Source organism: Lepidochelys kempii, chromosome 6, assembly GCF_965140285.1.
Source record: "Lepidochelys kempii isolate rLepKem1 chromosome 6, rLepKem1.hap1, whole genome shotgun sequence".
NCBI classification, from domain to species: Eukaryota; Metazoa; Chordata; order Testudines; family Cheloniidae; genus Lepidochelys; species Lepidochelys kempii.
In genome coordinates, this window is record NC_136385.1 from 73,798,480 (window position 1) to 73,942,658 (window position 144,179).

Genomic DNA, 144,179 nt, shown 5'->3' on the forward strand with positions numbered 1-144,179 from the left:
AAAACTACATGTGTTTAGTCTCGAGAAAAGAAGAGTGAAAGGGGGACCTGATAGTCTTCAGATATATTAATGGCTGTTATAAGGTGGACTGTGATCAATTGTTCTTCATGTCCACGGAAGGTAGGACAAGTAGTAATGGGCTTGATCTGCAGCAAGGAAGATGTAGGCTAGATGTTAGGAAAATCTCTCTAACTTTAAGGGTAGTTCAGCTCTGGAATAGGCTTCCCCGCGGAGGTTGTGGCATCCACATCACTGGAGGTTTTTAAGAATAGGTTAGACAAACACCTGTCAGGTGTTAAGTTTATTTGGTCCAGCCTCAGTGTGGGAGAGAGGGCTTGACTAAATGACCTCTCCAGGTCCTTTCTAGCCCTACATTTCTATGATTCTCTTTACATTTTTTCTCTCTTTCATAGATCTATCCCCCTCTTGTCAGTTAATTTCAGAGCCTTAGTTTCTCCATCTGTAAAATGGGAATGATACTGATCTCCTCTGTAAAGTGTTTTGAGAGCTACGGATGAAAAGTGTTAGATGGTGGTATTACTAAGCGGTAGGTATTATTATTTTATCAAGGGCCCAGCCCTGCAGTTTTAACTCAGACAACTGCTATTGAAACCAATGGGCTTAACAGGACTGCCATAAACTACACAGAGAACTGTACATAAACATTGTCTGGGGTGTGTCAGTCTGGACCGGACAAGGGTGTGGAGCAACTCCATTTCTCATCTCATTGGCAACAACTGGGGTGTCTGTTTAGGGTTATGTTGTCACTTGGTGCCTTTTCAGAATTTCTCAGGCTGCTTTTTAATACTTCACCATTTGTGATAATGACTGACGTTTAGATGGGGCCTCTCATCCCAACATCCCAAAGCTCTCAACAGAGTTTACAAATAGATCACCTCACCTAGCACAAAAATGCGGCTGGCCTTAGGATAAAAGCTGGCAGATGTTTAACAGCTCACAGCAATATTTCACCAGAATTGATGACAAGAGAAAGAAGAATGCTATTTCCAATTGAAAGTATGTTAGTAGGAAGAATACCACTACCCACACTGGAATTTGGCTAAGGCTACTGGGTTTATGCCTGCCCCCTTGATAAAAGTGCCATAGGATTTGTAATGACTGCAAGTGGTCAGGAGCTCAGTTTTACACTTCACACAAAGGACAACAAGCACCCTCTGCAGGATGATGTTCCCAATGCCATACCGGGACTTTGATTCAGAGCTAAGAGTGCCACCTACTGAACCATCACATCACTTCTTGAAGGAGCTGGGGGTTTTCTCAGTGGTGTCTTATCTAAATGCTCCTCAGGCAGAACCCTGCTTAGTATGTTGAGCTGTAGCGCTAAGTGGTATAATTGGGTATAGTTGCAAGCTTTATCAAACATGTTGCTACTGACTCAATACCTGATGTAGTGACTAGTGTTTACAAAAGAAAGATACTCCTGGACTTATCTAGAAGAGAGTCTTAACCTCCTTTCCTACTGTATTTCAAATGACACAAGTAGAGCACCGTGCCTAATGGACTCGGTATATTTTAGAGGGACAAACATTCCAGCAAATGCACTTCATAGGAGTTTGTTTGTCAAGTAGAGTTCCCTCTGTCTTTGGGTATGAGAAAGTATGTGTTTAGATGGGAAAACAAATACAGCCCCCAGGCCATTGCCTATCTTCCTTGCCAGCATGATCACTCCACATATATAGTATTTATCACAAGTTAAGTGGGAACATTTTATTGGGAGCCCTTTGCTCAAACATTGGCGACACATCACTGAAAACTGTGCATGATCAAGTGAGCAGCAACATCTGAAGGCAGCAGGATCAACCGCTAGTTGAGGGAATTTATATCAAAGATGGAGCAAATTGAGAAAAGTATTGATTAAACTATCAATCATCTTTCTACACCATCTTCACACTATCTGTCAGGGCATACTCTTGTGTCAGAGAAGTATAAACAACACAAGACTAAAGAGCAACAGAGCACCACTGCTGTAATGCGAAACGCAAACAGAGGTTCTCCCTCACAGATCAACTTACTATTAGTAAGGAGACTGACATATACGTGGTAAAGTCCATTATGTGTGAATTATTCTCTGAGGCTAAGAAGCATCTTTGCAAACTTGAAAGCACATACTTATGTGGTAAAGAAGTGCAGAAAGAGTCACTTTCTTTCTAATACTGAACAAGGAAAGGTCTTAGAATAAGGAAAAAGAAAAGGAGGACTTGTGGCACCTTAGAGACTAACCAATTTATTTGAGCATAAGCTTTCGTGAGCTACAGCTCACTTCATCGGATGCATACTGTAGAAGACAGTTTCCACAGTATGCATCCGATGAAGTGAGCTGTACCTCACGAAAGCTTATGCTCAAATAAATTGGTTAGTCTCTAAGGTGCCACAAGTACTCCTTTTCTTTTTGCGAATACAGACTAACACGGCTGTTACTCTGAAACCTGAGAATAAGGAAAACAGATCTGGCCTTAAAATTATTCGGCTTCACTGTGCAGCATCTGCCTACAGCTTTCTTCAATGCCCCCTTGTGCCTCGCTTCCTGCTACAAATTTAAACAAACAGTACATACATCCTCCTACTTAATTTACCGCATTTCAGTGGAGTTTAGAGGAGATCTGTAAAATTTTTATTCAAGCACCAATGTTTATTAAAACTTCAACAATCGCACATCAGTGACGTTTCTCTCTGTTCAGTGTTGCTTTGCAGCTGCAAGATGAAACTTGAATCAAAAGCAGAGTCTGTATCTGCTTTAGGGTTTTTGGAAAGTCCCCTCCTTTGCTGCCAGGGCTTTGTCAGTCACAGCATCAGAATAAGTTTCTCTCTTATACACACAAAAATAGTGCATGCAAGAAGGGGAAATAATGTGCAACATATAATGTAGCGCCACAAAAGGAGAATCTTTGGCCCCAGAGTTTTAGAAATGGATATGCACATTTCTGCACAAATACTTCTAAAAATCTGAGCCTAAGCATTTCTTACAGCAGGGTTTTTCAAACTGGGGTCCGCGAGTCATGTCTGGGGCCATCAGCCCCGCTGATCAACTCCTCCCTCTCCCTCCCAGTGCCTGCTGCACGCCGTGGAACAGCTGTTCAGCGGCATGCAGGAGGCACTGGGAAGGAGGGGGGGGAGTGAGAATGGGGAGCGCTTGGGGGAGGAAGCAGAAAGAGGTGGGGAAGAGGAGGGGCAGGGGTGGAGTGGGGGCAAGGCCTGGGGCTGAGCGGGGGCTTTAGGGGTCCATGAAAAATTTTAAATGAAAATGGGGGTCCTTGGGTTGCTAAAGTTTGAGAATCACTGTCTTAGAGGATGACAATCTGTACTCAACCCACCCAGTGTCTCTGCGGACTATGCTGGCAAAGGGACTCAGAACAATGGAGGAGCTGACATGGTTTTTGATTCAGACTTAAGCACAGTGGATTTGTTTGGGACAGAGGGTATGATCTTTTGAAGTTGTATGTACCTTAACCTGTTGACTTGTGCTGAGGAGTATGCAGACCTCAGCTCTTTGGGGGGCCAGCCCCAAAATGACAGCTGTAATTTTAGAGATGCATTTTCTTGTTTTAAATACATTTTTTTAACACACATTTATACACATACAGATTTACAATGTGTGTGAATATTTATAAATAGTTACCTTGGAAATGTTTGGTAGCTGCTAACTGCGACAGTCACAAACATGTCAATCCGATAATACTTCTCACAGTGCACCTTTCCGAAGAGCTCAGAGTGCTTCACAAACATGGACTATTTACTTCTGTATCTCACGTGTTACAAATTAATTAGCTGATGTTTACCAAGCACTTGGAAGATAAAAAGTGCCATACAAGCACTAAGGTTTGTTGCTAAAAATAAGCCACAGAATAGAACACTTCAGTGCTATGAATATTAAGCCTATTTTAAGGATGAATAGGCTGGCAGAAAGCTTCTTGCCTAAGGTCACCAAAAAAAAACAAACAAAAAACCAAAAAACAACCATCAGTGGCAGAGCCACTAGCCAAGGGCAGAAGCCAGGAGTGGGACTCCCAGTTCCTGATGGAAACATTGGTCCAATGTGACCTCAGCAAAAACTGAGCTGTGAAAGGCTTTAATGGAATCCTGGGGGATATCTCAAAGGGGCCTTCTTGCACTTTCCTCTCCACTGAAGGGAGAAACACATGAGCTGCATTTAAAATAGACACAGGATAATTTATGTCCAAAATTTAGGTTTCACAAACAATTTTTTTAGAACAGATCAGTATAAAAGCTTGGAGTGGACAGAGTTAATTTTGAAAGGCTTATTTCCCTGCTCGGTTTCCAGCCCCAAAACACTGCAGTATCCTGGTAAAGTATGAGAGCTAGCAAGTAAAATGGATTAGAAATAAACAATTAAAAAGACAAAGAGATTGAATAGTCTATGTGTATTTTCTGGGTGGAGAGAAATGCAGAAGGAGTAAACAATTTAACTGGGGCAAAAATTGCTAATGTTGCATTCTCTTGGACCTTGGGGTATCAGAATTTCATTTGTTTTCCAGTCACCCATAGAATCTTCCACAGCAGACAAGATCAGAATTTCCAATGTAAAAAACAAGCAGGAGACAGAAACCCATTAAATAACCAATAGATAAACCATTTCAGGCCTCCATGCAACCACAAAAATGGCACACACTCAGTGGATTCGTGTTATGGGTGGTCTTTAAGGGACAGTGTCTTTAAGGGGGTTTTCAGCAGGATGAACAGATGTTCCTGTTGATTGCAGGATCACCTGCTGCCAGACCTACACAGCTGAGACATTGGTACACAGGATGCTCAGCCATCTCAGGCAGACTTCATCCCAAAAGAAACTGAGGCAGAACAATACATTTGTGAATCTGATTCTCCCACAGGATGGTTCAGCTTTCTCCTCTTAGACAAGGAAAAACCAAAACCCCCTCCACATTTGTTGCGTGCATGAAAATGGCTAATATGGTAAAAATAATTTATGGCACTAATGTGCCATATAATCCCTTTTTATAGCCTGTAATTATTCAGTGTGCCATTAACACAACACTACTTATTAGCCTCAGTTCAGCACTGATACAGGAGGAAAGGGAATTTACAAGGTCATACTTCATTAAGGAGGAATTGTCACCCCTCAATCCCTTCCCTGAAGAAAAAAAACGAAAGGCCCATGACATCACAATGATGAAATATAAAGGTTTAATTGCTAAATCACCCTCATCCTGTAGCAATTACCTTTGTATTGAATGTGATTTCCCCCTATTATGAAATTAAGGCTCTAGTTCCTATTAGTAGCAGAACCCTGCTGATCCTCCTACTCTGTTGGAATTAGATGTAACCCTGTTGCTTAGGCATGAGGGGAAGCAGATGTTTCATTGGGGGGAATAAAGAGGCTGCACATCACGTACTGATCATGAAGTAACATCCACATGTGTGTGGTCTTTTAATTTCCTTGCTTTTCCCTCATCCCCACTGGATTTTCCATGTTTGCCTGGATAATAACATTATGAAATATACAAAGGCAAATACATGTCGTGTTTTAATTTGCAGGTCCCTGGTGGTGATACAAGTCCTGCTAAGATAAAAGAGAACATGCTGAGTGGCATGGCTTATTAAAAATGGCATTTAAGAGATCGTCTGCTGTTCAAGATTGAGGTTTGAAATGGATTAGTGGACACTGAGTATCCGAATGCCCCTGACAAGGGAGAAGGATGTTGTGTAAAATTCTGCAATGTCAGATCATGGGATACATTTTCAAGCGCAGAACTCCAGACACCCGCACTGTGAACTTCTGCGGCTGTTGGCTGTTAACAGATTTTGAAGGCTGCCTAAATCAAGACTGGGTATCTTTAAATCAGTATTGGATGTCTTTCTAAAAGATATGTTATTACTCAGACAGGAATTATGGGCTTCATACAGAAGTTATTGATGAGGTTTTATGGCCTGTGTTATGCAGGCAGGCAGAGTTGTTGATCATAATAGTCTCTTCTGCCCTTAAAATCTATGAATTTTCATCTGTGATATTAACCCATCAGTTAGCCAGAAGAATTTTAGTTAGAATCTAGTTATTGCTGTCAAACCTAATCCCCTAGGTCTTCACCAGCTGAAATATTGAGAAATTGTTATACAAGACATTATAGCACACAGATCAATTGGGATGGGGCATCTCATTTCCAGGAGCTGGCTATCAGTTGCTCATGAAGTCAACTTAAGAGTCATAGAAATGTAGGGCTGGAAGGAACCTCGAGAGGTCAGCTAGTTCAGCCCCCATGCTGAGGCAGAACAAAGTGAACCTAGACTATATCTAGTTTGTTTAACTTGCTCTTAAAAACCTTCAATGATAGGGATTCCACAACCTCCCTTGGAAGCCTGTTCCACTACTCAGCTATCCTTATAGTTAGAAAGTTTTTCCTAATATCTAACTTAAACTTCCCTTGCTGCAGATTAAGCCCATTACTACTTGTCCTACCTTCCCTGGACATGGAGAGCAATTGATCACAGTCCACTTTGTAACAGCCCTTAATATATTTGAAGACTATTATCAGGTTATTTTCTAAAGGTTAAACATACCCAGTATTTTACCTTTTCTCATACAGCAGGTTTTTCAAACTTTTTCTCACTTCCTCTGGACTCTTTCCAATTTGTTCACATCTGTCTTGAAGTGGGGTGCCCAGAATTGGACACAGTACTCCAGCTGAGGCCTCACCAGTATGAAGTACAGCAGGACATTTACCACACTCCTGTTAAAATACCCCAGAATGACATTAGCCTTTTTTACAACTCTTATCGGCCTTGTCATAAATATGAAGGGAAGGGTAAACCCCTTTGAAATCCCTCCTGGCCAGGGGAAAGCTCCTCTCACCTGTAAAGGGTTAAGAAGCTAAAGGTAACTTCGCTGGCACCTGATCAAAATGACCAATGAGGAGACAAGATACTTTCAAAAACTGGGAGGACGGAGAGAAACAAAGGGTCTGTGTGTCTGTCTATATTCTGTCTTGGCCGGGGATAGACCAGGAATGGAGTCTTAGAACTTTTAGTAAGTAATCTAGCTAGGTACGTGTCAGATTATGATTTCTTTAAATGGCTGAGAAAAGAACTGTGCTGAATAGAATAACTATTTCTGTCTGTGTATCTTTTTTGTAACTTAAGGTTTTGCCTAGAGGGGTTCTCTCTGTTTTGAATCTAATTACCCTGTAAGGTCTCTACCATCCTGATTTTACAGGGGGGATTTCTTTATTTCTATTTACTTCTATTTTTATTAAAAGTCTTCTTGTAAGAAAACTGAATGCTTTTTCATTGTTCTCAGATCCAAGGGTTTGGGTCTGTGGTCACCTATGCAAATTGGTGAGGCTTTTTATCCAACATCTCCCAGGAAAGCGGGGGTGCAAGTGTTGGGAGGATTGTTCATTGTTCTTAAGATCCAAGGGTCTGGGTCTGTAGTCACCTAAGCAAATTGGTGAGGCTTTTTACCAAACCTTGTCCAGGAAGTGGGGTGCAAGGTTTTGGGAAGTATTTTGGGGGGAAAGACGTGTCCAAACCACTCTTCCCCAGTAACCAGTATTAGTTTGGTGGTGATAGCGGCCAATCCAAGGACAAAGGGTGGAATATTTTGTACCTTGGGGAAGTTTTGACCTAAGCTGGTAAAGATAAGCTTAGGAGGTTTTTCGTGCAGGTCCCCACATCTGTACCCTAGAGTTCAGAGTGGGGGAGGAACCTTGACAGGCCTGTTGACTCGTATTCAGTTTATCAACTATAACCCCCAGATCCTTTTCGGCAGTAGCACCACCTAGCCAGTTATTCTCCATTTTGTAGTTGTGCATTTGATTTTTCCTTCCTAAGTGTAGTACTTTGCACTTGTCTTTATTGAATTTCAGTTTATCAAATCTTGATGCCAAGAACAGAGGAAGCCCATGCTGTGATGCCAGGGATGGAGAGTTTGGAAAAGAACCCAAGCCTTACTGTGAAAAGGGCAAGCAAGAGTACCTCTCCTCTGAAGTTAAATGGGGAGCATCTTGCAACATGGCACAGAATCACAGAAAGTCACTTTCTTCTAACACTGAATAAGGAAGGAACTTTATTAGGAAAACAAAAACATCATTATTCTGAAAGCTATTCTTTGTCCTCTTCCTGCTTAACTGTAGAACATCTGTCTAGAACCTTTCCCAGTCCTATCTTATCTGGATTCCTAGTATGAATTTAGAAAAATAGTACATGCATACTCACAGGGAGAACATGCTCTTATACCTGGGATGGAGGATATGGAAGAGTCGTTGGAATCTAAACAAACAGTATATTTAAACTTTAAAAAAAGAAAGAAAGCTGCACAACTTGTCCACAGTCCAATTATTGCTTTTCTGACTTGCTGTACCTTTTAGTTAATAAAACAGCTTTGGTCTCAGAGATTTCTCAAACATCATCACTAAAGGAACATTCATTATATTCCCATGCCATTTGTAACCATCACACTCACAGTAGTGTCTTTCATTAAGTCTAAAAATGTGGGTATTCCCAACCCCAAATCCATGCTAATTATCTCCCAATGAAATATAAATTTTTCTAATTTTCTCCTTCACAAAGCTGCCTTTGCATTTCCCAGCAAAGAACTGATGTGATCAATAAGGTATCTTCATTATGAATAACAGTATTTAAATAAAAAGAAAAGGAGTACTTGTGGCACCTTAGAGACTAACAAATTTATTTGAGCATAAGCTTTCGTGAGCTACAGCTCACTTCATCAGATGCATTCAGAGGAAAATACAGTGGGGAGATTTATATACATAGAGAACATGAATCAATGGGTGTTACCATACACACTGTAACCAGAGTGATCCCTTAAGGTGAGCTATTACCAGCAGGAGAGCGGGGGGTGGGGGAAAGCTTTTTGTAGTGATAACCAAGGTGGGCCATTTCCAGCAGTTGACAAAACCCCGAGGCACCCAACTCGAATTGAAATCAATCAATCAATCAAAAAAAAAATCCACTAGGCACCTACCTGCAGCTTTAAGCACCTAAATACCTTTAAAAGTCTGGCTGGTAGTCACATTGTGCCTCAGTTACCCATCTGTAAAAGGGGGATAAAAGCACTTCCTTATCTCACTGGGGTGTTGAGAGGATAAGTACATTACAGATTTTGAGGTGCTCAGATACTATGGTGATTAGGCCACATAAGTACCTAGATAGACTTCTGAACTCAATCCCTGGATCACTGACAGAATCATAGAACTGGAAGGGACCTCGAGAGGTCATCTAGTCCAGTCCCCTGCACTCAAGGCAGGACTAAGTATTATCTAGACCATCTCTGACAAGTGTTTGTCCAACCTGTTCTTAAAAATCCCCAATGATGGAGATTCCACATCCTCGCTAGGCAATTTATTCCAGTGCTTAACCACTCTGACAGTTAGGAAATTTTTCCTAATGTCCAACCTAAACCACCTTTGCTGCAATTTTAGACCTTTGTTTCTTGTCCTATCCTCAGAGGTTAAGAACAACAATTTTTCTGCCTCCTCCTTGTAACAACCTTTTATGTACTTGAAAAAACTGTTATGTCCTCTCTCAGTCGTCTCTTCTCCAGACTGAACAAACCAGATTTTTTCAATCTTCCCTTGTAGGTCATGTTTTCTAGACCTTTAATCATTTTTGTTGCTCTTCTCTGATTTTCTCCAATTTGTCCACATATTTCCTGAAATGTGGTGCCCAGAACTGGACACAATACTCCAGCTGAGGCCTAATCAGCGCGGAGTAGATAGAAAGGAAGAATTACTTCTCGTGTTTTGCTTACAATACTCCTGCTAATACATCCTAGAATGAGGTTTGCTTTTTTTGCAACAGTGTTACACGGTTGACTCATATTTAGCTTGTGGTCCACTATGACCCCAGATCCATTTCCGCAGTACTCTTTCCTAGGCAGTCATTTCCCATTTTGTATGTGTGCAACTGATTGTTCCTTCTAAGTGGTGGACTTTGCATTTGTCCCTATTGAATTTCATACTATTTACTTCAGACCATTTCTCCAGTTTGTCCGGATCATTTTGAATTTTAATCCTATCCTCCAAAGCACTTGCAACCCCTCCCAGCTTGGTATAGTCTGCAAACTTTATAAGTGTACTCTCTATGCCATTATCTAAATCATTGATGAAGATATTGAACAGAACTGGATCCAGAACCAATCCCTGCGGTACCCCACTCGTTATGCCCTTCCAGCATGACTGTGAACCACTGATAACTACTCTCTGGTAACGATTTTCCAATCAGTTATGCACCCACCTTACAGTAGCTCCATCTAGGTTGTATTTCCCTAGTTTGTTTATGAGGTGATGCGAGACAGTATCAAAAGACTTGCTAAAGTCAAGATATACCACATCTACCGCTTCCCCCCTATCCACAAGGCTTGTTACCCTGTCAAAGAAAGCTATCAGGATTTGTTCTTGACAAATCCATACTGACTGTTACTTATCACCTCATTATCTTCTAGGTGTTTGCAAATTGATTTCTTAATTATTTGCTCCATTATCCTTCCGGGTACAGAAGTTAAGCTGATTGGTCTGTAATTCCCCATGTTGTCCTTATTTCACTTTGTATAGATGGGCACTATATTTGCTTTTATTTTACTTGTATGTATGGATCTTTAATCTATACAACACCAAGTCATTAAGTTCCACAGAAAATGCACGTTATACTTTTCAAGGTTGTCCTTCCTAAAGGTCTCTTAGCATCTAAAAATATAATTAAATAGAAAATTTGTAAAAAACACAGAAAAAATGTCAAGTCTTCAGTCTGGTTTGGAAGGATGCTACAGGTGGCTTATTAAGGAAGTGAATGATCCAAACTGTCAGATCATCAGGGCAGGCCCTGCCTCTCAAGATTGTATTTAGCAAGGTGGGACCAATTCATCATTCTTTACTCAAATGATCTGAACACATGGCAGCAGAGGACTGTATACAATAATATAAGAATATTTTACAGTAGCCACTCAAGACTGGAAGTTACTTAGTTGAAGTGGGTGGTCTTTAGAGAAACTTTCTTTCGTAGTGCTTTTAGTATTAACAGTAGAAGCTCGAGATGCACTTGACTACTAACAGGTAGCTATTTTGCTTTTTATTTTTAGCTCAGTTTGGACAATGAAGCTAGATTGATCAGTTTTGCTGTTTCTAGTCAGTTTCAGCAAACTTTAGCATTCAGGTCCTCATGCACTTGCAGAAGACTTCAACATTCTCTCAAAGCAAGGGAATGTTCGGGTTTTAAAAAAACAAACAAACTTGTGATTAGTTGTTTTTTTATTTAGAAGCATTTCAGCTGTCTTTACAATAGGGAAAGCAAAAAATATCAATCCAGATCTGGAGCTTTTACATTATTAAATTGATTTACTTCTAAGAATTATTTGATCATTTGAACAGATTTGGGTTTTTGGAGATTGCTCTTATGGTGGTGTGGATAGAGAACTTGAGAGACTGTTTTTACATAATAGACCCCGGTGTGTGTGCTGCTCTTCTTATGGGCTAAAACAGACTGGTAAGGCATAATATTAAAATTAAATAGGAAGTCACAGAATAAGTGGGGCTTGTATTCAGTATATCTTGTTAATCCAATATAAATTGTTTCCTTTATTAAATATCCTTTCCTCTTAAAAATGGATTAGCCACTGTCACTAGAGGCACTGAAGGAAAAACCATCTCATCGCTATAGCAACAAGTTTTATGAATGTAACACTCACTTCTGCAGTGGTTACCTTTGCTAAGTAGAATTCATTACATTGTCCCATTTTAAATCCACTGCTCCCAAACACTTTCCATTATTATTTCCATTGTACCAATGCCCAGAAGCACCACTACGATTTCAAGTCCTGTTCGTGTTTCCTTTGTGAAGTATCTTTGCTTAGCCACTAATGTGATTGAGTTTAATAGTTGACATACAAGTTCTTGGTGTGGGAGAAAAGTAGGGTTTTTGGGGTGGTTTGTTTTATGCCAGCCCCGACCTGTAAACTCCATTTCACAGACTCCAGTATCCCTGCTTCCACTCTTGCCATTGACAAAGGTTTTTTGCACAACTGCAAGCTTTCACCAATTGATCTGCTGTGCTAGGCCCATATATGGCAAGACAGGAACTCATGTTTCAATTACGTATTGTTTGTAGGTTATTATTTAGGAGATGAATGCTCTATGTGTAAGAGAAGGAGATGGCAAAATAGAAGAATGGATGCATGAGCAAGCCCCGGGGCTTCATTCATTTTCCTCTTGTTGGATTTTTTTTATACACTTGTTGAAAGTTCTCATTATGAACAGCAGCTGTTCACATTGAAAACTTTATATGGCGTCACTTTAAATTTTCATTGTAGGTGGCCAGCCCTTGTGGTCATTCTCAAATGAAGGAGCTCCTAGCAGGCATTTGGCACTGGGGTTAGGGACGAGGCCGAGGGGATAATTTCAATCTTTATACACTATCGTTTCAATACAAAGCAGCTGGCATTGCAAGATTTGCTTGCCAGCATTTAAAATGTTCAGTGTGAGGCGCTGGCGTTGAAACCTTTAAACAGGCAAAGCTTTCAAAGGTGGCTGGCTTCATCTACAGTGATTTAAATTATTACTTTTATTGTGATAGCGCCCAGAGTCCGCATTCAGAGATCATGACCCTGTTGTGGTAGGCACTGTAAACACATGATAAAATGAGACACATGGAGTTTATAACCTCAACAGTAATGGTGTGTAGTGTCACTAGCTTTAATGGAAACCAATTTTTGTCAAAATTAGTCTAAGCATTCCATTCATTTAAAAAAATCCTGTAACTCCCTGGAAAGTTTGGCCTGTTAAAATCAAGCCATTTCAGATCAAAGGAGAACCCAAAAACATTAGACACTTCCATCAAAAATAAGTCATTTTAAGGACCTACTTAATCAAACTGCTCAATTCATTTTCAGCTTTCCACTTTTTTTTTTCACTCCTGCCAAAATTTAAGCACAAAGTTACTGAGCAGCTCCATGATAAAACAGAGCACTCCTCATCAGAGGAGCTCAAAGCACTTTACAAAGGTAGATAATTACTCTCTCCCTATGTTACAAATGGAAAAACTGTGACCTGCCCAAAATCTTCCTCTGCTCCTGACTCAGAATGAACAATGCACAGGTCACCTCACTGACTAGCCTGTGCTGCCCTCTTCTGCTTAGCAAAAAGTGGACAGAGACTCATTTCCCCCTTTGAATGTCATCTGTAACAAAACCAGGAAATCCTAGTTAAAATCAAGGGACTCTGCTACACAGCATTCAAAGCCATACTTGTCCAACTCTTGCCCCATCCTGTCAAGTAAAAGGGCTGGCTCTGGAGTTTCACCAGAATCAGAGGTGTTGGCTAACACGGGCAGCCTGGATGAAGTCTGATTTTGATGGGTCTTTCCCGCCATATGTGTTCTCTAAGCACAGCACTTCTCTCTTTGTGAGGATGTCAAAATCTGCCCAGAGATTGGAATTATTCAGCATCATAGAATATCAGGGTTGGAAGGGACCTCAGGAGGTCATCTAGTCCAACCCCTGCTCAAAGCAGGACCAATCCCCAAACTTTGCCCCAGATCCCAAATGGCCCCCTCAAGGATTGAGCTCACAACCCTGGGTTTAGCAGGCCAATGCTCAAAGTACTGAGCTAGCCCTGCCCCCCTCTTGAAGACCAGCTGTTCTTTAACCATTTGGATAGCTGTGATCCCGGCCATTTTCAGCTTCTCTCTGGCTTTCCGTGCATTCTCTTCAGTCAGATGGCTTAAAAGGCCATTTTGGACATGGCAAAAGGCCCATTCCCGGCTCTTGTGTGTCCATGTGAAGCTCCACAACTGGCTGCAGGAATTACATTTTATTTACTTGCTCTTTAGATAATTTAGATTAGTGATACTCAGACCCCAGTGGCTCAGGAGCCAAATTAGCGATCAACATTATCCAAACGTGCCACAGTAGTGTGAATTCATTGTTTCATTTACTATAGTATTATATATTCATATGTAAATAGTATGACAGAGGAAATATTTAGTTTAGTTTATTCTCAGACATAATGAGGGGCCAGTATTATTATTTTATCAACTACAGTTGGTTAATAACGTAGTAAAAGCATCAGATTGGCTAGTAATTAAACCACACGGCGTTTTACTATCGTGTGCTGCAAAGAGCTGCAGGAGACACATTAAAGAGCCACTTGCGAGTTGGGAGCCTCAGTCTGAGGATCACTGATTTAGAGTAATTAGGAGTGGTAATGATCCCATTTATTGTGAGAAACTGACTTGCTGTGAGGTCTCCAGTTACTTACCTTTGTCAGCTTCCCCATTGCTTCAGTTGAGCTAATACCAGCATGAGAGAACCCGTTAGTGTTTGCAGAGCTCTTTAAAAAGGAACGGTATCTACAAAATAGTGTTTTGCTACAGTTCACAATACATGTAGCATATGGCACTTCTCCAGAAAGCAAGTCATATGATCTGTTCCCACCCCCAAACAAGGGTGAAATCCCCTTTTTGTATTTGGGGGCAGGAGAGGTGAGAGGGGTACAATAAAAATGAAAATTAATGCTATAATCAGGGATGGTCTCCTGTACTTACCTCCCATCTCACCCCCTCAAATACCCACCACAGCTAAGCCATTTCATGGTCCTTCACCTTTGTAAATTGACGCCTCATTTACAAATGACAGATGATCTCTGTGCTGCCTGTGCCTGTACCTTAGGCTCCAAATGCTGTTCATCTTCTGTCCAAGGAACATGCAGTCCTAGCCATTCATCACCTCCCTGGTTCTGCAGTCACAGAGACACTCTAGTGGAAACTGTGCTTAATCCGGGCCCTGCCTGATGGAAAGGAGACAAAGAGGCCATTCAGTATCCAAGAGAAGAATCTTAAGCATCAGTTTTCCTGGCACCAGCAGCAGAAGAAACTTGTATCAGGCTTTTCAAAATTCTTTATATTTGCCTTTAAAATGCCTCCTACCCAAATCTCTAGAATACCGGCAGAAATAGGAAAGAAGCCTGGGTACACTGACCGAAGTGCTTAACATTTGCTTTCATTATCAAAACCGTACAGGTGCTGGTGTGGGTATATTTTATTACTTACAGAAAATCATAGATACGAATGGTGTTTTCCAGAAGAAATACAGTGTCCCTGCCCCCAAAGAATTTACAAACTCAGGGATTAACTAACTCCCACTGAAGAAATACAGTGTCCCTGCCCCCAAAGAATTTACAAACTCAGGGATTAACTAACTCCCACTGAAGTCAATTTTAGATTTTTCATTTACTTCAAAGGGAGTGGGATTGGGCCATACATTTGGAGGAAGAGATGACAAGCACTGGAGAGGATGACTAGGGAGTAGGCAATAAAACCAGAGGGTCACCTGGCTGCAAGCTTCAGGACTCCTGTTTTCACTTGGTATTTATTTTTCTATTAATATGTATGACTAGTTTATAAACCTCCAAGAAAGAATGAATTTTGAGAAGGGAGATTAATATAATTTTATAAATACATACAGAAATGTTGTATTATCAATATATATGTATTATGTACATTCAGTCAGTACAGTGTATTAAGGAACCTATCATTTTGGCCACTTTTAAGTATATGATCGATAGATGATCCAAACCAAAACTCTGGATCCAATCATGCCTAAACTTTGCAGGAGTTCAGAACTACATTTTTGACTTTGTGGCTGGCTTCTTTTTTTAAATGGTTGAACACCCCTGAACTCTACAGAAGTTCAGAACAAACCCAAACTTTGCAGCTCAGAGTCACCTCTAATCCTCTAACCCAGGGTTTCTCCAACTGAGGTCCATGAACCCCTGGGGGACTGTGAGGGTACTCTAGGGGGTCTGCAAGTCATGTCCGGGGCTGCTGGCCCTGCTGACCAACTCCTCCCCCTCCCTCCCAGTGCCTCCTGCATGTCGCAAAACAGCTGTTCAGTGGCGTGCAGGAGGGAGTGGGTGGAGTGGGGACGGGGCATACTCAGGGGTGGGGGCAGAAAGAGGCGGGGAAGAGGAGGAGCAGGAGTGGAGTGGGGGTGGGAAGAGGTGGGGTGGGGGCAGGGCCTGGGGCTGAGCAGGGGGTTTTGGGATCCGTGAAAATTTTTTAATCAAAATGGGGGTCCTTGGTTTGCTAAAGCTTGAGAACCACTGCTCTAACCTGTGCTGGTTGTGAGGGGTATATGCAGCTTGCTAGAGGGACAGTTAGATGGTGCTTAGTGGGGCTTGAATAGAGATGAATAGTTCCTCTACATACAATACACAGTAGTGCAATACACACAGTAGAAGGACTAAAAAGGATTTTTCTCCTTGTTAAATGTGGCCTGCAAAGGGAAAAATTGAGGAGTTGTGCCCTTTATTTCTCAGTCTGGATGCCAAAGACTTGAAAAATGTTTGTTTGGTTTTTTTCACTTTTCTTTTTAACATGAAAATTTCAAATCCTCTCTAGCCTGGAAGACTCTATGGTGATGGGAGAATCAGTGAAATGTTGACATTGTAAGAGTCAAAAAACTGAAAATTAAGCGATTGAGAGGGGAGGGGATTTTTTGCCAGATAATTTAGAACTCTTTCGGTTTTTCTTTGTTTTTACTGAACACATTGAACTTCAGTAACTAATTAACATTTTGGATAAAGTATGGGTTTGTTAACTATCCTTATGGTTAGAAAGTTTTTTCTAACATCTAACCTAAATCTCTCCCTGCAGCAGATTAAGCCCATTACCTCTTGTCCTACGTTCAGTGGACATGGAGAACAACTGATCACAGTCTTCTTTATAACAGTCCTTAAGATATTTTAAAACTTATCAGGTCCCCTTAGTCTTCTTTTCTCAAGACTAAACATGCCAAGGTTTTATAACCTTTCCTCACAGGTCAGGTTTTCTAAACCTTGTAACATTTTTGTTGCTCTCCTTTGGACTCTCCAATTTGTCCACAACTCTCGAAGTGTGGCACCCAGAGCTGGACTCAGTACTCCAGCTGACCCCTTATCAGTGCCAAGCAAAGCAGAACAACTACCTCCCCTGTCCTGCATCTGACACTCCTGTTAATACACCCCACAATACTAGCCTTTTTTGCCACTGCATCACATTGTTGACTCATTCATTTGTGATCCTCTATAACTACCAGATCCTTTTCAGCAGTACTACCAACTTCGACAGTTATTCCCCATTTTGGAGCTGTGTTTGATTTTTCCTTCCTAAGTGTAGTATTTCGTACTTATCTTTACTAAATTTCATCTTGTTGATTTCAGGCCAATTCTCCAATTTGTCAAGGTTGTTTTGACTTCTAATCCTGCCCTCCAAAGTGCTTGCAACCCCTCCCAGCTTGGTGTCATCTGCAAATTTTATAAGCATACTCTCCACTTCATAATCCAAATAATGAATGAAAAAATTGAATAGTTTGACTGTGAACCATTGATAGTGACTCAGTATGGTTTTTCAACCAGATATGCCATCATTTTATAGTAGTTTCATGTATATCACATTTCCCCACATTTTGCTTATGAGTATGTCGCATGGGACTGTGTCAAAAACCTTACAAAAATCAAGATATATCACGTCTACTGCTTCCCCCTTAGCCACTAGGCCAGTTACCTGTCAAAGAAAGAAATTAGATTGTTTGGCATGATTTGTTCTTGACAAATCCATGTTGGCTATTCCATATTAATTTCTTATCCTCTAGGTGCTTACAAATGAATAAATAATTTGTTCCAGTATCTTTCCAGGTATTGAAGTAGACTGACTGGTACCTAATTCCCATGGTTCTCTTTGTTCCCTTAATGTGTTAGAGCTCATGATAAACATCCCTGAGACTTGTAAGAAATACTCCTATAAAACCAGAAAAGAGAAAATTTGGCATTCCTGATATTTCTTACGGTTAAAACAAAAACAGATCTTATTTTTTTAAACACGGAAAAGAAAAATCTTTCAGACATTCTTTCTCCATCATAAACAAACAGGCTAAAGCTCATTTGTAATAAATTCTTTGCAGATCATTTTTAAAGTTTTGCTATTCAAGCCTTGGTGGGATGTGCTTTCTATCTTAGCGGGATGTTGGTTGTTGAGTGTGCTCATCCATTAGTTCTGAGGAAGCTCTGTTGATGGTGCTGCTGTTACCTCAGAAAAGAACAAAGGAGGCATGATAAGGAAATGCAGTTGTGCTTCTCTTGAAGACAAGTGCTGGGTTTGTGAATAAGACCTTCAAGTTTCTAAACAATTATTGATCTGGGAAAATGGTGTTGGCTGAAAGGGAGAGAGAAAAAGGCTACATACCAATGGCAGCCACTGGAGGAGCACATCTGCCTCTATTCAAGCCATGATTTCTCTTTCTTGGTTGTCCTAGATTAGTTAACATGGGCCTATGCTAATGCTCACACTTTTTTCTGGAAGATTTTCCCTCCCTCTGCGCCTGATCCTGCCATCTTTAATCAGTCAAAACACTCAGCTACACATGCTACTTTGTCTGTGGCTCATTTTTCAGTAGTCACTTGAATGGGAAAAAGCTGTGGGAAAATTGTTAGGAGTATTCTGTCACTTTAATCTGACAGTCAGAATTGCTCCTGTCACTTTGCTGTGACACAATTACTGTCAGTTACAATTACACATGTTGTCGTGGCAGTTAAATGTAACCAACAACTTATGGCTTTTGTTCTCTGACTTGATAACACGATGGCATCCAGGAATTGTCCACTATCGAAATGAGGTGGTGGTCCCTTCTGGCCTTACCCCCTGTAAAATAAGTACCACAAGTCACAGAGTTTATGTCTACGGCGGAAAAGCTGTGCATGGTCTTGCCTGTCTGAGCTAGCTTGGGTCACCGAGCAGTGCAGACAGTGCAGTGTGGGCTTCAGCACAGATCATACAAGCCTGGCCCAAACCCTGGCTCTGTACTTGGCTTGCTAGCCTGCGTTGTGTTACCTTCACTGCTACCATTACGCATGCTAACTGGAATAAAGCTAGCTCAGATAGGCTAGCTGATGTACAGTTTTTGCTCTGTAGAAATGCCTGGAGTCTTATGCTGCCAGAGATGCATTGGTAAGCCCTCTGTATTTCTCCATTCTACAGGTGGAGAACATGCCCTAGAATCCATCACTTGCCACAGAATTTCATAGAATCATAGAATATCGGTTGGAAGGGACCTCAGGAGGTCATTTAGTCCAACCCCCTGCTCAAAGCAGGACCAATCCCCAACTAAATCATGGAGCACTAAATTTCATTTAAAAAAAATATTTTATATCCAAAATAAGAAAAGCGTAAAACCATGAAGCAAATGTAAACAGAGTGTTGTCTTTGTGAGACTGCAGACAGTATGAAACAATAGCTCTGAGGTCTGAACCGGCTCATTATCTCAGTGGACTTCATTCTGAAACCTAAGATGACAATTTAAATGTCAACATTCATCTTATGTGCCATAACCCTAAATCACCTCCAGTGCTTTCCCAGGTGCCAAATGCCCAGTATGCCCAAACCTCCAGCTTCCCCCAGCAACTTCTACAAGGTACTTACACATTTTCACTATAGATGTGGCCCACTGAAAATATGGAGCAGCATGCATTTAATATCTAAACAAGCAGCACATGGAGCTACTGCACTGGTTGTGCTAATCATTGTCATTTAGTTCATTAAAGCATTACATTTGTTATTTAAATGAACCCACCATGAACTCCTGAGCCTGCCACACCACAGCGCTGGAGAAACCACAGGTCCTGCTGGAGAACATAGGTCCAGCTTGACAGATTACATGTTGCCTGGCCTATTAGTTCATACAGTCCATCTCTCTAGCAATGCACAATTGTCACACCTAGTGATCATAAGAATGGCTATATTGGGTCAGACTAGCCCATCTAGCCCAGTATTCTGTCTCTGACAGTGCCAATGCCAGATGCTTCAGAGGGAATGAACAGAACAGGGCAATTATTGAGTGATCCATCCCCTGTAATCCAGTTCCAGCTTCTGGCACTCGGAGGCTTAGGGACAACCAGAGCTTGCAGCCCCAAAGACCTCTGTAGCAAGCCTAACCTCTCTGGTATGTCAGCCCATAAATTCCATACCAATATCAGGTTCACAGAAAGAGTTCATTTAATATAAATATGAAAACAATTGAGACTAGGTCCAGTATTCCTCATGTTGCTTGCTTTGATACGAAATCCACTTCTCTTTTACATTGTCCCCATGTTTTCGATGTGCCATGGATTTGTGTTGCAATGCCTAGGGAAGCTAACAAGGGGAAGCTGGGGGATTTGGCCTTTGATTAAGGACCTGGTGGGGCTTTTAGTATTTGGGAAGGCATGGAAGGTGGTTGGGATTGTGGGATAGAAACATTACCTGGCTGTTTCAGCTAAAACAATGCACAGTTAAATAGTTAATGCTGACAATCTTGTCATTGTTGGTTTTCAGTATTAACAAGTGCTAGTCACACACTTCTCTTAGAGCTATTGCTTCAGTCTGTCTCCAGACCCGGGTAGATAAACAAGCAAGGTACTGAGTAAAAGTAGATTCACTTTTGCAAAGATCTCTTTGCAACCAAAAGGATTGAAATAAACAAATAAAAAAATGTAAGAGCAATGATTCTGGAACAAAAGCCTCCAGTCATGGAAGCAGGAATACGCAGGGCTCTGCCTCCTGAACTTACTGTTCTGTGCAGTCCAGTTTAAATGTTACATGCAGAAGTTACCTCCTTCCTTTGGGAGACTATTCACAATTTTATTTATTTATTGCTTAATCAATAAATAATTATTTATTATATTTAATAATATAATATTAAATATTTTAATTAATAAAATATTTATTATACTTAAATATTTGATATATTTATTATCAATAAATAATTATTTATTGCTTAATCAATTTTATTGTCAAGAAGTCTTTTTTTCCTGATCTCACCCTACATTATCTCTCATTTCTATCAATTTTTCTGGTTTACAGGTAAAACTTGCACAGAGTTTTCTGTAAGGAACAGCACTGGTAACAAGGATTCTTAGTAAAGAAATTGAGGGCACTGTATGCTCTGGCAAAAAGCATAATCCTACAAAGAAGCAAGCCCTGGAGCTTTAATGAAACATACCAGAAGGCTGGTAGGGGCAGTATAGAATTACAGAATCGTAGGACTGAAAGGGATCTTGAGAGGTCATCTAGTCCAGTCCCCTGCACTCAGGGCAGGACTAAGTCCCTGACAGGTGTTTTCTAACCTGCTCTTAAAAATCTCCAATGATGGAGATTCCACAGCCTCCCTAGGCAATTTATTCCAGTGCTTAACCACCCTGACAGGTAGGAAGTTTTTCCTAATGTCCAACCTAAACTGCCCTTGCTGTAATTTAAGCCCATTGCTTCTTGTCCTAGCCTCAGAGGTTAAGTAGAACAATTTTTCTCCCTCCTTCTTGTAACAATCTTTTATGTACTTGAAAACTATTATCATGTCCCCCGTTAGTCTTCTCTTTTGCAGGCTAAACAAACCCATTTTTTTCAAATCTTTCCTCATAGTCATGTTTTCTAGACCTTTAATCATTTTTGTTGTTCTTCTCTGGACTCTCTCAAGTTTGTCCACATCTTTCCCGAAATGTGGTGCCCAGAACTGGACACAATACTCCAGCTGAGACCTAGTCAGCACAGAGCAGAGTGGAAGAATTACTTCTCGTGTCTTGCTTACAACACTCCTGCTAATACATCCCACAAAGATGTTTGCTTTTTTGTGTGTGTGCAACATACCCTGTTCACTCATATTTAGCTTGTGATCCACTATGACCCCCAGATCCCTTAGAATCATAGAATATCAGGGTTGGAAGGGACCTCAGGAGGTCATCTAGTCCAACCCCCTGCTCAAAGCAGGACCAATCCCTAACTAAATTATCCCAGCCAGGGCTTTGTCAAGCCTGACCTTAAAAACTTCTAAGGAAGGAGATTCCACCACCTCCCTAGGTAACGCATTCCAGTGTTTCACCACCCTCCTAGTGAAAAAAATTTTCCTAATATCCAACCTAAACCACCCCCACTGCAACTTGAGACCATTACTCCTTGTTCTGTCATTTCCTACCACTGAGAACAGTCTAGATCCATCCTCTTTGGAACCCCCTTTCAGGTAGTTGAAAGCAGCTATCAAATCCCCTCTCATTCTTTTCTTCCGCAGACTAAACAATCCCAGTTCCCTCAGCCTCTCCTCATAAGTCATGTGTTCCAGTCCCCTAATCATTTTTGTTGCTCTCCGCTGGACGTTTTCCAATTTTTCCCACATCCTTCTTGTAGTGTGGGGCCCAAAAGTGGACACAGTACTCCAGATGAGGCCTCACCAATGTCGAATAGAGGGGAATGATCACGTCCCTTGATCGGATGGCAATGCTCCTACTTATACATCCCAAAATGCCATTGGCCTTCTTGGCAACAACGGTACACTGTTGACTCATATCCAGCTTCTTGTCCACTGTAACCCCTAGGTCCTTTTCTGCAGAACTGCTGCCGAGCCATTCGGCCCCTAGTCTGTAGCGGTGCATTGGGTTCTTCCGTCCTAAGTGCAGGACTCTGTACTTGTCCTTGTTGACCCTCATCAGATTTCTTTTGGCCCAATCCTCTGATTTGTCCAGGGCCTTCTGTATCCTATCCCTACATTCCAATGTATCTACCTCTCCTCCCAGTTTAGTCTCATCTGCAAACTTGCTGAGGGTGCAATCCACACCATCCTTCAGATCATTAATGAAGATATTGAACAAAACCGGCCCGAGGACCGACCCTTGGGGCACTCCACTTGATACTGCCCGCCAACTAGACATGGAGCCATTGATCACTACCCGTTGAGCCCGACAATCTAGCCAGCTTTCTGTCCGCCTTATCGTCCATTCATCCAGCCCATACTTCTTTAACTTGCTGACAAGAATATTGTGGGAGACCGTGCCAAAAGCTTTGCTAAAGTCAAGGAACAACACGTCCACTGCTTTCCCCTCATCCACAGAGCCAGTTATCTCATCATAGAAGGCAATTAGATTAGTCAGGCATGACTTGCCCTTGGTGAATCCATGCTGACTGTTCCTGATCACCTTCCTCTCCTCCAAATGCTTCATAATGGATTCCTTGAGGACCTGCTCCATGATTTTTCCAGGGACTGAGGTGAGGCTGACTGGCCTGTAGTACCCAGGATCCTCCTTCTTCCCTTTTTTAAAGATGGGCACTACATTAGCCTTTTTCCAGTCGTCCGGGACGTCCCCCGATCACCATGAGTTTTCAGATAATGGCCAATGGCTCTGCAATCACATCCGCCAACTCCTTTAGCACCCTCGGGTGCAGCGCATCCGGCCCCATGGACTTGTGCTCATCCAGCTTTTCTAAATAGTCCCGAACCACTTCTTTCTTCACAGAGGGCTGGTCACCCCCTCCCCATGCTGTGCTGCCCAGTGCAGTAGTCTGGGAGCTGACCTTGTTCGTGAAGACGGAGGCAAAAAAAGTGTTGAGTACATTAGCTTTTTCCACATCCTCGGTCACTAGGTTGCCTCCCTCATTCAGTAAGGGGCCCACACTTTCCTTGACTTTCTTCTTGTTGCTAACATACCTGAAGAAACCCTTCTTGTTACTCTGAACATCTCTTGCTAGCTGCGTCTCCAGGTGTGATTTGGCCTTCCTGATTTCACTCCTGCATGCCCGAGCAATATTTTTATACTTTTCCCTGGTCATTTGTCCAATCTTCCACTTCTTGTAAGCTTCTTTTTTGTGTTTAAGATCAGCAAGGATTTCACTGTTAAGCCAAGCTGGTCGCCTGCCATATTTACTATTCTTTTTACACATCGGGATGGTTTGTCCCTGTAACCTCAATAATAACCTTTCCGCAGTCCTCCTTCTGAGGAAGTCGCTTCCCATTTTGGATGAGAAGATTCCCTTTAAAAGCAGCTCAGGAGCTGCAGCCGCATCTTTCTAAAAAGCCAGGGAGGGCCTATCCACACTGCACCAGAGCATGTCTGAACCTGGTTACACAAACATGGCTGGTTGTCCACACAGCATTACTCCAGCAAGCAAAACTGTGTCTCAGCACTGCATGTCTTCACTTACCATGCTTCAAACCAGTCTTCGCAACAGTACACTGTGCTTGTGCATACTTGCAAGCTCAGGTTACCATGATAATGTTTACTGAATTTCACTTGGATTCCATCAATATCAGGAAGTGTTCTATAATTTGGAATTGTCTCTATGGATTATCTCCTACAACTCCATAACATTACCTTTGCCCAACAACCTAGATAAACTTATAATTTAATTGTATCCATAGGTGAAGAAAAAACAAACAAAACGAGCATTCTTTACGACAGCACAAAAAAGAGACAGCCCAGAACTGGGATCCACCACACTCAAAATGCAGCTCTAAAAATCCACAAGAAAAGTCATTGTTCAGTCCACAGAGGTCTGTGCTGAGCTTTCACAGACCTGCAAGTTGTTTCTCTATATCCTCACTATCTGCCTACATAGCACCCCCATGGACCTGAAATTGGCAAGGACAGTTAATATGTGAGGAGTGGGTATTAGTGAGTGTATGGGCTACAGAATAGCCTCCCGTGGCACTGATGGGGTTAAAGAGAGGATGCATCACTGGAGCTCTGGGAGTGAAAGAGGAGAGGACTGCCCTCACCAGAAGCTGGTTACACCACCCACTGTATTTATGACCTGCTGGGCTGGGGTTTGAGGCATTTTGCACATACTGTATGTGGTTACTGTGTGCTACCCCACCATCTCTCCCACAAACCACACCAATTTCCCCCCCTGCCCCCCGCTGTATACTGAGGTGCTAATTCAGTGTCTGTAACAGACATAGATTCTTTTTTTCCCCTCCTCCCTTGTCTTGCTCCCAGGACTCATTCTCTCCCTTCCCTTGTGTAAGGGGTCCAGCTCCCATTAATGAAAAACAGTCCATCACGTCTATAAATTGCCCTTTCCACTTCCAAGGGCCTTCAGAGAGGAAATCACCCCATAATCCAAACTGCTCTGTGTCTGCCCAGATTGAGGGGCTTGGCTGAGCCTCATGGAGCAGCACTCAAGGCTCTGCTGAGTTTTGGAGAGCTTTCTGGTTCTTTTAATCAGACCTCAAGGTAAGCAGCTCAAGGCACTGACCCCCATCCCAATGATCTCCGCTCCCTGCTGTGCCAGCCTGGCCATCCAGCAGCAGTGTTTCCCCAGGGAGCTATGCTTGGTGGGTGTCATACAGCTATAGGTGCTATGGGCCAAGCCCGCAGTTCTCAGTCCTTCTCAAAACAAAAGTTTCGTGGGGAGGGAGGGGGAAGAGGGTTTGGGGTTTTTTTTTTTTTTGGTAACTTGAGTAAGGACTCCAGGATTTGGCTCCTTTTAAAGTAATGTTGATGATAGCTAGATCAGTTCCTACCCTCACTACCACACATAACATTCTGGCTATGCCTCCCAGTCATGAGTCTGCCACCAGATGGCAGACCTACCCAATAGCCACGCACCCATCAAAGGTCCTACTTCCCGTCTCCTCCCCAAAATCCCAAACTTCAAACCGTCTCAAGATATACAAAACTATACTCGCCTCTGCCCTTTGGGGCCCTCTTCATTGGAGGCATTTTCTTCTTTTAGAGCGTAAACCTGGTTTTATAAGATTGCTGTAGAGACCTCCTGGACTGTGATGCTGGCAGATGACAGCATCACACCCCGCTGCAGATGCGTTTTTACACATGGAGGTAGCCACTGAGGAAAAGGCCATGGGATCACTCACCAGTTTCCTGGTGCAGATGGCTGCCCATGTAGAATGCTTCCTTGCCTGAGCCTGGTGCTACTGTCTGCAGGAGCAAGAAATGAAGACACTCAAGAGAGAGCGCACACACCAGAGAACGAACGAACACACAGGCTACTATTCCACTGTAAAAGAACACAGCAAGGCATGGCCAATATGGCTTCATCAAGGACTGATCAGAGATCTGGGGTATAATAGAAGCCTTCCTTGGAAGTGAGACAGAAGCAAAAGAGAATATAATCAGTTAATACTGCAGAGAAAAGATAAAGGCAGGAAAAATGCAGAATTAGAGCAGCCAAAGAGGGTAAGGGTGTTTGTGTGGGTGAGGGTGTGTGTATCAGAAAGGGTATTACTAACATGGGGAAAGTCAGAAAATCAGAAATTAGGTCCATTACTAGTTGATGAGCGAGGATACCATCAATAAATGCTCTTTGATGGTTGTGATGCCCAATGCCTCTCCAAATCTGTGCATGAGAAGGAAAATAAAAGGAGAGACATTTGAACAATTCAGAAGTAGTGAAGAGTTTGTGAACGCAGCTCCTGACAAACAGTATGACACACTTAGGAAATGGACCATGCACAAACCGGCAAGTCCAGAAATGTCCAACACTGTAGTATTTTCAAAATACAGAAATTAAAATAAGTATAGAGCTTCGTGGCTCAGGATGATCACTAGCTAACTCCCTGCATGCATCTCCCCCTCCTTGTGCCTTCACTGACTGCTGGTGGCTTTGCCAATAGATAGCGGTGGCCTAGTCAACGGATGGTGCACAGCCACATAACCTGCAATGCCAAGTTTTCCCACCCAACTAGCGGCCTTAAAAACCCATTTCCGCAGCCACCTCAATCTCCAAGCTTTCTCCAACCTGCTGAAACGGACGAAGTTCCTCTCCAGTGGATCCAATTCCCACAGCGAACCTGCCAACAGACTCAAAGAAGACACAATATTTAATTTGCATTAAATAAACCAGCCCTATTTAGATACATTTAGATTTGCACACAGAGCAATAGACAAAGAAAGTGAGTCCAGTGGATGGAGCACCAGCCTAGGAGTCAGAGGACCTGGCTTCTATTCCCAGCCCTGCCACTGACCTGCTGGGTGAGCATAGGCAAGTCACTTCACCCCTTCTGCCTCTGTTTCCTCTCCACCCTTTCTTCGTCCTGTCTATTTCGACTCTAAGCTCTTTGGGACAGGGACAGTCTCTCACTATGTGCATGTACAGTGCCCAGCACAACAGGGTCTATCTGTCACAGTTGGGGCCTCTAGGCGGTATTGTAATACAAATTACAGACATCCACTGACCTCCTGGTGATGTCGAAGGGACTCTCCCTTCCTCCCCCCCGCTCACAAGGTGATAATCTGTCATCCCTCAGAATGCTTTGCTGAATGCGTCTGTTCCAATGGGTGTTTCTGTCTGGTGGTCTGAAGGCACAGGACTTGGAGGCTGAGGGGTTTTGGCTTTTACCACTAAGAAGTCAACTTCTTTTTTATTTTTAATTCATTTGAGAGGAAGACATCCTCTCTCAGATACTCCTGGGATGGAGGCCACGGGAAACCAGATTAAAAAAAACAATGCCCCCATCTAGTGCTCACTCAGCATCTTCTTCCTTGGGTAGCTCTCTTGACACAAACAAAGATACCAAACTACTTTCCCTATCCCTCTGTGGGCTCATTCTACAACCCTACAGATATCCACACCCCTCGCTCCCAACTGCAAGTTTCCCATCAATCACACATACCAAGGTCGCACATTAACATCTGCTCCTAACCGACTCAATCTTGCTCGCTTCTGGTTCCTAGATTACTGGCATCTACTCAATTCTCCTCTTAAATTGTTCAAAGAGCCCCCCGGCCTGAAAACTGGCCAGTGCTGGAAGCCATATGGAATTCTACGTGACTGCGGAAAATAAAAACTGCACAACACTTGACATTTGTTTTCTAAATCAATACAATTTTTCAAATTTATTTTTTAAGAATTACTTCTAATATATCTTTCTCACAGAAGGAGGGTATAGGGAATGCTCTCATTCCATCTGTAAACACTGAAATACAGATCTGGGAAACCAGGGAAGAGACACAAAAAAGTGCATTTTACAAAATTCTCAACTAAAATATATTTTACATGTATTACATTTCAATTTAAATTCTACCGACTGCATTTTCAGTTTCAAAAAATATTTCCATATCTAATAGATTAAAAAAGCATGAAATATTCTCATTATGGATAAGACATTTTGATTCATTTACATGCTGTTTGCACAACAGCATAAGCAACCATGTGAGTCTTGAACAATGTTCTTGGCCTGAAGCAGATTCTGACATAACATCAGAAGAGAGAGGATTTCTCCTCTCCGGACAGGCGTGACAGCACATCCCAGAACCTGGGTAAATACAATTTTTCCTCTCCCCTTTGGGCAAGTTGGATTTCTTTTCCCGTCCCTGGAAAGGAGATAGGACAGGTGAGGGGGTGGGAAGGGAGGAACCAGGAGAAGTAAGATTTTCAGCAAGTGACTGTGGTTTCTGAGGCTGGATAGTAAACGCTTTACTGACTTTGCAGTAGTGTGCAGATTTGAGTTAGTAGGAGGGCTTGAGAAACCCTGTCACGACATCAGTAAATAAAGCTACTCCTTTTGCAAAAGAGGATCCCAGACATCTTAGCATGGTCTGTCCCTGACCCCATTGATCCTACTCAGGATGGCTCTCCAAGGGGTCCCAAATCTGACTCAGGACATATCAGCTCGTCCATATAAGGGTTCCTATCATCAATCTGGGCTGTTTCCCCTGTATTAGTCCCACTGCTCCATTTTCCCTGTGCACCCCTTTTCACCATGTAGCCACAAAAACTACCTCTCACCATGGGACCAGAAGGGCAGGCAGCAGCTACAGAAACTACAATATTGCTCCACAAACACACCACTGTATACTATGAGGGAGCAGGAGCTGTACCGTCCTCCCATCTAGAACCAGTGAGCATCCCCTCTATGATGCTTCTCACTTGGCCAAGTGAGAGCCCTGAGGTTCCTCCTGCCCTGCCCTGTTGCTGTAGTGAAATGCGCTCTGTAGTGCCAATGGCCTGACCTCCTTATTCCAAGTAACTGTTAAGGAAAACACAGACAATTACTTGACACCAACAGTACCTTGAGGTATAAGTGGGATTAGATGCTTAAATTATGGATCTGTGCTCAGGTGCCTACTGTTAAACCTCTTGAAAATGAAGGCTTGGGAGTTTTTCTCTGGGGTGCACTGGCAGGGACTTTGGAATTTTTCATCATCCTCTGGAATATTGAGCAGGAATTGTCCACTGAGACCAGGTGAACATGTGCCACACTTCCAGGCATGGACCTCATGGGCCTCAGACCTTCCCATCTTCTTTCGAGATCCTCTTGTCCTTCCACAAACATTCCCCTCTTTGGTATGTAGAGCAAATCTATGGATATCACCTGTACTAACAGAAACACAGGCTGCACTGTTTTCACTTAACGGAATTGAATGTGGTAGGGATATTTTCTCCAGGCCAGGTAGGTGTAGCCTCAGTGATCAGAGCAAGAGGGAAATCCCCTTGATTCCAGCTCCGTCAGTGTCCATGGTGAGTACAGGTAGTGCTACTTCCACGTAAAGGACAACAACGTTAAAGCAGTATGAACACTTCTATTGTTTAACACTAGTTCAGGCACCCCCAAAACTGAAAACACAGGTCCCTAGTTTAAATGAGTGACTCCAGCAGTCAGCAGGTACATGGATTGATACAGTGTTGATTCTCATTCTTTAAATTAGTGCAATCTACAAATGGATTCCCAGCTTTGTGTGACTGATTCAATGGACTCTGTTATGCTGTCCTTTGGTTTTCTTTAGAATTAACTTCAATAGTTTGTGTTAAGATAAACTAAAGTATCTCTAGGATCTATACACATAAGGCAAGAGGCAAAAGTATCTGTAGGAATCAGGTAGCATTTTTCAACAACGCACACCTCTCATTGGTCAGTTCCTTTCAGAAGCAACCAAGCCACCCTGGTGAGCATGTTCAGATGTCAGTATAAGTGGTAGGGGAGGAGGATGGAAGGCAGTACCAAAAGAGAGCACTGCTAATTTTCTCAGCAGTATGACCATGCCCAAGACCAAAACAATCATGTCAGGTGTCATTTTTAGGATGAAATAGCCAAAGGAAATATTTTTCATTTCTTCCCCTGCCTCTAGCTTACCCACCTATGGTGGAATGTGCGCATCTAGATTCTATATGGACTAAACTACAGCAAAGAAAACTGAACTTGGAAGGGAGAGAATAAACCATTTATACTGCTAGGGATAGCCTCTGATGTCAAGGAGGGCAAGGAGACAAGTATCCTGAAGAGAAGAAAAGCATGGCTTTCACCTACAGAGCAAACCTCGTGTGTTCCATATCTTACAACAGTACGTGTCTGCTGGAAGTGTGCCCTATTGGCCAAGGACCTCTGACAGACATGAAGCTTTCCATAAAGGCGTGAGGTAAGGCTTACTATCCCTCGCCCCGTTTTCTGCCTTGGAGCTGAAACAGAGTTCACGGCCTGCCTAAAGGCCCTAATCTGGGTAGTAAATCATAGACTGCAGAAAAACTGTATAGGGAAAAGGAGTCCCTCTCCCTTTACAAAGCAAAAACTATTCAATATGGCAGACAGCCACACTGCACCTGGCACAACTTCACGAGGAATTACTGGATTTTGAAGTAGCAGTGACATCAAGAATCCCCACACCCTGCCTTTTCTGCTGGGCAAGCATGGCTATCCTGTACCATGCAAATGAACCAGGCTTCGCCCTCTCTCTTCACATCAGGACATGAAAACCATGGACCTATCACAGCTTGACTCATACCTGCACCACAGCATCCCTCCTACATATTCTGACCACCCCCACCAATGATGGCTTTGGATTTAGTATACTGGCTTTTCTCCCCTGCAAAACCCCTCTCAATATATGCATCTCTATATACATATATAGATATAGATTTACATATGCAAGTACCTATATCTATATACATATATTTATTTATAGGTATATATTTTAATTTATCCTCTTTAATGAAGTGCTGTGCTTTGAACTGCTGGCCTTCCTTGACAGGGATCTGTTCCTGAATGCGGAAATCTTTTCAGTCTTTGAGGACAGAGTGCTTGGACATTCCTTCTGGCCTGCAAGCAGTACTAGAAAAGTTGCTGAGCATGCATGGATGTCCCAGACAGTCAACCTGCCACTGGCTCTCTGGCGCCACTTATCATCACCATAGCTGGACTGAAGAGTTTTGCTACTGCGGATTCTTCAAGATGCGCCCATGTCGAAAATCATAGACATGGCGGCAGAGGAAAACCAGATCAGGATCAGTGTCCTCTGGCACCTTGCGATGTGGAGGGGTGGAATATTCTTCTGACGGAGGAACCATCATTGTTTTCCTGCCTGGGATCCCCTCGACACGACGCTTCGCCAAGGCACAAAATCTGCAATGTGATTAAATACAAAATGTCACAGGGAACCTTCATTTACTGCCTTCACTGCTCAAGCTTTCACTTTTCCTGCTAAGGTCTCCTGCTGGAAGAGACTATAATCTCTTTCTGCTCCTTAGGGTTACACCCATTATAGTATATTCCTGCCAGGCTACTGCAGGAGTGGGGAGGATAAAGTTATGGATTCTGGAATAGAACTATCCTTTCTCCAAAAAGATCTAGAGGTTGGTTTACAAGTTATAACTACTCTGAGCTTTACCAAATAGCACAATAGTTTAAATTTCCTGGCTGGTAGATTCTGTACAGTTTTACAGTATGGAGGATTACAACAGCCAATCTGCATCGTTTAACCACCTTTGCTTTATTTCTGTTGATCAGCACTGGAAAAAAATTATTGCTCAAATAAAGGTGATTAAGCAAGAACAGAAGCCAGGTCACAGAAGCCAGGTCACTCCATTCTCTGAGTCAACAAGGCCTTCTACTGGTCCTGCAGGATGACAAAACAAACTTAAATTAATGCATACTGGAGTTGGATACTCTGGAACAAGACCTGCCGTTTGTGAGCCTGGTGCAGGAGGAGGAATATGCCCTAGTGCATTATAGTACTTTAAAACAATGACTGGACATTTGCAGAAAAAAATGTGTGTGTATAAAATGATTCACCAGCCAGTCAACCTGATAATTATACCACAGTGTTTTAATTTATAAGCACTCATGGCAGAAGGCTCCTGGGCACCTTAAAAATATAAACATTTTAGCTCGAATGGAGAGAACGTGCACAAACAGAGCTGAGATCAGGAGCAGAACAAAGCATGCCACCCAAACACCAAGTAAAATAAAAAACCTTGAGCCTTGCCCAGTGTGATGACACAAACATTCAGTGGGGCGTGTTGAAAAGGACAGCATTCCTGGCCCTGCAGAGAAGGTCCTGCCTTCTGTACTTTCTCGTGTTTATTTATAGCGAAGCTGCTGTAAGAACCTCACTGAGCTCAGCTGTAGCAGCAGGACATAAGCAGACAATACCTGACGTAGAAGAGCTCTCTTATATGAGGCTATCTGAGTATAGCCATAAAATAATGATACACTAGCTGCCTGTTCTGCAAGTGAGAAACCTATGGAATGTGGGTGTAAAACTTGTAGGCGAAGACTCCTGCACAGTAGCCAAGCTTGTTCTGCAATAGCTGCAGAGCTGGAGCGGTTTAAGGGCACAAGTGTGCACATACCAGTAATCCCGCCTAAAGATCAAAGGCTGGCATATCCATGCTAAGGTCGACATCAGGAAGAAAGTGCCTACATTTGAAATATTTTGAAGATTAAAACCAAACAAACAACTATTGACCGCTGATGAAATATGGGCTTCGGGGAGCAGATTGTGATTGAACACGATTCTCATGGTGAAAACTCTTCTCATTGTGCTTGGTACATACCCCAGAGACAGAGCTGCCATTGAAGCAGCAAAATCCTCCATCCACAGGTAAGATCTCCTTCCTATCTAGCTTGAGTTCAAACACTTACTTTGCAACGACTGTGGTATCACTGAGATGGAATCACCATAAACAAAGCTTATGTAATTTTGGGCATCTGCTTACTAACCCAGCTGGTTGAACTCTCACCTGAATAGAGGCACTTAGGAATGGGGGAGGATATCTGCAAGATCTCAATGAAATGGATACCACAGATCATGCTACTTATCAGTTCTTCAAGTGGTTTCAAAGACACATTGTGCAACAGTGGTTATCTGAACAAGAATCCATATAGGAGGTTCTTCTGAGTCAGTGAATTCAGCTTTGCTGACCAGTTTGTGAAAACACCTTCCCACTGCCTTTGCTGGTGTCTTTGGACTCCCTGAGCATTCAAACCAGTTTAGCACAGGTCAGCAATGGACCGCTTGTACAGTGTGCAGAGAGGCACATTTCCAAGGAACACCGCCAACAGGTCCAGTTAGTACAAAATTTGTCAAGTTGGCTCCACTGTGCAGTAAAAATATCTCAGCATGTGGCCAGTGAGTCAGGAATAGCTGCTGTGGATTCTGAAATGGGCAACCCCTCAGCATACTGTAATTTATGAGGAAAGGCTGTATTCCAATCACAGCAGCTTCATGTCAGAGCTGATGCAACTTCACAGGTTCAAAGCAATTAGAGTAGGAACAAACCTGTCCTCTGGACATACCAAGCACATTTGTAAGAACATCCTGTCTTTTTTTTTTTCCAGGGACTCACTGTGTAAACAAGCTTTTCTTTACTACACTTTCATTCTATGGCTCACTTTAGCAAGTCCTTCTGAAAGGTAAGTTATACCAAAAGGAAAATGACAGAAAGTGGTCTTTCCAAATGATTTTAATTCCCCAATTACTCAGAGTGGATTTATTCCACTTTTATTGAAGTTCCATAAAGGCAATTCTAAATAGTTCAGCGCTGCTCTAGTTGCTTTAATGTAACATCTGCCTGCCTCTGTCAAGCCATGCCACAGGGAAATGGGACTCCTGTCCAGAAGTTTCAAACCAGTGCAGAAGCCCAATGGTATATTATTCCCAGTCACTCATGTCTGCTTTTTCGGGGAGTGAGTTATTAAAAAAGCAGCATGTAGTTCAGAACCAGGATGTACATGGTGTGCAAAAGAACTTTTGTAAAAATCAGTATAAGTTTAATTAAAAATAACTATTGTAGGAAATGACCTTCATTCTTAGAAACCCAGTGAAGCATTGGAACACAGCATAAGGAACAGTGTGAAACTGGCTAAGCTAGTTTTACTGCCCAAGATGAGCAAAGCATACAATGCAACCAACAGCACACAGTAAAAGCACATAAAATAGGATACATTTTTAAAGGGTTATTTTCCATTTTAATAACCTATGGTCTGGACTTTAGAGCTAATTTCTATTTTGCCACTGTTACTTTAAATGGTGCAATCTGTTAGAAAATACAGATACTCTGAAGTCCTTGGTCACTCAGACTGATTAAAAATAGCAAAAATTAAACCGTAAGGTCAGTTAAATACTTCTCTAGTCACTATATTGGGTGACCTAATTACCAAAACACCTGATACTATAGGCACGTCTACAAAGAGTGATAAGGACAGCGAACACATTAGGCATATGCATTTTAGTTGAACTTGGAGCGCACATGTGCACGTGGAGGAACTGTACAATATTGTATGGGTTTCTCTGTTACACTCCAGTGTTGTAACTGAAATGTTACCGTGTTTTACTGTGTCTACTGATGAGCATGTTCCGTAGTAGAAAGGTCATGCATGTGTAAACACTTATAAACCGCTTAAAGTGTTTATAAACCACAAAGCAAAGAGATACCCAAAGAGCTAGAGCATGACAAACACTCCTAGATTAGCACAGCCCTCTCATTCACTAAACGTACTGCAAGTTTACCTAGGAGAGGTAGGCTGCAAAGCACACGCAGTTCTGCTGAATGAGGTCAGGTAATAGAAATGTTGAAAAGAACTGGTGATACAGAGATAACTTGCTGTTGCTTTTGCAACTTAAGAGCACCACCTACCTGCAGTACTCTGCAAAGGTCAGAACATAGCACTTTTCCTCAATGCAGGCAATACTGTTTTCATCCTGATGTCGGGATGCAAAGATCTCGTTCTGCAAACGGACATACAATGGGGACAGTCACTCAACTGGGCAGGAGCGCTTAGAGAGACAACGCAGTCCTAGGTATACTCTCCTTAAAGAGGAGAAAGGCTATGCACACATGCAACAACACGCTTCTTAAAGAGAAAGCACAACCCCCTACAAGTCAGATGTTGCAATTAACCCAAACAATTTACAGTTACAATTTTATAGCCTAATTGTTTTAGTGACCAAAAGAACATTTAACATTTGACCAAAATGTTATAGCTTTCCCATCACATAAACTCACCACCATTCTACTTTATATTGTCAGGTCTCCACATGTATTGCAAATATCACTGTTCAGTAAGACAGCTGCCACCATCAGGCAGCTCAGAGATACTGCTTATAACCAAATCTCTCATTTCAAATGCAATTGAGAGGCTGTGACTTATATTGTGATAAGTGTTTCTCACCAGGTGACCTTTCAGAATGCTGCATTGAGCAATATGAAGGCAGCTTTTTCAAAAAATGCTCTTCCAATACCAGACTCAGCAAGAAGACAGCTCAGAGGGGAAAATGTCCTCTAACGTCTGTCAGGGAAGATACTACCACACAAGGCCCAAGATGCAAAGAAATCCAAAGTAAAGACAGAATTTTTCACCCCATCCAATCCCAGTGTCAGACCTCTAGAACTGCATGTGGGAAGACTGGAGAAATTGCATGGCAAAGAAGGAACCTTCTTACAATCCCCCCCTTTGTTTAGCAACTTAGGCAGAAGGCAGGAGCTCTCTTCCTCCCCCATTTCCAATACCCTGGGGGACAGTCTCAGTTTTCTCTTCTCTGCGCTGGAAATCTTTCTGATTCATTTTCACAAATAAATTATATGAATGGAGTATGAATGGTATTTAGCCAACCTCTCCCACTAGCCTCTCAATTACTGTAGTGATCAGTCTCAGACTAAATAAATTGTCCCCTTTTTTTCTCCAACTCTCCCCCAGCAACTGAAAGAGCTATTCTAAGTGATGAAGAAATGGCAGTAGCCTCTTCTCCCCAGTTTGAGTCTCGAAAGGGTGCATCTGAAGCAGCTAGGGAGGGGTGGACAAGTGCTGCCACTGGGCATAGGCCAACCCAGCTGGAGCTAATTTAGTGAGTATTAGGTGTGGCAATCAGAAGCAAAGAGGATCTGGGGTAATAAGGGTGCTGTTGTGTAAGTGCCTGGAAGCAGCAGCCAGGAATGTGCTTCAGAGTTAGTTTCGCCTGGAGTCCTAGGGAAGCAGGGTAGGTGGAGGACAGGCTTCACTACAGCCTCAGGAGCAGGGTCAGAGTCTGGGAACGTGATCAACAACTAGACAAGCAACAAAAAACTAACCAACAAACAAACCCCAACCCCTAGAGGTGTGTGAATGTTTTGGTTTCCTCCTTGCATCAAGTTTACCTGAGTCATCCTTGGCAGGCCTATTCTACCTACTCAGCCCAGTGGCAGCTTCTCCTTTTAAAGCAGTTTTTGTATAGCAAGACAGGTGTGGGAGGAGGAAAATGAGGTAGTTCCTCCCTAACCCAACTTCTTGCTCTCTACGCACTAAAATGCAGTTAGATAACCTCAGATTTCATTTGTGGACTAAAATGTCACAAGGTACCAAACTGGTTTCCAAAAGAAAATTGGGGATTCTACATGTGGCATGCACAACTACTGAATGGAATTTAAAAACAGCACATTGTGGACTTTTTGTTGGATGGAAAAACGGCAGTAACTCATTCCTCTCTAATCTCTGTGCTCTTTTGGTTTAAAAATGTACCTTTCCCCCTCCATGCAAAACCAAGCAAAGCAACAGGCCTGGGTTTGAAGACATACTGGGTCACAAGTTTTACTTTTAAAAGTGAACCCTTTGTGCAGAAGGAGCACAGTATCCTTCTTAAGTCTGTTTTTAACCCTCCTAATAAATCCACCCTTTTCTGCCCTATACAGATTTACTTTCACATTATACAAAAAGGGAACAGGAGATTTTGGTCTAGTATGTCTAATTTCAGGCCAGAGGGACTGGATTGATTCCCTAAAAGAGGAGTTTTTAATAGAAAGTCAATTCAATTCATAGATTTAAGGAAAGAAGGGACCCATTCAGATCACCTAAGTCGGATGTCCCACATAACACAGGCCAGAGATGCTCACCCAGTAATTCCTGCATCGAGCTCATAACTTCTGGTTGAACCAAAGCCTATCTTTTTGAAAGACATTCAGTCTTGATTTAATACAAAACACAGCATTTTCTGATTCCCAACACAGTGCACCTTCCCCTAGCTAAAGTCAAATAGCCTCTTTTATAAAGTGGCATAGGACTGTTTTCAGACCAGAGAAAATAGTAAATTTTAAAGCAAAGAAGGTCCTGTGAAAGGTACAGATACTTCTGTTACCACCCATCCTTGTAACTCACAGCATTAGATTGCTTGTGTCCTACGTGAAACACACTGGTTTTACCCATTCAACACAAAAATATGGCAGCATCTGTGGAGCAGCCAGGAGACCAGTGTGACAAGGATCCTGTCTCTATGTGTTAAGAAGGGCTAAGCATGAATGCTGAGCAGGGATGTTCATTCCACTCCCATCTCCCTGGAATAGAGTGGATCCTTGCCAAATATCCCCTAACCATCCCAACTAGGTATTTGGGATTGCTCACCTGATGCATGCTGGGATTGCGACCTCCCTGAGTGTGCTCCGGTCTGTAATACCACAGGAGACTCATCATTAGCTCCCCTGAAAGGAGACAAGAGACATTTTGAAGTCAGTGATGAAAACACGCATTAAGGAGTGTCACCATCCAGTTTCAGCTCTCCTGTTTCATCCATCAGCCCTTGTATTTCCATAGCTCTCACCTAACTGCAGCTATACAGTGATAAATATTTGATGTTGAGCTAAGTTTCCTTTTGTTATAGCAATTGACTAGGTAAAACAAGTGGTGTCACTATTCCATTGTACCCTCACCACCTAATAACTATTCACAGTCCCAGATGAAGAGGTCACTAGTCAACAAAGCCAAACTGTTTTATTCAAATATAAAATAGCAGCTGAACTGGGATTTGTCAAGTACACGGGTCCAAGGTTTAGGACTTGCAATATTTAGTCCTGGACAAATGCAAAAAGAGCACTACCATGGTACCAGCAGAGGCCTTACCATCTTAAGTTTTGCTATTTCACAAGCTGTCAGGGGTATGACTTGCTCTGTACCATTTGGCATACTAAGCTTCCAACTTAGACAAAGAATTAGGCTCTAGCCCTGGAGACCTGTCAGATATGGAATCTTACAATCAAAATCACACTATTCCAATTACCATTCAGCTTGTACCTATTACATGATTTTCAGTGCTAATATCAAGAACTTCTGCAGCTACAAATCAATGCTTCATCTTCCAGATTACAAACTGTTTAGAATATTTGCACAATTAGTGGTTCATGAGATACCTGCTCCTACTAAATCACGTGGGAGAAACTGTTGCAAAGATCTTTAGTTGGTAGATCTGTACAGATGCTTTCAGGACAATTACTGATTCTGAGTTAATGACTAAAAAGATGAATTTTCAGTTCCTGTAGCAGAGTTCACCATGCACAGCTATAGGGCTCTGATTACCTAGCTCCTTCCCTTTATCAACCAAACCGGTAGTGGTGAGTTATTCTGGCAAATTAGCGTCCGCTACTCAATTCTGCCATTAACCCATTTCCACTCAGTTCTTTGGGATTTGACGGACAGAGGGTGAACATAATGTATTCTGGCTTTCTGCCCAGTACCTGTTTTTGGGTCTTCCCACAGCGCCGATATCTTTGCCACATAAGGCATAGATTTCTTTCGCGGTCCTGATTTCAAAAGGACTGTATCTCGTACCCGGATAATTTCCCCATCTCTCTCCACAGCCTGGTAGCTCTTACGAACAGCTGGCTCTGGCTCATTCTATAGTGTTGGCAGGGGAAAGAGAGGCAAAAAGTTAGGCTAGGAAATACTTTAGAACAACTAATCCAAGCTGCCTTTAATCGTCCTGGTCTTGATTAAAACAGTTCACTAAAAACCTTCTCCGAAGTGGTGCACCTTGGCTGCAAGAGCTCCCAGAGAGAAGTCACATAGCACAAATCCACCCATAGCATCTCTATATCCAGAGGGCAAATTTGAAAAGTGGGTGTGAACTATTTGCTAATGAACCTAGAAAAAAAAGCCACAGAACATTCTCCTGGGTTCAGGAATCAAGTGTCTTCAGATCAGGTATGGCCACCAGTCTGATGTTCAGAAGGGCTATGGAGAAAACGTAATGCTACTGCTTCGGTACAGTAAATTGCAGAATCTTCACCACGCCAGTTTAAGGATCAGTCTTAGTCTAAAAGGAAAAAGTAGTACTTCGAAACCGTCTCCCCCATTGTATTTTAAATTAATCAAAAGTGAGCATTCCTATACCTGTGCGCACACAAACCTGCTTTCAGGTAAGTGTTCTTCTGACCACAAATTTTTAATATTACCAACCTAGATATTGTAGGTTTCCAGCTGCTTATGCTACTGATGCAATTGGAGACTAAATCTGTTGTTTGTTTTGAAATATAATAGTTATGCTTCCTAAGAGACTGTTAAAAACTATTTGTAAGAATGCAACAACATGTAATATGTCCTCTTGAAAATACAGGCAAAGTGAAATCCACTTTACTAATGAAGTGAGGTCAAGGGGTTGTGACAACACAAATTGGGCTGGTGCAAAAACATTTGGGCTGAGTTATTTGTTTCTTGGCTTCTCGTTCTTCTTCCAGCACTACAGCAGCACATGCCCTTGTCCCCAGCATGACAAATGAGCAAAGAAAAAGCCTAAAAGGTGAAGGTTGCTTTTTTGCTCTGTTCTCATCTGACCTCTTGGGCACGAGGAACAAGAGTAACAGGCTCTGCCTCTATGGATACATCTACAGAACAAAACAAAACCCAAAGCCGACATTCCCACTCAGTCTGGAGCTTGGGCTCTGAAACTCAGCAAGGTGGTTGGTCTCAGAGCCCCAAGCTCCAGCCCTAGTGGGAATGTCTACACAGCTATTTTTAGCTCTGCAGTGCATGCCAGAGTGTGGAGACCTAGGCGCTGAGACTCTGCCACAGGGTTGTTTTTTTGCAGTGTAGATATACCCTCTGAGTTAAGAGCCACCTATTCTGCCCCAAGAAATGGGATAGTTTCCTTCAGATTTTTTCTTTCTTCCAAATTTGTGTGTACACTTTGATATTATGGATAAAATGAAACCGCAGAGCAGGGTAACCTCTGATGCAGCAGAGTTGCCTCACTGGGACAAATCTCTACTCCTACAGGCTCAGAAGGCCAGAGATCTGTTGAAGGGGGAAGCCTAGTTGGGAGAAGAACCCCCATGGAGAAGAACAGCTGACTAGGCCCTATAAATAGGGCATAAAAGATGTGGGCTGGTGGGGCCCCCATTGGACTGACTTTGTGTCCTTCCCAAGGCAACAGAGGGGAATTATTGCTGGAGCTACGGGCACCACCAATGCCTGATGAGACAAGCTCAAGCAGCTTGGCAGTTGCTATTTTTGCCTTAGAATTGCCCTTAGATTGCTGCTTCCTCTACTCCCTGTAGTGGGGCTAGCAGGTACCACTTGCCACTTCCCTGCTGGGGTTCACCGCTTGCATGATCCAGCACCTGTGTCCTGGCTTACAGGAGGCAGCTGTCCCTCTCTGACTACAAACCCAGCGCCACTCGTTCTCAATTATCTGGGAAGAGGAGCAGGAGAAGCATTCCCTTTGAATCCTAAACTCTACAGCATTGCTGCATGTAGCTGCATCTTCAGAGACAATTCCATCTCAGAGGTAGATGAAGCAACCCCAGTTTATAGATTACACTGTATTTTGGTAATAGCAACATATATATATATATATTTTCCTTTTAGGCTTTTTCTCTGCTTGCCTGTCATGCCAGATGCCAGGGCAGACCAGGGCATGTGCTGCTGCAGTACCGGAGAAAGAACGAGAAGCCAACAGTCAAGTGGCTCAGCCCCAAAGCCCAGCAAAAATGTTTTACACCAATCCAATTGTTCCCTTGTTAAAGAAATGCTGGATGACATCCAGTGAGATCGTGCTGTTACAGAGGTAACAGCAGAAGTGTCACTCTGGAGAATGCTCTTGTACCTGCAGGCAAGTCTACCTAACCTGAAATCCTGCAACCTCCCGTCCTTGTCCCTACAGGATCTCAGTTTACTGTGCAGCATGCTTGGAGGCATACATAGGAAAGCAGAATTTTTCCAGCACTTACCACAACATACACGGCCTTTTCGCAGGCTGCACCCACGGGTATCCAGCCATTGGTTGCTCTCCTCCTGCTGATGCGCTGCTGCTTTGGATGAGAGTGACCTCCTGCTGCTTTGCTATCACAGGCATGTAAACAGCCAGCAGTATTTCGAAGACCAGATTTGGAGCCACTGGGGGGCTTGGAGCTCTGTGGACACTCTCGGGCCATGGTCTGGGGTTCCGAGTTGGGGGTCTGCAAGTGAGGAACTGGTTCTGCAGCTGGTGGCACACTGGGCACAGGACATCCTGAGAGTGGGTGGGCAGGTGATGCAGGGTGCCCTGCCACAGGGATCGTGAGGCTCAGCTGGTCCAGAGATTTGCAACTTTCTAACAAGAGGGGGAGAGAGGGAGAGTGATATATTTGTACTGCAGTTTCTTGATAACGACTAAATTAGCAGGATGATCCCAAGCTAAGCAATACTTTCCTAAGGAATTCTCTTTATTGCACTACTAGTAGTGGGCAATACTTCTATTTACGTATGGACCTCCTGTACTAGGAAACATTTTGTACTACTGCTCGATTCTAAAAGCAATGACACTTGAGTATGCGGCTTTGAAAATGCACTGAAGTACAACCTCACTATGACAAACCCATTTGATATGCCCCTCGCTAGTGCCAGCCTCTCATGTACAAAGGGCTGGGTTAGCGCCCTAAGTGATACTAGACTAGATACAGTGATTCCAGCCTGTCAACATACACGGAAAGGTGAGTAGCAAAAGGGCTTCCTGTGTGAGAGAAGTGAGAACTCGCAAAGGACTAAACTATACATTAACCATCTGTCAGGGATGGTCTACACATACTCAACCGTGCCTCAGCACGGGGTGGTGGACTAGATGACCTCTTGGGGTCCCTTTTAGCCTTACATATCTATCCCCCCATACTAACCCAAAAGCCCAATTTCCTTCAAGGTGCCAGCACAGGCACTAAGTTTAGTCAGTGAAAGTGAAGAGCTTTCTCTGATGAGATCCAGACCAATGATAAAACATGGGGCCGAACTTGAAACAAAGCATATGCTGTTACCTTTAGGACAGCCCTATATCCCAGAAGCAGACATATTTACTACCACAGGCTAGCAAGTCAGCTGACAAAGCCTTCCAAAGACATCCCAAAGCATTTTACAATGATAATTCACATCCAAAATTTCCAGTGCCCAAAGCGTTCAATCCATGAAATAAGCCCGAGTAAAAAAGAAAGAAGCTTAGATCTGAAGAAGTCTAGTGACACAGCATTATCAATTCCGGCAAGGAGGGAGCCCCCAGCTTAACAAACAGCCCAATACATAAGAAAATCCCCATGCTTCATAAATCTGAAAGCATGCATCCTGGAAATGCCAACAGGGCAGCTTCAGGCAATCTCAGACAGCACTAAGGTTCACAAAGACGGCTGCTTTGATACATCTGCAGGACCCCAAGTGCGCACCGCCTTAAAAATAAAAGCAGTTTAAGAGAATCAGCGGAATAACTGATTCAATTTACAGTGAAGCATGGCTGAGGCTGCTCCAGACAGTGGGAAACTGCTGCCCTCTGCCTCCCACTCAGTGAGCTGTAAAAGGTTATGAAACAATCACCATCCTTGGAGATAGGAGCAGTAACAAAAGAAAGATGCATTCACAGATTAGCAGCAACAGCAATAAAAACAAGTATAGCTCATAGAGCTGGTCGGAAAGATTCTTGATCTCTCTGCTTGCTCCGTTTGTAGTCTGTAGTGCTACAGATGTAGAGCATTGTTCCCCTGGGAGGAGGAGTGTTTTCTGTCACTCAGCAGCTTCCCTCCGACTCTTTAGCTGATGGGGTTAGTGGGTGATTGTGATGGGTGTTTAAAGGATGGTGAAGCGGGAGGAAGAATATTGGAAGGTGCAGAGGGGCACACAAGGAGAATGGAGCAGTTGTACTGATAAAGGAGAAACAGCCCAGAATGATGACGTAGGAAAGTCTCGGGAACTCTTAAATGGACAAGCTGATATGTCTTGAATCAGATTTGGGACCACTTGGGCAGCCATCGTGAGTAGCTGTATTTAATGGTGTGAAGATTAGGAACTGAACTCTGGTGCCCTATGGCCTAGGCTCCCAGGCTAATTTCACAGATGACCTGGATAGTAATGTAGCAGCCTCATGGACATTGAGATCACAAGCTCTTTTCAGTTCCAAACTGAAGCATGACAAACAGCTTCACACTAATAGCTACCCGCCTTAAGAAAGGCAAGACTTCATTCAACAGGTGCTCAATAGGGCCACACGAACCCCATCATGTCCTACATTCCCATCTGCCATGCATATATTCCCACCACCGAAAATGATCTGCCCGGGTTTAACCTCTCTAGCATCCCTCTACCACCCATTAATTCATTGGTTTCAAGTGCTACCAATAAAGCATTTCCCATGTTTAAAAATAGATAATCATTGTGGCCAACTCCTCATCCAGTCTGCTCAGTCTTAACCCCGTTACCTTGTGTGCAGTTTTACATAGCAGGCTGCTGTCACTGGAACACAAGAGTAATCCCTCTCTCTCTCTCTCTGCTGGATATGGCACACAAGCACTGCTCACGGCACCAGCCTAATCCCTTCACCTGTATACAGCAGACCCCCATCATTCACCTACAAGTGAACACGTCCTCCCCAGTAAAGGAGACTGGCACCTCATTCTAACAACGCACTGTGCTACTCTGAGGACAAAATTAACACCTGTAAAGAGAAGGCTAGTATCTATGAGCAATACTTAACTAATCCCATCACTATCAGGATGACAGCGTTCAAAATTAGTTACCTTTTCAAGGGCAGTTTGGCCCCATTGGGTACCCAGCTAACCTCTCTAACAACAGACTGTAATCAACAAGAATATAGATGCAAGGTACTTGATATGTCAAGCTGGCAGCACTGGGGGATCAACCTTATCTCCTCTTCTCTGCATATGACATTATTCAGGTTAAAGTAATCCTTTAACTCACTGAAGCTGACGTTTCCAGGAAAGACTCAGATCTTTTTCACAAGTATCAACAAACCAGACCTAGAACATTAAACTTTATTTATGCTAGACGAGACCTCCCTCCACACTGCACTCAGCAAAAGCAGAAAATCTAGGGTATTCCAATTTTGCAGAATTCTAAATCGAAGTTACTCAGCAAGGAAGACAAGAGGGCCTGTCCACACCTTTGAACACACACCACCCAAATGCACCATATTTAAGAAGTGTGCTACCTTGCCACTTGCCTTTAAAAAGAAAAATCTATAGCAGGGAAAGTGTGGAGGAATACACCAGAGTTGGAGAAATCCTACCTGTGGGACAGACTGGCACTACTCATGGCACCTTAGCTAATCTATCAGATTTCCAAGAAGGGTTGACATCAATCTTCTCCCTCTGCATAAGACATCAACTTTTCTCTCTCTACATAGGAAATCACTCAGAGCACCACCAAAACATCCTCACACCCCTTTCATCTGAATGTTAAGCTAGCATCACTAAGGTGCTTGAACCAATTCCTTTTAGTACAGTATAGATTGGCATGACTCAAGGCAGTATGTCAAAGATCAGTATTCTTATTTCTGAACTAGTCTTCTCACAAGTAGTATTCAGTTATTAAAACCCTTAGAGCTATTACTGAGACTTTAATGTACTGTCTAGCCGCCCAGCGTAGGGGGTCGGGGGTCACACCAGGACAGCAGAGATATATTTTGGAAAAACAGGAAACCTACACTTCGCTCAAGTGCTTCTGAGTTATAGCACCTTCTCAGAACAGAAGGAGGCCATAAAGCCCATCTCATCCTGTACTCTTGACTTAGAAGATTCATCCACCTACCTAAAATCCATCAGCAGTTTGAATTGCATAAGTTAACCTTCCCTTTGAATCCTAAGCCCTACAGCATTGCTGCATGTAGCTGCATCTTCAGAGACAATTCCATCTCAGAGATAGATGAAGCAATCCCAGTTTAGAGATTACACTGTATTTTGGGAATAGCAACACACACCACCTTTATAGCTTGGTGGCTTTTATACTGAAAATGTACTGGTAAACGATTGTCCTGTCACAACAATTCCGGTAGCCAGTTTTAAATATTTTGAACAGACATTTCTCTACATAGTGAAGGCAAAGCTCCTGGATAAAAACCGTAGTACAAAGACTATGGATACCACAGCTAGGGAAATAAAGCTACACAAATACCTGAACCATTTATTAAACATATTACGCTTCTGGGTTTCAGTGTTTAATAGGCTACACACACAATCAGGGGAAAGGACCTTATAGGATCTCAAGAATCCACTGACATTCAGTGAGTTAATTATCTCAATGTACAGGGTGCAGTTGTGTTACAAGTCTCACAGCTAACATCTTTTGGTGTTTTTCCAAACTGCGTTGTGTGACAGAGTGCTGGGCAACAGCAGCTGTACAGCACTCCGATCACTGGATCACCAGTTAAATCACCCCGAAGGAAACCTGGGGAGCAAAGCTGTGCCTAATTGATAGATTGGGGATGGGCAGGAGAGAGCTACAAGGCTAATGAATCCATCAGCCCAGAAAGTAGAAAACACACAGAAAGGATGTGCTCTGTGGGGAAGAGAGAGAGAGACTGAGAATGGTGGGCAGGCAGGCTTTTCAGGGTCAGAGGCAGAAACAGGAAAGCTCTTTCAGAAGGAAGATACTTTCTGTCTCCCCCCCTCCTTGGCTGAGAGAGCAAAGGATCATATGCTATTGTAAATACAGAGCTGCACAACTCTGGAAAGTTAGTTGGGAGAATACTGTAATACATTGCACAAGGTGTTTGACTAGAAGGTCTCCGAGCAGTTTGTGGCTACAGAAGAGACAGGAGCAGGACGGTGCCCTGTCACAGGTAGCACCTGCTGAAATACTCAGTAACTTTGGTGCGTTCAAAGGAAAGAAAAAACCCAAATAAGAGATTTTGTGAGATCCCAATAAAATGTATTTTGGGAATTTCACTGTTCGCAGATCAGGTACAGTGCAGAAGGCAGTGCCAGCTTCCACACACTGCTCTACCAGCATGCCTCAACCCTTCACTAAAGTGATCCCCTCTAGGGACAAAAGGGTTATTCGATCTCCATGGTCTAGATCAGCCTTCGGATTCAACTGGAACTCTGAACTAGAGCTATACACACTGATGGCCAGTTGGCAAACTGGACCACTCTCCGCTAGGAACTAAACAGACCACCCCCTCATTTTCCATAGATTAGACAGATATTGTACTGTGGTTACCGCTAACCTGGGCAGAATTCAAACCAGGGACCACCTTCTTTCTGTCCCAAACCTTACCAGCCTTCTGATTCAATTTTTCCATCCACATAAAACATTTTACTGGAAACAGCCTTCAGTGGAAAAAGAAGGAATGTCATAACATCTGGAAGTGTAGCTGAATGCTGCATCTTCCTCAACAACAGAGAATACATGTCCCAGATTTAGATGAACCGAATACATAGGGAGCATGCCTCTTACGTGGTCATACACAGGCAACAAGATGCCCCCCTCTGCTTATCAGTGCACTAATCTAACCTTCTTCACTTAGGCATGCTAAGACCTCTATTTGTTGTTTTGTCTTACCTGCTGCAAAAGGCATTTTGTAGGGGTAGCTGTTCCGTCCTGTATGCACACTGCTAATCCTGCTCTCTGGCACGTGCATAACTCCACAAAGGCTGTAACTGTTAACAGCTGTTCCTTCTCCACAACAGTATGGAGAGTTACACCAGTGAAGTGGCTGGAAAGGAGTACCTGATGGTAAGGAAGTTGGAGATACCAAAAGCCCCTCACAGGTAGACTGCGAAAGCTCATCCTTAGGGTAAACCGAGCAGTGAGAGTAGCCACTGTATCCACTTTGGCCATAATAAACATAAAACCCGTTCAATGGAGTCAAATCTGAAGATTCACAGAGACATCCACAATCCGTGTGATTTCCTGGCACAGGCAAGGGATGGAACTGCTGCACGGGGAAGGAAGGCTGATGAAACTCCTGTTTGGGAGTAGGCGATTTCTCCCCAGGTCTCCCATACTCAGGCTTCATGGAAGCTTGCCCACCCATAAGCAAAGGCAGTCTGTGATAGAAACCATCTGTGCTATCGTAGGAACTAGATAATGGTTCATAATTGAGAGATTCCATTTTTCCATGGGGACTAGGGGAGTCCTGATGGTCTGCTTTCCTAAAAGCACTTGCAGGAAATCCTTGCCAGCCATGTGGACCCTCCATTTTTACATTGGACATTTCCTTTTTGGATTTGACACAATTCTTCCTATTGGCTTTGGCCCACTTGAGCCTCGACTTTGAACAGTGGTTCTCAGACTTGCCCTCTCCATCTGATTTACTCCTCGGCTTCAGAGGTTGGTCTTTTTCATGGGTCAGTTTCAAAAATGCTACAGCATTGAGACTGGCCAATCTCTTTGGGGTGGGATGATAGGGAATTCCACTATCCTCCCTCTTTGTTCCATCTTCAAAGACATCATCCAATGAATGGTCAGAGCTATTACATTTCTGACTGGATCCATTCTGACTCTTTTCCTTAACTGTTTTTACAGCTGGTTTTCCCAATGAGGGCCAGTTGCCACTAGCTTTGCAGTGCAAGCCCTTAGTGCTACAATCTCCACTGGCTTTGACAGAGTCTTTCCGAAAACGCCTGCCAGATAATAAGCCATCATCCCGTTCAAACAGCAGGTTATTCACTGCCTCTGCATTCAGAGAGGCTAGTCTTCGTTTCCTGGGCTCCAAAGGAGCAGCACTGGGTTCCTGTTCTGTTCCAGGACAAGTTATTGTGCACTTTTCCCCAGATGGATCACTTTTCCCTGCTCCCAGAGTCTGAACTTGTTCTGGGAAACAGGGAGGTCTGAAGTCATCCATCCAACTGGAGAGGTCTCTTTTTGTGCTACTCTGGGTCTCTTTTGACAACGATCCAGCCACGTCCTCTAGTCTGGTGAGAAGCACTTTGCACGTTTTTTTGTCCACAGAAGTGATCAGACGTTTCCTTAATGGGTACGTCTTTCTGATCTCCTGCAAATTCCTGCTTTTGTTTACACCCATAAATCCACTCTGGCAGTTTTGAATATCAGTGGTCTCTCCTTGCTCACTGCACTCTGCCTCAGTCCTATCCATTCTTTCACCGTCTACTGGTGACAAATCTTGGCCAGCAGAACCAGATGGATGTTTTAGAAGGAAAAGTTGTTTCTTCCGGGCATGAGTCATAGGACCCAGTTTCACTCCTGTAAACAAACAGAAAAAAAAAGTCTATTAATATCATTGAAAGGGACCCATCTCCTCACAATATACCAAATAGGAAATATTTGAGGATGCTGGTTACTATACAAAATATAGTATTTCTGGGTCATGGCCAGTTTAAACCAATCAGAAAACAGGATGTAATGAGATGTGGTTTAACATTAAACCACAAAATATGACAGTAATTAAATATGTGACTGATACTGAAAACCCAAGAAGCCAGGAAAAATCAGGATTAAAGCCAAAACTCCATCCTGCCCTATTATGCCTAAGTACTATTACAAGTATGTTACATGAAAGTCCAGTCCCCAGTTAAATGGACATGATTTTTAATAAGTCACAGATATTAATCAAACTAATTAAAGTTAATATAAACCCATGCCCAAGGTGTATGGTATAAATACATTCTAGGTATATTTTTGATTACTCGTGTGTTGTTACAAACAGGGCTATTGTCCAGGACAATTAGACAAAAGATAACAAGTTCACCTTACCAAGCCATGTGAAAGCTGAACTTTAAAGAAAGTCAAATGGACAGAGACAAACCAACTATAACACACAAACTTAGTAACAAATCTTTGTGCAGGTAAGAACGTGACTAAGTGCTATGCTTAACAATTAGTTTGACATTTTAATTGTTTTAAAGACCAGCCACAACCTTTAAGTAAGCCATCTGATCTGTAGATAGGCCTGCATAATAACTGAATCCCAAGAATATGATTTTGGAAAGAAAAAAACTTTTATTCCACTGAGTTAAGGTCTAACCTTTCATTCAGATTTTGAGTGTCAAAAATGCTAAACATCAAAAACTGAGCTAACGCGTAACAAAAATATAAAAGGGGAAGTTATAAGCATCTGTCTGCAGAACAGGAACAGGTTCTTCTACCTGAATGGTTGAGTGAATGTATGATTGGTGTTTTCCTAGGATTTAAGTTCTAACTTTTTGCTAGCTTTGCATTTTAAAAATTATTTCTGAGTTGGGATTTTTTAGGATGGTTGAGACAACGCCTGTAGACTGACTCATTACCTCAGATGTCTCAAAATATCTATGGACTTACCCACTGACTGGATATATTTTTGGATCCATGGTCTTTGAGTCCGTAATTACTGAAATGAGGAAGGTTCTTAATTTGCATAAGGGTGACGCCAGTGACTTTAGAAGGAGATGCAATTATGATCTGCCACGGGACTCCTGAGGAGGGATTCCCAGTGGGAGGAACCAGCACCATCCTCAAAAACTGGAGGACAGGAAGAAGCTAATACTTTTTACTTTAGTTTTGTTGGCCACCATGGCTTGCTTGCAATGGCTGTTGCAGTGGATGCTACAGACCTTGGCTGCTGGCCTCTGGCCATGAGATGCCACCATGTCTGACCACATGGCCTGTGCCTCCTCCACCCACCCAGGTGGCCACCAAGGGGTAGGAGTCCAGCAACATGCAACATCTAAGACTCGACATCTACAAGCAAGTAACTTCTACCCAATCAGCAAGTCCACCACTGTTAAAACCTGAGCCAACAAGAGCACCTACTAACTTTTCAACCACATGCCAGCTTTCTTAGGCTATCCACAAGTGTTGACACCCATCCTGCATATGTATCAGCCTTTTTGGTTTTGTTTTGTTTTCTAACTCTTTCTTAATGTTCTTCCACTTTTAACTCCAGCTGATCATAGAATCATAGACTTTAAGGTCAGAAGGGACTATTATGATCATCTAGTCTGACCTCCTGCACAACACAGGCCACGGAATCATAGAATATCAGGGTTAGAAGGGACCTCAGGAGGTCATCTAGTCCAACCCCCTGCTCAAAGTAGGACCATTCCCCAATTTTTGCCCCAGATCCCTAAATGGGCCCCTCAAGGATTGAACTCATAACCCTGGGTTTAGCAGGCCAATGCTTAAACCACTGGGCTATCCCTCCCCCCAAGTCTCACCCACCAACGCCTGTAACAAACCCCTAACTTATGTCTAAGCTACCGAAGTCCTCAAATTGTGGTTTAAAGACTTCAAGGTACAGAGAATCCTCCAGCAAGTGACCCATGCCCCACGCTGCAGAGAAAGGCGAAAAACCCCCAAGGCCTCTGCCAACCTGCCCTGGAGGAAAATTCCTTCCCGACCCCAAATATGGTGATCAGCTAATCCCTGAGCATGGGGACAAGACTCATCAGCCAGACACCCAGGAAAGAATTCTCTGTAGTATCTCAGATCCTACCCCCATCTAACATCTCATCACAGGCCACTGGGCATACCTGCCGCTAGTAGTCGAAGATCAATTAATTGCCAAAATTAGGCTATCCCATCAAATCATCTCCTCCATAAACTTATCAAGCTTTGACTTGAAGCCAGATAGATCTTTTGACCCACTCCTCCCTTTGGAAGGCTGTTCCAGAACTTCACTCCTCTGATGGTTAGAAACGTTCATCTAATTTCAAGACTAAACTTCCTGATGGCCAGTTTATATCCATTTGTTCTTGTGTCCACATTGGTATTGAGCTTAAATAATTCTTCTCCCTCCATGGTATTCATCCCTCTGATATATTTATAGAGAGCAATCATATCTCCTCTCAGCCTTCTTTTAGTTAGGCTAAACAAGCCAAGCTCATTGAGTCTCCTTTCATAAGACAGGTTTTCCATTCCTTGGATCATCTTAGTAGCCCTTCTCTGTATCTGTTCTAGTTTGCATTCATCCTTCTTAAACATGGGAGACCAGAACTGCGCACAATATTCCAGATGAGGTCTCGCCAGTGCCTTGTATGATGGTACTAACACCTCCTCATCTCTACTGGAAATACCTAGCCTGATGCATCCCAAGACAGCATTAGCTTTTTTCATGGCCATATCACATTGGCGGCTCATATTCATCCTGTGATCAACCAATACTCCAAGGTCCTTCTCCTCCTCTGTTACTTCCAAGTGATGCATCCCCAGTTCATACAGAAATTCTTGTTATTAATCCCTAAATGTATGACCTTGCACTTTTCACTATTAAAATTTCATCCTATTACTATTACTCCAGTTTACAAGGTCATCCAGATCTTCCTGTATGATATCCCGATCCTTCTCTGTATTGGCAATACCTCCCAGCTTTGTGTCATCTGCAAACTTTATTAGCACATTCCCGCTTTTTGTGCCAAGGTCAGTAATAAAAAGATTAAATAAGACTGGTCCCAAAACTGATCCCTGAGGAACTCCACTAGTAACCTCTTTCCAGTCTGACCTTTCAATGTGACCTGCTGTAGTCTCCCCTTTAACTAGTTCCTTATCCACCTTTCAATTTTCATATTGACCCCCATCTTTTCCAATTTAGCTAATAATTCTCCATGGGGAACCGTAACAAATGCCTTACTGAAATTGAGTTAAATTAGATCTACTGCGTTCCCTTTGTCTAAAAAATCTGCTACCTTCTCAAAGAAGGAGATCAGGTTGGTTTGACACAATCTACCTTTCGTAAAGCCATGTTGTATTTTGGCCCATTTACCATTGACCTCAATGGCTAGTAGTGAGCAGGCATGTGTATGGATAAAACCCACAGGATCTGAGAATTGCGCCAATAGAACAATTCTGCCAGTACCTGAAACAGCCACAGATTAACCAACTTTGCTGAATGAAAGATCACACAGTATTTCATGGGTTAGAAGTTGTATGCTTATTCCTGAGAAATCATGTTAGTTTCCCCTAAATTTGTCATTCAAATTTTAAAAATAACAAGCTATCATCTTGAATTGTATTGGAACATTTCATATAACCCTATGACTGAGGATGGGTGGTGTGCAAGATTGGCTATTACCTAACCACCATTAATTTTGGGAGAGCTCCCTTAACTGGCATCAAAGCTCAACATTAACTTGAAGCTGGGAGGGATTAGATCCTTCCTGTATCAGCTATTTGGCTGAAACATAAATATACTGACTGACATTGAGATTGATAATGTCCTCTCTCATTTTGGGGGCTCTCAGTTATGCCTGCCCAAATTATTAGATAAAGCTGTTGATTTAATCTGGTTTAAATCAACCTGATGTATTTTTTTATATTATCTCACTTTTAATTTACTTATTTATATGTATTTTATTTGATTCTTTTGTTTAGTTAATAAAATATATAAATTAGAAACCTGTGTCGTTCAGATGTTTCTTTCAGACATCAAAGTTCCAGATCTAACAAGTCCCAGGGTAAATAAGAAGTAACTCAGCCTCAGACCCCTCCTATACTGATGGTCCACAGAACTGTCTCATAGTCCTTCCATACTTGGTGCTGAAAGAGGAACACTGCTGACTTTTGAGGGAAAGTTGATTTATGTACTGATCACTTCTTTCAGTAAGAGATGTAGGTTTTAGAACTTTTGAGGGCCTCAGATGGTGAATACCAGCTTGTCAACCTACAGGCTGACCAATTCCCCTTATTTTCTCATACATCAGTGGGCAAATTTAACTTCAAAAACATCAAGAATAATCAGAAATAGGCAACAAGATCTTCTGTTCCTCTATTTAAAAGAAAATAATTTTGTCATATTAAAGAAGAGTCTTTGACTTATCCACCAAACAGGTCCAGTAGTGGTAATGCAACCACCCTACACAAACCTGCCCTGGAGGAAGCCCTTCTACCAGATTGCATGGACAATTGATTTGTTTAGTATGGCTATTTCTGTGATCCTATTTCTTCTTGTTCCCATCAAAAGGGTAAGTCTCTGGCATAAGTGCTCTACAGAGAATTATCTCTAGGTTGTCCAGAGAGAGTCACTTGAACTCTGGACATCAGCTATCCCCTTCCTCTGCTAGCTCCCACCATTCCTTTGCAGGACTTAAGTCTAATCCCCCTTGAACAGGTATTTTTTCCCAATATTTTATAAATAAAATTAATAAAACAGTCGTATTTTAATTACATCCAAGTCCAAAATGCCGGACTTAAATAGATGTTCAATTTTATTAATATCCCCCTCCTCTTTACCTTTTCTAGTGGCCAGTTACAACAAATTTCCCCTGAAACGAAAAACAGTGATGCAGACTCATAAGGAAGTGGATTTTTCTGACAGTAAATATTACTCCTGAGGGAATTCTGTGCCAACAAATTAAAAATTCTGTGCACAATATTTTAAAATTCTGCAAAGTTTATTTGCCAATAAATAAATGTGGAGGCTCCAGCATGGCAGAGGGCAGTACAGGCCACCGGCTGCATGGAAGTGGGAGATCACCCTGCAGACCCCTCCCCTCCATGGGACACAGACTCGGCGGTGAGGCTGCACCTGACCCTAGGGTGACCAGATGTCCCGATTTTATAGGGACAGTCCTAATACTTGGGGCTTTGTCTTATATAGGTGACTACTAACCCCAACCCTGTCCCGATTTTTCACACTTGCTGTGTAATCACTCTACCTGACCCTGACAAAGTGCAAGAGCCAGGCCTGCCCCAGAAGCACCCCAGGGACCTGCCCCTCCACACCAGGTGTGGGCAGGCAGGCTCAGCCCAACAGGATCCAAGTGTGGAGGTGCTTAGTGTGGGGGGATCTAGGTATGGGGGGGAGAGGGCTCTGTGTGGAGCAATCTGGGTGCAGGTGGCTTAGAGTGGGTAGTCCGGGTTTGGGGGGGATCTGGATGCACAGGGGCTCGTTGGAGGTGGGTTCCGGGTGCAGTGGCGTCCAGATGAAGGAGGTTGGGGCTCAGCATGGAGCGTCTGGGTGTGAGGGGCTCACTGAAGGGGTCAGGTTGCCGCAGGAGTGGGGCTTGGTGGGGTGGGGATTCGGGTGCAGCTTGCTGGAGCTCAGTGGGGTGGGGGTCGAAGTGTAGGAGGCTCATTGGAGTGATCTAGGCACACAGGGGATGGGGTTCATCAGGTTGGGGTTCAAGAGCAGGGGGTGGTCTGTGTACAGGGGTGGGGGATCCAGGGGCAGGGGGGTGCGGCTTGGCAGAGGGTGATCTGCGTGCAGGGGGGAGGTGCTCGGCAGGGGTCTGGATGTAAGGGAGTGGGGCTTGGCAGAGAGGGCTGGGTGCGGGGGGGAGGGCTCGCCAGGTGGGGGTTCAGTGTGCAGGGAGATAAATCTTGGCTGGGGGTGTGTCTGGGGCGTGTCCCGATGCACAGGGGTTGGGCAGATGGGGGAGCAGCTCCCTGTACAGTGAGTCATTCACCCATGGCTGAGGAGCAATGGGGGACAGGAAGCAGGGGTGGTCGGTGCAGAGCTGGGGGAGATTTCTAGGGGTGGGTCGGACCAGGCCCTGACCGCTCCATGCAGGGGAAGGGTGCTTCTCCCCCACTCCCAGCCCAGCCAGGACTAATAATTGAGCCCGATGTAAGGTAGGAGCCGCTGGCCAGGGTGTCAGGTGCAGGGGGGCAGAGCTCAGCGGGGAAAGGGGATCTGGGTGCCGGGGAGGACTGGGTTTGAGGGGGGTCTGGGTATGGATGCCCGGGGTTGGGCAATTGTGGGTTGGGTCTGACCCGGCACTGGCCGAGGCATCCCCAGCCCCATCCCACCCCACCCCGCAGTGACTTACCTCTCCATTGGCTCCTCCAGGCACCCGAAACAACACACCTGCACTGCTGGGGAGGGGTGAGTGGCCGCTCTTGCGGCTTCCCTTTGCTTCCCCATCAGAAAGTCATTTTTCTGCAAGGAAGCAAAGAAATCTGCAGTGGACATGAATTTTGTGCGCACACAGTGGCACAGAATTCCCCCAAGAGTAAAATAAGGAGCAGTTCACAGCCCAGGATACGTCCCTTGCAGGTTTGGTGGCATAGCCAGTGCTACCAAGAGACTAACTGCTTACAATTCTTTTCAAAAACTATAAATATGAATGCTTAAAATCATATGCCACCACCCCTGAAAACTACATTTAGTAAGATACCTTTCAATAGTAAGTATCACTTAGAATTCAGAAGAAAATTCATACACTCTCCCAACCTTGACTTTGAAATATATGTTCTACTGCGCAATACCTAGGCAGAACATGGCAAGTTGTGGTTTATTTATAGCTAGTAGTTTAAAAAAATCATTCAGCATTGATGGACTCAAATCCCACAGATCAAGACACACTGAATTTATGGCTTATTACAACAATTTATAACCCACTAACAACCCCCTCCAGCTTCTCCCCTCCCCTCTTCCTTTCTTCCCTATGACTAGAAGGGTGTTAGGCCACCTCACCTTGAATGGTCCCTTGAAGTATGTGTTTACTTATGCTAAACAATCTGTTCCACCTTGCATTTAGCTGTGACACTCTGAGTAAGTTTCCCAGATCTGAAGAAGAGCTTGAAAACTGGTCTCTCTCACCAACAGGAATTGTTCCAATAAAACATATGACCTTACCCACCTTCTCTCTCTACACATCAAGAGAAGCATTTACATTAGTTTATCATGTGAAGAGATTGCAATAGGTATCTCCATACTAGAAAATAACACATTAAAAGGTAAAAGTATCAAGAATTAATATGTATCCAGATTCCATGCAATATGTTTAAGGCAGACTGATTTAAATCAAAGCAATTTAAATCATGGATTTTAATTATGATTTCAAGCAGCAAGAAGGAAACGTTGATTTTAATTGATTTTAGTTACGTTTTGCATTTGTACTTTTTAGTTCTTTTCCTAATGAAAAGTTGATTCTCACTGGTTGGTAACCATTAGAACATGTTGATTTGCAACTAAATATAGACTTTATACTAAATTTTGTACTTCTTTTTGCTAACCAGGAGGATATACTATATCTATACACAATTATTTAAGCAATTATATAGCTTAACTTACATTTATTCAGTCAGATTCTTAATTTTTACTATGTGAAAAATGGTGAATGAGGCATTTCTTACTTATTAGATTAATATTTTTACTAGTGATTTGTGTCAAGCCCGACACGGATGAAGGTTCAGATAAATAATAATAATTTTAAAAAAGCACTTTTAAAATTAAACAGAGCTACCTTAAGTATGCTGGATACATGAGAAAAAAGTTTATCAGAAACGTTTCGCATTAAAACTAATTGGTTTATTAAACAAAGAAAGTATTATTTGTACTTAATGAATTGAACTGATTGTTTCCTGTTACCATGTCCTTCAAGATTTTAAAACTAGTAAATCTCACCCTCTCACTTTGAGTTTTTATTCATAGATTGGAAGAAGAAGAAAGCTTTTCTGCTCTTTCAACTTCCAAACACTGTCTCTACTTTGAATGAACTAATCACTGAGCTGAACTGATTGAAATAAACTAACATGAAGAAGATATTCTCTCTGAACAGTACCTGCACAAGAGACTACTGCTGTCAAAAGCTAGTTTAGCACTTCAACAAAATCCAGTTGCAGAGGCTTAGCCAGTGACTTCCACCAGTTCAGTGGTTTAATTTTCTTTAAAACTTGGCAATAAACATGTACTCCTTAATTTTTTTTTATTTAATTGAAATGATTTTAACATACTATAAGTAGCTTAGGACTTAATATAGGTTGTCAATTTCAAATGTAATGTTTAATAAGTTTATTTTTAAAAAATTAACTTGTATTTATTTTAAAATAATCTTTGTCTAAAAAATCATCTCAATTTTTACCTATCCTGAATCTGTTTCAAAGGTTTCAATTGAATTAGACCTTTGATATGAGGAGTGATTATACACAGTACTTACACAACAATCACAAGCTTCTGCTTTTTAAAGGGGTCATGCATGCATATAATTCCAATTCTTGTTAACTGGTGTTATGGGGAAACATCAACTCCTTAAAAATTTCTCCCCATCTTTACAAGTCAATTTCCCTTAAACATCACAAAAGGCTAATTGATATAAAAGACCAGATATTCAGATTTAGAGATGCAAAATGAATAAAGAATAAGTGCATTTTTGGCATTATAGCTGAACCTCTCCTTTAAACTTTTGGTGAACAAAGTGGTAGTTTAACACACAGGTAATAAAACACTTTGAAAACTAGGTTTTTACCACCAAGAACAAGAGAGATGATATGGAAGCACAAGTCAGAAAGGCACAGTAAGAAGTGTTACTGAGGAATTCCATATTTTCTATTTAAAAGATTTCTACATTAAATCTACTCCGTTTAGAAACCAAAGAATGATTCCCCTGCCAGCCAACTGCGAGTACTCAATTTAGGAACCAAAAAGTCAAGACGTTGTCTTTCTGGCTCACAGGTTATCACCAGTATCCTAGACTGCAGTCAAAGCTTTGATTAATTTTGCTGAAGATGGACAAAGCAGAATAGAATCCAGCTCATTTGCAAGTAATCTCACTTTTAATCACTGATTTAAATCTGCTCGCTATATGTAGTTAAGTAAGAGGATACCACTACTACATAGTCATTTTTCTGAGAACATCACCACCTTAAAGAGGACCTGCTACAATATACAGACGTTCTTGGAAGCAAAACACTATTCTCAAAAGTGCTTTTTGCTTTTAGTGCTAAGAAGAATCCTATTACCATACCTATGGATGCCAGATCTACTAGGGCTTGTTACAAATGATAAACACGTAATCCAAAACATTTCTGGAGACATACTGCATCTGGGGTGCCGACGTCATCATGAAGAATACAAAACGAAGAGTTTAGAATCAGTGACTTGCACATCTAAAGTATCATCACTAACTTAAATCCATTCAAATATTTGGATTTTTCTCCTCCTGCCCCATCATCTTTCAGAAAAAATATTTTTTAGTCTTTCCACCTAGGTCAATCCCTCACACCAATAATTTTTGCTGCATTTTTTTGAATTTCCTACAATTTGTCACATAAAAAAAGACACAGCAAGAGAGACTTCAAGGTTTTCACCTAGAGTTCTGTGTGATTGTGGATATAATAAGGTTGATATCATTAGAAGAGATATATCAGGATACAAGTGCAATGTATGACTGGATCATTAAACTGACAACATTGCCAATTCTCAGCATGAAGAAAAAACTGGACTATTTTAGCAATGCAAACATCATCCCACATTCTGAAAAGAACACCCAAAAGTTAGTACTCAACAGAACTCAAGTAATCTAGCAAGATTTATTATTAAACAAAAATACCAGAAAAAGTAGTACTATAATGTACTTAGTCTATGTTGTTAAAAGACAGTTCTTAATACTATGTGGATTTTCTAAAATCAAGTTTCCTTTGGCTCCAAATTTGTGCTACATACAGTAGTTTGTAATAGCTACCTGGACAACCTGACTCAATATTTGGTGCCTAGTATTCTCCATCCCTTGCCACATCAACACACAACTTCCAGAGCCTTATTTAAACCTAGAACAATGACAGTTGAGTATTATTTCATGGCTTAGTATCAAAACCACACAAGTTTACAAAAATACACAAGCTTCTGACCCTTGGTATGAAATACATTTCAGTAGGGAAATGACATCGTCAGGTTCTTCATCCCACTGCAGTCCCTGCTAACTAATGGATCCATGATAATGAACCAAAGAATTCACACAAATGACTTATACTTGTTGAGCCCCCGTGGAAACCTTGATAATCCAAGTGTAACAGTCCAGATCTAAGTTTAAGAGAACTAAAAATTAAGTTATCTAAGGCCACAACAGCACTACTCTGTACCTAAGGGAACAGAAGACAAAAAGATATTTAGATACACTACCTTGCATAATGACAGGTTTCAGAGTAACAGCCTTGTTAGTCTGTATTCGCAAAAAGAAAAGGAGTACTTGTGGCACCTTAGAGACTAACCAATTTATTTGAGCATGAGCTTTCGTGAGCTACAGCTCACTTCATTGGAAGCTCATGCTCAAATAAATTGGTTAGTCTCTAAGGTGCCACAAGTACTCCTTTTCTTTTTAGATACACTACTCATTTAAAAAAAGAAAGTATTTAATCACTAGTTCGCAGCTTGTCCTTACCACCCCAGTTACTCTAGAATTCACTAAACGGTAAACTATAGAACCACCACTTGCCAAAGAGTAAAATCACAAGAGAATTGATGCCTCATTAGCAGGAGAATAACCAAATGTGTTAACAGCTGCATTTTCTGTAATCATGCAGCTGCAACATCTGTCTCGTACTCTGCATCCCTTGATTGCAAGTGAAATCAGGAGACAAACAAGCTTGGGACCATCCATTCAAGCACCCTCTTATTTTGTCTATTTCCTTTCCAAAGCTTTACCAAAAAGATATATTCGCTCCAAGGGACTTACACCAGGAGAGAGAAGGTTTAATTTCTGAGGTTTTTAAGCAATTGATCCAAGAGCATGGTTGAGTTAAACATTTGACACCTAGAACCAAAAAAGATTATGTGGCACCACGATTCTTCCATGATTTTATGCACAGCATTGCTTTGTCTACTTTTAGGTCTGGTCAGCATAAGAAATTGCACTAATTTAAATTGGTGAAATTTCTGTGATCACACAAACCCTTCATCTGTAAAGTATCTTGTGTGCAGGGTTCTTCTCTCTTTTTTGTTCTTTATAGTGAGAACATACCGTTGGTACTCACAAAATGAAACTATCACATACCTTGGGGTGGTGAGGGGGAGAGCCTTGTCTGGTCAGCAGGAAGAAAAGAGATATGGCTCCTTTAAGGGTTCCCTCTTCCTTCATGTTGGGGAGGCATCACCTAGCTGGGAGCTGGCCAGAGGAAATCAGAGAAGCCATTGGCTCCCTGTGCACTAAGGCAAGGTGTATATGCCCTGTTCATCCAGACAGAGCCTTCTCTCACACCCTGAACAATATCATGCTCAGAATTTGAATTGCTCTGCAGGACACTGGAATAGACAATGGTACAGGAGGCTGGTTTAAAACAGGTAGTTCGCTATCTGTGTGACTTCCTGTTTGTGGCCAGAGTAGATTTCGGAGTGTGCCAGCCTGCTGGCCTCATTCTAGGCCCCTGATAGTACACTGGCAGTACCAATACAAGGAGAAAAGACATAGGACCCTCTATTAAGCTGACCCACTTAGGAACTGAGTTAGATACACAGGCTGGTATCTCTAGGCCCCTAGCAAATAAGCTAGCAGAACTTTTGGGATTGCCCCAGGGGGCCAGGGCATCCAAAGCAGTTACACTGCATGAACTGCAGGCTATTATTGGTCATCTTAATTTTGTATGCCAAGGACTGGCCCCAGGACAATCATCTTGTGCTCACCTCTCAACTACCACCTCTGGAATAACAAGGCCCAACCAATTTACAAAAAAGAGTGAATAAAGAAACAAAGGGGGATTTATGGGTCTGGGAACAGTTCCTGAATCACTGTAATGGAGTTTCCTTTTAGAAAAAAGAACAGATGCTAGAGGCAGACCTAAATATTCACTCTGATGCAGTAGGATGCATTGGGCTTGGGTTTTTAGTGTTTGTAAACACACATCAGGGCAAGTGGTGTTCTCAGAAATGGCTCACCCACTGGCTCCAAAAGGGGATTGTAAAGGACATAACATTCCTGGGATTCTTTCCCATTTTAGTTCCAGTGACAATTTAGGGGAAAGGAGCTCACAAGAGAGTGAGATTTTAGAGTGACAACCTGATGGTGGTACATGTTATCAATTGCCAGTCCTTTAGATCACTCAGTGTGATGAAGGTGGTGAGGGCATTCATCCTGCAGTGTTTAACTTAACATCTGTTTTACTGCTAAACATGTGCCCAGTATTAATAATGGTGTAGGCGATGCTTTGTCTTGATTACAGGTGGAGGGATTTTGAGACTTGTTATTGGGAACCAACAAGGAACCCGAACAGATGTTGCTAACACTGTGTAACCTTGGCACATGACTGCTATTGGATTTCACAGAGATCAGTAGCACTGCGAACATTTAGGGTTTATGAGAGGAGTTAATCAGTTTCAGCTGGATGCCTATTTTGACCTATTCCTGAAGATCAGGTTCTTCAGTATATGGTGCCATTGATAACATCATAGGCTGGCCTCAACCACCATCTCTTGGCCCTCATCGGGGATAAAAGGTTACCCAGGTTCTTGTAGCAGGTTGCTAGTTAAGAGATTGCTAGAGGAGTGGTCTCAATCCAAAGGCCCTAGGGAAGATGTGACAACTTTGTCACTATTCAGATATTTTGGGATCTGGAGTGAGTTCTTCACCAGACATGCCAATGAAGCCAGGAGGCATTCTAGTTCTTGGTGGAATTTTTTTTTTTTTTTTTGAGCATTTACAGTCAGTGATCTGATGCCTGGGGTCAGCAAGGGATACCTCTGGTAAGGCTGTGGAGTTAGGGACTTTTAAAAAGGTAAACAATTAGTCACCTTAACTCTGAGATGTCAAAGACAAACCAAGGAGGGCAAGGGGACTCCATCGCGCTGCAAGAGGAGGCAACGCAGGGATTAGCCCATTAAGGACTTATATTGCACTGAGACGGACTGAGGATGGGCCTCTCTTCATGGTACCAGTTTGAGGCATTCTTTAAAGAGGGGCTTACAGCAGCAGCATTCCTGCTGTGAATTCAGGTCCTATTCATTGAAGCTTGTGGCAATGATAAGTGCAGCCCAACTGGGAACAGGGACTCAAGAGAGGCAGCCAGGCACTGGCATTCCAGTAAATGAGAATCAGAGTCCAACAGTGTGAATGGCTAATATTACTATGATTTCAGTTTTCAGGAGCAAGGGAGCGAGTCATGTGAACTGCTGTTTGGATCTGCGGACACAGTATTGTGCATTGGACCCACAGATGGGTTGCGGGATCACCTGGAGGGTCCCAGCTGGACCCTGATGGCAAGGCAACTGAATAGAGATGGAAGGACAGCTATGCTCTGGGACTAGCTGATTCCCATCTTATGCTCTTTAACAGCCACTGAACATGATTATTGTACACCTGGGTGAAAATGAGTTGTGATTTTATAACTCATTCGCTAAGGCAAAGAGCTTTATGACAGATACAGGACTTTTTACTGGGGTCAGCTATAAATTGGTCTGAAATGCTGCAGCAGAGGATACAGCGGGGAGCTGCCAAGCTTCCACTGGTTGACAAGGCCACAAGATATGTGAATCTACAGGTGGCTAAATCTGTACACAAAGGGGGAGGATTGGTAATTATCCTTCAGAAAATATCATACTGGGCACCTGTGTTATTCAGGGAAGACAGGATATACCTCTCTGATTAGGAAGCAGGTATATTTTTGGTCAGTGGTAAGGAGGTAACTTAACTATCTGGGATGCCCGTCGGGGTGCAGGGGAGACAGCCAAGCTCATTGCTGGTGCCTGCTGGTGGCAGATGTCCAAATGAAGGTAATAGTTTTATAGGGAGTGTGGTTTCTTCACAAATTAGAGTTGGACAACATCCTTTCCCCAGCCCTTTAACCTTCCAACCAGGGTAGAGTGGTGGGGTCCCAGCAGGTTGGGAACAGCTTTGGAGGGATGGGAAGTTGATGGTAACCCTCAAATACGTAAAAACAAGTAAGGAAGAAATGAAGACCTGCACCATGCGTTACTCACAGAGGATTCCCAGATGAGTAAATACAGTTGTGGCCTAGTTAAGCCACACCCCTCACATTATGATAGATAATAAAACAAACTATCCTTTTCGTAATGGTTCCTACCTTGCTAGCTTTTTTCGATTGCTGTTGCACATTGAGAAGATATTTTCAGAGAACTATCCACAACTATTCCAAGATCTCTGAGTGGTAAAAGCTAATTTAGACCCCATAATTTTGTATGTACAGTTGGGATTTTTTTCTCCAACATGCAATACTTTGCACTTATCAACACTGAATCGCACCTGCCATTTTTGGGTTTGTCTACAGTACAACTAAACACCTGCGCCTGGCCCATGTCAGCTGACTCAAGCTCATGGCGCTCAAGCTGCAAGGCTGTAAAACTGTGGTATGGACACTGGGGCTTGGGCTGGAACCCAAGTTCTGGAGCCTTGAGAGAGGGGAGGGTCCCAGAGCTCAGGTTCCTACCTGAGCCCCAGTCTTCACACTGCAGTTTCATAGTCCAAGCCCACCTCAGCGGACACAGGGCAGCCACAAGGTGTTTAATTGCAGAGTAGACACATCGTTTGTTGCCCAGTAACTTGGTTTTATGAGATTCCTTTGTAACTCTCTGCAGTCAGCTTTGAACTTAGCTAGCATGAGTAATTTTATATGATCCACAAATTTTGCCACCTCACCCCTCACATCCTTTTCCAGTTCATTTTATGAATATGTTGATCAGCACAGGTCCCAGTTCAGATACTTAGGGGACCCCACTATTTATTTATTCCCATTGTGAAAACTGACCATTCATACCTATCCTTTATTTCTTATCTTTTAACCAGTTAATGATCCATAAGAGGATCTTCCCTCTTATCCCATGACAGCTTACTTTGCTTAAGAGCCTTTAGTGAGGGACCTTCTGAAAAACGAAGTACACTAAATCCAGTGGCTCACCCTTGTCCATGTTTGTTGACATCAAAGAATTCTAATAGATGGGTGAGGCATGACTTTCCTTTACAAAAGCCCTGTTACCTCTTCCCCAGCATATCATTGCCTTTCAGTACCTGAGAACACTTTTAAAAATAGAATAATTTTTCAGGCTGAAATTGAACTTTCTTGGTTTCAACCCAAAGTCCATCCCCCCACCCCAAAGCTTCACAAAAAGCTCTTCAGCCATCTGAGTAAGCTGAACACAGAAAATGTTTTTACAGTGCCTTTTTTTTTTTTTGCGGGGGGGGGGGTGCTATAACTCAAGAATGGCTTGGTTTTATACCAGCACACTTTCTATGAATTGATTCCGAATGATTTTCAAGCAAATTTCTGGAAATTTGCAAATACTGCACTGAGGAATGCGCAGTACACAGTTTAACTTCAGAAAGATGTATCAACTGGACCTGGAGGCCCTGGAATTTTTATTCAGGGTCAGCACTGTTCACACCCTTGCCTGACAAAGGGTAGCTTTCTCTAACTTATTTTGAAAGCTAATGCTACAAACACTCACAGCACATAAAACTACAAAATGTAATAAACTACAGGATTTAAAATACATTGCAATTACAGCCAGCCACTGATGTACAATGGCTACATCAGTTTGGATATAATCTCTGATTAATAGTTAAGCATGTTTGAGTGCAGTCCATATTTCCATGGCTGACCAACTGAGCATTCTATACTTGCTAATTCTCTGTGAAAACTATTGTTATTTTAATAACTATTTGATTGCTTTAGAGGGTCTATCCTATACTTGATCATCTGTTTTGATAACCTACTTAGTGGCAGAGCTCTGAATTGCGTTGCAGGAGCCCAAAGTTTGACTTCTTCTGTGTCTCACTCTCCAAGGCCACAATGAACAACAGTTATTTTAAACAAATCATTACTTTGTAACCCTACTACCACAGCCTGATCTTATCACACACCAACCAGGCAAGCCTGGACATTGTCATTACTTGAGGAACCTCCATGCATGTTTGTTTGTTTTTTTAATATATGTATTTCAAATACAATAAGGTTTAATTGAAATTCATAACCCAAATCAATTGTTGCTCTAACATTGTCTTCTTGAGATTTAGATTCAGAATTTAAGAATTTGTTGTCCTCAATCTCCATAAGAATACACCCATTCCCTTCACAAGGACACATTTTTGTGGGAAAAGATATCACAATCTAATTTCTACCCTGGTACTCTCAAGGTCTTTCGTAAAAACTGTCAAAGAATCAAGCAATTTACTCTAATCTACTTTGAACAAAGAGATGCTATTCTTCTTTTAAACACTTATGGATGCGGATCAGATACTACAGCGATGGGCACCATTTACAAGAAATAAGATAAAATTTGGTGCTGAGATTCTAAGGGAAGCTTCTCAAAATTTCCCATTAAAAGGAAAATATGTTTTTGCTGGCTTGGGTGATTTTAGTAGCATCTGTCTAATGTACTTTTTTGAAAAAATGTGGGTTTTTTTTGCTTCAGTCCCAATGGCAAAACTATGCCCTATTCTAGTTTGAGTGACCACCAACTAAATTCAATATCCTACCATACTGTATTGAGGAACTATTGGCAACAGTAGAAATATGAGAATTAGGCAGCCAAAACAGCCAAATTACCAAAAATAGAAAAACTGTAGAGGCAAAGTTTGATTACACAAGTTTGGTCAAATAAAAACCAAGCCTCATTATCCCCTAAGCCTCCATTTAACACCAGTGTAATTTTTAAAGGCATAAGCACATGCACATGCAGCTCCCGGTGGGGTCGCCCAGTGTGGCAGGCAGCCAGGAACTGTTCTCCACTCCAGAAGTGTCTAGCCAATCTCAGCAGTTGCTCTCTGACGAGCAAGAAGCAGGAGAGGAAACGTCTGATGTGGTCTTCAGGAACACTCCACAGGCCCGGCAGAGTGTCTCCGCCAGATAAGAAAGTGCCCAAGACGCAGCAAAGACGACATGTTCCAGGAGGTATCACACTGCTCCAATACAGAGAAAAGGGAATGCAAAGAGTTCTGGGAAGCCGAATGGCAGGACAGAAAAAAGAATCAGGAGTTTGTTAAGGATGCAACTAAGCAGATGTTTAAAGTAATGGAGGAGCATATGCAGATGCTGAAGTCCTTCTCCTGCTGATAATAGCCCACCTTAATCGACTGGTCTGGTTAAGAGTTGGTATGGCAACCCCCATTTTTTCCATGTTCTGTGTGTGTGCACACGCGTGTGTATATCTTCCTACTGTATTTTCCACTGAATACATCTGATGAAGTGGGCTTTAGCCCACAAAAGCTTATACTCAAATAAATTTGTTAGTCTCTAAGGTGCCACAAGCACTCCTCGTTCTTTCTGCTGATACAGATTAACACGGCTACCACTCTGAAACATCTATTGCTCATAGTTTTGCCAAGCAACATAGTGAAATGCTGGCCAGTTGTACTGATGCTATTCAGAACTATGGGCAGCAGTGAAACTGTCAAAAATCACATCAGTTTCATACTGCTACCATTACCAGGCAAAGCTATGAACAGAGGCAAGCACTGAGTTATTCACAGGGGAAGAGGAGGCCCCAAAACCAAATGGGGCAAGGGATGACAGTAGAACTCTTCCCTCTCCATCCCCCTTGAAACAGCTAGGAGATTCTGGTGCAACGGGAGAGTACAGGGGCATTTCTCTCTCTCTCTCTCTCTCTCTCTCTGTCACAGCAACAAGCGTCTTCTCTCTTCCAGCAGGCTTTGAAAGGAAGGTAGGGGTGCTGGCGGCGAGAGATTATGGAGCTTCAAATTAGACATCTAGTCAGAGGCCAATACAGGATATGGAGATCCAAAGCAGGGTCCAGGGACAACACCTTGGCAGAAATCCAGGGTGGATTTGATTTAAATCACTCGTCAGGAAGACTCGATTTAATCATGGATTTCTACATAAAAGCGTATTCTTGTTGGTTGTTATAACCTTAATACATATTCTTCACAACTCAGAGATAGATGTAGGCTTCATTTTTAGACGGTATACACTATACACTTTTAAGGTGATTTATTTTGAAAAAAATTTTCAGATTAGTTTTACAGCTATATCAGAAAATGAATGATTGGTTATTTCATTTACCAAAAGGTAAATGAAGCAGATATTTATGAAGTCATTGGGGGGTGAACTATCTCCAGTTCAACAGGTTAATCATTAATATTTGGAGGATTTTCTTGACATGCTATATTAGGAGGAGAACATAACCAGACAGACATTTAAATTGTCTTATTTAACTAAACAACGTTATGTATTCTGGATTTTTTTCTTCAGCAGCAAACAATATTTTAACAAAACAAGCACATGAATTTTTGAATGTAGTTAAACATTCAAGTTTTTTAAAATCAGATTTGTTTGGGTTAAAATTGTTAACTAAAATAGTTAAATGAAATATTAAAAAAAATTAAATCGACTGTGTCAGCCAGGTCAACATGAGAAACTTAAAATATTGGCTTCTACAGCTAACTCAGTCGTCTTCACCCTCATTTTCCTGTTTGTTCACAGTCTGGGAAAGAAAAACAAGCTTTCCTCCTTTTTCAGGTCCCAAACTATTTCTCAATTTGGAATGAATTAGTCCAAAGGAAGAAAATATTCTTTCTACAGCAGCAGCAGAAGCTACTGCTGTTAAAAGTGAGATTATCACTTCAACAGTCTCTGAATCCAAGTGCTTAAGTGACTTCCACCACTTCACTGGTGTGACTTTCTTTAAAACATCATCAGCAAACGTGTATTTCTTGAATGGTTCTTATTCCCTAACTGGGTCTCTCTTATGGCCTGCTGCCATTATAGGTTTTCCCCTCTAGTGAGAGAATGGTATGGTAGATCTCAAATCAATGAAGGCTATACTCAGAAAGACCTCAAGACTTCTGGAATATGCTGCTCAATCAGTTTCACTTTTGTTTCTACTGCCTGTCCCTCCCTTCTCACATTTATCTCCAGACTTCTTCTCCTTGTCCAGATCTATTCTGTCCCCAACAATCTTCTATTCATTGAACTTTTTGAAACTTTGCACTTTTAGAGAGAGGTAAGGGATTGACTCTGTGTACACAAATTTGCAGAGGGACAATAGGGTTGACTTCTGTTATTTCTCACCTCTATATATTAATTTATTTATTTAAAAACATTTTTGCTGCTAACAAGCATGTTATCTCTGGAGACACAAATCCACAGTTTGAGAACTGAAAAACTAAGCATCTCTGATAGTAATCTTCCAGACCAGGGGTGGCCAACCTGCGGCTCTTCAGAAGTTAATATGTGGTTCCTTGTATAGGCACCGACTCTGGGGCTGGAGCTACAGGTGCCAACTTTCCAATGTGCTGGGGGGTGCTCACTGCTCAACCTCTGGCTCTGCCACATACCCTGCCCCCACTCTACCCCTTCCCACCCCCTCCCCTGAGCCTGCCATGCCCTTGCACACACACACACCCCTCCTCACCCCCTGCATGTCACAAAACAGCTGATCGGGAGGCACGGGGAGGCGCTGATCGGCAGGGCTGCTGGCTGGGGGGAGAGCTCATGGGGGACTGCTCATGTATTACTGTGGCTCTTTGGCAATGTACATTGGTAAATTCTGGCTCCTTCTCAGGCTCAGGTTGGCCACCCCTGTTCTAGACTGAGCACTGAGTCCCACTGGGTAGGTAGAAAGATTCACCTAAATAATCTATATAGAAGCCCCTGGAACCCCAGATTGGGTCCCTAATCAATGAACTATTGGAACTCATTCACAAAACTTTTCTTAAACATTACATGACTACAATGTCTCATACTAAAGAATTAATAATCCCTATTCCATGACAAAATATCTTTGAGCTATAATGTATCTATCTTTAGATGTTTTTTTCCTCAAAAAAACCATTTTATCAAAAAAATCTGATTTAAATAAAAAAAATTGGATTTATTTTATTTTTAAATCATTGATTTTTATCCACCCTGCAGAAATCCCAGAACACAAATTCCCCCAATGACTGGAGATGGTAAGGGGTGTGCTTCTTACAAGATACAGTCCCTTGTTCACAATTCTCTCTTCTCCAGGCAGTAAGCTGAAGAGTTAGGTTTCAAATGCGTTCATTGACTTTTGGTACCCAATCTGACTCACCTTGGGCCGGATTTTCAGCGGTACTGAACACCGACGACTCCAACTGAAGTCAATGGGAGTTGCAGCTGCAGACATTCGGCACCTCTGAAAATCAGGCTCAAAGTCTCTCAAGTTTGGCACCCGTAAAATGAGGCCAGCATCCACTTTTAACATTTTGGCCTTAGTCGACCGGCTAGCAGGTGTCTGACATTTTTCAAAGCCCTGGTCATAATATCCCTCTGCAATGTTCACAACCCAACCACTGCAGTACTGCACTTACTAATCCTTGGGGAGTGGGATGGGGGAGGTAAATCCCTTCCTATCCTTCCCAGTTTAGGGGTGTGGATAATGCCACCTTGCACTCTTAGCCTGATCCTGCAGGGGTTCCAATTTTTTAATTTTTATTCCCACTATTGAGTCTCAGGGTGCATAAAAATAGGTTTGAAAAAAAAAATCAGCTTTTATTTAAATTACAGGGTTTTTTTTTGTTTTTTTTTTAAATGAACCTATTTAAAAATAAAATTTCAAATTATGGCAATGTATGTTAAGGCCTAAACTTACCCTTGGCTATACAATAATTTAAAATTTTATAAAAAGAACATTAAGCCATACATATGCTATCTCTCCCGAGTGAAACTATGAGAGATAGCCACTGGATTAGACAAGATTATGAAGTTGTCTGGCAAGTCTCCACTCATGAGGATACACAATGGAGCCGATGACACAGAATCGCATGGAACTGTTCAAATTAGAGAGGACCTCAGGCACCTTGGAAGGTAGCAAAAGAAAAGGAGAGTCCAAGTGATTTCATTGGAAAGTCTACCAATCCAATGAGCAAGAGAAGGCAGAAAATACAGGAGGTGAATTTTGGCTGCACAGTTGGTGAGAAGCTACAGGAAGAGGTTTTGTGGAACACTGGCCCATATTTCAGTGAAAAAGGGAGCAATAAAAACAGGATGGCCGGCATCTCACAGATTGGGGGCTAACCTTCTCTGTAGGAGACTAGCTGGAGCAAGAAGAGGTGCTAAGGAGGCAAATGCAGTACAAAACTCACACTCAAGATGTCATGAACAAATTGAATTGATGTGACAAAATACGTGAAGAAAAGACATGTTTCCACTGTTTATATGCCAATGCTAGTTGTTAACCGGACTTTTAAGAGGAATTAGAAATTCTTATTGATGAGGAAAAAATATATACAATTGGCAATACTGAAACCTGGTGGGACAATTCACATGACGGGTTATCACCTATTCAGGAAGAACAGAATAGGTAAAAAATGTGTGCATGGCAGGCCACTCTACATTAAGACACCATTACCTGTTTTATAGTTATTGATAATTCAGAATCACAGGATCTTGATTACATATGGATCAATTTGGTAACTAACAAAGCCCAGCATGTGATCTAGTGGGGGTGTTTTACAGGCCACCGAATCAAACCAGAGAACAGAGTGAGTTATTCCTTACAGACAGGTGCTTAATGTATTGACAGAAATGGTGCTGTTATTGAGGAATTCAATTTAGGAGACATATGCTGGAGGTCTCATGCAGCAATCAATGTATAGTGTAATCAGAAGTTATGAAGACTAGAAAATGGTTAAAGGAAGCTAAAGACAGAAAAATCCATGGCTAGCCAGGCTAAGGACAATAAGAAGGCACTTCTAAAGAATATTAGAAACTAAATAATTCCTAGAAATGGTATGGGGTAAATGGTGGATTCTCTGTAACCTGAAGTCTTTAAATTGTGATTTGAGGACTTCAGTAACTCAGGCAGAGGTTATGGGTCTATTGCTAGAGTGGGTGGCTGAGGTTCTGTGGCCTGTGATGTGCAGGAGATCAGACTAGATGATCATGCTGATCCCTCTGGCCTTAGTCCATTAATGTATGTTTATTGCCAAGTTTTAAAGAAAGTCATATCAATGAACTGGTGGAAGCATCTGAAACCAGGGTTTATTGAAGTGCTAAACCAGTTTTTGACACCAGTAGCCTTTTCTACAGATGCAGACAGAATATTTTCTTCATTTCAGTTTATTTAAATTAGTTCAGTTCAATGACTAGTTCACTCAGTGATGAAAAAGCAGGAAAGCTTTTCTTCTTTTTCCAATCTATGAGTAAAAACTAGGTGTAGGAGGGGGAGATCTACCAGTTCTACAATCTTGGAGAACATGGTAACCACAAGCAATTAGTTCAGTTAATTAATTAACTACACCCACATTCTTTGTTTATTAAGTCAGTATCAAAACATTTTTTACATTTAAAAAGCTTTTCTCTTATGTATCCAGGACTTAAGGCAGTTGCGCTTAATAAAAGTGTTTTTGTGCATTTAAATTTATGAAATTCCAGCCAGTTTGACACACATCAAATACAAAATTAATCTGGTAAATACGAAATGAATCCTTCAACATTTTCTAACAATAAAAAGAACGTAAAAATTAAGATTCAGAATAAATGTAAATTAAATAAACATTTATAGATATAGTGTATCCTCCTGGTTAGCAAAAAGCAGCAAATTTAGCGTAAATGCTATATTTATTTAGGAATCAACATGTCTTAATGGATTACCAACTAATAAAACAACTTTTCTTTTGGAAAATAACTAAACAAAAACTTTTACTACGAGTAAAATACTTTACTACTAGTCATTACTAAAAAGAAACCAAAAATGCAAAACGTGATTAATATCTATTTTTTAAAATCAAGGTTTCCTGCTTGCTGATTTAAATGAAAAAAAATTGGTGATTTAAACACTTTTGATTTACGTAAATCCACGCTGCTCAGTTATTCATCTTGAAGTCTGGCCCAAAAGCAAGTGTTATTTCTCCTGTGCTGTAACTCTAATTCGACATGTGTGTCCTTATGGGCGCTACGCTTCAGCAGTGCATGCACCTCTCAAACCCTCAATCAGAGGCCTCAGGCTCTGCTAGCTAGTTTGGTCTATGCAGCCCTTGTGCAGACACAGAGGCTATATAGGCATGCATGGGCAAATTGCCCTCAGCTGCTTCTCTACTCAGTCATCCCCTAGGCAACAACCAAAGGAGAGGGGAAAGAGGGCAGATAGTGGAGCACCCATAGGGATGCACATCTTGAAGAATGACAGTTACCGCACGGGGTGAGTAACACTTCCATCTTCAAGGGAGGGGGGCTGAGCACCTGCAGACTCATAACAGGAACAGATACAACCCAAAATCAATTTTGAAAATCGGAGCAGAAATGGGAGCCCACCCTTTAAATCTATTTGCAAAGGATATGAAGAGCCCAGACTATCTCCTAAACTGCTAAGGGACTGCCAGCTGCCCTGGTCAGAAAACAGGCAGTTCTCAACTAGCCTGGAAAGCATAGGAGCATAGCCTTGCACGACTGCTGAATGCTGCCATATGGCCAAAGAGTTGAAGACAGATCCTTATTGATGTCCAAGGACTTCCTTGAAATCATCCCTATCAGCGTTGACAGAGTCACAAATCTGGCTGTCACAGAGTCTAAGTATGCTCCTATATAAACTGGATCCTTTGCAGCGGTACTAACATGGATTTCTTTGCATTCATCAGTAAGCCCAACTCTCATAACACAGCAAGGGCCTTCTGAGTGGATGAGAACACTGCCTCAAAAGAGTGGCCTTCGAGAAGCCAAATGTTAAGATACAGGAAGACGAGAATCACTTCCTGCCAAAAGGTAAGCCACCAGTACCGTTGGAACCTTCAAAAAAACACCCTTGGGGTCAAAGATAGGCAGAAGGGAAGCACTCAATACTGGAAATGACCTCGGTCTGCGGCAAAGTGTGGTTATTTCTTGTGTGATAGGTTTATAGTTATATGGAAGTAGGCATCCTACAGGTTGAGGGACAAAAACCAGTTCCTTTCCTCTAGAAAAGAGGTTCTAGTTGCTAGAGTCATCATCCTGAACTTTTGAGGCTTCATGAACTTATTTAAATTGCCTTACATCTAAGATTGACCTCAGTCCTTTATTGGTTCTAGGAAGTATTTTGAGTAGAGCCCCCGCCTCTGTAAGGGGAAAGGACCGGGTCTATTGCTCCTACCCCAGAACGAAGTCCATCTCTTGTCTTAGTAAAAGCTTGTGAGGTGGTCCCTGAAGAGGGATGGGGATCCTTGTCATAAGGGGTAGTTTGAAAAATGCTGCCTCCCCCATTCATTCCCAGCATCTGCCATGACAGAGTTAGGTGGGTGATAGGAACATAAAGAGTTGGAATCCTTAGGGGGCCTGTAGTACTTCTTGTCTGCCTTTTTTGTACATTGGTGGAATAGTGGCTGGCGTCTGCCATACCATCTTAGCTGGAACCAGGAGAGCCTCATTAAAAGTAGCACAACTCTGGAGCATGTTGCCAACTGCAAAATATCTAGCAGCTTGATCTTTGACCTCCTCCAGAGGGATCTGCAGAGAGTGTAATCTACCCTTCTAATGAGGTCCTGGAACTATCTGAAGTCATCAGCAACAGAAGGAGGGAGAGGCATAACTGCCTCATTGGGAGACAACTGTGAAATGGGAGTCGCAGGGGAGACTCATCTGCCCTCGCCTCCAGGTCCTCAAACATCTCCTCCTGTTGTGGAAGATTAGAAGGATGTCAAACCCCGATTTCCCTAACAGACAGTACTAGTGGTCTCTTGACCTGTCCATGGGCGGACCATAGGTGAACAAAATCATAGAATATCAGGGTTGGAAGGGACCTCAGGAGGTCATCTAGTCCAACCCCCTGCTCAAAGCAGGGCCAATCCCCAATTTTTGCCTGAGATCCCTAAATGACCTCCTCAAGGATTGAACTTGCAACCCTGGGTTTAGCAGGCCAATGTTCAAACCACTGAGGGTCCCAATATCGCCATTGCGGCGGGTGCGGGGGCAGGGCGCCCCACACAGGGTTGGTTCCATCATCCTCAATGAGCTGCAAAGTCCTCCCTGCACAAGGGCAGATTCCCAAAGGGATAAACAAAAGGAGCACTTCTGGAATGTGTGGGATTGCCCCAGGCAGACAAACACACACTTGGGAGTGTCCGTTGCAGACTAGGATAGCCCCCAGCAAGAGGCACTGTTTGAAGCCTGGTGAACTTGTTATACCCAGCCAGGAGGACGACAAGATGCTCAAGGGAAAAAAAAAAGATTGAAAAACAGTTTTTTCCTAAAAAATATATATATATATATATACACACACACACACACACACTAACATCAACTCTAAGTTAACTACCTTTGATAGAAAAAAAGGTAAAGCGAAAAGGCCAAGTACACACTAGGTCAGTGGTTCTTAACCTGGGGTGCGAGACACCCTTTCTGAGGGTGTGAGACATGCCAGATTTTTTTTTGAAGGTAAATCAAAAACCACAAATTAAGCACAGGCATGTAAGTACAACTACTTTGTTTCGTCAAACCTATGTATTTATTAACATACATTTAACGATTACTGTAATATACAAACAAAAAAAAAAATCTATCTAGGTTTAAAGAATTGACCTACTTCAACAATTTTTGATAAGGGGTGCGAGAACATATTTTGAGAACCAAAGGGGTGCAGGCTGCAGTAAACGTTAAGAACCATTGCACTAGGCAGATACGCTAGTGTTCCATCTTGGACCAAGAAAGCAGAGAAGGAACTGAAGGCGGTTCGCCTGTGCACCCCTACATAGTCTCAGTGTCTGCCACAAAGCAGCATAAGACATCACAGGCTGAATGGGAACGGTTAGCTAGAAACCTCTCATCAAGGGCTCGAGAGGCATATGCGCACCTGAAGGGGAACGCTCATAGGAGCGCCACTCAAAGAAGTTTAAATTTTGCAAAAATAAGCTTTTATTAAAAAATAAAATCAGATGAATTCCACAAGTTTTGAAAAAATTTATTTTGAACATTCTACCTCAATGTTTGAATCCTGAGTACCGCAGCACTAAGTAGTGAAACATCATTAATTCTCATGTACATTGTACATGAAAAAAAGCACAGGTAAACAGCATAGTGACAACCAGATTTCAAAGTTTAATTATCTGAAATGTTTTAAGCAAGGAATTAGTTTTAATTATAGGTTGTAAACAAAGTGATCCTTTATGACCAAGAAGGGAAGAAATCAGGATGAATAGGAGAGGATAGGATGCTCATCTAACTTTTTTAAAGGGTGAGAATCATTTGGGTCTGGTTCTCAGATATAAATTAGCACAGCTCTACCCTTTTTATTTTTTTGTTAGTAAAACTGTTCACCTCCCTTAACATTTGCCTAGATACTTAAGATTAGTAAAATATTCTGAGTTAAAAGCCTCAGTAACAGAGCTGTACAAATAATCAATTTTTCAGTTTTCTGACTGAAATGGAAAAAATAAAAATGACCATTTTGATTGATCCAAGAAGTTTTTCAGTTCCTAATAATATAAAACAGAGGAAAATATTGTTTTGGGTGGAATGACTCTGTAGTCTCGTGGTTAGGACACTCACCTGGTGGGACACACCTGGGTTCCAATCACTGCTGCAATTAATATGTATACAAAGTGGAACAGTTTCAGAAGGAGAAATGGAGAGAGACCCTCTCCAGAACAGCCCAGAGCACTCACCCACATTGTTAGAGTGCCAACTTCAAATCCCTGCTCTGAATTAGGCAGAACACGGACTTGAACCGGGATCTCCCACATCCTAGCCAAGTAACCTAGCCACAAGTATAAGGAGGGCAGCACTATTACTGCCTCCCTCCAGTGGTTTTGTGAATAGCACTTAAGTTCTCATGGGAATTTAGTCGAAAAAAACTTTGGCTGTGACTGGTCAATGTGTGTCAAATTTGCAGTTTCAGTTAACCCACAAACTACATTTTTTGACAAATCAACTATTCATCCGAAAAATTTCACCCAGCTGTACTCAGTAGGCATAATCACCCTGTGGATGGAAAACAGGATTCCCACTGTCACTTTCCTAATTCATGGAACAATATTTTCAGCCAAAAACCCTTATCTGTATTTGAAATAGCGACTGGTCTATGAGGAAACAGAATGACGACATCTGTGGGATTTCAAAATACATTATTCACAAGTCCAGGTAACTGTTCTCTTTCACAAGCAAAGTAACAGCTATTGCTCAAGGAGACAGTCAATATTACTACTTTTTTCTATTCTTTTCTCTCCATCATCCAAATCACCGTGAAACAACATGCTTACTCCACACCACTGCCCAAAAATTAAAGAAAATCAGCACACCTTTTCATCTGTCTCTTGAATAACTCTGCACTTTTAAAAGCCCATCATCTCAATTCCAGCCCAGAATTTACATTATTCAAAAAAAGCTTTTATAGAACTTTAAAAAAAATAGAAGGGCTTTATTTATTTTTTTTAAAATTCCACTGGAAGCAGTTTAACCAAACATACATTCTACCTTCTACGTTTGCAACTCGAGCAGCAGCTCTGAACTTCTGAAAGCATCCGATGAAGTGAGCTGTAGCTCACGAAAGCTCATGCTCAAATAAATTGGTTAGTCTCTAAGGTGCCACAAGTACTCCTTTTCTTTTTGCGAATACAGACTAACACGGCTGTTACTCTGAAACCTGAAAGTAAAAGTGACCTGAAACAAAACAAATTGACAATTGATTTTCAATCCACATGCCACGAGAAATGCAAAAAATAATGGAAGATTATTTCTTCTGAGGTATTATAGCACAGGCTTCTCATACTGGGTCTCAAATGAAACCGGTAGAACATCCCTAGGTCATGGTTTTGGGGGCCTGTTAAGTAGTTACAGTAGTCTTGTATACCACACTGCAACACAGCTCTTGACACCAGCTACCACCACCTCAGGTCCTAGAACCTTCCAGCCAAAGGTTACATTTCTGCAAGAGGCTAACGCTCCCCATTCAAGTTAGATAAAGATGAATAAAAATGGCTAAATATCATGTTTTAAGACTAAAATACCAAAGGATGTTCAATTTCTATGTTATCTACGCATGTGTACGTATTCATAATATATACACAGATTTTTGCAGCAGCTCAATTGTCACTGTAGGCAAAACTGCTTTGCTAATTCCACTGCAAGCCTTGTTTTAACAAACACCCCTACTTTTTTGATGAATATACACAATTTGTTTAAAGTGTGTGTGTAATGTAGGCGAGAAGAAGTTCCTCAGAGAATTTCACAACTCTAGCTGTTTTCACACACTAGTCAGTCAAAAATTAGCACAAAAGCTAGTGCAGTATCTCACTACTTCTCATTCTGTTTTTCTTAATCGCGTATATACTTTTTAATTCCTAAATTGGCATCAGTACTGTTTGGTCTGTATGCTCTAATATAGCATAGTTAGAGTTATGAAAAGAAATGGTAACTTATTAAACAGATTACCCACCATCTCCCTTGGTGGGCAAAGATACATAGTCTGGTTAGCCAGCAAGCACAACATTGTTTTGATTTTTATGACCACTTCCAATTTGACAATAGAACATGCTATGAACTCTAAAATTCAGCCACTTGTGCATAGACTGGTCACTAGAATTTTCGTTTTGAAACAAAATGTAACTGTCTTCATCAGATTAGAGGATCTCCACCAGCTTGAGTGATTACAGTTAATTGCCTGGTGATTAATTTTTTCATTACTAAGCAACTAGCACTTAAACATTTAAGTGCTAAGCATTTAGCATTCCAGAAATACTAGCAGTTAGGGAGTAAAGCTAGTGGGGTTGGGAGGAACAGAGCATGAGCAGGGGTCTACAGGGAAAATAGGACGCTCCACGTTTTGCCATGCAGGCACCTTTGGCAGCTGGCAGACCTGCTAAAGCCTGATTAAGAGGAGTCCTGCTCTGGAGAACAACATATGGTCCAGTGGAGTGGAATTTCCCTTCCTGAAGACCTTAGCATAAGAGGAGAGTGGATTGGCAGAGGGAGGCTGGCTGGTGGTTGGAGCCAGGGCACCATCTCTCCCAAATGTTTGGTGCTCGAGATGTAGGCAGGCTGGGAAGCCAAGTCTCCTTTTGGGCCATGGCACCACAGCCTGCCCCAAACCCAGAGAGCAGGGTGGAAAGTCCCTTTTTTCCAGATGAAATGACTGGCACCGTATAATATCAGATTTACAAAAGAGAGGAGAAAATTCCAAAACAGAAAAGTTTAATTCAATAGTAGGCAAACTATGCAACTCTTGTTAAAACATTAACAATTATGAAAGTAAAGCAATTCAGACAACAACAAACAGGAAGTCTCAATACCAGCACCCAACAACCTTAATTCTGTTCCTGCTCCTGTGGTACCCTTTGAGGCACCAATCTAGCTCCCATGGAGACTGATCTGACTCTTACATATTTAACTGTATAGCTAAAAGTTATTTGACTATACATATATTAATTAGTTCTGGATCATTCATTGCGACACACACACCCACTCACCCCCCTACCTGTTTTAATATAACGGACAGTGTTTGGTGATGTGGTTTGGGATTATATTTCATCTATGTCCAAATAGTTACTGTTGCATGGAATTTAATCATTAAGAAAAGACTGCAATTTGGATGTACTTATTTATAACGGTGATGGGTGCCCACGGGGTGGATTGCTTTAAATCAAAGTGGTTTAAATCATGGATTTTAAATCAGCAAACAAGAAACCTTGATTTAAATCAATTTGATCAAATTTTGCATTTGTACTCTAGTTATTTCCTACAGAAAAAATTCTCATTAATTGGCAACCATTAAAACAAACCGGTTTGCAACTAAATATAAACGTTTAAACTGAATTTGATACTGTACTTTTTACAAACCAGGAAAATACACATCTACACACATTTAAGCAATTATATAGCTAGTTTACATTTATTAAAACACTTTTTTTTTTTTTTTACACAATTGTTTATGGTTAAGAAATGCATCATTCACAATTTTCTATTTAGGAAGTGACAAATTTTTAAAACTCGTTTGTGTGTCAAGCTGCATTTTAATGCAAACTGAGCTAAATTAAAAATGCACAAAATTTATTTAACAAACAAAATTTAAAAGTGCTATCTTAAAGGGGCTAATTCATAAGAAAAGTTCAGCAAAATACATTTTACATTTAAATATAATGGATTTATTATTAATAGATAAATTCACTAAGTACAGATAGCGCGTCCTAACTGATTGTATCTGGTCACCATGTCCTTCAAGTTTGTTTTTAGAAGCAGTAGATTTCATCCTCGCTTAGTTTTTATCCAGAGATTGGAAGAGGCTACTGCTGTCCAAAGCTAGTTTAGCAGTTCAGACTCCAGATCAAAGTGCTTAGCTAGTACTTCTAGCAGTTCAGTGGTTTGATTTTTTTTTTTTTTTTAAAGAAAAGTCAAACACATTGCTTGAATTTTTTTTTATTTAAATGATTTTAGTAAGTTATAGTAAGTTTAGGCCGCAATATAGGTCTCTAAATTTGAAATTGAGGCTTTTTTTAAAAAAGTATTTAATTTAAATTTAAAAAATTAGAGTTGATTTTTTCTGAAGTTAAGACATTTTCAATACAACAATTCAGACTATCAAAGTATTTCTTGATTTTGTTGGTTCTTTATGGTTGGAAAATAGGCCAGATTTCTAAAAAAAAAATAAATCTCTGAATAAAATAAGGTATAAATATTCATGTATAGTTTTGAGTGAAAGCTAAGGGATCAATGTTTTTGTTCCTTTAGGCTAATTGTGAGTTCTCTTAAAGGGTTTTAAGGTTTTTTGGGGGAGTTGCTCACTGAGGATTTCTGTTCAATGGTGTACGTGCACACGCATGACTGGGTGTGATGCTGTATGGAATTTGACGGACACTTTAGGATATCATGAATACCAATATTGTAAAATTGCAATGGGTTATGCCATATATGCCATGTAAGGTATCTGCAAACATTTTATAATTTGCCAAGTATGATAATCTCATTTATGTGTTTGTATCAACTTTGTATTTTAAGTTTTAGATGTATGGTATGTCTGTAGTTCCAAACTTATGCTTTGGAAGGGACATCTGGGTGACACCCCCAGACAGACTGGCATTAGCACCGTCTAGCCTGCTTGACAGCCCATCAAGGGACACCAGCTATACAACTGACCCATTGAGAGAAGGAAAGGGATACACCTTATGACTCAGCAAGGCATGAATGGGCATACCTATGGACAGAACTCTAAGGCTTCCAGGACATGTGCTGGGCAGCTTGTTTTTGGAACAAAGGAAATCAAGCTGCATGGCAAAAGTCTATAGAAGGCAGCTCCATCTTCTGCTTTTTGTCTTCAGTTCTGCTTCTAACCTCTGGAGTAACCTTCCTACAAATGAAGTTCTGAACAAAGGACTGAATGACCCATCCAAGCTGTGGATGTGTTCGAGGGACTTTCAAGCCAGCAGACTCACTAATACTGCTGGGAACCTGATGGACTTTGTAGTCTTTGTATGTATGTGACTGTTTTACCATTTAACAATCTCTTCTTGTTCTTTGTTTCTTTATAATAAACCTTTAGTTTTAGGCACTAAAGGATTGGCTGATAGAGTAGTATTTTGGGCAAGATCCAAACTGATACTGATCTGGTAACGTGGCTGATCCTTTGGGGTCAGAACAACAATAACTTAAGTTCTCACCGTGCTGGACCTTGGTGCTGATGGAGAGCCAGCGAACTGGAATGCAATGAAGGGCTGTGTGATTTCTTTTTGCTTCTTGATAACCCCAGTGTCGGGATCAGAAGCACAGTCAGTGACTGGCTGGGGAGTTTAGCTTCAGTGTTGCCCACTAGTCTTGGGAGTATCTACTCTACCTTTTGCAGCCTGCCCTGATGTTGGCATTACCAGTGAGGGCTGCCTAGGCACCACAGGTCATAACTGGGGACTTAAAGTTGGTGTCAAAATTTATGTAAGCTTAGCTTAGATTTTTTTTTTGTTTTTAAGATGTATTCACTGGTATGTGGTCTTTGGAATTGCACTTAACTCAGAAGGAACCATAAAACTTCTAAAAGTCCGATGCAATCACTTTTCTGTACATAAGTTTCATGTTTTAATGTCCAATATCTCTGGCCCTTCAGTGAGAGGCCTCAGTGGGAAGTGCAGGACCTCTACTTTCCAATGGTATAAAATTCCTGCTTCTAGATTCTTTAACAAGGGCATGAAACATCTGACTTTAAATTGTGATGTTTATATCTAGAAAACAATCTGACTCAGTGCTGAATAGTGCTGGCCTGAGGCTCAAGCAGGGGATATTTGGAGGGAATTCTACATCAGTAGGGACCAAAGGGAACTTCCCTTGCAGGTTGATAATTGAGAAGATGGTGTCTATTTGAAGCAGCTCAGGGGTTTGGAATGTTAGAATAAATCCCAAGGGAGATGGATTCGTGAAGCAGCTACAAGTGCATGATAAACTGTAGTCATGTGACAAATTTTAATCACAGCCATCACCTCCACATGTGATATGCCTGGGAACATATGCATGGGTGTGATAAAAAGGTCCTACACCAGAATTAGTTTAAAATTGTGGCATTATTCCATCTGGAATTATGAGAAAGGTGTCTTCCACATTATCTGATAGTCAGCAAAAGGATGTCAGAACACAGCTATGTTATTCATGGGGGAGATCACGGTCTAATAACTTAGTGATCTTAGACCTTAAGGATTCCATGACAGGGACTGCTATCATAGCTGGCTTCCATAAGAAGCCAGAAAAGGCAAGGTCCTCTATGACCAAATTGCTCCTCTGCTCCTGTGGGTATGTATTTGGCCTCTGATGAGTAAGTCCTCATCAGTGAAATTAGTACTCCACATTCATTTACTTGTTCCTATGAAAGTCAGAATGGCACGGTGCAAGTATAGTAGAAGAGTCATTGTTGTAGGCATTATGACCAGCTACAGAATGACTGCTGGTGAATGTCATAGCTCCACTCATGCCAGTTTCTGACCTAAAAGGCACAGGCATCTTCCTTGGTGCAGAGAGCTCTTAAAGATGCAAGAGCTGCAACCTGCATTGGCACTGGGACAGTTGCATCATGTCAAAATGTCATCAATCTCAAAGCAAACTGAGACATGAAACTGAAAAACTGTAGGCAGTCAACATAGACCATCATTAAAAATAAATAAATAAATCAAGGTTCCCCAAATAATGCTGCAACTATACATACAGGATTATTTGAAGACTCTTGGCTCCTCATACCTTCAGAACTTCTGCAGAGGCGATGCCTCCATCAAGGGAAGACTGCAGCTTTGACATCAACACAACTCACCATGAAACAACTGGTGAAGCATATCTGGTGATTCTTGTAGATAACTGGATTTGCGCTCATTGGCGAGTGGTGCTAATGTCAAATTCAGATGCCTTACAAAGGGACATGACTCAGGCTTCTTCACAAAATCTTTCAGAATCATACAGGCAGGATTTATGGAAACATCTTGAGGGAGCCTTAAGAGAACCTTCAGGTATGCCCCTTGAAGCCAGACAGCTCTGGACAACACTGCCAAGCGGATCTGACATGTGTGCACATTATCAGAGCCCCAAGAACAAAATACAGCAATTGTATTCATCTGTGAAGGACATTTTATGGCCACATCAACTCTTCAAGAATTCACTGGGTTTCTTCTCTCTCAGACATCAAGGAAGAGGAAGACACCCTGAAAAAGAACCACCCAAAAGAAAAAAAAAAAACTTAGGCACATCAACTGCAGGAAAGGACAAATCCAGTGTCAGATCTGAGGGTCCAGCTAAACCTTGAGAGCGCTGATTGAGCAATAGAGGGTGTCATGACCAAAATGCACTAAGATGCAGAACTAACAAAATGCACTAAGATGTTGAGGTGGAAAGTCTGCAGTACATGATGTGGCAAGAAAGTTTCCTCAAAAGCATTAAGGGCATCAGTGCAAGATCACCAAGACAGACCCTTGGGGGCAAAAATAAAAACAGCTCAAATCTGCTAGCTTAAAAGGAGCCCAGACTGTAGTTTGTACTGTCTCTCTCATTCTTTGAGAATTTGTTAAAACCAACTGGAGAGAAGATCAGCGAAGGATACCTGAAGCAGAGAGAGCTGCCAGGTGGAGCAAAGCCAGAGTGGCTTCAGGAAACACTAGAAACTCCGTCTGGCCACAGAAAGACTAGCTGAGAGTTTCTAGGAGCTGAGGTACGGACAGCTGGGGGACCCGAGAATGTGGTGGCATGCTTTGCTAAGGAAAATATGTAGGAAATATGAAGAAAGAGTGGATGCAAATTTTAGTAGTTGTGGAATCTCCCTATGCTGACTCGTGGTTCTAGTTCTAGCCAGGAACCTACAGGCAGCCCAGAAACTGACAAGAATCCTATCAATTTCCTACTGCTGCTGTGAAAAGATATGAGTAACACAGGAAAGCAATGGTATTTGAGGAGTAAAAGCAAAACAATCAAAATTGAGGAATGTGGAATAATAATGAAGACCAGCTCTTTACCTACACCGCCCCTCTTTGCAGTAGCCAGGAGGGTCTGGATGAGGAGACTAGACAAAGTTCCTTCATCTTTCTAGCAAATTTTCTTTTTGGAGGGAAGGGTTGGGTCATGAAGGGGAAGGAGGATGTTTCAATTATGTAAGATACCTATTAAGTCAGAGGCTTCTATTAAAGTTGAAGCCCCCAAGTAGGGAGATAAAATTTTTATTAAAGCTAATGTTTAAAATCAAATTTTCACAAGTTAAGAGGGAAGGTACTGTACATCTGGGGTAAGGCTTATGATGGATTACAAGTATCAGTTACAAGGTTCACAGGATACATACATAGTACATAAGCAGCACAGACCCAGATTGCGGTGCGGGAGTTTTTAAAACGTCAGTGGATAAGTGGCTTCGAGAACGTCACCCAAGACTGTATTTAGAGCCCAAGTCAATATTAGTGTAGTGAATAAGTACATGGGTGGGGTGCATCCTTTGGTTAGTCAGGGAAGGAAGGAAGGGTGTTATCTCCCTGTCCAGCTTTCTCAATTACTCGACCTAGTACTGACGGTGTCCAGTGAAGATGTCTCTGGACCACCTGATGGTGTTGGACACCATGAGCTGTCTCATGAGCTGGGCGTAGCGCCGACTGACTCCGCACATTCTCAGTACTGGCTAGTTGCGTGGGTCCAACGCACACTGGGCTCCCACGGTCAGGGCATGACTCTGGACCTCACAACCCTGGGCTCTAAGGGTGTCGGCCAGTGGGGTGTATTTTGACACCTTACAAGCTTGGGCTTCATGGAAGGCCGGTGATCTGTTTTCAAACAATGTCCACCATGAGGACCTTCTTCTTTTCTGTGTCGGTCACAACAATGTTGGGTCAGTCGGCTGTCCGTTCCAGGGATGGCAGAGTCGACGGTGATCTTCCCCATGTACGGTGGGATGGCTTTCACCAGCAAGTTCTGGATGGTGTTGTGGCGGTGCTGCCAGGCTCCAGAGTGGTGCTTGCATCCACACAGGACACGGGGCAGCGTCTCGTTGGAGTAGCTGCACTTCCTGCAGCGCTTGTCCTGGTTGCCATGGCGGACACCTCCGTTGAGGGGAATGCAGTTGAGTCAGGCCCAGTGGATGAACTGCCAGTTTGCGAACCTGGTGAAGCTACATCCAGGGAGGAAGTGGTTGCTGGCATCCCACTTGCTGGATACCTTGAACACCTTGCCCTGGTCTGGCTTCCACTTGAGGTTCTCGGCGTAGTGGCAGCGGATGGCATCTTTCAGGTCCTTTCCAGCATCGTTCTGACAGTCGGGATGACAATGGCGTGGTGCGAGGTCTTTGTGTGCAGCACCAGTATTCCCAGCTCCCATTGCTTCTTGCACCACTTCCAGTGGCAGCCGATCCTCTTTTCTAGGCATCTCGAGGCGTTGTGGGCACAGGACCAGAGAGAGGACAGGTCTCTCCCGAACTCAGCCTCCAGGCAGCTGCGGAGGTAAATGGCAACATCCTGCTTGGAGGGGGCCCTGGCAATGTGTTTCCTGACCACGTCCCACACAGCTTCATCTGCGATGCTCCTTACCGTCGGGTCCGGGCACGTCAGGAGGCGGAAGTCGTGGGTGATCACCGCCACGTCGCACAAGTCGCCCCTCCAAGGTATGTTGGCGCTGTCCTGTCTGTGGGAAAATGTAGATGTCAGTGCTAGCCCTCTGGGGAAGGTAGAACCATTTCCTCACCAACTGCATGATGGTGCCGTTGGCCTTGTTCAGGGGCACCTTGGCCATGGCCAACCCCTCAGGACGAAGGAGATGCGGGGGATCAGGAAGGTATTGAAGGCATTGATCTTTTGCCAGGGGGAGAGCAGGGAGGAGTCGATTTGGGCCGTGTCCTGCAGGATCTCCGAGATGGTGTCTTCGGGGGTCTGTCAGACGCGTACTCCTGTGGGTGTGCCAGTACACTGGCATGAATCCCAGCCTCTGCCCTTTTCATAACAATTGGGAATGGCAAAAGGCTGGGCTTTTCACCAGGGAGCAGCCTGTGGACCTCATTAGCAGCTCTTCCCTACCTTCTGTATCAATGAAGTAAGTTTAGTCTTTCAGCCAGTATGCAGCAGGAAATCCTCAAGTCTGTGTATAAAATACTGCCCTTGATGCATCTTCTATTGGTTATGGCAGCGGTTCTCAACTAGGAGTCCGGGGGCCCCCTGGGGGGCCGCGAGCAGATTTCAGGGGGTCTGCCAAGCAGGTCCAACATTAGACTCGCTGGGGGCCCAGGTCAGAAAGCTGAAGCCCCACCATTCAGGGCGGAAGCTCAAGGCCTTGCGCCTCACCATGCAGGGCTGAAGCCAAAGCCCTAACAGTTTAGCTTCATGGGGGCCCCCCCAAGCAATTGCCCTGCTTGCTACCCCCTAACGCAGGCCCTGGCTTTTATATGCAGAAAGCCAATTGTTGTGCCACAGGTGGGCCGTGGAGTTTTTAAATAGCATGTTGGGGGGGCCTCAGAAAGAAAAAGATTGAGAACCCCTGGGTTATGGGATACCTGATTCTGTACCACAGAAGTTACCTCAGTAACTTTCCAAAGCAGCACATATACACACGATAATGTGCAGTAGCAGCAAGCTACTATCTTTCGGCTCAATGGTTTAAAAGGATGCTGCCAACCTAAAGAAATCTTTCAATGACTATTACAAGTACCAAAAAAAGAAAAAACCTCCTACATTGGTTACTTCATATATTTAATCAGTTTCACTGTTTTCCCAAGTTTGTGTGGATCTTCCATAGAGCCAAAGTGGAAAAAGTCTTAAATACAAAAATGTGATTGTAAGACCATAAAAATAGGCAAATGGCCTTAGAGGCAGGGGCAGTACTTGAAGCTATTTTAAATTCTTTTTTTAATTGAATAGATTTCATCTAAGCAGAATGCAGGCCCATCAAAGAAAGACCATCTCACTGTCACCTACTATACTGTTTTATTAGGGTTACTGCTGTTAACTAGATTTTAATAATGCTCGTGTGTATTCACTTTCCTTCCTCTCTATGGTCCATTTCTGCAATTGCCTCTGATGGTTACCTTGGAAACATATGCAGGTTAAACTGGATTCACGTCCACTTAGTGGTGGACGGATGGAGTTTTGAATAGGCCAGTGCATGGAATTCAGAAAACAGTAAGACTTGGGAGAAGTTCACATTATCTATTAAAAGAAAAAAAAAAAAAAAAAAGCAAGCAGCCATGCCCATGGCCCCCCCTACCCCAGCAAGTAGGGCAAGAGATCTATTATACCACAGTGGCTATGTGAGCTTATCATCATAAACCCCAAAATCCCTGCTAACTTTTTATACAGATAGCAAGACCACAGGCACCTTCAAAATTCCCACTAAGGTTTTATGGTTGTGTGGGTGATTTTAAGGTAAGGACAGGACAGTTCTTAATCTTGGTTAGTAACTTCAGGCAGGAGAGCTTGTGTAAATTAAGGCTACATCTATACAGTGAGCTGGGGGGATGATTCCCAGCTCTCATTCACATACTCACAATAGCTCTTATCTGAACGAGTGCACTAAAAACACAGTACTGTAGCTGCAGTGGCATGGGCAGCCTGTGCTGCTACTGCCCCTGTCCACCCCAAGGACACACCCAAGGACTGGTTATTCCAGGGGACAAGGGTGATGAGAAAACAGTTATGAATTAGGGCAGACAATGTCAAACCTGGGCAATCTTAAATTGAAAGAAGGAATCCGATTCCTCGCTTCTGGCTGGCTGGGGGAAAAGGCTGGGAGGGGAGGAGATCATTCTGAAGCGGGAACAAAAGATTACCAGCATCTCTGGAAATGCGTGGAAATTAGACTGCAGTCCTGAGGGCATTCTTGTAAAGAAAGCTACTTCTAAGGTCTCCTAATGGCTACAGAGACAGGACAACATTGCAGTTGTGGATTGTGGGTCAGCATTGGTACATTACACTGCATGCTGTGAGACTTGTTCAACAGTCATTAGAAATAACTGCGGTTATGCTCTAAAGTTATTTTCAATACCCTTGGTAGCACTGGTACAGTATTTATATCTCACAACCTCAGAAAAGCTCTCCACAGCACCATGCATATATGGCTGCTTCTACACTATGAGACGGGGGTGTGATTCCCAGCTTGCATATGCATAATCTGAGCTAGCACATTAAGAACAGTAGTGTAGCCACAGCAGCATGGGCAGCTGTGGCACAGGCTATTATGCTCTGAAGTTATTTCTGATGCTGGTAATCCTTGTCTGCCCTAATTCATAACTATTTTCTCACCTCTCTTGTCCCCTAGAATAACCAGTCCCTTAAGAAACCTCCCTTCTCCGCTAACTCCTTTGTGTTTGATTTCATCATTCTTCTGTTGCTCCCTACATTACTACAGTCCTCAACTTCTTTTCCTCAGATACCTTCCTCAACTTTAAGAGTCTGCTGCTGCCCACCATTCTATTAAACAATCTTTATTCCTGACCATACTTACCTTCATACTGCCAACCTTTTCTTAAAATGCTTTGTAGTTCACCTGGGCAACAGGAGAAACATCAAAGAAACCCCCTCCTCTCTCCTTAGCTGGTGATTTGCTTCCATTGTCCATAAGCTTGGCTCCATCCTTGAGTATGAACTTTCTCCTTACACGTGTTTATCTGCTCACTGACACTTTTGCAGCATTGCCCGCCTACCCCAATGCTTCAGCTTTACCTCTGTTGAGATATTCAGTTCCTCTCACCTCAAATATTTAAACTCCCTCCCCTCTTTACAGTCTCCCCAAATCCCAGTTTGTCAGACTTTGGGCACCTACAATAAAGGGTGACCATATCACGGCCAATCTCAGAGAGCTTCACTGACTCCCCATTCATTTCAGGATCTACTTCAAGTTGCCCTTTGTTTTTAAGGCTCTCCACAGACTTGATTCATCTCACAAAACTTATCTTTCATTCTGTTCCCTTCTCTACTTCTAGCACTAGCCTGCCCGTTCAGTCCAGTCACATAATTTTGCAGCTGCTGGTGGAAGGACTTCTGCAGAGCTCTTTCTGTATAACCCCACTTCATATCAAACTCAGTTGAACTGAGACTAATCTTTCTCCCTTGCCTAGAACACTTAGTTTCTTCTCCTTTACAGTTAAATTGTTTTATTTACAAATATTCTATAATCACTTGAAGATACAGTCTGTATAAGAGACACTATATACCTGTGCTGTACAAGGGGACAATTTAAGGAACACTTTTCAGTAAGGCATTCAGGGCCACATTCTGCAATAATAGAAAGCCAGCACGCTTAGGGTCTACCTTTGTCTCTACAGCTCTAAATTCTTGTTTAAAGAACAAGAAAAACTTTTATATAACTTAATGTCTACAATTTTAGTTTCAAAGAAAACTTTAGATAAATTAAAATATACTAAGTCACACATACATAAGAATTCACAAAAACCTTTGAGGTATTACTTGATAAAAATCCAGCCTACTTTGTTCAGGACATGCATACTTCCACCCCTGCACATTTTAGGCAATATTTTGAATAAATACTCTAACAATGGATAGAAGGAAACATCACCATAATTGGCTCACAGAGGAAAACCACATAATTAAGTTGTGGCTAAACAAGGAACAAAGTCACAGCCCAAGTTAACGTTAGAACTGACAGCCCTGAACTAAAGTGATAATGGACCACATTCAGAAATAAGATGCTGTAATAAATCCCATTTATTCCAATAAAAAAAATTATTCCACTTTAGCCATCCAGGTGCTTACTTGTATAGAGAGCAATTTCTATTAACATGTGCATCTATCACACATTAAACAATGCTACACCAAATACTTGCATATACACCTGAGTGTAAAGAAAAATGCTTCACTGCATTTTAGTCTTTCCTACTAGTGTATAGAGAGACAACATATACAAGCCCCAAGACATCTAATTTATGTACCAGTCCTTCCCAACACCAGTCATGTATAAGAATATTACAACACTGTAATATGCTGAGAGAGTTGGTGTATCAAACATATGCATGGTACCAGGCAATATTAAAAACCATGCCAATAATCTGTTTAACTGCCATTTTCACAACATTTACCTGTTCGAACTTAATTGTGTGTCTGCCTACGATTATAACTGAACATTTAACAGTGTACTTATCAGTAAATGGCACTGAAGCACACATGGTTAAAAAAACTTCCCTGAAGTGTTTTGGAACCAAACAGCCTTGCATTAGCATTAGTGTAGAAGAACCAGAAAATGAAAATGAATAGAACCAGTTAACAGCAAGAGTGAAACTGACCAGCTTAATGAAATCTAGAGGTAAAAATAGCACAATTATTTTCCCCCCAGTGTTAAGCTGTTAACTCATAGCTGCGAAAAGTGTATTACGAAAGTGAAGTTTCTAGCCCTGTCAATCACAACAACCTTAAAATGTAAGCCTCTGGAAGCACTGCTGCCATGATGTATCTGCATCCTGACACAGAGTATAAAAATATGTTTCTACCTTTTCATCTTAATAGGCGTTTATTAGCTGCACTTCACTGCTAATGACATACTAGCTACAGACAAGCGCACTTGTTTAGGGCAGTTGGACCTATGGCACATTATGTGTCCTGACATTCCATACCTATTTGCTGCCAGAAAAACATTCACCCTTCCAGCAGCTACAAAGGCAAATTATACAAGTAAGGTGGTGTAACTTGTCTTAGGGCTCTTAGAAAAGGGCTCACAGAAAATTTGAAGAGAGATCTGCATGTGCTGCTTAAGCTCAAGAGTTTTAGCTAAAACAGTGTAGTCTTTTATCAAAGTTTCACAGAATATTAAATGTAAATAAGTGATTAGCTGGACACACAAGCAGTAGAATTAGTTTTACCCATCAAAGCTTTTCTTCATTTCAAGAGCCCCAATTTAAGTAAATTTGTGTGACGCAGAACACCTACCCTTGTTCATGGAGTTTCATTACAAAACCTTTAAAGGGACATCAATTTAAAGTATAAGTCTACATGGACTTTTAAAACTTACAGTGTGGCTACAACTGAGATTGAGTGGAAGTTTGTTTGGTAGTTTGACTCAGTTTCACTCTTTTCCCTTTATACTGTTTCCCCTGCTGGCGGGTTACCCACACAGCAATAGGAAAATGGGATTGTAAAAATTACAATAATTGGCAAAGGAACAGAAGGCAGGTGTAAAACCCAAAATCATTTTGAAACTAACTAGATTTAATTTGACACTTTTCTGTTTGGACACTGTCAAATCAATAAAGACTCAATTTTGGTTTCATTTAAAATCTTTCTTAAAATAAGAGTATTTTGTTACTATGCCAATGGAAGAGTTATTTAAAGAAAAAACAGTAACCGAGACATTCCGCTGAAGTGTTTGTGACCCAAACATTGCATTCTTGTGCTAGTGCAGGAAGACCGAAAAGTGAAATTAACTATTTTGTCCAAAACACAACACTAAAAAAAAAAAAAAAAAAAAAAAAAAAAAAATCTTTATTTAAATCTTAACAAACAAAGGTGGCATGAGTAATATTTATAAGGAAATTTGTTTTCAAGCCCCCCCGCCCCCAATTTCAAAATTTATATTTATTCAACAGTATGTATTCAATATTCAGGATCCACAACATGAACTTAAGTAGCGAAGACCACTATGATTTAACTTTTATATTAGCACGTACAGACTAGGTACAGATCGGGTGCTATTGTTTGTGTATTTATACATCTGTAAATAGCATGTTTTTGCCCCAGTTAAGAAAGGCAACTCATGGTGTTAGGCACCATGCACATTCTAAGAAATTCCCTGCCTCAAGAGCGTTTACAATCTAAATCATGTTTTGCTATTTACATTCTTTATAAAGAACTGCTTACACAGCATGCTACCACAGATGCCACCTAAAACCAAGGTTTTAATATGTTCCACACACTTAACAGTTTGGGGAAATATCCAAAGATACGTACTAGACTGGCATTAGTGAATCATAGCCAATTTACTTGCTGTGAGCAATAAATTGCCTTGATGCCGAATGACATTTAAGGAGTATGGCAAAGAAGAAAAAGCCCTTCAGAAATCCCATGGAATGTAGAGGGAAATTCCAAAAAAAGTTTTACCAACATTTCCCTAATAGTCATATACAATATTATCCCTGACCATGGCATATTCTGTGGTATAAAATGTAGAATGTGTATTTTAAAGCATTTGGGTTTTTTTTCTTGTTTCAATGTTCGTTGAGGTGCATTAATTTTTCTGTAGTATGCTTCCAAGTTAACTTTACCATTTTTCTGAACTTCTGTTTTCATTTGATTATTCACAGGGAAGATAGATACTTGAGACTTTTAATTAGTTTGATCAATTAATTGGGAAGTGAGTTCTCTCTCCATGGTGATTTGTGTGTGTATATTCCCCCGTTCTCCCCCCCCCCCCATGTGTGTTTTGTGGTGGCTTGGTGAATATTAGATGGGGCAAAAATTTGTCTGGAACTTTGTGTGGGTGTGTAATATATTTGGACATTTTTGATGAATCTCAAAGTTCTGATGTATTAAGTCTGATAATCAGCAATAAATATACTAGTTTTCTGGTGGCCTGAGTTTAATGACAGAGTGTAACTGCATGCCTATGTTTGCCTAGGATTTCTAATGATTTTTTAGAATTGTTTATTTTGGATAGGTCTGCTGTTAAGAGCTTGGTTTCAATAATGAAGTATATCAGGTCAATGTTTGAAGGAGGAGTATACATTTCCCAAATAATTATTCATCACTATCTCAGTAAAATAACCATGTACTGCACAAGCACAATAGCAGCTGCTCACAATACACACTCACTGCACAATGACAATTATTGCTAAGACATAACACTAAATGAATCCAGTAGTTTCAACCAATGATGAAAATGAATAAAGGTAGTATAAAGATATCAAAGGAGGAGACCCGAAGGTGACAAAAATTACATTTTTTTAAAACGTTACTGTAAGCCATTTTAAATGCAGTGATGCACAACCTCAGAGGCTTTGAAAGTAACCAAATTCCAGCTAGAAATCCAGTATTATCAGCCCACAATGCTGCTATATAAAAAATGCATATCTACATTAATGCCAAAAATCTGAAGAGGGCTAAGTCATATTTTTTTCCAAGATTTGAGCCCAATATTCAAATGTGTCAGATTTCAACATCAACTACAGATTCAACCAAGCCAAATGCTAAAGTAAGTGTGGGACGATTTTAGTCACTGCTTATAATTGTCGATTTCTCAAAATGACAAAATCCATCATGGCACAAAAGTATTTTACTAAGGCAACGGCACTGTATTGTTCAGCATAACTGTTTCAGTAGATAAACTGGATCATCCAGATCCCACACATGAAGTTCCACAGTAAATTATTCTTCCCTCAACAGTAGTTCTGGGTCTTTAAACTAAATTGTATATCTATAATGTATACCTTATCAGTGAGGTCAACCTAAATTCTGCATCAAGGACCCCAGATTCTGCAGCACTCATAATACAGCAGCCTGGAAATGGAGGCTGCTTCAGCTCCATTTAAAAATGGAGGGATTTACTCAATTAAATATGAAAATGAATACAAACAATTAATGCAACATTCCAGGTGTTTAATCTGACTAAATTAAAAATTAAAATTAGTTTAACATAGTTTTGTATTGAAGTTGCAAAACTCCCTCTTAGAAGTTGTCAAGGAATCTGAAGTTTTTGGCAGCTCAGCAGGGGACAGTTGGGGTTTTTGGCACTTGAGAAAGTGTGGGGAATGATTTCAGATTGTGGTATAGTCACATTAGCAGCTGGATATTTCTGCTAAAATGATCAGCAGTGAACTAGTTAATGCTGGCATTTTAGTTATAATTAGATTTCAAAGGAAATGCATAGTACATACAGTGCATCACATTCGGAAGGTTTGCTTCACAATCATAAGGGTGAGAAACTTACGTTTTTAAAAATGAAAGCTCAGATTCTGGAGCAGTTTTGCACCCACAGAATCACAGAATGCACTGAGCTCTGCTTAGTAGTAGCAGTCTGGAATTATCATATTCTAATTGTGACAGACTGATGGATAGGTCAGTTAACTGTAGTACCAACTGCCCAGAAATGTTTTCTTAAAAGTTCATCTGCTCCTGATGAATATAACTTCCTATGTGAAAGAAGAATAAGCTGTATTCTTAAAAAAAAAATCCTGTTTGCAGGCTACTGTCTCTTTAGAAAGACGTACCATAAAGGCAAAATAAGTTCTAAATTTAACATTTTCAAAGTTGTCTTTAAAAAAAAAAACAAAAAAAACCCAAGCAATATTTTATAAGAGAGATTGGGTAGCCATGATGCACAGTAGAAAGTCACAGGTTGTAACAGGAATATGCTGGGATTTTAGCATCTTCGTTTATCCAGCTCACTGGTTCTCAAATCATAGTCCAGAGAGCACTTGCTAGTCTACAGAGATCTGGCCAGTCACATGGCGCTGGCTCCTGTGTCTTGCAGAAGCAGCTGGAAAGAAGGAGCCAGTGAAGCTGCCTCTATTAGAAGGCACTGCTACACAAAAGAAACAAGCTTCTCTCAGCAATGAGAGCCACCAACAGGAGAGAGAATATCCAGGAGGATGGGAACCATGCAAATAGGCAGCATGTGTAGGGGAAGAGGAGGAATGTTTAAAGTGAAGAGCAATGGAAATGGTGGATTTAATCCACATATACCCCAAACAGAACAAACCCTTATTACAGTAAAGCCAGTTAATTGCAATAAATACTCTATTACTACTACTGTAGGTAAACTATTGCTTTAGTTGCCAGACATAATTAATTCAAAACAAAGGAACAGTCCAGTCACTCTATTAACACATGATCTACACCATGAGAAAGTTTGAGAACTTATCTGCTTAATGAACATTTATTCTTAGTACAGTTATTCTAAATTTCTGGCATACCCATAAGAGCAATCTGCTCACAATAGCCACACAAGCTAAATACCTACCGTTATATATACGCCTTTCAAACTTCTGTTCAACTATAAAACAGATTTCGTGCCCTATATCTTACTTTAAAAATACTTGAAAATAAACACTATAATGAAACACTAAAAGCCTTTATACTTGCATAAGAAATGATATAGTGAGCATATACAGTCTGCTCTCTATCTATTTAGGTGTTACATCTAATGTACTCACAAATCCAAACTTGGCATTTCGCCCTGGAATTATATTAAGATAACCTTTCTCTGGAGGGGGAGATAGATGACACCTTGTTTTCATTCTCTGTGTGAAGTCCACTACCCTAACAAAATTCCTTCTCCATTTTTCTTAACATGGTGTTGCTTCAAACACATGCACCACAGGAGATACAAAAACATAAGTTTATGTTTTCCCCCCTTGCTAACACACTCCACTTGAATCAATATCAAGTGATTCTGTTTCTTGCCATTTCCAGAGAAAATCCATCAAGATTCATTTTCAAACATTTTTCCCTTTAAGGCTGTATGTAATGCTTAGTCACTTCTCCAGTTTTTTTCCCCTGTTTTAAATTGCCTGTCAAGTTGCCCAACATCTAGGAATCAAGCATTCTGTTTGTCTTTGTCCTTTAGAGCCATTTTAATAAGGACATCCGTCTCAGATTTTTTCCCCCCAAAAAAGAAGTCTGTGTAGATTTTGTAACACTCTCGGAATTAGCAAATTGTAAAATATTCTTATGACTTTAGAGAGACAGAGGAAAGGGAAAAAGATAGCTGGCCAACGATCACAAACCCCATTTGTGTGCTTCCCCCTGAGCTCATCACATGCCCTTCTCCACATCACTTGGAGTTTGTAAGTTAATTGTTTTATTACATAACTTTAAACCTAAAACTAATCCCAGAGCAAAACGGCCTGGTCACAGATATGATATGGCACTGATGATAGATACCGGGGACTCTCAACCCGAGCTCAACCCACCTGCCACAAAGGCCATTTCCTCTACTTTCTGTGGAAAGGGAAGCCGCTCAGACAACAGGGTGATGGGCGGGGTAAAATGGAAACAACCCACTATGTCCTTCAGCTCGCCTAAGTGCCAGCCTGGAGCAGGATGCCCTTTGCGGTCAGATCGCACCCCATCTCCCAGCCTAAGGGTTACAGACCCGCCCGCCCCCGCTTCGCGAGCTCAGGGGAGAGCGAGTGTCCTAATGGGCAGCTCCTTACAGTGGCTGGCTGAGCTCTGGGAGGCCGACGCAGCCGGGTCTCCCACCCCGAGCACACGCGAAGGGGAGCGGGGGCCCATGCGGAGATCTGGGGGGTGGGGAGAAGAGGCTCCGCCGCCCCAGCCCCACATTATCTGTCAGCTCATGCCGCCGAGCACGGGCCGCCCGCCCACATCGGGCAGAGGACTCCCCCGGGAGAGGGGGCTCGGATACCCGCCGGAGTAAACCAGCCCCCTCCTTCCCAGCCAGATCCGGGCGGAAAGTTCCTCGCCTTCCCGACCCGACCCGGCGCCCTAGGCAGGGGCGTCCCGCAGGAACCGCCTCGGGGGCGGCGGGAGCTGCATCCCCACCCTTCGGCGGCACCTGTTCCCATCACCCCGCTCCGCAATGGAAGTTACCCGGGGAGACGGAGCCAGCCGAGCGCCACAGCCTCCGCCGTGCGGGATCCCGGGGCGGGCGGAGCCCCGAGCACCATCGCGTGGGACTCACCGCCGCGCTCTCCCGCGCTGCTCCGTGGCCGGCCCGGCCCGGCCCGTCGGGGCCCAGGGCAGCCGGAGGCCCCGGCCGGGATGGAATCCAGCAGCTGGACCCCCCCCTGGGGCGCCCGAGTCCCGGGCTCCACGCTGCTGCGTCAGCGCCTCCGCCGCCGCCTCCCCCTCCTCCGGAGCCTCCCGGCTGCGGGATGGGGATGGGGGCGGCCCCCCGGGGCGCCGCGATCGGGCTCCTCACGCCCGCCGCGGCCGCCCAGCGCACACAGGCCGGGAGCAGGCGGCCGCTACGACTGGGACAAGAGGCTCCTCCGCCGCTGCCGCTCGGCTCGAACTCCCCGAAAGCAGCAAGCCCCTCCGTCCTCCTTCCTGCTTCCTCGTCCGCAGCCAATCAGCGCCCTCCCCACCAGGCCGCTTCTCCGCGGCCGCCAATCACACGGGCCGCTGCTAGCCAATCCCCGCTCCAGCCACCCGCCCGAGCCGGGCCAAGCGCCCCCCCACCACAACCGGGTCCCAGCGCAGGAGGCTCCCAGCAGCCACGGCATGGCCACCACCGCCCCAGGGCGGGGGAGGGGCCAGCTCCACACGAGCCTCGGCATCCCCCGCGGAGCATCGTTGGGCGAGCCCCTGACCCAGCCCGGCTGCCTGCCACCCCTCTAGGATCCCTTCCTCATCCCACACCCCTCCTGTATCCCCCCTGTACCCCATTCCTCCCTGTATTCCCCTAGAGCCTCGTCCCCTGCCCCTCAGCATCCCCCTACCACACCCCCGTTCCCATCCCAACCTGCCTACAAGCGCCCTACATCGTGTCCCACCCCCACTCGCGCGCTGCTGCGCCCTCTTTCCAGTCCAAACCGTCTCCCCCAGTCGTTTGCCCCTCCCCATCCCACAGAAACCAGACTCTCATGCCTGACCCACTGAAAACCATCCCTAGCCTAGTCACTGCGCCAGCCTGCCACCCACTCTCCTCCCTTGTGACTCTACACCACGGTCTCCAGCCCCTCACTGAGCTTCCAGAGCCAGTCTCCCACCGTCCAGCACTTCCCTTGCCTTGGAGGAGCTCTCTGCTGCTCCCTCATTCCTTTCCCATCCCAGAGTGTGTATAACCAGGTCACTGCCATTCCATGGAGCCTTCAGTTGAGTCTACTCCCCCTGCACAACTGCCATATCCAGGTCATTGACTCAACTTGTTAGTCAACCTCCACTACTTCCTCCCCAGCCAGACGACCCCCCTGTGCACTCTGCAAAGACCTTTGCTTGGCAGTTGGTGATCTGGGAATATGGTCTACATTTTAAACTAATCCTACCTTCCCCACCTGGATATTACAGAAGCCAGCCGAGTTTAAAACTTACTAACAATTGCTGTATTAACCTACAGTCAGGCAGACTTGAAATAGAGAAGGAGATCACATCAACACTTGTACCTTAAATCAGATTCCCAAAAGGTGGTCTGGTCGCATGCCGGCTTCTCTTTTCCACCTGCTAAATAGCATTTTAAAATTAATAGCATTAATTACATTAAACACCTTTCTATTTAAGCAACTGTAGTTGCCACAGAGATGTTGTGTGATCCTGAATGGGAGGAGAAGCAGTCCACATGACAGTCTTTGTATTAAGTATGTCCCATACCATGAAAAAATGGGAACCCTTTGGTTAAATCAATACCTGTTAACCACACATTTGTCTAGTTATTCTATTAAACTAACCTCCCTCCAAGGATTACTGCAAATCATAAACAGGCATACTATTAAATGCAAGAATTACTGTTAATGCTGACAAATCAAGCATTCACATGTAAAGGAAATAGCCAACGTTAAGATTCCTACCACTGTAATAACTTTGTATATCCTGTAAAAAACATTATAGGTTACATGGTAATATGATAAGGTTTGCAATTCAGAAGGTAAATTACAATAAAAAAGTACTACATCTGAATAATGTGATGGAGTTAACACTGTGGTAAAAACTTAACTTTTGAGATTTCCTAAGGGGAGTTCTTGATTTCATGACTAACACCACATCAATGCTAATTTTTGTAGTTGATTTTCTCAAGTGCTGAAAAAACTCATAGTGCACTTTTACCTGACACCTTAAGGTGAGGTGGCTGTAACAAATGGATTCTTTTATTAAAGATATCCTTAATTGACTGCCTCCCCTAAATTGTGGCATCCTTACAAATGCATCCTCCCCAAATCACTAACTATTCAAATGTGTAAGTTAATCACATGCAAAGAGGGAAAAATACACTTTCCTTTAACTGAAAGTCGGAAACATTTTTGTTTAAATTTTCCCAAAACAAACATTCATTTTTCAGCTGAGACCAATATTTGAAAAATTTTGAGCCAGAAAGAGAAAAGAAAAAAGGTAGTTCAGGAAAGTTATAAGCAACTGGAAAAAGCAGCAGTAGCATAGAAACTGGAACTCAGGCTTACCAATAAATGATCACTACTAGAAACCTATCAAATAGAAAAAAAAAACCACACCTTTACCAGTATTTACATTGCAGTGTCTTCAATATAACCATGGTTCTCCAATGCTTTCCCTATTTACATTGTTTTCCCTTTCCATTCAAGGTGTAGATCAGATTACTTTTCTCCTGGTACACAGCATGGCAGAACAAATGAAGACTACGCTGCTGCCTCCACAGATATTTGTAAACTGGGTCATGCAAGCATGAACATCTGATGGCAGGGATGGACTCCTGGATGCTGTGGAGAAATATGAAGATAGGAAGTGTTCTAGAAAATCATCCCCTGCTGCCCTATCACCATCAGTAGGAACCCATTTTCTAGCACCTCAATTACCAGTATTTAACACTGTCATTATAGCACAAATAAAAAGGCATCAACTCCCTCTTTGAGAGATTAGATAGCAGGTGATTGTGCTTCCATTTCTGTGAGAGGTCACAAAGAAAGATTCCCCCTTATTGGTTCATTGGCACAAACTCCTTTTGTAAAGAGTTTTGTAAGCCAGTATCAGCAACTTTCCCGTTCCTTCAGGGGGAGGCCAATTTTACTCATTAGCCAGGAGGGACCAGCTGTCACAGAACCTCCCACTCCAGTATTCCATACCTTCTCCCACTGAAGGGGCACGTTAATAGCAACAGAGGGGAAGGGGGTCACTCCATATGTGTATCATGACATATGGAGCTGTTTCTTCTGCTCTTGCAGCCTTTGGGACAATCATTACAGTAAACACATCAGTTAAGAGTCTGTGTCTTACATATTTTAGTGGAAGTGCTGCTATCACTAAGGGCTTGCTTTTGTAATCACCTACTGCCATTCCATAATAGGAGGATCCTACTACACAAACCCCTTTCTGTTTTGAAGGAGAAAAATCTATTTTTTTTAAAACGTACTTTGTTATCACCAGACTCAGCACTCACCCAACAACGGGGCACCAGGGACAAAGGGCTGTCTAGAACCAGCTGTGCAGGCCAGCCCTGGGACTAGCCATTGCAAGCAGAATGCTTCTTCAAAAGCAGTGGTTCTTATCTGCACTATCCAGCCTAGGCAGGCTGCAAGGAGGAAACGATGCCCCCAAACAGATATCAGCCTGGAATAGTGACTGGAGCCAGTACCAGGGCACTACCATTGATAGTCAAGTTTCTACTGATTAATCTTCTGTGTGTCTTTTCCCATTCCTGGCCATCTAAGCAGAGTGGGTGGTATTTCCAAACAAGGAGACAGCCGTGATGGTGAGCTCTCTCCTGAGGAGCTGCAGTGAGAGCCACGTAACGTGATTTACAAACTGGAAGTTATAAAAAGCAATGTCAATTTTCTCAAAGATAAAAAGGTGCGTTACTTTCACTGAGATTAAGACAGGAGATACATGCTCCCTGATTTCCACCAACTCACACCCATGCTAGCCACATACTGAAACTTATCCGTCAGCTTTAACATGTTTGCCATTCATTTTACTACCACTACAGTTCAGGAGGACTTTGGGAAGCAAGCACATGCCACACAGGATAGCCCAATCACAGTGCGAGAGTATGTCTAAATAGTAAGCGTACACCAATGAACACACAGTGTCAACTAGGCCTTAAAAAACTAGGTTAAAATAACATTTACAGGTCTGGTTGGAATTCAGCAAAACCCAAGGAAAGTTAAGAGTCTGAAATACTCTCTTCCCATTGGGCCTGGATACTGTAACCCACAATGGCTGATCATGCATACTGTGTTTTGAAATCCTTGCTGGGCCTGAGTGAATTGGGCTAAGAGGTAAAAGGGAGCATTTCAACCAATTGGAGATACTGATCTGCTTTCTAAACCACACAATTTCCTTAGGCAGTTTGTGTAGATGTAAAATTTCTTTTAAGACACCGCTCTGCAGCCTTCTGTTACAAATCCTGGTTGCTGAGAGGAGTTCGAAGTTGCTGATAAAGTCTCCACACTATGGAGAAGTAATTTCTGAGTCTACCACGCAGTTTATAGTAATGATTTCACACACAGTACCCCATGCAAGGGAACAGAGTAGGGTTCATTGATGGTATATTTTTCCAGGCTAGCCATCCCCAGAGCAAGTAGTCAGCCACTACTAGATGTCATTATGGTGAACACTGACACAGACACTTGAACCTAGCACACTGGCAAATTACCCTGAAAACTAACCAACATGCTTTTGGACTGAGCTATGATAACTGATTATATGAGACCTGACGGAAGTTTCATTTGAAACCTGGCCTCTCCAGCAAAGACATGTACACTACCTGTGACAATGGTACAGAAGCTAGAAGTGAGGCTGCCTGAAAAATTTGCCTTCATCTTTGATAAAGAACAATGCCCCCGCCCCAAGATTGATCAGCTACACTGCTGAGAGCCACAGGGGATGTACAGTAGCAATTGGCCTTCATCCAATAACATAGCCACCTTTGTAAGATCCTTGTGTTTTGAGATGCTCAGAAAACAGGCTCTGTAGAAGCGCACAGTGCTAACACTAAGTTTTCTCCTCCTTTAAGGTAGCATTAAAACAGAAAATAATCAATTCACAGAAGCATATGGAGAGGATAGTGCAGTCTATCTTAGGAGTACTTAAAGTATATACATACTATGTACTCCAAAGACCGTAATGGTTGTAAAGGAACACTCAGTCTCATGTAGATCCGTAAACTTACTAAAGAGTTGATTTCTAACGTGACAGCATGCAACAGCTCCTCAATCGGATCAGACTTTTCAGAATCATGACTGCTCTCGGAGCTGCTTCCCTTATGCTTTAGCAACTTTATTGCAGTTTGGCATTTAAAGAAAGATAGGGGGAAAAGGAGGTACTATCAAAACATTCCCATTATACCTTATTTCACCACTTCCCTCAAGAGTCCCATAGTGCAGCAACGTATCCTCAGAACATGCAGTTACCCTCCCAAAACCCATCAATACTGGTGAGCGTCAGCTAAAGGGAGTCACCCAAGGGTAAAGGGTACTCCCTGTCCCCAGGGGCTGAGTGCTGCCTACACAGTGCTCCCAACCTGAAGAGTGATGGAGTCAACCTTTGAGAGTCAGCAGTATATTTTACCGCTGGACTACCAAGCTGTCCTATACATTTTTAAAACAGGCTCTCTCTCCAGTGAGCAGCAGCAATAGGTTAACTAAAGTACTGGCCAAATGCAGAGCACAGAATCTAACAGAGAGTTCTCACTTTACTCTCCAGAAGTGTTTTAATGACTCTGCAGCCATACCACTGTGGACTGTGATTTCATCAACTAAGGAGGGTCACATCTGGTCAATAATTGGATTGGAAACTGACTGATTTGGAGATGCTCTGAAATAATTTATGATTATGAATACTGTACGTTGACCTCATTTTTGGGATGTATACTGTATGGTTTAGTTTAATAAGGGACTGTAAGGGGGGAGAAAGCAGAAAGGAAAAAGAATGACTCAAGATAGGCCATTTCTCCACAAATGCTTGAGGGTTAAGAGACAGTGCCATACAAGGAAAGGTGTGCACACTCCACAGCTTAAAAGGACCACAGCAGTTTAGAGAGACTCTCTTAAGTGATGGGGGAGATGTTCAGAGGAATCAGGATGAGACACAGGCACCCAGTAGGGGGTATGAACAAATTAGCCCTGTCTAGCTTACCACCAGGCGAGGACAACCTTTCGGTAAAAGAGACATGCAGAAAGATGGCTTTAAAATCCCTTTTCTCTAAAGCTTTGTTCCTACTGTTAAAACAAACAATGCTTTGGTTTTAGGAAGGCTGTTTAGCAACTATATTCACCACTGGCCACAGAGCTCCTGATGGGAAGAGCCACAGGTGCCAGAACTCAGTCCAATCTGCTGGGTAAGCACGGTTAATACAGAGTGCTGTAGCCCAGGGCCCAGTCAAAGTGTGCAAATTGTAGAATGACACCCCAGGAGAGGTAAAGACATGAGGCATGTCAACTGTGAGGGTGCTCTCTGAGAGACCAGACAGGGGACAGAGGTGCAGCTAACCCTGTAACCATGACAGAAACTTCCAAAGAAACAGGTGTTAGCAGGAATTGGTGCTTATGATTCAGTAGATGGCACTCTTCCCTTTGAGTCAGTACTGAACCAATACCCCAACATGATGTTAGGGGTCACTGTGCTGCTGGACATTCCATCTTTCAAATGAGACAGAAAACTGAGTTCCTGACTGCTTTTGCTCAGTGAAGATCAAGACACAAAGAATGGATGTGAACAAGGGTACCTTGATCAAAGTCTAACTCGGGTAATTATACTGCAACTTCTTAAATTCCCCCTTCAGTTTCAGCTGGAGAAGTTATTCTTCTGTTCCTAACACATATAACCCTTCTCCCCACCAACACATATCACACACACCCTTTTTGATACATTGTAGCGTGTGCGCACACACACACACCCCTGTACCCAGTAGCTGCCATCCATTCTATCCCAGGTGTGACTGCCTTTCAACGATGAAAGATCTCTGGATTTAGAATACATGAAGCATGGTAGGATCCCTCTCTCACTAACAGTGTCCTGCTGCTATCATTTTAAGACACCCTCTTGGGCAATAGTTTCTGTGGGCTAGAGGTGCATATGTAAATTAATCTCACCTCCCACACAGTGACATAGTACGTTTTGGAATGAGGGAGGCCAAAGGACACAAATGAAGACGTTAGATTTCCTAACAGTTGCTTTATAATCTACATCTAGGCAAATCTGGAATTAAATTAGCTAAATTATCTCTCTCTCTCTTAATAACTGAGCAGTAATTGTTAATCAGAAGTTTTTCCAGTTACACTATTAAACCAAACTACCTCTATAACAAATAAGCACATTGTTAGACACTTGTTTCTCACTCAAACAGCAATACATGCACTTTCCAGCATTTAGAGTTCAAATTTTTCAGTCTAATTGTTGCCGAAGAGAAACTTGTCAACGACCATGCTATCCCATTTACAATTGTCACCTCCTCATTCAAGGTGCAGGACAGGTAACTTACCTCTTTCAAGGATGCAGGATATCAGAACATCTGGAGACCAGGCCAACACACACATACACTTGTATCCGATGGAGAAGTACAAGAACTGGAATTGACATAGAAAGCAGACTTAGCCCCTGCATCACCAGAGTTCTCTCTCTGACACGCTTTATATAGCCACTTTTTCCTTTGGGACATTAAACTATTTAAACTTCTTTTCTTGTCCCTTCCACAGCCATCAATTACACTCCCAAAGAAGGGGGGGGGCAGGAGTAGAGGAAATAATGTAATCTTTGGTTACAATACAAGATAACTGGCTATCACAGGAACCCCATGAGAGTGGTTTTTCTCATTAACCATGAAGAATGAGGTGCCAATGCCCAACTGTCACAGAACATTCTGATTCATGTAAAGGGAACAACATCCAAAACATTCTGCTTGTTGTCTGAATAGCAGCAGAGGAGAATAAATATCCCTGTTTGTTGACTCACCATTTGAAATGTGCTGGTATAGGCAGTAGCAGTGTTTACTAACCTGCTGTCACATTCACCTCCATAGACAGTGAAGGCCTGGTCATAGTTTCCTGTGGCCTCCCAGTAGCAGGATGGCTCCAAGGAAGTTACAGCATGACCCAGGAAGTGAGAGAAACTGAAGGTTTGATTCACCACAGCTGTGCAGCTTACGCAGTCATTTACGCCTGTACAAAAGGGACAGGTATCAATGAGAAGGGATGGAGCAGCAAAAGGAAAGAAAGGCAGTGGGGAAAAAGACAACACTGAAAAAGGAAAGAAAACGGAATGACATAAAGGAAGAGAATGGCTTTGGAAAAGAGGGAGAAAGAGAAGGGAGTTATGTTTCTTTATTCCTAATTACCCAAACAATCATTCAGTTAATGACTTTAACTGGATAAAAAGAAACAGACATTGAGAATATAACAAATGGATCAACTAAGTGTGGCCGGAGAGTCCTTCAAACACTATGCTCCAAACACTACAGCAGAGAGGGAGCTTGTCTTCTTGTGTGCTACCTTCTCCTTCCCCTCTATTTCAGGGACTCCCAGTCCCTGCAATCCCATATCCCTCCCTCATGCCAGGGGCTTGGTGTATCTGCCACGGCCTCTCCCCCCGATACTATTTTACCCCTTTCTCCATTCCCCTCATGGCAGGGGCTCCCACGTGTGCGCTCCAGCTCCCTATTTCCTTATCCCATCTCCACGACACTGTTTCTTCCCCGCCCTGCTTTTCCCTCCCTGTCTTCACTCCAGGTCCCTGCTTCTATGCTCATCTATTCGGTCTTCCACCCCGAGTCCCTGCTTCCCTTACCACCACCACCACTCCCCTCCCGCCATTCCCTTGTAGGTCTCTGCTTTGTCCTCACACCCACTCCGCCTCCTTCCCCTCCCCCACCAGCCCCCAGTTCTCTCTTAGTCTCTGCTTCTCCATCACCACTGGCCCACACCCTCTCCAGGTCCCTGGTCCCGCCCCCCCCCCCCCCGAAAAAAATCACCAACAGCCCATCTGTCTGGTCCCTGCTACTTCCTCCTACCATGGCTATTTCCTCCTCTCCCTCTGGGTCCCTATTCCCTCCATAACCACTCTTCCTTCCATACCAGTCTCCCTGTAAGACTGTCTTATTTCTGTTAGAGTGCAGACAACAATGTGCTCCCCAAAAAATTAAGCTGCCATCTCTGATGTGTAGGCATCAGAATCCTCTGCCTGCAACACCAGGCTATCTGGGGGCATGGGTTTCCTGTGAATCAGTGTTCAAATTTGCACCAAAACCACTAGGCTTGTGCCCTCTGCTGCCTAGAACATTCCCTGAAATTTTGGAATTGATCAGATAAGGCATTACAAAGTTACCACATTTCAGACAACTGGCTTCACTTGGCCAAAACTGTGGGCTTCCATATGCAGCAGTTGCTTCTGTGGCCCTAAAGCAGTGTATGACAACATCCCTCTTTATGCTATTAGCCTCAGAACTAGCCAACCACTGCAAACTGACCTCTTGGACAGACCTATAGCACTCAGGAACATCACCCTGACCACACGGTGTGTGAGAGGCAGGAAGAAGTGTCTCTTCCTCCAAGAGCAGGAGATCTCACCTGAATCCTGACCAGGACCACTAATGGAGAATTCCCATTACACTTGCTGCTTGCAATAAATAAAGATCTATATGAAGTAGGACAACAAGCTTAAAACTGTTGATAGCAATATACTAGAAGCAGCTGCATACAGTATTCTTGAGAACCCCTACTTTAATCCTTTCCTAGATCAGCTTTAATGGGTTTCAGGGAAAGCCTTATCCAGCCTTCCTTGGCTGGAAGTCATAATATGGTGCTTTTGGGGAGCAGGTAGGATCCTGACAAGATTTCTTCCTCAAACCACTACACACCAAGCAGTTGCTGGGATCACAAAAAACTTGAGTTAAGTCAATCCCTTCTGATAATAATATCTGAAATTATATCGTTGCCAGACTTAAATTTCAGTGCATCAATTTGCTGTATTAAAGGGATTCTTCTTATTTTACAGCTTCAGTAATCCCCCTCAGAAAAGTCACAAAGATTTCTATTGCAATCTACTGCTGTGTTAGATGTTCGCAAAATCCAACATCCTCATTTAGCCTGGATTTCTGCATAGACTTGCAGTTTTTAAAAGTCGACCTGTTCGCTCTAAGCCAGAAGAATCTGGCAGCACATCACTCATCTCTCCAAAAGACTGGGGGTTCAAACAACACTGCATGTCAGAGAGAACCAGATCCTTCAGCAAACATCAAAAAAACAAACCAGAAACTCCATGTACAGGTTAGGGCAGGGGGAATGGAACTGAAAGGAGGCAGCATTCAGTAGAATTAGGACCCATACAATAAAATATAAAAACTACACTCCCAAGAAACTTCTGTTTGAAACCTATAGAAAAACACAGTAGCATAGTCCCACATGCATGGAGGGATATAGAGTCCTATTCCTTAGGGACTGAGATGTAAGTAACTATCAGCCCCTTAGCAGAGCAATTTTATACACTGATAGGTATTTAAACATACTACACACAGATTAATTTGATAGAAAACTTTCAGTTTCATTTACTGAAAGTAACAACCAACCCCACTCCCTCATCCCAGCCAAATACAAAGAAATTACTAGCTTTCCCAGCCTGGACTGAGGTGCTTTTAAATTAGAGTTTTCCATATCCTGTGAGGGAACATCACCGTTATACACATGCTGTAGGCACCTTTATTTTCTATTAGAAGCTCCTCTGCGCTTCCTGGGATTAAAATGAGACACAGTTGCTCGGTCAGGCTTTTGTACCAGGTTCAATTTACCCAGGACCCCTCCCTTGTAAAGTTCTCCCTCCTCACCCCTTGCAGGGATATCTTTAAATGACCAGACTCTAAACCAGTGAGCATACACATATCCAAATCAGCTGAGTCAGCCCTGCCCTACCTGATGCAGAGCAGCCTCAGCATAAAAGGTGCTCACACTGCACAGTCTACTGCTTAAAGAGACAGTTTCCATTCCTTTTTCATGGAGGAACAGCGAGTAAATACTGCAGGCCAAACTAATTTCTGATAGAACTCTATTCACTTACTTGGAATGACATTACACTGAAAGTGAATTTGGACATCAGTGTTTAGCTACACAATATAACACCTTTAGTTACAGATAGTGTTTCCTTTGAGACCTCTACTTAAACATCAACTTTTCTATATTCTTTTCATAGTGATTTTTTTCTCCTTTCCCATGAAACGTAATGTAGTCTCTGCCCTGATGAGGATATATTAGAAACAGGATCAGTGTAGGAGATCTGTCAGCCAGCATGAAGGTGCCATATAAATCTGAGATATTTTATTTACCTGGAAAAATGGCAAATGTGTGATTACTAGATAATTGGAACTCCAGACTTTATATAAAATAAGAAGATTTTTAGTACAGTTATTGTGCTTTTCACCCAAAGGTCTCAAAGCACTTCACAAAGGTGTATGTAAGCTTCATTAGTTATGTTTTACAGGGGGGAAACTGAGGCACAGAGAAGTGAAATTTCACAGTGAGTAAACAGAACAGCTGGGAATAAGGACATGGATTTGGAAAACACGCTTAAGTACATGCTTAAAAGTTAAACACATACCTAAGTGCTATCCTGAATAGCGATGGACTTAAGCTTTGAACTGGATGTTGCTACCATTAGTGAAAATTCATATGCACTATCAGATGATTAACCATCCCTAGATAACAATTATTTTATGAAGTGTGATTCACAAAAAACTGTAGTAAGGCTGTAGTAATATGAACATGAAACACATGTCCCAAGCAGACAATATAGTACATAAAACAAACAGCATTTAAATGATCTGCAAAATGGAATCTGAAAAGATAGATTTGTAGTGGGCTTGGAATGCTGATGCAGTTGTTCCCAGAGCATAGGTGAGGGCTCTGTATTATAAAGTTACACTCAGTAAAAGCCAGACCCCTGTCACTTGTTGATGAGTGCCGGTGACACACTGGATACAATTGGCTCAGATAAGTTAGTAGATTCAAAGACACAAAGGGTATGTCTACACTGCAATATAAGCCGAGAGTTTGAACTCAGGCCCACACCTAACCCCCCTTCCATCTACACACATATTGCATTAATCCAGGGGTCTGACTCAGGGTCCCAGACCCCCATGGGATGTAAGGTCCAAGCCTGAGTCAAGTGGGGCCCAGGATTCAAGCCCTATTGCTTTGCAGTGTAGACACAGCCCCACTGGACTCATGCTCTGGGAGTCCACCAAAAGTATTCCAGAATCCTTTGGGCTGACTTTCATTGTCCTCTCTGGACAGTCAAGTTTAGTGAACAGTCAGGTTTTCCCACACTACACCATGAATAAATGGCTAGAGTGGCCACATTTCAGCGGAGCTCTAGAAAGTCTGAGATGGTTGGTGGACTGAGGTCAGTGTGCTGAGCCCCAGGTTCAGGCACAGGTTAGAAAATTCCTAACATAGGGTTGACAATCAGTGTAGATACTCAAGCCCTAGGTTCTCTAACCCAGGCCTGCTGACTCAATTTCCACTAACCCTAGGCTTACACTGCAGTGTACATGTATCCTCTGAAATTACGTAAAAGGTGCATGGGTGCCAGGGCTCAGTGCAACACATGTATGCAGAGAGGAAGCAGATGCAACACCAAGAAAGCTACATCTCTTTCCTGTCTTCATTTGCCGAGTACAAAGGGTGTCAGTCCGGAATGTGCACATTTCAATTACATTTACAGCCACTTCCAGGTCCCTTTATGCTGCCAGAGTGGAAGGATGGTCCAGTGGGTAGGTGCTAGCCTCAGACTCAGAAGACCTGGGATTCAATTCTCCACCAGAGACTTCCTTTTTGACCTTGGGTAAGTCACTTAGTTCCTCTAGCCTATATCCACAAAGCTATTTAGGCTTCCAGCTTCCACTGAAATCACTGGAATGCTGAAATCAATGGAAGTTAGGGCCCTAACTACCTTTGAGGATTTGGGCCTCAGTGTCCCATCTGTAAAATGGGGATAATCGCACTTCCTTCTTTCTCCGCGATGTTGTGAGGATAACTACATTCAAGACTGTGAGGCCGATGGTAATGATATTACCATAGATAGACAGAGGGAGGTAAAGGGGCCTTAGTTAGGGAGACCAGATGTCCCATTTTTATAGGGACAGTCCTGGTTTTTGGGACTTTTTCTTATATAGGTGCCTATTACCTCCCACCCCCGTCCCGTTTTTTCACAGTTGCTATCTAGTCACCCTAGCCTTAGTATAAATGAGAATCATGCCATAAGCTGAAATGAAATACCAGACCCACCCCATTCACAGTTACTAGATATATCCACTGACACAAATGTAACTACCACTCAACTGTCCATGGATGTGAGGAAGAAAGTGGCTCAGTCAGGATCCCCCAAAGATACTTTAGCCTCTATTGGTAATGTCTGTGGCCTTGTCTACACTACAGAGCTGCAGCAGCACCGGTGCAGCTGTGCTGCTGTAGCGCTTAGTGAAGACTCTACCTACACCAATGGGAAAGCTTCTCCCATCAGTGTGGTACTCTACCGCCCTGAGAGGCAGTAGCCATGTTGGCAGGAGAAGCCGTCCCATCGACGTTGTGCTGTCTACACCAGGGGTTAGAATGGTGTAACTACACTGCTCAGGGATGGGATTTTCCACATCCCTAATTGACATAGTTAGTTATACCAATATAAAGTTCCTACTATAGATGAAGCCTATGTTTACATTACCCTTTGGTATCCTGAGTGTGGAGGAATTCCAGGATTCTCTCAGGATAAGACACAGAAATGTACGCTCCGAGAAACTGCTCCCTTGCACTCCATGTACACCACTGCATGAATATAGGTGCATTGGGAAACATTTTTGCCTTCCCAATTGAAACATCAGATGATGGCCAATGCTGAGGCAAGACACCTGATTTGACAGATCAGTAGCCTGACCCAGTGTGGCAAATCACACAGTCTCAGTCCCTAATTCTGCTCTCAGTTACACCAGTGTAAATCTGACTTAACTGCATTGACTTTGTTAGAGTTTCTCCAAATTTACACCAGTGTTACTGAGATCAAAATTTATTCCTCTGAAAGTAACACACAATCTGACAAACTGTCCAGGATTCCTACAGCTTCTTCCAGGAAACCCTTTTGCTATTATGATGTACACGGATAGACTGGTATAGGTACACCAATACATGCTATAGTATAGAACCTCACTAATTTTCAGGGAGACCCATTGCAAACAACCGAATTTTCTAAATTAGTGACTAAATGAACAAAACAGAACAAAAAAAAGCAGGCTATGGTGTCTCAAAATGAACTTTGTTCTTTTACTTGGTCAATTGGGGATGAAGGATAGCTCAGTGGTTTGAGCTTTGGCCTGCTAAACACAGGGTTGTGAGTTCAATCCTTGAGGGGGCCATGTAGGGATATGGGGCAAAAATTGGGTATTGGTCCTGCTTTGAGCAGGGGGTTGGACTTGATGACCTTCTGAGGTCCCTTCCAACCCTGATATTCTATGAATTGTAGTTAGTTTGATTTATGATAACACTTCATAATAGTGTCTGTGGTATATATTGTGAAAATAATGAAATCTTACACAAGACCTCACTCCATTTAATCTTTGCAGAGAGATGGAGAGAGGCTGCCATTAATTTGTGCAGATTATAATAAAGTGTACAGTTTAGTGGAGAATGGATTATGAGATTCTACTGTAACTAAGACTGATTTATAGCTGTCATTCTATTCCCAATAGTTGCTGATAACTATCTCAGACAGATTCCCTTTGTGTTGAAATTTTCTGTGCTTAGTCTCACCCCAAAAGTGAATTGTTCTGAAAGTTTTGTGAGGTTTTTTCCATAGATCCCTTACTTTAAAGAACTTTAGAACATTAGGCATGCATGGAATCCATTTATCATCAGATCACACTTAGCCACTACTAATTCTTCAGACCTTAGCATTAAAGCTGGCTCAGGCCTTACAATGTAATTCTACTCTGAAAACTGTCAGTAAAAATTGTACTTTCTTACTAAACAGATCTTCATCCTGGAGGCCTGATTTGCCATGGCCTTTCACCTTGTGGAGTCATTTCTCTGCTCAGAGATCCCTGAATAGGAACCTGCTGCCTGGAATCAGGGTTAGATGCATTTTGTTGCTGGAACGGATTAGATGCCTGTCTCACTCTACACAAAATGGAGCAGCCCATCATATCATTTTTAGCCCAATGGTTAGCGCTCTTGCCTGGGATGTAGGAGACCCAGGTTGAGTTCCCCCCTCTCTGCCAGAAGGGGAGAAAGAATCTGAACAGGGGTTTCCCACCTATCAGGAGAGAGCTGCACTCACGGAGCTATGGAATATACTGAATTGGGGTTCCCTCATTCTCTCCTGTTGGAGCTGTTACACTCTGGATAACTAACAAAAAGCAGGGCTGGAGAAGCGGGATAGAATCACGGATCTCCCACTTCAGGGTGGGTGCCCTAACCACTGGATTACAGAGTCATTCTCATTCCCTTTCCCTCTCTGACCCAACGATTATTTAGGTGTCTATCCACAGTGGAACAGTCACTGGACCAGAGAGCAAGGGACTGGGAATGACTGTAATCAAGTGGTTAGGGCAGCCTGCTAGTAGGTGGGACACCCTAGGACCACTCCTCTTGCTCCAGTCACTCTTTCATTATTTATCCAGAGTGCAGCAGCTTCAACAGGAGAGACTGAAGGATACCCCCACCACAGAATATCCCATAGTTAGGTAGGTAGGGTACTCTCCTGAGAGATGGGAGACACCTGTTCCAATCTTTCTCCCACTCTGGCAGAGAGCGGGGAATTGAACATAGCTCTCCCACATCCCAAGAAAATGCACAGGCCACTGGGCAAAAAGTTGTAAGGACATCTTCTCCTCCTCATTTTTGAGTGGTACTTGATCAAGTAGGCATCCTCAGAGGCCGCCTACCAGATTGGGCCCTGCACATGATTTAGGTGGCCAAACACCTGCCTTCCCCCAGCTCATGGATCATTCTAGGGCCTAGGTGGGAGATATGCATCCGTACACCTAGAGGGAGGTAGGAGCGCACATGCCCAGAGGCAGAAACATAGGTGCCTAGGGAACTTTTACCCTGAATAACTTAGGCGTCGTGTGAGTTAGGCACCTACAGGAGTCAGTGGAAGTTTTGTGGATCACAGTGGAGCCAAAATTGGAACTTAGGCACCCAAATGTGGGATTTAGGCACTTAAGTAGCTTCACGGATCCCACCCTAAGTTACTATATGAAGTGAAGGACAATAGTGAATCAGCAGCTGTGTGTATTCAGAAATACATCTGTTTACTTCACTGAGTAAAATAAGTTTGTACTACTTGTTACTCCTGCTAGATGTGCTGGCTCTGCTGTGCTAAGAGGGAGTCCACTGAATTCTATTTCTTTTCATATATTGTCAACAGAACTTGCATGGCCAAATTTGCTCTGAGTGAAATCAGCACAACCCTTCTCTAAACAATGGAGTAGCACAAGTTTAACTGCAGGTAAGATTTGGCCTGCAATCTATATTACTGGTGATGACGGATAGGCAGGAAAGAAAGAACGCAGCATGACATTCATAACCCAGTTTCAGTCTGGTAATTAGGAAAAAAGTGTCTTTTATAGGTAAACTGAGCAAATCTGATTTGAAGTCACTGAGACATACTAAACATGAAACCCCATGATACCATTTTTAAAGTCCTTTTTCAGAGCAGACTCTTCAGTGCCTTCACTGCTGAGCTGCCTTAAGCATTTTACCTCTAATGATGCTCTTAAGCACTTACTGGTGCTGTTGGCTCTAAAGCTTTAAAGTTAAAGGCATGCTTAAAGGGACCTGACTCTTTAAGGTACCTCTACACTAAAGAGAAAAGCCGTTGTTTCTGGCATCCACAAATCTTGGAAATAGGTTCTGTCCACACAGATAAGCGCTTCTGACCTCACCAGTACCACTGTGAGTGTACTTTCTCGAAGCAAGTGTTAACAATACCACTTCCTGAACCGTTCATTGCACAGCAGCATAACACCAATGCAAATGTAAACCACAGGCTTTGCAGCCACACCAAAGTTGCTTGTCCTTTTGGCTTGGATCTACAGTGCTCTGCCACCCCTACCAATGATTGTTCTCCTGCTCTCTGTTCCAGGAAGATTCAAGAGCAGCCCAGGTGATGCCGGTCTCTTCTCTGTTCTCTCCAGAGATATCAAATAGCACACATAATCATTGTTATTTATATAAAGTTGTAACTGTGACATTTACACATAACGAACAATAAAAATAATAATCAAAGCAGTTCTCACTTCATTTACTCCTGTAAAACGTGAAAGGAGGAGAGGTTTGTGAGCACAGACCACAAACACACACTGCACATCCATTAAATAATACTATAGAACTGAACAGCATCAATAAAAAATGAACTTAATTTAATGGTGGCCAGCATTTGAGTTATAATTTGGGAGCTGCATCAGTTTTACAATCCAGGGGCCAGGTATTTGAAAATAATAACCGGAGAAAAGGGACATAGTGAAAAGTCATTGAAATGACAGATCCACAGTCACTATGCAAGGCTACTGCCAACCTCCAAATAAATCCTAGCCCTCTACTTACCTTTCCACAGTGTATCAGTGCTACAAAATGACCTCTCAAAACTGGGTGACTGGGCAACAAAGTGGCAGATGAAATTCAATGTTGATAAATGCAAAGTAATACACACTGGAAAACATAATCCCAATTATACGTATAAAATGATGGGGTCTAAATTAGCTGTTACCACTCAAGAAAGATCTTAGAGTCATTGTGGATAGTTCTCTGAAAACATCCACTCAATGTGCAGTGGCGGTCAAAAAAGCGAACAGAATGTTGGAGTCATTAAGAAAGGGATAGAAAATAAGACAGAAAATATCATATTGCCTCTATATAGATCCATGGTATGCCCACACTTGAATACTGCATGCAGATGTCACTGCCCTATCTCAGAAAAGATATATTGGAATTAGAAAAGGTTCAGAAAAGGGCAACAAAAATGATTAGGGGTATGGAACAGCTTCCATATGAGGAGAGATTAATAAGACTGGGACTTTTCAGCTTGGAAAAGAGATGATTAACGGGTGGTATAATTGAGGTCTATAAAATCATGACTGGTGTGGAGAAAGTAAATAAAGAAGTGTTATTTATTCCCTCTCCTAACACAAGAACTAGGGGTCACCAAATGAAATTAATAGGCAGCAGGTTTAAAACAAACAAAAGGTAGTATTTTTTCACACAATGCACAGTCAGTCTGTGGAACTCTTTGCCAGAGGATGTTGTGAAGGCCAAGACCATGGGTGGCGGGTGAACCCCCGCTTTGGAGAGGCTAGCTGGTGGCTGTGCCCCTTCTGCCTGAGGGCCCCTCCCCCCACACCAGAGCCCCAAACCCCTCAAGTAACAGGAGGAGCCTAAGGGCCCCCCCAACTGGAGGAGCCCCGCAACCTGCCCACCCCAGCCAAGCCGGCCCCTCCCCCAGCCCCTGAACATCAGTCCAGTCCCAGCCACGTTGGGCCAAGCTGCTGCCCCCACCCCCTGAGCTGCTGGCCCCGCTGGAAGATAGGTCCATCAATGGCTGTTAGCTAGGATGGACAGGGATGGTGTCCCCTAGCTCTGTTTGCCAAAAGCTGGGAATGGGTGATGGGATGGATCACTTGGTAATTACCTGTTCTGTTCATTCCCTCTGCAGCGCCTGGCATTGGCCACTGTCGGAAGACAGGATACTGGGCTGGATGGACCTTTGGTCTGACCATTTATGGCTGTTCTCATGTTCTAAAACAAAACTCAGTTCAGCAACAAACAGGGCCTCCAAACAGAAAGCAGGCTGCAGGATTGGGCTCACAAGGAAATTCATACAAAGTATGAAACTTTATATTTTAACTAATTTTAAAAGAATCAAATCAAATCCCTACCCATGGAGAATCATTACCCGAAGGTGGGGGTGCTCATCATAATATTCTGTAAGCCTGCTGCCTGTCACAATGTTTGGTAGGCAATATTGGCAAGGGAACACCCTGCCAAGATTTAACCATGGCATCCATATACTTGTGTGGGTATGTGGAAACTAATAATGTGCCAAGAGTAAAGAGTCAGAGAAAGCATCATTTTCTTCTAACACTGAACAAGGGTCTTATTAAAATAAGAAAAATAATATCAGCTCTGAAGATATTCTGTTTCTCGAGACCAGAGCTGTAAACGTATTTAGGTGCCTAAAGATACAGTGACATGCCTCAGGGGGTTTTAAAATGTGTCTAGGTGCCTAATTCCCATGTACCTCCTAAAGATGCAGCTAGATGCTTTTGAAAAGACCATTAGGCACATAGCTGCACCTTTAGGATCTAAGTAACTGTACAAATCTGGCCTTCCATGTCTTTCTGCTTCATGACAAAACTTCTGCTTAGAACTTTTCCCAGGCCTGGCTTCCTGCTACACATTTAAAGAACTGTACATATATCCTCACAGAAACAGAAAGTGAAACACAGATCTGATTCTTCACTTTAGAAATCAAACTCTACTTAAAATTAACAGATGCAAGTAATATACTACAAGTATGCAGTTGCCACTATGCCACACACCTGCTCCAGGGAGCTGTGGGGCAGGCACCACAAAGTACAAGGTACAATAATAACAACCGGGCCAAGTGCTGTACGTGAACATACTGCATCCACTTGAAAAAAAAAACAAAAAACAAAACAAACAAATGAACAAAAAAAGGCCGTTAGTGTAGGCACAATGAACCATTGCAGGGACAGATGGGTCTGGCAATGGTTAGCCACATCATTTCCCCCTGAAATGGAACACTTCTATGGTGCAGATGGACCTTAAGCCCTGGTCTACACTAGGACTTTAGGTCGAATTTAGCAGCGTTAAATCGATGTAAACCTGCACCGGTCCACACAATGAAGCCCTTTATTTCAACTTAAAGGGCTCTTAAAATCGATTTCCTTACTCCACCCCTGACAAGTGGATTAGCGCTTAAATCGACGTTGCCGGCTCGAATTTGGGGTACTGTGGACACAATTCGATGGTATTGGCCTCCGGGAGCTATCCCAGAGTGCTCCATTATGACCGCTCTGGACAGCACTCTCAACTCAGATGCACTGGCCAGGTAGACAGGAAAAAAACCGCGAACTTTTGAATCTCATTTCCTGTTTGGCCAACGTGGCAAGCTGCAGGTGACCATGCAGAGCTCATCAGCACAGGTGACCATGATGGAGTCCCAGAATCGCAAAAGAGCTCCAGCATGGACCGAACGGGAGGTATGGGATCTGATCGCTGTTTGGGGAGAGGAATCCGTGCTATCAGAACTCCGTTCCAGTTTTCGAAATGCCAAAACCTTTGTCAAAATCTCCCAGGGCATGAAGGACAGAGGCCATAACAGGGACCCGAAGCAGTGCCGCGTGAAACTGAAGGAGCTGAGGCAAGCCTACCAGAAAACCAGAGAGGTGAACAGCCGCTCTGGGTCAGAGCCCCAAACATGCCGCTTCTATGATGAGCTGCATGCCATTTTAGGGGGTTCAGCCACCACTACCCCAGCCGTGTTGTTTGACTCCTTCAATGGAGATGGAGGCAATACGGAAGCAGGTTTTGGGGACAAAGAAGATGATGATGAGGAGGAGGTTGTAGATAGCTCACAGCAAGCAAGCGGAGAAACCGGTTTTCCCGACAGCCAGGAACTGTTTCTCACCCTAGACCTGGAGCCAGTACCCCCCGAACCCACCCAAGGCTGCCTCCTGGACCCAGCAGGCGGAGAAGGGACCTCTGGTGAGTGTACCTTTTAAAGTACTATACATGGTTTAAAAGCAAGCATGTGAAAGGATTACTTTGCCCTGGCATTTGCGGTTCTCCTAGATGTAGTCCTAAAGCCTTTGCAAAAGGTTTCTGGGGAGGGCAGCCTTATTGCGTCCTTCATGGTAGGACACTTTACCACTCCAGGACAGTAACACGTACTCGGGAATCACTGTACAACAAAGCATTGCAGTGTATGTTTGCTGGCATTCAAACAACATCCGTTCTTTATCTCTCTGTGTTATCCTCAGGAGAGTGAGATATAATTCATGGTCACCTGGTTGAAATAGAGTGCTTTTCTTCAGGGGACACTCAGAGGAGCCCATTCCTGCTGGGCTGTTTGCCTGTGGCTAAACAGAAATGTTCCCCGCTGTTAGCCACAGGGAGGGGGGAAGGTTGAGGGGGTAGTCACGCGGTGGGGGGAGGCAAAATGTGACCTTGTAACGAAAGCACATGTGCTATGTATGTAATGTTAACAGCAAGGTTTACCCTGAAAGAGTGTAGCCACTGTTTTATAAAATGTGTCTTTTTAAATACTGCTGTCCCTTTTTTTCTCTCCACCAGCTGCATGTGTTTCAATGATCACAGGATCTTCTCCTTCCCAGAGGCTAGTGAAGCTTAGAAAGAAAAAAAAACGCACTCGCGATGAAATGTTCTCCGAGCTCATGCTGTCCTCCCACACTGACAGAGCACAGACGAATGCGTGGAGGCAAATAATGTCAGAGTGCAGGAAAGCACAAAATGACCGGGAGGAGAGGTGGCGGGCTGAAGACAGGGCTGAAGCTCAAATGTGGCGGCAGTGTGATGAGAGGAGGCAGGATTCAATGCTGAGGCTGCTGGAGGACCAAACCAGTATGCTCCAGTGTATGGTTGAGCTGCAGCAAAGGCAGCTGGAGCACAGACTGCCACTGCAGCCCCTCTGTAACCAACCGCCCTCCTCCCCAAGTTCCATAGCCTCCACACCCAGATGCCCAAGAACGCGGTGGGGGGGCCTCCGGCCAACCAGCCACTCCACCACAGAGGATTGCCCAAAAAAAAGAAGGCTGTCATTCAATAAATTTTAAAGTTGTAAACTTTTAAAGTGCTGTGCTTAAAGTGCTGTGTGGCATTTTCCTTCCCTCCTCCCCCACCCATCCTGGGCTACCTTGGTAGTCATCCCCCTATTTGTGTGATGAATGAATAAAGAATGCATGAATGTGAAGCAACAATGACTTTATTGCCTCTGCAAGCGGTGATTGAAGGGAGGAGGGGCGGGTGGTTAGCTTACAGGGAAGTAGAGTGAACCAAGGGGCGGGGGGTTTCATCAAGGAGAAACAAACAGAACTTTCACACCGTAGCCTGGCCAGTCATGAAACTGGTTTTCAAAGCTTCTCTGATGCGTACCGCGCCCTCCTGTGCTCTTCTAACCGCCCTGGTGTCTGGCTGCGCGTAACCAGCAGCCAGGCGATTTGCCTCAACCTCCCACCCCGCCATAAACGTCTCCCCCTTACTCTCACAGATATTGTGGAGCACACAGCAAGCAGTAATAACAGTGGGAATATTGGTTTCGCTGAGGGCTAAGCGAGTCAGTAAACTGCGCCAGCGCGCCTTTAAACGTCCAAATGCACATTCTACCACCATTCTGCACTTGCTCAGCCTGTAGTTGAACAGCTCCTGACTACTGTCCAGGCTGCCTGTGTACGGCTTCATGAGCCTTGGCATTAAGGGGTAGGCTGGGTCCCCAAGGATACATATAGGCATTTCAACATCCCCAACAGTTATTTTCTGGTCTGGGAATAAATTCCCTTCCTGCAGCTTTTGAAACAGACCAGAGTTCCTGAAGATGCGAGCGTCATGCACCTTTCCCGGCCATCCCACGCTGATGTTGGTGAAACGTCCCTTGTGATCCACCAGAGCTTGCAGCACTATCGAAAAGTACCCCTTGCGGTTTATGTACTCGGCGGCTTGGTGCTCCGGTGCCAAGATAGGGATATGGGTTCCGTCTATAGCCCCACCACAGTTAGGGAATCCCATTGCAGCAAAGCCATCCACTATGACCTGCACATTTCCCAGGGTCACTACCCTTGATATCAGCAGATCTTTGATTGCGTGGGCTACTTGCATCACAGCAGCCCCCACAGTAGATTTGCCCACTCCAAATTGATTCCCAACTGACCGGTAGCTGTCTGGCGTTGCAAGCTTCCACAGGGCTATTGCCACTCGCTTCTCAACTGTGAGGGCTGCTCTCATCTTGGTATTCATGCGCCTCAGGGCAGGGGAAAGCAAGTCACAAAGTTCCATGAAAGTGCCCTTACGCATGCGAAAGTTTCGCAGCCACTGGGAATCGTCCCAGACCTGCAACACTATGCGGTCCCACCACTCTGTGCTTGTTTCCCGAGCCCAGAATCGGCGTTCCACAGCATGAACCTGCCCCATTAGCACCATGATGCATGCATTGGCAGGGCCCATGCTTTCAGAGAAATCTGTGTCCATGTCCTGATCACTCACGTGACCGCGCTGACGTGGCCTCCTCGCCCGGTATCGCTTTGCCAGGTTCTGGTGCTGCATATACTGCTGGATAATGCGTGTGGTGTTTAATGTGCTCCTAATTGCCAAAGTGAGCTGAGCGGCCTCCATGCTTGCCTTGGTATGGCGTCCGCACAGAAAAAAGGCGCGGAACGATTGTCTGCCGTTGCTCTGACGGAGGGAGGGGTGACTGACGACACGGCTTACAGGGTTGGCTTCAGGGAGCTAAAATCAACAAAGGGGGTGTCTTTACATCAAGGAGTATTTCAGGCAGGACTTCACGGAGGGTTCCAATAAGAAATGGTGCACCTAAGTTATCGTTCTTATTAGAACAAGGAGGTTAGCCTGGCCTCTGATTGATACATGGCTAGATTTACCTCGCTGCACCTTCTCTGTGAGTGACTGCAGTGTGACCTAGAGGAATGAGTCCCCTAGACAGGGGAGGGGGGGAAGCAAATGAGTACAAAACAAATCTGGTCTATTTCTTGTTTTGATCCACTCCATCTATCTTTTACATCTTTGGCTGGCAGCAGACGGTGCAGAAGGACTGCATGCCATCCACATCTCATGGCTGCTCGGCAGAAGATGGCACAGTACGACTGCTAGCCATCCTCATCTCTTGCCTGCCTGGCAGAAGATGGTACAGTACGACTGCTAGCAGTCCATATCGCCTGCCCGCTCACCATAAGATGGTTCAATAGGACTGACTGCAGGACTAAAGAGAATGACCTGCTCAAGTCACTCCAAATTTAGTCCCTGCGCCCATGTCTGCCCAGGTGCTCCCAGCCGACGTGGCCAGGAGCACCTCGGACATGATGAGGACGACTACCAGTCGTATTGCACCGTCTGCTGACAGAAGGCAACGGGTTGCTGCACTGTGTAGCAAAGCCGTACCGCGTCTGCCAGCACCCAGGAGACATAGGGTGACGGTTACCTGAGCGGGCTCCATGCTTGCCGTGGTATGGCGTCTGCACAGGTAACTCAGGAAAAAAGGCACGAAATGATTGTCTGCCCTTGCTTTCACGGAGGGAGGGAGGGAGGGAACGGGGGCCTGACGATACATACCCAGAACCACCCGCGACAATGTTTTAGCCCCATCAGAGTGCTCCATTGTGACTGCTCTGGACAGCACTCTCAGATGCCCGATTGTTTGCCGTTGCTCTGACGCCGGGAGGGGCGACTGAGGACACGGCTTACAGGGTTGGCTTCAGGGAGCTAAAATCAACAAAGGGGGTGTCTTTACATCAAGGAGTATTTCAGGCAGGACTTCACGGAGGGTTCCAATAAGAAATGGTGCACCTAAGTTATCGTTCTTATTGGAACTAGAAGGTTAGCCTGGCCTCTGATTGATACATGGCTAGATTTACCTCGCTGCACCTTCTCTGTGAGTGACTGCAGTGTGACCTAGAGGAATGAGTCCCCTAGACAGGGGAGGGGGGGAAGCAAATGAGTACAAAACAAATCTGGTCTATTTCTTGTTTTGATCCACTCCATCTATCTTTTACATCTTTGGCTGGCAGCAGACGGTGCAGAAGGACTGCATGCCATCCACATCTCATGGCTGCTCGGCAGAAGATGGTACAGTACGACTGCTAGCAGTCCGTATCGCCTGCCCGCTCACCATAAGATGGTTCAATAGGACTGACTGCAGGACTAAAGAGAATGACCTGCTCAAGTCACTCCAAATTTAGTCCCTGCGCCCATGTCTGCCCAGGCGCTCCCAGCCGACGTGGCCAGGAGCACCTCGGACATGACGATGACGGCTACCAGTCGTACTGTACCGTCTGCTACCACAAGGCAAGGGGTTGCTGCTACTGTGTAGCAATGCCGTACCGCGTCTGCCAGCTCCCAGGAGACATAGGGTGACGGTTACCTGAGCGGGCTCCATGCTTGCCGTGGTATGGCGTCTGCACAGGTAACTCAGGAAAAAAGGCGCGAAATGATTGTCTGCCCTTGCTTTCATGGAGGGAGGGAGGGAACGGGGGCCTGACGATATGTACCCAGAACCACCCGCGACAATGTTTTAGCCCCATCAGGCATTGGGATCTCAACCCAGAATTCCAATGGGCAGCGGAGACTGCGGGAACTGTGAGATAGCTACCCACAGTGCAACGCTCCGGAAGTCGACTCTAGCCTCGGTACTGTGGAAGCGCTCCGCCAAGTTAATGCACTTAATGCACTTAGAGCATTTTCTGTGGGGACACACACACTCGAATATATAAAACCGATTTCTAAAAAACCGACTTCTATAAATTCGACCTTATTCCGTAGTGTAGACATACCCTATGAGAGCTTCAGGTCACCTTCACTTCTTTTATCCCCCATTTGTTTCTTTTATTTTTTCTTTAAAAACTAACGTTAATGCAATATTAAGGCTGAGCCATCATGCTCACTTAAGTTAGGGAAACTCCCATGATGCTAACTCTGCCACACTGCGCACCTTGTATCATTTACAGTACACATTAATAACATCGCACATCAGGAATGGTAACACACAAAAGCCAGTAGGAGAACACTTCAATCATCCTGGACATTCTATGACAGATTTGAAAGTAGCTATACTTGAACAAAAAAACTTCAGAAACAGACTTCAAAGAGAAACAGCAGAACTAAAATTTCATTTGCAAATTTAACACCATTAATTTGGGTTTGAATACGGACTGGGAGTGGCTGGCTCATTACAAAAGCAGCTTTGCCTCTCCTGGAATTGACACCTCCTCATCTATTATTGGGAGTGGACTACATCCACCCAGATCGAATTGGCCCTGTCAACACTGGTTCTCCACTTGTGAGGTAACTCCCTTCTCTTCATGTCCCAGTATATTTATGCCTGCATCTGTAATTTTCACTCCATGCATCTGAAGAAGTGGGGATTTTACCCATGAAAGCTTATGCTCAAATAAATCTGTTAGTCTTTAAGGTGCCACCTGACTCCTTGTTGTTAATAACACGCAGTAGTACAGTAAAGGAGACCCGCAAAATGGCACAAACCCATTCTTTCCCCCTTTTCAGATCCCCTTTAAAGCTGACATTTAACAAGGAAGGTAGGAATAACAAATACTACATGGATGTAATATTATTATTATTTGCATTACCGTAGCACCTAGGAGGCCAATCATTGACCAGGACCCGATACTGGCAAGTGCTGTACAATATGTATGTGTTGTTTAGCACTGTGGGAACAATTTTGAAGTGATATTCTACTCTGAAAAGTGACCTTAAGAACTGCACCCTCTTACTCAATAGATCTGCTCTCTGTATATATTCAGAGGCATATCTGCTGACTTTAGTGCCTAAAATACATTTTTACTATTTTTTACTCCTGTTAGCACAACAAATCAACACACTTATGGCAGAAAGAGTTGGATTCTGTTCTGGCTCGTGCACCATCAACACAATATTCGCTAAGTTCTAGTTGCAGTACCCTTATAGTTGATGGTATGCGAACCCAGTTTGACTTTCAGATTCTGGGTTGACTTTGCAGGGCTGGCATTTAGAAAAAAAACAACAGATTTTTACTTGTAAACTGATCAGGTTTGATCAGGGAATCACTGAGAGACCATAAAGATGGAACCATACAACTGTATTCTAACCAAGTCACTTTTCAGAGCAGAACAATATCTTATCTTTTGAAGGATCTAGATTTCTATGTTCTTTATTTTTCATTCTTAACATTGCAGTAACACAACAAGGTTATTAAAATTTACCATCCCTGTTTCTTTAAAGGGAAAAAATAAGGAACTATTTGCTTACAGAATTTATAACTTCTGTCAACTTCTAAAGGCATTACAAACTCCACAACCCTGCAGCTCTCGCGAAGCCATCATTAACTGCTCTTGTAAGTTCCCTGATATGTCACTATTTGCCCTGCAGAGTTTACAGGCGTAGTTAGCTTTAGTAAGGCATCTGTAGGGAGGGGGCATGGCTCCCCACTGAGAAAGATGGGGTGGGGGGAACAACCACAGACCCTTACAGCATCCTTAAACTTTTTTTAACCTGGCATTTTTAGACTTAATAAAAGCTACAAAAACAACATAAAGGCCCAATTCTGCCGTCAGTTACGTATGTTGTGCAGTTTTCATTTATATAATCTGGAGCTTCACCCTTATAACAATAGAGAGAACTGGGGCCTAGTTTTGAGCATCTAATTGCAAATGTTTCTGGAGTTCTCCATTGTAACATTTCTGATCATAACATATGGGGAAAATATTAGTTTTCATACTTAAATTACTCAAAACAATTTGAATTGACTTTGGTCAATCTTTAAATCACCGCTGGCTGAAAGCAAAGTAGAAACATTTCAACCCCAAAATAATTTGACTGAGGACAGTTATGAGCAGCTGAAAAAGGAAATTAGAATTGGAGTCCAGCTTTAATGCACAGAGCTCACACACACACATCTATATAAAATATAGATTCCGATACCTTGATTGATGCCACTGGACCCAACCAGCCTCAGCGATGTCCTATATTCACCAGAGTGGACCTTACACACACACAGAGCAGAAAAGGGAGTACAGAACAGTGAACAATTAAGAAAATGATAGTAGCTGTCAGAAGTGAGTCCTCCCCCGGTTCCTCCTCTCCCTCATTTAGTTTTGGAAATGGCTTAGCTAGTTTAGATGGAATAACAATGTTCCATAAGGTCTTAATCAAACTTTCTGTAATGAAATTAGTTTTGTTCGATCTAGCAAACAAACAATTTCAAGCACATGTTAATGGGTGATCATCAGGGAGAAATGGTTTCTTTCTAATCACTTTTGTCAGCAACGGGTGACACTCCAATTTGTAGAAAAGACATTTTAGAGGTTAGCCATGGAAGTAAAGGTAGCCATGGAAGTAAAGGTAGCAGTGGCAGCAAACAAATGGCCTAATAGATTTCAGATTTCATTGTTTTATGTCTCATGAACTATAGGAGCCAGGACTATGGTAATGGAAAATATTGCCCCTTTTGCTCTTGGAAACACACTTATAGACATCCTTGCTCACTGCTCACCCGCTACACCATCTATTTCTCTAAAATCAAGTTCCCAGTCCTGTTTTTCATGGACACCTTTTCTGCACTCTCCTATCAGTTGTCTCATTTTAACACCTTCCTTGACTCCAGCTCATTTCAGTTCCATCAACAGGGAGAGAGCCTGCAGTGCAAATGTAGATCAAAGCGGAGGCATATTTGCAAAACAAAGGGCAGGGGGGAGTGAGGAGGAGCTTACAGTAGCCTAATGTAAAGCTCCAAAGTCCAGATACCGTTTTTTTCTACTGCATCTCTCACACACACACACACACTTGACACAGGTATAGGAGAGGGAGCTACACTCACATACCCAGGAAAGGAAAAAGCTGCACTATGCTTTGAGAAGCAAAGCCCATCTGCTGATACACATCTTGCTAGTGATTTTTCTGGTGGACATGGAACATAGCCTATGTAAAGCTGCGAGAGCTTCCTTGTGGGAAAGAGTAAAGGAGGACTTGTGGCACCTTAGAGACTAACAAATTTATTTGAGCATAAGCGAAAGGTCGCTCTGCCGGCAAACTAAAACCCGAGGCCAAATGCTTGGGGGGGGGGGGGAGAGTTGTTTTGGGTTTTTTTGTAAACGATCTCTGATCTCGTGCCTCCTCCAGGAGGATTTCTCTCTGAATCCACCTCAATCCTCTCCTAAGGGGCTGGGGGAAGCGAGCGGGAGCTGCCAGTTCACTAACAAGCCGGAAACCGAGCACGGGAAGCAGCAGGAGGCTCATTAGCCAAAGTGCTCTGCTCCGCCAGTGCATTAGCCGCCCAGAGAGAGGGCTGCGGCGGCTGCCCCGTTAGCACCAGCGGCCGCCTCGCACATCTGCCGCGGGACCGCGTGGGCTGCAGCCGGCAGCGGGGAAGCGCTCTGCACAACGAGGCAGCCTTACAGCCCGTTCCCTGCTGCGAGCGCGGCCAGCCGCCGAGCCCCTCCGCGCTCACTACGCCTGCGGGCGGCGCTGCCTCGTGCCCCCAAACCAGCTGCTCCGGGCTCGTGGCCCGCTGAGGCTGGGGGCGGGGTCCCTGGCGCGGAGCGCAGCTCAGATCCCTGCGCCCCGGGCGGGGCTTGGCTGGCCACGCCAGAGAGGGGAAGGGGATGGAGAGGGGAAGCGGCGGAAACTGGGGGGGGGGTTGGGGAACGAGCAGAGGGCAGATGTGGGGGCGGGGTATAATGTCAGAGCCAGGGCGCCCCCTGCGGCTGGAGGCGGCGGGGAGGTTTGGGGTTGCAAGGGGCCGGGGCTGGGAGAGGGTCAGGTTTTAACCCTAGCTGGGCTGCCCCTGCCCTGCCTAGCCCGGCTGTGTGGCTGCACCCCCACTTGTCATTGCACTGGCCCTGGTCCTAGGCCCTGGGGAGCCAATTCCAGTCCCTGCTCTTTGCCCCTAGCAGGACCCAGTTCCAGCCCCCCACCCCACTTGTCTCTTCCCCTTCCCCTGGCAAGGACCTTGGGTCTCCCTCAGGCACCTCTCTCTTACCCACACACAGTGTATGAGCTGGTGCCCCAGGAGTCAGAATGTTGGCTAGTGCCCAGTGCTGTGCGATACAGCAACAGATTGCCCAAGTGCCGGGTGGCCATGCTCTGGCCCGCTCCAGCAGCCTCCATACTGATTTAGTACAGGAGCACAGCTTAAAGGGGGCCCGGCCCTGCTCCCCACCCTGGCTCAGCAGCCTATGGAACTTTGAGCAAGTGCAAAAAACTTGGGGGAAGCATTCGCACACACCCTCCAACCCACTTAATTGGCACCATCGTAGGGAGGGGGACAGAGGTAAGGAGATAGTGTGTGAGACTGGCACTTGGAGCCATCCAGACCCAATCAGATTTTTGATGAATTGGGCACTTGAACGCAAAAAGTTTCCCCCTTGAGCCTGCCACTCTTTAGCTTATGACCCAAGAGAGTGCACAATGGTCCTGGGAAGAAAACAGGAATAGCTGTCAAAGACCTGACCTAGCAAGGTGCTGAGTGTCCTCCACACCCATTAAGTTCCTGCAAGGTTTCCAGTTGTCCGAGGAGAATTTTTTGGTTTTAGATGCTGAGGCTCGCTCTGCTGCAATAGTTAAAAGGTCTGGTCAGAAATTTTATTTTAAATTCCCATTCTATTCTGTATAGGATCTTATACCGCCCTCATCTCAGTAGTATCTTAGTACCTTCACATCAGGCATCTCCCAGACTAACATCTTTTACATGTGGTTCTGTCTCTTGTCCTCTTTGCAGGGGGAGAATTGTGCATACAATAGTCTTTTGTTTCACTGGGGTTTTATTTTGGGTATGACTGGGGGCTTTTTAAGTGTATATGCTGCTCTGTTTTTGTTAGAGAAGGCAGGTCAAAGCAATGTAGTTTGCACTTGCAGCAGAAAGTGGCGAGGTTTGTAATGATCCTTAGTTCCTGTGAGCATTTGTTTCCCCGTCTCGGACTAGCCCCTGAGAAAGCTTTGTCCCCTGCACTGATGAACTTTTCCATTATGACAGAAAGTTCCATTGAGCCTGAGAAGCAGTGTTGTTAACCATGGTCTTCTTTCTAGAGCTTTAGGGACCTTTTAGATATGCTGGGTCCTGGGCCGTTAAACACCTTAAGGATTGAAACCTTGAACTTGACTTGACTTTCTGTAGGAAGCCAGTGTAGAGAATGGAGGACAGATTTATTGTGCTCGCTGTAGCCTGTATGGCTGAGGAGACACGGCATTTTGTACTAGTTGGAGCTTCCTAAGTACTGAAGGGGTATATCGTATGGCTGTAGTCCATCTGAGAGGCGATGAAGGTGTGAATAACTGAGGCCAGGTCATCCTCCACCATGATGGGGAATGGAGTCTCCTAGCCTACCAGCAATGGGGAAAGCAATACTAAAGGTGCTGCTGCGTGAGAGTTTAGCATCAGTGAGGAATCCAGGAACAATCCTAAACTACAGACTGAATTGACCAATTGTAGAGATGTGCCTTCAACCAAAGGAGACTGCACCAGGACTGCAAACTCTGCAAAGCACTTGTCTCTGCCCACCAGCATCACCTCTGTCTTGCTTGGATTGAGTGTCAGCCAGCTATTCTTCTTCCACGAGCTGATCTTGCCCAGGCACTGTCCCATCTTGGTGGTAATGGTATGGTGGAAAGTGGTGAAGGATAGGTAGAGCATTATGTCATCTGCATATTGCTGCTACATAAGTCCATATCAGCTGACTGGTTCACCTAGTGCCTGCATGTTGAGAGAGAATTGGTCCTTGTGGAACTCCACAACTTGAGTGGTGGAGGTGCAGTTTCCCATCACTATTCATTGGATGTGTCCCTCCAGGAAGGACTTAAAACATTTTAGTGCAGTTCCCTGTACCGCTGCCACCTGTTTTAGGCAGGACAGCTGTAGCCCATGGTTGACAGTGTCAAATGTTGCAGAGAGGTCAAGGAGGATGAGAATGGAAGTCTGGCCATCATCCATTGACAGCAGGAGATATGACCATCCATTTGTCTCCTGGCCAAAATTTTCAAATTTGTGCACCTTGATCCATATTTAGGCATTTAAATAGAACTGATTTGATTTTCAGAGGTCCAGAACACCAGCGGCTCATTTTGACATCTGGAACCTGAGTTTGAAAATGTTGGCCCGGTTTTTAAGCATTTATAAATTGGACCGTAAATTAATTAGAATATGCTGCTGGTGAAACTGTGTGGCAGTACAGACTGACAGTGCTTTTTAATTTTTTAAAAAACAAATTGCTAAAAATCTGTCTGCTTTTAGTTTATACAGCTTTAAAGAATTGAAATGTAGTAGGTTTGGAACATGTTTGTGTGTATCGGAAACCTGGCAGTGCTTTTAAAGTGAACTTTTCCATTATGCAGCTGAGACGTGTTTGTTTGTCTTTGAAAGTAACAAGCAAAGTCGTTGGTATTTTCATTGTCCGTGCCCAGTAACTTATAACATTGTAATATGCTTATGTGTAATAATGCCAATCTAACAATTTGTTAGGAATAGTCATAAGGTGTTCCTGTCAAAAGTCCGTGCAATGGCGTCAAAGGGTCTAGTGTGCTTTTCACCCCCATCAGATCAAAATTCACATTTATTTATTCATAAATTGCATAAATTCATGTTTCCCTTATGAGACATCTAAGTTCCAAAGGAAATTGCTCTCCACTGGACAAATAATAAGAGTTTTACAAAGTGTTTCACTGAGCCATCACTTTCCAATTCCATTAGACTGCATGTGTGGAGAAAGACCTTTTGTAACAGATATTTTGCAAGCAGACATTGGGAAAATTTCTTCCACATGGCTCTGCCAGTTTTTCTCAGTCCTGACCTGAAGCAGCTTCTGGATCATTACAAAACTATGACAAAATACCTGAAATGCCATGCAGTTCCAATTGTTAATTCCCATAATGCTTTCCTAGTGCACCTCCATAGTGGCCTACTGCATTACAGCTATTCCAAGCCAGGTCCTCTCACAGCAAAGAACATTAGTGATATCAAATTACGCCAGACTGGCTGCTAGGTTGTGTGATGTAGACAGATGTCCACTGGAGACTAGTCTGAGACCGTCAAACTCATTTCGCCTGTGATCTAAAATAAATTTGAATGTAGATCTCCAAATCCAAAAGGCTAGGTTATGTAATCATTACAATCTTTAACCATTGTATTTTTCTTTCCTTTAGTAACTAACATAAAAACATGAAATACAGAGTCACGCACACCTATCATGTTTGTGTATCATCCAAACGGTGCTCCAGAGCTGCATGGCATTTTACAGACAATCCAGGTCCTTGCCCTGAGATGCTGACAGTCTAAGGGCCTGGGCTTGCTCTCATTGATATCACTGGTACAAAATCAGGCCAGAAATTACACTTACCATGGATTAAGGGATGATAGACAAAAGTGATGTGACTTTTGAGTGAGAAGGTCTGAGACTGCTCAGGATTGCAGTGTTAAGAGACTGAAGGAGATATATATACACATACAATATACATAATATTACATATTTAATCCCATGCATGCTGCTGATTGTCACTCATGGGCTGTGAATTCGTGTGAAGCACACTAAACAACTTTGAAGGTCATATGATCTCTGAGAGGATATGAACAATTGGGCCGTGCACATGCCATTTTGATGGCTGTATGTTGAATACCTGCAGATCAGCAAAAGAGTTAAGATAATAGGGCAGTAAGCTGTACTGTGATGTTTGAATGTTTGCTGTGAAAATCCTATTAGCATTAACATCAACTGTGTGACTAAATCCTTGCATTTTGTACAGACAATGAACCTTTAAGGATCTGACTTAAAGCATCAAATGCCAGGAAAATCAGTTAGGATTGAAACTCCACCCGTAAACAAGGTCAGGCCCACGTACTGTAACTCATATGAAATGTAAATCAGCCATTGCTTGGAGACTTGGCAATGACGGGGCCCCGTTAGGTAAGTCGGTGCCGGCACTAGTTCCATTAGTATGTGTCCCAGATCTCAAGGAAGGCAGTGCAGTAGCTAGGGCAACTGACACGCCCAAGTGTATGATGCAATACATACCAGTTGGGGTCAAATGGGGAAGGGTGGGGCCCGCCAGCATTGACATTGACACCTATAATCAGCAATTGATGCAGCAAAGAGAAGTGGCTGAAAGAGAAAGACAAAGTAGAAAAGGGATTGAAAGGGAAAGGGGAGCAGAACATGGGGAAGGAGAGTGGAAAGAGAGAAAGGGGCCCTAGAGTGAAGGGGACAGAACAGAGAGGAAGGAAATAAAGAGAGAAGGATTCAGAAGAGAAGGGGAAAAAATGGGGCCGAACATGGGGACATTGAAGGGAAGAAAATATCATCAGAAAGCCACAAAATTTCGTATCTGACACTATAAACATTCCATTTTTGACCCTCATGACCAGAAAGACTCATCATCAGTGACCAAAGCCGAATAAGAGGAGTTTACAAGGGGCTAGATTTCAGCCTTACATTTCCATTTCATTTGATTCTGCCAGTTTAAACGAGCCAGTGTAAGTTTCGGTATGTGTACACAACTAATCTGCCTCTGTATCTCACCAGGAATTCAGCTTTCAGTTTGAACACTTGTCATTTAGATAGGAACTTTTTAAAAAGTTTCTTTTCCTTTTACTTTCTACATTACACTTTTGTTAAAACAAAAAGCCACAATTCAAATATTGTTTGAAATTTATGTCAGTGTAAGTATAATTTTTGATCAGTCAAAACCCTTGGGAAAAGAAATAAAAAAACAATCTTTTCTGTTTTGGAACTAACGTATGTTGACAAGCAGAGCTAATCTTTTAGCTTCTGTGAAGTTAGCACAATCCTTAGATAGGGAGGCCTGCCTGGTGCATGAATTTTTGCTTTAAGTCATCTGTGTTCCTCAGCTCTCTATGCTCTCTTCTGGTGCCCAGATAGTACCCTGGCACTGCAGTAAGTCATACCAATACCTGAATGAACAGCTTCCTGTCGTCTTTATGATTCAACTGTGCTCCTCAGTTCCCTTTTTCTTTTTGTGAGTTTGTACTCTAATAGTACTTCACAACAAACGTCACTCAGTAACTTGGTAAACAGCAGATGCCGGGAAGCAGCTTGTTCAGCAGGCCCTTCTTTTAATCAAAAATATGATAAGCTTGGACATAACCACAGGTGACACTCAGCTCCTGATTTAAAATAATCTGAGGAACTGTAACAGTGAGTGGAATAAATGTTAGATTAACTCTCATGAGGGGTTCGTGAGACCCTAACACGGCACAGATGTGCAAAAGAAATTTCAAGGGAGATAAGGGATTTGTTTGTCAGCTCCTTTAAGTTCTTCGGAAAGAGCAGCAGTTCTCAGGCTGTGGTCTGTGGACCATGGGTGGGTCTGCAGGGAGCATGACAGCTGCATGGTGCTAGCCATCCTTCTAATTTTCACATAATAAATTGGATTAAAAATGCATTAAATTTTCCCAGTAAGCAATTGCTAGAGATACAAAGTGGGTAAGGTATTATCTATTATTGGACCAACTTCTATTGGTGAGAGAGACATGTCAGAGAGGTGGTATAGGACTACCAATGGGAGGGGGAGAGACCCAGGCAATCACAGCGACAAGGGCAGGTGATCCATGAGATAATCCCTCTACTCACCTGTGATCTATACTCTAAAACAGTGTGAGAACTCCTGCTGTAGAGAAGCTGTTTCAGGCAAAGGAAGAGCCATAATTCTTCCCAATTAGTATTACTAACATCAGTCTTTCAGCATCCAGAATGTCTTGACCAACCCAGTTCAGGATCCTGAACCACACCAACCCATGCTTCTCTCACCAATGTAGCTACTGCCGCTCACGGAGGTGGTTTTATTATGCTGACGAGAGAACTCTCTCCATTCGTCACAGAATGTTTTCACCAGACGTGCTACGGTAGCACAGCTGTGTCACTCGTAATGTAGACTAGCCCTAAGAAAACGCAGGATACTCCAGGGAGTGGTGATGCAGTACGTGGCACTCTTCCTTTTGAATGTATTCTGAGCCAGTTCCCCGGAGTGGGGTTAAAGGACACTGTTGATAGAGTGACTGTCTTTCAGGAGAGTCTTGAAATCAGTGTTTTGGCTATGGTTCTTCTTGCAAAAGTAGAGGCGTTAACCCTAGTGTCCCAGATAAATATATTCTGCCAGCCTAAAATACTTCTGCAATTTCAGCTGGATACAATGATCCGGTTTTTCATATATGAGCAGAAAATTGTTTAATCTTATCAGACAAAGGTAAAATGAGATCCAATGGCTGGAAGCTGAAGCTAGATTAAATGTAGGGTAGAGAAAAGGTACACATTTTCAACAGTTAGGGTAATTAAGTATTGGAACAATTTACCAAATTATGCAGTGGATTTCTCATTACTTGAAGTCTTTATATCAAGATTGGATGTCTTTCTAAAAAATATGCTCTCGTTCAGCCACAAGTTATGGGCTTGATGCAGGAATTACATGGCCTGTGTGATGCAGCAGGTCAGACTAGATCATAATGGTCCTTTTGGGCCTTAAAAAAAAATTATGAATCTATTCATCTTTCCTAAATTTCTATTTGGTGTGCTATGTGCGGTAAAACAACACTGTTCCTCTCTAGAGGTGGCTGCATTCTATGGAGGGGTGAAGGGATTGTAGTATAGATATTTTAAAAACAGAAAACTGCATTTAACAAGACATGTAAAGTTGCTGACTGACAATAACATACATACCTATTACATCACTGGCAAAACCCAAGGATTTAAAAGCCAAGAAATGAATAGTTGAGGACATCACTGCCCACCTAAACAAATTATTCTTATCAAGTTTAAAGTAATGCACATTTCATCATAACACAAGCACCCTAACTCTGATGCCAAATGAATACTGTTTTTCAGAATCGAATGTAGAAAGCAGTGGAATTGTGGTCTTAAGCTCTATGAATTAGTCCTCTCTATAGGAACTGGGACAGCACATGCAGGCTTAGATCCCACCCCATCTCTGGGCCTGAACAGGAGGAACCATCACTCTTGATGAAAGAATCGTTCAGTTTCTCTGTGCTGGTTCAGCTCTTTGGATCTCTTCTGAGTGCCAACAAAGGTGCCAGTTAGTTCCAGATGCAATTCTGGGTTTTGTTATCTGTCCAGCAAAAACTAGACTGAACCACCGACTTATTTCACATGGTCATCATACCATAGCTTTCAGTCTCTACCAATTTGGAGGAGATTTGAATGGACAACCTAGAGATGAAAGGCTCTCTTTTCTATTCCCAGTCCCTCACCCCCATATTATTTTGCATGTGTCCCCTAGGAGGTCCTGTCCTCCAGAAGTGGGGTTACCTCTTTGATGGGGCCCTCACTTGTTACCGAATAACATTAGTTATACAGTATTGAAAAAGCGTTTCCTACACTGATGGAAACATGCATGCAAAAATTTTGGCCCTGGCCTCACACCATGGTCTAAATACAATTGCTGTTGGCACAGTTTTCTTGACCATTATGGCAAGGGATTGTTTTCTAAAAACAGTGCTAGCTAAATCATGTCATAGACTAACCTCAGAGGGAGCACAGTTTGGCTAGCACAATGCTTTAAAACAACAACAACACTTTGTTCACACATGTCCTAGAAACCATGTTAGTATCTGCCAGGTCTAAACAAGGTGGTTATTAACGCTGTTTGGCCAGAGACATTTATCCAAAGCCATTTATTCTGCTAGTACTATTCATTATTCCCATCACCATTACTAGTACTATTCACTATTCCTGCCATCGTTACTAGTACTATTCATTATTCCCTTCAGTGTTACCCTGGCTGTTTGAGCTGGGATATATATAACCCAGGTTCTGCTTGTGCCAGAACCTGTAGTGAAGTCATAATTGTCACTTTGCAACATCACAGTCTGTTGCTATGGGAATGATTGTAATATCACAGATTAAGCATTACAGTTCCACTGTAAGAGCAGGTAGGAGAAGATGGCTTAGAGTGGGGAGAGAGCCCTTGTTTGATCACAATGCTCTTTGACAATTAGCCAGGGAAGTTACGAATCACACAGGCAACAGGATGGAATTTATGTTTCATTCGGATCTATTGGATAATTGTCGTCCGTGTAGAAACCCTTTTAAAATAAATGATGATGCAGTTTGGTCAGACTGACAAGTGAGATTAAACACTCATGCTTCAGAGTTGAATCTATTACGTTATAAACCAACAAACACTGGCTAATGATCGGAACATTGAAAACCCAGTTTTTGTTTCCAAATCTGTAATTCACATTATTATTAATGACTGAGTCTGGAGCTACAACTTCGCAGAAAACTAGGGGATTTGATTACTAGCGGAGGAGCTGCCAATCAGATGAAGGAACCAACAAAACTGACCAACCACTTGCTCCATATTCTGGCAGTTATGTTCTGCTAACCCAGATTTTGTAGGCAGAGCAACCTTGATCTTTTTGAATTTGTGGAAATACTTAAAAAAATTAACAACTTAAGACACATTTTTGTACATGAGAATTCATAGCAGGCTGAATTTTAAAAGTTGAAATTTATTATATAGCTAATCCTCACCCTGGAATAAGCCCGTTTAAATTTGGGGAATAAAACTGATGGCAATAAGTGAAGTTATGAGAGACTGAGAAAAAAAACGGTTACTCACCTTCTCGTAACTGTTGTTCTTTGAGATGTGTTGTTCATGTCCATTCCAATCAGGTGTGCGTGCGCACACGTGCACGGTAGCTGGAAGTTTTTTCCCCAAGCAGCCTCCATCGGGTCGGCCTGGGTGCCCCGTGGAGTCGCGCTTTCGTGGCACTTAATATAGAGCCCCGCCAACCAGCCACCACCTTAGTTCCTTCTTGCCGGCTACTGCAACAGAGGGGTAGGAGGGTGGGTATTGGAATGGACATGAGCAACACATCTCGAAGAACAACAGTTACAAGAAGGTGAGTAACCGATTTTTCTTCTTCACATGCTTGTTCTTGTCCATTCCAATCAGGTGATTCACAAGCCCAAGTTCAGGAGGTGGGATCGGAATCGTCCACTGATTGGAGCACTGCCTTTCCAAAGGCCTCATCGTCTCTGACCTGCTGGGTAATCGCATAGTGGGTGGTGAAAGGGTGTATGGAGAACCACGTCGCTGCTCTGCAGATTTCCTGGGTGGGAACCTGCGCCAGGAATGCTGTTGAAGAGGCCTGGGCCCTGGTGAAGTGCGCAGTGATTGGAGATGCGGGCACCTTCGCCAGGTTGTAGCACTCACGGATGCAGGACGTGATCCATGACGAGATACGTTGAGAGGAGACAGGAAGACCTTTCATTCTGTCCACCACTGCCACAAATAACTGGACAGACTTTCAGAACGGCTTCGTTCTCTCGATGTCGAAGGCTAGCGCTCTGCGGACATCCAATGAGTGAAGCCTCTGCTCCTTGCCGCTGGAGTGTGGCTTAGGAAAAAACACTGGGAGGAAGATGTCCTGGTTGATGTGAAACTGGGAGACAACCTTTGGGAGGAAAGCCAGGTGGGGTGTGAGCTGAACCTTGTCCTCATAGAACACCGTGTAAGGGGCCTCTGATGTCAAGGCCTTGAGCTCAGACACTTTCCTGGCTGAGGTTATTGCTACCAGAAACTCCAACTTGTATGAGAGAGAGAGCAGGGAGCATGTTGTCAAAGGTTCAAAGTCTGGCAAGGACCAGATTGAGGTCTGAAGCTGGGACAGACTATTGGACATGTGGGTATAGCCTGTTGAGACCTTTAGGGAAGCGGCTGACCATAGGGTTAGAAAAGACTGAGCAGCCCTCTGTGCCTAGGTGGAAGGCAGAGATCGTGGCCAAGTGAATGCTTATTGATGACGTGAATGGCCCCTGCTGCTTGAGATGGAGAAGATTGTTCCATTTATATTAGACTGAGGTGAGCATTGGGGACGAACAGTGCTGCGCCAACCAGATTGAAAATCTCTTCCACTTGGCAAGGTAGGTGGCTCTTGTGGAGGGTTTCCTACTGCCAAGGAGAACTTGTCTAACCTGATCTGAGCAAGAAAGCTCCATCGGGTTCAGCCATGGAGCTTCCATGCCGTGAGGTGTAGCAACTCAAGGTTCGGGTGTTGGAGATGGCCATGATCCTGAGTTAGTAAATCCGGGGAAGAGTGGCAAGGTGACTGGAGCTTCCACTGACATTTCCCGGAGTGATGTGAACCAGTGCTGGTGGGGCCAGAATGGAGCTATCACTGTCACCGAAGCTTGTTCCCTCCATACCTTGAGGAGCAGCTTGTGAATTAGAGGGATGGGCGGAAATGTATATTGGAGATGGCCTCCCCATGGGAGGAGGAACGTATCCACAATGGAGGAGCCATGCAGGTGCCAACCATCTCGGGAGGAGTCCTTTTTCAGCACCGATTCCCAGGATGACAGTGCCGGGGCACTCCACACTGACAAGGACGTGCTGGATGTGGGGTCCCCCGACCAAGGGTCTGAGTGGGGGCAAAGAGCTGCCTCCATGAGGAGAACCTTAAGCCGCTGTTCTCTTTCTTTAATAGTTCTGGGACGGAACGCACAGCAGATCCTACACTGGTCCTTTTGGTGACCTTCACCTAGGCACCTTAGACAAGTCAGTCTTTGGCATGTGCTTAGCGCAGACCTCACAGGTTTTGAAACCCGGGGACCGCGGCATATCCCAGTTCCGGGGAGTTGAAAGGGGGGGAAGAACCCCCAACTAACTAACTAACTAACTAACTACTATACGCTAACTAGAGAGAACTATATATATAAAAAACGGAGATAAAGGCACTTGCTAAACAAGGGCTATGGGACGTTTCAGCTAACTGTCACTGACGGTAAGAAGGAACTGAGGGGTAGTGGGTCGGCAGGGCTCTATATTGAGCGCCATGAAGGCGCGACTCCAGGGGGCGCCAGACCAACCCGACAGAGGCTGTTATGGGAAAAATCTTCCAGCTACTGTGCACATGAGCGGGCACACATCTGATTGGAATGGACATGAACAAGCACTCGAAGAAGAACTAGTTTTGCACTATGAAATTCCTCCTCAGAATTGTAGAATTACTCCTGTAGAATTATTATAGTGTAGCTTATCTGACTGTGGAGCACAGTAAAAACAAATCAATCCCAATTTCTCCAAATGTTTTTTTCATTATTAAATATTTCCAGAATAGTTTAGACAAACAATTTTCAGCCAAAGTGGTGTTTATCAACTGTTCACTTTGAAAACACACTATTTTTGATGTGTGATTGGTCTCAGGGCGGGAGGAGGGGGCACATGATTTTGTTTCTGCTTCCTGATTGGAGGAGTGAAACTTTTTAAAACAGGAGAATAATGACCTTCAAATAATGCACATGATGTGCTACCAGTACAAATATTCAGACAAAATTATTTGTGCTAAACATTTTTAAAATTTTGGGAGTTGTGAACAACAAATACCACCTAGTGAATAGCAGCAGAACAAAGCTGGTTTTTAAGTGCGTACCAGCATTGTTTGATATTTATATGAATGCGTGTTTGTGCTGCTGTTTCATTGCAGAGTTTTAGATCTGCAGCCATCTGTGGAAGTATGCTGAAAATTAACAGAGATTAACCATTCACGTCTAAATCTCTTTTCCTCCCTTTCCTTGTCTTCTGTTTTGTTTTTAAAGAAGGAAATTAAGGGTCAAGTCCTGGGAAATGTAACAAAGCCCTTATAACAGAGCTTTGCACCTAGTTAAAAATATCCTTGGCCCAACTGCACAGGATGTCAGTCACGGTGCCTCATGCCAGCATGCACGATATGCCTGGAAGCCACGTGGAACTAATCTTCAAGGCCTCTCCGTGTGGACTCCTGGCATGTTATCCCACCCTGGAACTCTAGAACCAGAATAATCCTGCTGTATCAGGGCTCTGCACACATGCAGAAGAGGGTGAGGGTGTAATAAAGATGTGACACTCAGCTAAGCGACTGGTCTTTATTCTCTGGGCCCCTGTAACTTAACATCAGTCAGGGTAACGCAAGGTTACTGGCTGTGATTTTCACAGGATGCCCAATTCCCATTGAATTCCAACAGGATTTGGGTGCCTAACTCACTTAGACGCCTTTGAAAATCTTGGCCTATACCCCTGTCATACAGCAGGCATCAGACTCCATTGACCCCCACCCCCCACACTGGCTACCTTTATAGGGGTGGTCAGTGACTTTGTAAAATCAGAGACTAAATGTCAAATTAATTAAATTCAACCTAATTTCATAGTGTAGACATACCCTGAGACTGAGAGGATAAAAATAGATTGCCTTTTCATTAAAGGGGAAGGAATTTACTCTCTCATTGCAATCTTTTAGGTGGCAGAAACCAAAGCAGAGTCTCAGGGTATGTCTACACTACGAAATTAGGTTGAATTTAATTAATTTGACATTTAGTCTCCGATTTTACAAAGTTGATGCTGCATATCCCCAGTGTGCACATTCCGTTGGCGGAGCACTTCCTCACTACCATGACTAGCATCGACTCACGGAGCGATGCACTATGGGCAGCTATCCCACAGTTCCTGCTGCCGATTGGAATTCTGGGTTAGGCTCCCAATGCCTGATGGGACAAAAACATTTTCACAGGTTGTTTTGGGTACACGTCGTCCGCCTCCCAGGATGCACTTGCCTCCTCCTTCCCTAAAAGCAATGGCAAACAATCATTTTCGCGCCTAAGCCTGGGTTACTTGTGCAGATGCAATAGCACAGCAAGCATGGACCCTGCTCAGCTGTGCACTGTTGTTGTGAGCGTTGCCAACACTGCGCATTGGAAGAATGTGATGCCACGCAAATAGCCATGCTGGAAGCCACGGAATGGAGCAATTCACACATGCTGGCAGTGGCAGCTGGGTTTGTTGACAAGGTGGAATGCCACTTCTGGGCCCAAGAAACAAGTACAGACTGGTGGGATCACGTCGTGATGCAGGTCTGGGATGAGGGGCAGTGGCTGCAGAACTTTCAAATATATACGGCAACTTTCATGGAACTTTGCAAATTGCTTTCCCCAGCCCTGAAGCACAGAAATACCCAAATGAGACCTGCTCTGACAGTTGAGAAGCGAGTGAGGATAGCTCCATGGAAGCTTGCAACGCCAAACTGCTACCGGTCAGTCGGGAATCAGTTTGGAGCGTGTAAATCTACCATGGGGGCTGCTGTGACCCAAGTAGCCAGGGCAATCAATTCACTTCTGCTAAGAAGGGTAGTGACTCTGGGAAATGTGCAGGACATAGTGGATGGCTTTCCTGCAATGGGGTTCCCTAACTGCGATGGGGCAATAGACGGAATGCACATCCCTATCTTTGCACCAGACCACCTTGCCAACCAGTATATAAACCACAAGGGCTACTTCTCAATGGTGTTGCAAGCACTGGTGGATCACAAGGGCTGTTTCACTGACATCCACATAGGATAGTCGGGAAAGATACATGACGTGTGCATCCTTAGGAACTCCGGTCTCTTTAGAAAGTTGCAAGAAGGAACTTTCTTCCCAGACCGGAAAATTACCATTGGTGACGTTGAAATGCCAATAGTTATCCTTGGAGACCCAGCCTACCCCTTGCTCCCATGGTTCAGGTAGCTGTATAAAAGCAGCCTGGACAGCAGTAAGGAGCATTTCAACGATAGGCTGAGCAAGTGCAGAATGGTGGTAAAATGTGCCTTTGGACATTTAAAGGGGTGTTGGCGCAGTTTACTCACTAGGTTAGACCTCAGCAAAAGCAATATTCCCATTGTTGCTGCTTGCTGTGTGCTCCATAATATCTGTGAAAGTAAGGGGAGAAAGTTTCTGGTGGGGTTGGGGGTTGAGGCAGATTGCCTAGCTGCCAATTATGAGCAGCCAGATACCAGGGCAATAAGAAGAGCACATCGAGGCGCACTGCATCTCTGAGAGGCTTTGAAAACCAGTTTCATGAATGACTCAACACTGATGTGACAGTTCTGTGTGTTATTCCTTACCAAGCTGCCCCCTTTTTCGCATGTACTTCCCTGTAAACTAAACCCCCACCAATCACAGTGTGCACAATGAATAAAGAGCCTCTTGTCCTCAATCCACACATTTTTATTATGCTAACAAACACTGAACAAAGACAGCAATGAATAGCAAATATAACCCAGGTCTAAGGTCCTGATAACACAGGGAAGGAGGGGCAAGGACATGTAGCTTATTACAACTGCACTGTCTAGCAATCAAAGCTGTGGAAATGAGAGCCTTCTGCTACATGAACCATCCCCTTGAGTTGAGTTCAAGGGATAACGGAGCTTCCCCCTTGCCCCCCACACCCTGGATTCTAAAATGTCTGGAAGAGGAGGATATGGAACTTGGTGAGGAGGGCAGCTGGTTCATCATTGGGTGCAGTGGGACTCTAAGGTCTAGCTGCCTTTCCTGCATCTCAACCAGACACCACAACATATCTATTTGTTCCCCCATAAGCCGCAATATCTCCTTTTGTGTGTTATGCTCTTGTTCCCCTCATGCTTTCCTGCCCTCTTCCTGTTCCCCGCATATGCTCTTGTGCGTATGCTCTCCAACAGTGTACGCTTCCATGCATTCAGCTGGGCCCTGTCAGTCTCGGAGGAATGCATCAAATCACAGAACATGTCTTCCCTTGTCCACTTTTTTCGCCTTCTAATCTGGGACAGCCTTTGTGCTGGTGTGGAGGAAGCACCCACAGACAAGGTTGCAGCTGTAAGGGAAAAAACCCCACAAGGGTAGCCTTACAGAACATACATTGTTGAAAACAGAAGGTTAACTCTTGCAACGAATGAAACACTTCACAGCAGTAAATACATTCCCTGAGGTACACGGCCATATTTTGTCTTTTAAAAGAAGAGCCTACCAGTAAGGTACAACACATGGCAGAGCATGGAGCAGCAGATTTCGGTTTGCAGGCAGTCATGGTAAGCACACAAGAAAGGGAAGGAGGTGTCAGGGCACACCTAGGGACATTTTTTGGTAGGGAACTCTTGGCACATAAACAGGCTTTTCCAGGGAGCACCCTTTGCGTAGCTGGACTGGCTGCCACTGTATCCCAATTGTTTACCTCAGATTAAACATTAACCACGAATGCATTTAACCCCTATAGTGTGATTACAAGTGTGCACTCACCAGAGGTGCGTTCCCCACCATCACAGTCCCGCAACTGTAGGTTCTGGGAGGGGACTGGCTCCTGCATTAGGAAAAGGTCCTGGCTGTCGGGGAGAATGGATCCTCCATTTGCCTGCTGCACATTCTCCTCCTCCTCCTCTTCCTCATCAACAATGTCCTCCTCGTTGTTCCCCGAGGCTGCCTGGGGCCCCTGGGAGGTATCCATGGAGAGTGTTGGGGTATTGGTGGGGCCCCCGCCTAGAATCTCATGCAGCTGCTCATAGAAGCGGCATGTCTGTGGGCTCAGAACCAGAGTGACTGCATGCCTGAACTGAAGTGCAGTGGAGTTGAAAGTGCTGTCCATAGCAGTCACATCGGAGTACTCTGGGACACCTCCTGGAGGCCAATCCCATCAAATTACACAGCGTTGTGTCTACACTACGCCTAATTCGACCCGGGAAGGTCGACTCTAGTGCTACGCCTCTCACAGAGGTGGAGTACAGGCGTCAATTTTACAAGCCCTTTAGGTCATCAGAAAGGGCTCAGTAGTGTAGACACACACATTATAAATTCGACCTAACGCAGCATATGTCACTCTAATGCTGTAGTGTAGACCAGGCCTCAGTTCCTCACTCTCATTTGATAACATCAAAACCTAAGTTAGTTCCTTAGCTGTGAAGAAAGAGCAGGGAGGGACATAGAGAGGAGCAGTAGCTAGAAGAAACTTTCAAGTGATCTGGTTGCACGTGTCCAGGCAACCCTCTCCTCTCTCCCTCACTGCATTCAGCAACTTGAAGACCGCAATACACTGGACTTCACTGGCACGGGACGTGCTTAGTATGGAATAAAATGGTTATAGGAGATTAAAGAGGAATTTCTAAACTAAATATTTTCCTTTCAATGTACTATTCATTAGTTTTAAACACATGTAAACTTTGCTTGTAATAGACACATTCTAAATGTGATTGTTACTCTACAGGGAAAGTGAGAGCTGGCGGGTGTCAAAAGGAGCAGCAGGAGCTGTGCTTCTCTGTTATTTTAAAAGAAAATAATTATCCGCGCATTGTGTCAGGCCTTTTCCTCATCAGCTCGGCAAGGACTTTCAAAGTCAGTCATTTACATTTTGCAGTGCAACAATTCCAGGCTGCGGGAGTCTCACCAGCCAGCCAGCAGATCTATGCTGGAGTGAGAATTCACAGTACAAAACTGCGTATAACTTTCAAGTGCCCCATGACCAGGTAAACTGTAATTCATTTGTTAGTCACTAAATGAGGTTGTTGCTGTATAAAGCACTAATTGAAGACAACCCCTCCCCTAAAGACTTTACTTTCTAGTAAACAAATAGAGACTATGGGATGAAGTTGGAAGCCCAGAGGAAGCCTCAACATTGGATCAAAGAAAGTTCCCATAGCCCATCAGACCGGTGGCTCAGTTAGTCCAACATCCTTTCTTCAACAGCGGCTTCAAGATGCTTCAAGAAGGTGCAAGAAGCCTTGTAATGGATAATTATGGAATAACCTGCCCTCTGGGGGAAGGTTCTTGAAAACCCCAAGTATTTAGGCACTGAAGCAAGAGGGTTTATATCCTGTATAGTGTAATTGTGGTATAGGGAGTATGATCAAAAGCCAGAGGGCATGGCCAGAGTGCAGCTGCACCCCATGAGGTTAGGAGGAGCTGTGTTCGAGACAGAACAGCCCAGTCAGTGGCCCCAGAATATGCTTTTTTCCTCCCCACCCATTTCCCAAGTCAACAAGAATTTGGGCAGAACTGAGAATCAGACCAAATGTCTCCTCAGTCTGATCTAGAGATAGGCCTGAACCAAACCCCCCTGAATCTGGGGGAGATCTGGATTAGAAATTGAGGGCTCAGACCCATCTCTCAGCTAAGCCTTAGGGCCTGTTAACAAGGAAAATTGACCATAACATGAGCTCCTGCTATGGTCAGTTTGCTTGTGCAGATGGGCTCCGGCTCAGCCTGTTGGGGAGACACACGGTTAGCCCTACTTGTTATGGGTGGAGTACACAGAGGGGAACAAACTACACCTGCGGGAATTGTGCTACGAGCCTCTGCTGTAGGTTTCAGAGTAGCAGCCGTGTGAGTCTGTATCCGCAAAAAGAACAGGAGTACTTGTGGCACCTTAGATTTGTAGGTTTGATTCCCTCTGCCACTCTGGAGACAGCTGGGTTTTGGTGGAGGTGGCTGGAGAGCCACTTTCCTTTTTCTTTGTGTTGCTCCCAACATGTTTGGGATGCACCTGTCCCCTTGGGTGTGCTTCTGCCCAAGACAGCCACATGGTGTACACTCTCCTGTGAGATCTGATCACCCCCCCAAGAGACATCCCATGCATGCTCCCCTTCCTCTGTGAGACATCTGCTCCTCACACACACAAGAGGTATTGTGGCTAAATCAGCCCATGAATAAGAGCCAAGTGCTTCCTCCTGTGGAGAACTAATCCCACCTCCGCCACTGACTCATTTTGTGGCCTTGAGCATATACTTAATGTCTCTGGCTGAGTCTCTACCAGCCTCTTTTCTGAAAGACTCCTCAACAGTGCTGAACCAAGTGCAGCTCTCGCAATGGTAAGAGCATTAGGATAGACCCTGCCGTCGTGTTATAACCACCATGTCATCTCATCCTGCTCAGAGCAGGTCGACCCAATGGTTGGTGGCTACTAGCACTTTGTCTACCTACAGCTGCCACTGGGGGAGCTGTGCAGGTATTAGCAATGGCAGGACATTTTTCAGAAAAAAATAGACTATTGTAGACAAGGCCCCTGTGTTTCCATTTCTATTTCCCCATCTGTCACAGGTGAATGCCACACATAGGTGCTAACCAGCAACAACGATGTGGGTGAAACCAGACAATCACTGTGCTCTCCAAAGAACTCACATAAGAAAATGATAAAAGACCCGATCACCTTTTACAAAGTGACTACTCCATATCTGACCTCTCAGTCTTCATCCTCACAGGAAATTTGCACAGCACTTTCAAAAGACAGGCCTGGGAGCTTAAATTCATAACTTTTCTAGACACTAAAAATCATGGACTGAACAGACACACTGGATTTATGGCTTATTACAACAATCTATAACCCACGAACAATCCCCTCCAGCTTCTCCCCCCTCTTCCTTTCTTCCCTATGACTAGAGGGGTGTTAACGGGTCACTTCAACTTGAATGGTCCCTTGAAATATGTGTTTACTTATGCTAAACAATCTGTTCCACCTTGTATTTAGCTGTGACACTCTGAGTACCTTTCCCAGACCTGAAGAAGAGTTCTGTGTAAGCTCAAAAGCTTGTCTCTCTCACCAACAGAAGTTGGCCCAATAAAAGATATGATCTCATCCACCTTGTCTTGCTAATATCCTGGGACCGACAGGGCTACAACATCACTGCGTATCACATTGGTGCTCTGAGGTTTATTTAGTAAATGTCTGTACTGTGTAGGGTGACCAGATAGCAAATGTGAAAAATTGGGACGGGGGTGGGGGTAATAGGCGCCTATATAAGAAAAAGCCCTGAATATCAGGACTGTCCCTATAAAATTGGGACATCTGGTCACCCTAGTACTGTGCTGTGGAGATATACAATTATATGTAAATGCTGAGTTATTATATGGGCAGCTGCTCCAGGTGATAAACCTGCCCTCCCCATCATGTGCATCCCTAACACATTTGTTCTTTACGCAGGCCAGCCTCTGTCTATGCAGGTTTCCCTCCCTGCCATGCTTCAGGGGTGGGGTGGCTATTTTTTCCCTGCAGGGTGACTTCACAGAATTGCGTGCACACAAGAAAAGGAAAGGATAGCCTCTCCTGGCTCAACCTCCACTCTGTGCTCACTCTTTCACAAGGAGGAAAACCAAGAGAGGGCAGCATCTCCAAGTCCAATCCTTTGGTGTCCTCTTCTCTTTTAGGGGA

General features: G+C 43.3%; 1 protein-coding gene across 4 annotated transcripts; it reads right to left on the bottom strand.

The window, feature by feature from the left end:
* Positions 1-27,276: 27,276 nt before the first annotated feature.
* Positions 27,277-95,925, bottom strand: BAHD1 (bromo adjacent homology domain containing 1). 4 transcript variants are annotated; one of them, XR_012159465.2, is made up of 8 exons: positions 95,528-95,925; positions 46,550-48,193; positions 40,969-41,330; positions 38,479-38,638; positions 37,373-37,449; positions 34,639-34,730; positions 31,484-31,616; positions 31,039-31,123 (listed from the first exon to the last, which is right to left on the bottom strand). XR_012159465.2 is itself a non-coding variant. In XM_073348777.2 (7 exons), exons 2-7 carry the CDS (start codon positions 48,174-48,176, stop codon positions 30,934-30,936), a joined length of 2,508 nt encoding a protein of 835 aa, XP_073204878.1. In that variant the 5' UTR covers positions 48,177-48,193; positions 95,528-95,925; the 3' UTR covers positions 27,277-30,933. The 4 variants fall into 4 exon arrangements, 3 of the variants coding, with proteins under 3 accessions (XP_073204878.1, XP_073204880.1, XP_073204881.1); XM_073348777.2 differs by lacking the exon at positions 31,484-31,616 and having other exon boundaries at positions 27,277-31,123; XM_073348779.2 differs by lacking the exons at positions 31,484-31,616; positions 95,528-95,925 and adding an exon at positions 95,437-95,498 and having other exon boundaries at positions 27,277-31,123.
* Positions 95,926-144,179: the final 48,254 nt, after the last annotated feature.

Coding starts and splice junctions, on each gene's coding strand:
- BAHD1 (XM_073348777.2), bottom strand. CDS start 48,176: ATGACTCATGCCCGGAAGAAACAACTTTTCCTTCTAAAACATCCATCT. Junction 37,450..38,478: donor GTGGGAAGACCCAAAAACAG/GTACTGGGCAGA, acceptor GTCTCCTTTCAG/GGGAGCTAATGATGAGTCTC. Junction 31,124..34,638: donor ACCTTTGCAGAGTACTGCAG/GTAGGTGGTGCT, acceptor ATCACATTGCAG/ATTTTGTGCCTTGGCGAAGC.